Source organism: Cucumis sativus, chromosome 2 (genome assembly GCF_000004075.3).
Source record: "Cucumis sativus cultivar 9930 chromosome 2, Cucumber_9930_V3, whole genome shotgun sequence".
Lineage (NCBI taxonomy): Eukaryota > Viridiplantae > Streptophyta > Magnoliopsida > Cucurbitales > Cucurbitaceae > Cucumis > Cucumis sativus.
Window position 1 is genome coordinate 14,742,981 of NC_026656.2, and position 126,200 is coordinate 14,869,180.

At 30.3% G+C, this 126,200-nt stretch overlaps 7 protein-coding genes and 1 long non-coding RNA gene across 12 annotated transcripts in view; 7 read left to right on the forward strand and 1 right to left on the reverse strand.

The window, feature by feature from the left end:
- Positions 1–7,386, forward strand: part of LOC101212898 (S-adenosylmethionine carrier 1, chloroplastic/mitochondrial) — a 7,574-nt gene extending 188 nt beyond the window's left edge. Inside the window, exons 2-12 of the mRNA XM_004148406.3 lie at positions 206–280; positions 994–1,076; positions 1,513–1,589; positions 2,763–2,853; positions 3,215–3,268; positions 3,338–3,433; positions 4,064–4,153; positions 4,474–4,525; positions 5,162–5,223; positions 6,293–6,373; positions 6,921–7,386. Coding sequence (XP_004148454.2) covers positions 206–280; positions 994–1,076; positions 1,513–1,589; positions 2,763–2,853; positions 3,215–3,268; positions 3,338–3,433; positions 4,064–4,153; positions 4,474–4,525; positions 5,162–5,223; positions 6,293–6,373; positions 6,921–7,046 — 887 coding nt within the window. The 3' untranslated portion in view covers positions 7,047–7,386. The remainder of the gene's footprint in view (positions 1–205; positions 281–993; positions 1,077–1,512; positions 1,590–2,762; positions 2,854–3,214; positions 3,269–3,337; positions 3,434–4,063; positions 4,154–4,473; positions 4,526–5,161; positions 5,224–6,292; positions 6,374–6,920) is intronic.
- Positions 7,387–21,261: 13,875 nt separating this feature from the next.
- WRKY53 (probable WRKY transcription factor 13) lies at positions 21,262–24,010 on the forward strand. Of its 2 annotated transcripts, XM_004148407.3 has the most exons (4): positions 21,262–21,769; positions 21,949–22,185; positions 22,997–23,164; positions 23,529–24,010. In XM_004148407.3, the coding sequence occupies exons 1-4, from the start codon at positions 21,438–21,440 to the stop codon at positions 23,530–23,532; spliced, it is 741 nt and encodes a 246-aa protein (XP_004148455.1). In that variant the 5' UTR covers positions 21,262–21,437; the 3' UTR covers positions 23,533–24,010. The 2 variants fall into 2 exon arrangements, with proteins under 2 accessions (XP_004148455.1, NP_001292701.1); NM_001305772.1 differs by lacking the exon at positions 23,529–24,010 and having other exon boundaries at positions 21,459–21,769; positions 22,997–23,167.
- An 11,408-nt stretch (positions 24,011–35,418) lies between these two features.
- LOC116402218 lies at positions 35,419–35,970 on the forward strand. Its single transcript, XR_004214675.1, has 2 exons — positions 35,419–35,553; positions 35,636–35,970. It is a non-coding gene; the product is annotated as an uncharacterized LOC116402218 (long non-coding RNA).
- A 3,678-nt stretch (positions 35,971–39,648) lies between these two features.
- On the forward strand, positions 39,649–49,320 carry LOC101213380 (bifunctional 3-dehydroquinate dehydratase/shikimate dehydrogenase, chloroplastic). Of its 4 annotated transcripts, none has more exons than XM_011651082.2 (12): positions 39,649–39,806; positions 42,283–42,339; positions 42,483–42,727; positions 43,063–43,168; positions 44,658–44,876; positions 45,333–45,679; positions 45,856–45,919; positions 46,061–46,166; positions 46,251–46,394; positions 47,320–47,468; positions 48,360–48,522; positions 48,940–49,320. In XM_011651082.2, exons 2-12 carry the CDS (start codon positions 42,304–42,306, stop codon positions 48,987–48,989), a joined length of 1,629 nt encoding a protein of 542 aa, XP_011649384.1. In that variant the 5' UTR covers positions 39,649–39,806; positions 42,283–42,303; the 3' UTR covers positions 48,990–49,320. The 4 variants fall into 4 exon arrangements, with proteins under 4 accessions (XP_011649384.1, XP_031736761.1, XP_031736762.1 ...); XM_031880901.1 differs by having other exon boundaries at positions 39,650–39,847; XM_031880902.1 differs by lacking the exon at positions 39,649–39,806 and adding an exon at positions 39,898–40,777.
- A 20,510-nt stretch (positions 49,321–69,830) lies between these two features.
- Positions 69,831–71,778, forward strand: LOC105434741 (ethylene-responsive transcription factor ABR1). The gene is made up of 2 exons (XM_031880689.1): positions 69,831–70,247; positions 71,024–71,778. The coding sequence occupies exons 1-2, from the start codon at positions 69,893–69,895 to the stop codon at positions 71,524–71,526; spliced, it is 858 nt and encodes a 285-aa protein (XP_031736549.1). The 5' UTR covers positions 69,831–69,892; the 3' UTR covers positions 71,527–71,778.
- Positions 71,779–79,456: 7,678 nt separating this feature from the next.
- Positions 79,457–85,379, reverse strand: LOC101213616 (26S proteasome non-ATPase regulatory subunit 12 homolog A). Its single transcript, XM_004148409.3, has 12 exons — positions 85,196–85,379; positions 84,885–85,079; positions 84,476–84,583; positions 84,253–84,357; positions 84,106–84,162; positions 83,788–83,984; positions 81,150–81,249; positions 80,965–81,077; positions 80,633–80,786; positions 80,464–80,541; positions 80,130–80,368; positions 79,457–79,785 (listed from the first exon to the last, which is right to left on the reverse strand). The coding sequence occupies exons 1-11, from the start codon at positions 85,196–85,198 to the stop codon at positions 80,150–80,152; spliced, it is 1,329 nt and encodes a 442-aa protein (XP_004148457.1). The 5' UTR covers positions 85,199–85,379; the 3' UTR covers positions 79,457–79,785; positions 80,130–80,149.
- Positions 85,380–85,741: 362 nt separating this feature from the next.
- LOC101213856 (ubiquitin carboxyl-terminal hydrolase 27) lies at positions 85,742–91,657 on the forward strand. The gene is made up of 10 exons (XM_004148410.3): positions 85,742–86,142; positions 86,293–86,416; positions 87,065–87,165; positions 87,253–87,480; positions 87,780–87,848; positions 87,964–88,092; positions 88,326–88,463; positions 90,410–90,472; positions 90,672–91,004; positions 91,116–91,657. The coding sequence occupies exons 1-10, from the start codon at positions 85,912–85,914 to the stop codon at positions 91,377–91,379; spliced, it is 1,680 nt and encodes a 559-aa protein (XP_004148458.1). The 5' UTR covers positions 85,742–85,911; the 3' UTR covers positions 91,380–91,657.
- A 1,614-nt stretch (positions 91,658–93,271) lies between these two features.
- LOC101214099 (cytochrome P450 78A7) lies at positions 93,272–95,401 on the forward strand. The gene is made up of 2 exons (XM_011651084.2): positions 93,272–94,382; positions 94,487–95,401. The coding sequence occupies exons 1-2, from the start codon at positions 93,399–93,401 to the stop codon at positions 95,102–95,104; spliced, it is 1,602 nt and encodes a 533-aa protein (XP_011649386.1). The 5' UTR covers positions 93,272–93,398; the 3' UTR covers positions 95,105–95,401.
- The last annotated feature ends 30,799 nt before the right edge of the window (positions 95,402–126,200 follow it).

Genomic DNA, 126,200 nt, shown 5'->3' on the forward strand with positions numbered 1-126,200 from the left:
CAATTCTCCTTTCCTTCCCCAACTTCTCGCCTCCTAATTTGCTTCTTGGTTTTCTTCACATTGGGCATTTCTTTTGTTTTCTTCCCAATAATTCATTCCAATTTTCTTCTCCGTTTATGTCTTCACCTCACTTTTACAACGCACCAGTGATTATTATTAACATATCTTGTTCTCATTTTGAATGGTATATTGACATTTCCTGCAGGTGATTCAAGAAAAGTTTTTGCATGTGTCAGCATGAAGGAAGAGAAGCCATTTGATTTTTTGCGAACTGTATTTGGTAAGCTAAATCTTCTATTTCCGAAGGGAATTATTTTACTGATTTGATTGTAGGTTGAGCATTGTCTTACTTGTCAAGTTGAAGGTACTACATTTTTTTTATTTATCGGTATGATGATTTTGTTGAAAAATTCATATTCTTATCTTGAAGTATGTTGTGTTACAAGATATAAAGTAGGAAACAAAATTAAGAAGTAATCTTGTTTCGTTGGAGTTAGATGAAAGTACTGACTGAGATACTTGTAAAATCCTATTTGCTTGCTCAATTGTGCTATATTGTGCTCGTGGATTTTGAACATCGATTAATCTATACTTATGGGTAGCTATTATTTTGTCTTTGTTGGTAATTGGTATTTTACTAAACTCTGTTAAAGAAGTCTTATTTTGAGCAATAGGCTATGAGACAGAGACGACTGTGTCTAGCTGAAATTATTTCTCTTCAGGTTTATTAAAAGGGACTTTTCTGAAACCAAATATATGCATGGAAGGAAATATGGCCGATTGGATTTTGAATGCAAGTCATACGAGATCTATAGATTGTTCTTTTTCATTTGGGTTGTGGGAGGGGGAGGGGGGGTTGTTACGGGCTAGAGCTAATTCAGAGCACATTACAGCTGATGTCTTGTTTTCTTACTTCTTGATCCTTGATCTATCATTTGTCTACTATTTTCAGTTTCATGCATGAAGTTTCAATTATATTCCCAAATTTTGCAGAGGGTGTCATAGCAGGAGGTACTGCGGGTGTGGTTGTGGAGACAGCTTTATACCCCATTGATACAATTAAAACACGGCTACAGGCATGCAACCTTCTAGACTATATATGTGCAGTGTTTAAGGGGGTGTATACTAGGGATTAAAAAATCATATTGTAGGACTACAAGCTACTTGCTACAAGGATTTCTGCTAAAAGAAATTGAATAATAAACCAAATAACAAATCCTGACTCTTAAGATAGTTGCTGGTGCTGTACCAATTCCATATGGCACAATAAATTTGAACCTCTTCCAAAACTATCTAACTGTTTTCCTTTCATATTTTGTTTCTTCTTCTGTCATTATTATTTAGTTATTCATTTTGAGATGGCGAAGGGCCAGCATGGCTAATGTTGGTTGCCTGGGGATTTAGATTTAGGTCTAATGGAAAGTCTCCTTAGTCAAAGATAATTTCATTAAATGTATCATAGTTTATCTTTTAGAATAGCTGCTGAACTTTTCCACTGGAAGTTCATTACAGGCTGTGCGTGGAGGTGGACAGATAGTATTGAAGGGACTTTATGCTGGTTTGGGTGGAAACATTGCTGGTGTGCTGCCGTAAGTACCTTCTAAAGGGTATTAATTCCAATTAACTTTGGAGATTTTCAGTGTCAAATTATTGTAGTTCACGTCATTATTGTAACTATTGTAACTTCCATTTTATGCTAGCGATTCTACAAGCATGATGATTATTCTTTATCTAGCAACATTTTCCGTCACCACAGATCATTTCTCATGATGCACTAAGCTCATTGTGTACTAAACATATCAGAACTCGATGAGTCGTACTATGATGATTTTTCGAAATCCCTAATTAGCTATTGTGCCATGTCATCGGGCTTCAAAAACTTTGTCTCAGACTCTCAAGTCTTTTTATTTGATAATATGAGAGTTTAATGTTGAAACCAATTGACAATGAGAGGATTAGCTCATCTATCTTATCAAGATCACGAGGTCTTTTGATTTTTCCAACATGGAATTTTCAATATGTCTCATCAAGATTGTGCCCCTTTAGGTTCACCATTCTTGGATTGGCCCCAACTTTTGTTTTTGGACCGAACTCTTTAGGCTTCATGGGCTATGATACCATATTAGATAAATGATGTTCTATCTCAAACCCAATTGACAAAAACAGGAGTAGCCCATCTATCTTATAAGCATTATGAGGTTCTTTGGTTTTCTCAATGTGAGATCCTCAACATGACCTCTCATGCCTCTTTTGGGTTCACAATTCTTGGATCGGATCCCTATGCTTTTTATGGACCGAATGCTCATTTAGGCTTCATGGGTTTGATCCGTTATTTAGATAGCATGAGGTTATGTCTTGAAAGAAATTGGCAATAGGAGTAACCCATCTGCATTATGAAGAGTGTGAGATCCCTTCATTTCTTCGACGTGGGATTTTCAACACTTCTTACCTCCAAATCTAACTTAATTTCTTTTACTTGATTAAGAATGAAAATAGCATGGGCCAAGAATGAGAAATGAAGTTGCTTTAGCTTTATTGTTTAGTGAAGAGATCCATAAGAAGCATTCATGATCCATAGCTTCATTGTTGGTCACTTAAGTGTTTAGATGCTCAAATCATATGTATACATATACACTTTTTCCTGGATATAGACAAATGAATTTACTATTTACCAATTTTTGTCACATCTTACAAAATATTTTAGTTTTTTAATTTCTTGGTGCTTGGATCATGATTATTCCATAATTCTTCTGTATGTGCAGGGCTTCTGCTTTATTTGTTGGCGTGTATGAACCTACCAAGCAGAAATTGCTAAGGACTTTTCCTGAAAGTCTTAGTGCACTAGCCCATTTTGTAAGTGCTTTAGGTTAACAATGTTCAATAATTATCTAGTCTAGAAAAACCCCCCCTTAAATTTGTAGAATGGTTTGTTGGACTTTGCAAAACACCAAATTGTTTAAATATTTGAATACATATTTTTTGAGTTCGTGTTAATTGTCTCTTTATTATATTATTCGATGTTGGAGTTTTTACTTAGCATAGTGCGCTGGAATTTCAACTAATCTTTTGATAGAATGATTTCCTATGCTCATCCTATGGAAATTTCCTTACATCGACAGTGAAATGAGGATGATATATATTTCCGTACTCTACTTGATTACTTCAAGGCCTATCATGGCAAAAATAGTTAAGTTTTGGTTGCTGCATATTGCAGACAGCTGGTGCAATAGGAGGTATTGCTGCTTCTCTCATTCGTGTTCCAACAGAGGTAAATAAATGTGTGTGCATACACATGTTTTCTGATGATTTTAGTTAATGACCAATTGATGCAACTTAGGTTGTTAAACAACGGATGCAAACTGGACAATTTGCATCAGCTCCAGATGCTGTACGCCTGATTGCCACAAAAGAAGGTTTTAAAGGACTCTATGCAGTGTGTAACCCTTCTTTCTCTATACAGCATTAGATATTTCTTCTGTAGTGATATTTATTTGTTTATTTAATTGGAAATCTAAACTTTACAAATGAAAAATATATACAAAAGAATACTGGGGGAACATATATATACCAAACAAGGAAACGATATTAGAAGAAAGCTAGTTCAGACACTCACGGATATGTATATAGAAAAGAAAATAGCGGAAGAAACAAATATGAACAAGTTTCTTCCAAAAGAAAATTCTGTTAATGGGCTTTTGCATTGGATTTAAACTAGGGAATAAGTAAATATATAATTATGTTCTATTCAATTGCATTCTTCTGTCTAAGTATGGTATGAAGGTTTTGTTCCATTCCTTTTTGGAGTCTGTAAGCGAGTTGTCTTACTTTATAAAGGTGTGATACTCTTGATTCTCGTTCAATCATAAGTATAATGTCTAAGAATTTCATGCTGAGAAGTGAGTTTTTGCATAGGTTCATAATGCTGTTGCCCCATGACATTATGAAAACCTTCTTTTTGATTCATGTATGTTTTGTGTTGAGTTTAGTAATGATCCTTTTTTGTTCTGTGAAGTTCTTGAAAATGGCAATAAAGTTTCCCTTGGCTATCACATTGTACTTGTAGGGATATGGATCTTTTCTATTGAGAGATTTGCCTTTTGATGCAATTCAATTTTGCATTTACGAGCAGCTACGAATTGGTTATAAATTGGCGGTAAGTTTTTTCTTATTATGTTTCTGGTATAAATTCATTATACAACATTCATTCAAGTTGTTCCCTTAGAGTAATGATGTTGCATGAATTGGATAGTCTCACTATTTCACTTACTGTAAATGTTCCATTTCTCTCCGTAGGTTTATTCTTATTCTGTCGCTTTTCCGTTCTCTTTTTTAATAATTTGAAATTTAAGCAAATTAATGTCGCTGCAGTTTAATTTTACTTTGGTTAATGTATGGGGCGGAAAAGCTAAATCGAAAATGTCCAAACTCTTACTAAGTGGGAGTTTCTAATTGTTTAAACCTATTTTTCATCAGGCAAAGCGAGAATTGAATGATCCTGAAAACGCTATTATTGGAGCTTTTGCAGGTAATTATTGTCAGGATTCTATAATTCTGCATTTATTCTGATATTAATACTTTAACAAAATAATAGTACTAATATTTTTTATTTATTTTAGATTTTTGTTGAAGTACTCTTTTATTTAACGTTCAAAGCAAAATGATTTGTTTATTAACTAGGACGCTTGGTATTTTCTGAATGCGAATAGGCGCTGACCACCTGCATTAAGGTTGGAGTGTTTCTTCTAGTAGCTTATTTTCTTTTTTGAAACATTGTGAAGCAGGGACTTGTCAATGGAGTGACAATTACATAGAACGGTCAATAAATTATAATTATACCTTGGGCTTCTGCATTTAGGATTAGTGAATTTTCTTTATTTATTACTATATATATTTTTCAATTAATGAAGAAGCCTGGCGAGATGCTACACCTGTGCCTAGTGTCTAGGTGTGTGCCTGAAGGTGCCGCCTTTTAAAACACTGAAGAGGTAACTTATTCTGGGCGATTTCATTCCTATTACTGGTGGACATGAATGATTGACATTTTTTTACTTGTGATTTACATTTACTGAATTGCTCCTAGGTAGCAGTTTCCAAGTTTTTAATGATTTATTGCCTGTACAAATTGCAAACATTCATATGCTTACTTTTGATTATTGCATAGGTGCATTAACTGGAGCTATAACCACTCCCCTTGACGTCATTAAGACAAGATTGATGGTTCAGGTAAGATAACCTTTGAAATTTTAGTACTACGGGAGTGTGGAAAATTTTCTATTCTCCCTCTATTCACTGTGTGCCTGATCGATCGAAAGTGAAAGGTGTTGAGACTTTCGATCAAACCAAATAATATTTCTGTTCTCACACCAATTATGTAGTAACGGGTCAATCTGTCGAACCACATAGAGCCAATTGATTTTTCTAAAAAAACCACTTGTTGCAAGGTAACCAATGGGGGGTGAATGGGAACTAATTGAAATTAAATCAAAGGAAAATGCAAGAACACAAATCATCTTTAGATGGTGATGATAGTTATCAATTAAACAAACACCTGGCCTGGGATTTATTATGATTCACTTTTAATTAACATTCAACCATCGATTTATCATCCATATTAAATCTTTAGAGAACTATAAACAATTTCTTAGCCAACCACCTGTAGAGAAGCTAGAGTGGCGTCCTACGTTCATAACATAACGGTGCCGTGGCACCCAAGGGTTCATGCGTGTACATGAGTCTACCAATGTTCGAAGCGCCGCGGTGCCGGTCTTGTGCTCGAGAAGAGGCCATTCTGCCTTTTCGGCACCAAGCCTCAATCTTGTCAAACCTCGATTTCTTGCACCGTTGATGCTTTAAACCTCCAATTAAGCTTGATTAGTCCCAAAGTGTACGTTAAGGCCAAGAGTGACCTGAATTAAGCTCAATACCTACAAATTCACGAAATAGAGACGTAAAATACTAGAACGATCCTGATTTAAGTAGAATAAGATAGTGAGTTTTCAACGTTATCAATGCCACATAGACATATTTTTAAAAATAGAATAGGACTTACTAACTTAAATGTAGGGTCCATTAACATATTTTCGAAGACAAATTTATAGTGTGAACAAAGGAAGTATGGTGCTCTCATAGTTTTAGAATTCTTTTGGTCGTGGTGCTTGCCTTTTTACCTTTTCTTCTGTTCATTTACATATGATGTGTGAATTATACCTTTTTTTCCTTCTTATATTATTCAATCTATAAGTGGTTTAGTTTGTTTATCTCTATGTTTATTTTCTTTCTGGTTCGAATGAAGGGATCTGCAAATCAGTATAAGGGAATTATTGACTGTGTCCAAACGATTGTCAGGGAGGAAGGAGCTCCTGCACTTTTGAAGGTATGGCTTTTAGAGTGATTTCAGAATGAGTACTTCCTCTAAAGGTCGTTTGAAGTAGTTGTAAGTTTTTCAAAATCAGTTTTTAGTTGCAAACATTATGGAAAAACGTTGAGAATGAAATGATACACAATGACAAATGACCAAAAAATTTCCATTGATGAAGTGATAAGCACAATGATAATTATATTGAGGATACGTTGTGTAAAAGGGAAAAACAAACTATTCTCAATCTGTTACGATGAAAAACTAACTATTCAGTTGAAACAAATTGTTAAATAAACAGTAATCTTCCAGCTTGATATGATTGATTTAAATGAGCTCTCTTGATAGAGAAGTGCTTTCGATTGGCTAGAAACACTTTTCAATATTCCCAACAATCAATCTTATCTTGCAAAGGATGTTTAGGGATCCAAGTGAAATGAAAATGTCATTTCTTTGCAATCTGATCTACCATCTCTCAGCATGTTATTTAGGTGGCTTAATTAGAGATGGAAGCAAGAGGGGCTTCTACATGAAAAGTTGTGTTCATATATTGAGTTTCATGCAGGGTATTGGACCTCGAGTACTATGGATAGGAATTGGGGGTTCCATTTTCTTCGGTGTCCTTGAAAGCACAAAGAGGTTACTAGCAGAGAGGCGCCCCAGTACCCGCAAAGACCCGAAACAAGAGTAAAGCGTTCTTACAATCCATCTAAAATCTACAATTAGTAGTCATTGGTAGTGGTGCTTCATTTGATTTATGAGGATAACAATGGGATGAACTATGAAATGAGAAAGAGAAGTAGACTACTTGATTCTTTGTAGAACAGTGACTGAACACTGAAAATAATGAATCAATTGCTTCAAAATGGTCTGTTTTTTCTGGTTTCTGCGCATATGTTTCTTCACCCTAGGTCTTTATTTGGTTCAAAAAGTTTGCGAGTTTGGGAACTCAAAAGCATAAGGAGTTGTTAATATTGTTAATTGTACTATGTGTGACAAAGAGTTTATGGATTCCACTTAAAAAACATCAATTTCATTTCATGTTATTTCATGCTTTGTTTTAACAGACTCACGACTAAATCTCACAATTGTTTAGACTTAACAATTTAACTCACAAACATTCTTTTGGATTATTGTGTCTAATCACTATTTGAAGATGAGTTTTTGTCCTATTTTTTTAGATTTGTTTATGTTTTTGCTTTTTTAAGAGACATTTCCAAATTATTTACAAAATTTTGAAAATTCTTACCCTTACTTTACTTAGTGTACAGAATATACTACTAACTTTGAGATTATACTAAAAATTTCACCCATTAACTACCTTCTAAAAGACACAAACAATGAAAATAACTTTTCATTGTTTTGAAGAATAAATTTGGAAGTCGGTGCATTGTGGGGTATGTTCCAAAAGTAGTAGGTTGATATCATCTGTCTTTAAATACAAAAAAATCTAGAACTAAATGATTCTAATCCCATATACAATCTTTGTTTTTATTAATTCCTTAAAAAGAGAGTATCCAATGATACAATGGGATTAAAAATTAAAAAAAGAGGACTTTTTAGGTGACTTTCTTCACAGAATCATATGCTCTTCACTAGATTTTGTGTCAAAATATATTATTAACTTGTTAGAAAAATAATGTTTACCAATGTGGTAGCTTGTAATGGCAAACAAGAGTAATAATGACATAGACTTTTTTTTTTTTTTTTTTTTTTTTTTTTTTTTAAATTTAAGGGCCTTTTTAAAATGGGTCCCCTAATGAATAATTAAACTCTAATTGCTAGGTTGCTATTTTGACATATGAACAAATTGGAAAATGATAGGTTAAGGATAAAAAGGGTTAATTAGCAAGTCGATGTAATAATGGGAATGGCACATGGTCTCTAAACAAAGGACTTAAATGGAACACATAAATCATAATGCCATAATCATTATTATAAGTTAAAATGAGTAACAATTGTAAATTTGTAATTTTTGGAAGAAATATGACCTTATCCAATAAAAAAAAATTTGAACTAAGGTGATGTTTAGAGTTATCAACATTTCGACCATCAATTTAGTAATCGTGTTAACATAACTAGGAGAGTAGGAAATTTACGGATGTATTTCAACATACTTCAAATGTTATGAACCCTCTAGATTATATAAAAATAGTTTTCACAATAGTTATCCGTTAATTAACTTTCCGATCACTAATCGAGAAATAAAATAAGTATTTACAAGACACATGAGAACAGATAGAAAAGAAATATGAAATGATGGAGGGACTGTATTAGAATAGAAAATTAGGCTTTTCAGCCTTAAACTCTACCACACACCTAAACATCTTCCTCAACACATTAGGCACGATTAGAATACATAATATTAGATCTTACAAACTTGCTCTTGGGTTGACTGATCTTGGCTAGCTCCTCTAGCTTATACTAACCTATTAGAGTATAGAATATAAGACCTCCCAAACTTCAGTGTGACATGCATGGGAGAATATTTTCCTCATTCAAGACCCTAATTAAAGTGCATCATCTATCATACTAAGTTGATCGTTAATGCAGTTTAGGGTTGGGCCAACCTCATTCTCTACCACGTGAGCTTCTAATCCTATTGAACCTCTCTAACTCATCTCTACAGAAACTCTTCACCTTAGATTCTGAGATAAATTCTTTAACTAAGCTGATCTTCTAGGGAAGAGTACTCCTATATATATTGGGATTGGATTAACATTATAACTCATAGAATCATAAAAGGGGCAACTGACATAGTAGGGATAAGAGGTGATGCATGTTGGTGTTGTACCTAGGGTTGGGTTGAAATTCCCCACAAGGCCACATATATAATTAAAATTCATCCCATGCAATCACAGATTAATCATCTAGAAAAAGATTCAAATAAAAACAAAACAAAAAGAATAATAGAATAATAGAAAACTAAATGTGTACTATACCCTCAATATTAATATCAATCATATCTTGTAAATATTAAAAGAAAAAAAAACACAACTTCCTGATAGCGTCACAAAAAGTTTAATCTTGTGCAAGCGTACGCACGTCCAATGATAAGTAGATGCATGGTATCCAATAGTTCACTCTCTCGTCCCATAAAAGGTAAGTAAATGTATTAATTAAGTGTTGACTCCAGGTCTTGAACAAGTTCTTTAATTCTTTTTGAAAAAAATTCACAAGCCAAAAGAGATTAGGGAAGAACTCACCAGACATAATGACAAAATCTTTTTCCTTTTCAAAAAACTTTATACCTAGTTGAAAATTGTTCATGGAACGCAATCATCATTATCAGTATCCTGAAAGTGATCATGAAAAAGTCCCTTAGGTTTGAACAAAAATGTCTCGAAGCTCCAGTATCAAGATTCCAATGTAATCGGTCTTACTCTCCATCAAGATTTCCATATCAACACTTATATATTTGTAATTTCTATTATTCCCCTCAAATAATAAAATTGTTCTCTCCCTTTATTGATCACAATCTTAACTTTCAAAGACAATGTAAATATAAACCACATAAGGGAAGATATCTGCACCTTCACCGAGTTGTGGTCATCTAAAGGCTATCTCTTCTTTAATTATTCGCCATCTATCATTTCTTTATACATTAATGCGTTCTTATAATTTTCTTTTCTGAGTTGAGCTTATTTCTAGCATTTTCTATATCTAAACTTATTTATATCCCCTAGGTTTTATTGAATATATACAATGAGATAATAAGGATGCTAAAAAGATGTCCACCTAGTGAAAATGCTTAAGTGCATCTCCTGACCCACATTGATATCCTTTTCAAAAAAAAAATATAAACCACACATAAATCTATGTATCATTATTTACCAAACTTTTATTCAATACTTTTATAAGCATGCAATTTCCATAACATTTACAACCACTGGACATTAACATCAATATAGACATCTAAAAGAAAACATTCAAAGTGAATTTTGATGGGTTTTGCTTCTAGGAGAGAGTGAATATTATTTGGATGTATGGTTAAAAAAAAATTGTAAGGAAGTAAAAAATGAGTGGCATTGAAGCAATAACAATAGAATTTGAGAACACCAATGGCAATGGCAATGGAAAAAGAAAAGGACAGTGTGGTCAGAAATGGGAAGCACGCATGAAGTCAGTTCCTAAAACACACACACACTCTGCTCTTTCCATTGAACAGTCTCTTTCAAACCCATCAATACTAAATAAATATTCTCCATCTCCCTCTCCCTCTCCCTCTCTCTCTCTCTCTTTCCTTTTGCTCTCAATACCACACACTTGGATAATGCTTAGGGTTGTTCGAGAGAAGAAATATAATTAAGATTATTCGACGACTAATAAGTGTTGTAATGGAAATGAGATGGTGAATTGTGAAAATGGTGGAAAAATAAATTGAGTTGAAACCTATTGAAATAAAATAAGTTTGGTATTATAAATTGAGTCCAAAATGTTCCATCTAAACATTAGTTTGGATTGATTACAAATTCATATTATTAATTACATGCTCTCAAATAGCCTCATAGTGGCGAAAGTGTCATAGTTTGCAAGTGAAAAATAAACTTCACTTTCCACTAAAGTCATATTGACAATGTGTGTAATGTATGTGTCAAGTGATCAAGATTTTCTAAATAGCGAACTTTCAAATCACTTGGTCGGTTAGGGCATGTATAGGACATGTCCCATTCAACATTATGCTAGAGTGTTCATTTGGTTTAGTAGGAGTTAGGGTAAATAAGACCATCTTAGGTTGAATCCTTCATTAATTTTTTTTGCTTAATTATAATTATGATCAATTTGTTTTCCAATTTATGTAAAGGGAGAATTCGTATTCTATATTGAATATAACTTTTAATTAATAATAAAGATTTTGATTTTATTAATGGGGATTTTTTTTAGGCTAAATCATTTTGGTATTTGATCGAACTCAATCTAAAAATCTCTTAATCCATTATTTGACCAAGATGAACAATTTACCATAATCTCACTACATCATCATCATGGTGGAGTATGCAGATTTTGGCTTCTAGCCTAAATCACTCATTCTCTTTGTCAAATGTGTTATTTTCTTTTATTGATGAATGTCATTTTAGATTGTACTAAAAAACAGTCCAAATTTAAATATTTGACTTTGAACAATGTTTACTCTTTCCTAAGTTTAAGAATGTTATGCTTTTCTACTCTTTAACTTTTTCTCCAGAAACCAACTATTGCAAATACTAATTTTAGCATGTAACGAACCTCAAATTATAAAGAAAAGAAGAAGAAGAAGAAAGAAAAAGTTTTTTTTTTTTTTAATTTACACAAACCCGTGGGATTTTGTGTCAGAAATTGAAGAGATGGGTATAATTACAAAATAGTATTTTATATATATATATATGTATATATAAACTAAATTAAATAAGTCAAATCAAAATTAAAAAAAGAATTAAAAGAAAAAAAAGAAGTCAAATCATATGATGTATGACAGATTTAATAATGAAATGGGGAAGAAGGTTGGCAATGGCATGGGATGTTTCTGCCAAAGGCCTTCATATTGCTCTCTGTCTTTAACAATCATTTTTATTCATTTCCACAATTCAATTCCCCACCTCAATTTCATACCTTTCTTCCATTTTCCCCTTTTCTTTTTCTCTCTTTTCTCCTCATTTAAATTAATGTGAAGATTCAAAATGATTTTTTGTCCATATTGTATATAAATTTTGGTTATAGATTTCAAGGGTTGTTTATCCAACAATTTTAAAAAATTTAACCCATCGTGCCATTTCTATTAGTTTCATGTTAATCAGATTTGGGTGCTTATTATTGTTTATGTTCTTATCTATTTTTTTTACGATATAGTGTAAATATCGATTCACTCCTATGCTGATGTTAAATCCATGAAATTGTAGAACTATTGATAAAAATATCGATAAATTGATAGAATTCTTTTACTATTAGGTTAAAAATCTTTCTTAGGGTTTAGGGCTTAGTTGATAAAAATATGGACTTTTCTTTTTCTTTCTTAACTTCCAAATCATTCACTATCTTTAAAACTACTTAGTTGCATCCGAACATGACCTATCTTAGTCATTTTATTAAATTGTTCATTGATAACTCACTTTACTTCTAAATTTTTAAAATCTGTTAATAATGTCTTTTGTTGTTCCACCTAAAAGTAGAATGTACACAAAGATGAGTGTCCGAGAATGCTCCCAAGTATTGCTCTTTAAATAAATTGAAGCAAAACAATTATGTCTTCAAATTAACTAAAATCTTAATTCTAAAAATTCAAATTTAAACCGAAATAGAATCTTAGTGAGACAATGATTCCTTTAAATTTGTCTGAAACTTGAGATATTACTTTAAAAAATTCCCACAATAATATTTTATAATAATAGTATAAAAATTACTACTCGAACATAGCCTATCTAGTTATTCTAATAAAATAAAATGATAAATGTTCAAATATCTAATTCTTCATGTTTTAAAATTAGTATATAAATTAAAACTATTAGTACTATACAAAGGTATCATACTTGTATGTCTCTTGATCTCTAGTAAGTCTACATCTATAGAGACTTCATAAAATTATTCTTGGTACTATTGTTGAAATAGTAACTTTCAAAAGTATTGGTTACAAATTCTTTTATTTGGTCCCATTCTTGGAGTTTTCTTCTTGGTTGTTTTGTTTTGTTGGTTTGTTCTTTGAATTTTTACCATTCTCAGCTATGTTTTGTTGGACATTGAAGAATTCTCTTAGTTTTTTTTCCCTTATATCATTACGCTGTCTAGTCTTTTTCTTTTATCCAAAGTCTCTCAGACGTGTTTCCCAATATTGTTATCTCCTTTTTGTTTATTCTTTTGATAGTTTTGAAGTTGTTTTTTTGTCAAGCATGTGAATATATAATGACAACTTCTTCTTTGAAAGATCAACATGAAGTTTGTGCAAAATTCACCTCAAATTCTTTCACTTCAACTTTACATATATCTCAACTTTGCACTTGTCCAATGCATATATGTGTTTGTCAAAGTAGAAACTGTGTGGCTCTTTTTTTTTTCTCTCTTTTTATTTGATGTTCAAGAAGTGAACTGTGTATATTAAGGTTTTGAATTAAATGATATATTAGGTGATCTAAAAAAAATTTCAACAAAAATAATATGTGTCGTTAGAAGAAAACATGTCGATTTGTGGAAATAGTCCCTCAAGTTCACAACAAATAACGCTGATGTTGGTTGGTTATGGTGGATGCAAAAAAATGTCAATACTGTCACGTGCTAAATTTGGATAATGAATCCTAAGCCTGGAGCTAATTTACATATACATGGTATTATAACGGAACCTCTTTCAATAAAATACAGATTATGGGACGAACCAAGACGAAAGTTGTTGGGTGTGTGTTGCATTGCAATGCCCCAAGTTTAGGAGGACATTCTACTATAACACATTGAGTTTAGGAGGACGCTATACTATAACGGTTCGAGTTTAGAAGGGGACATGAATGAACCAAGACCAAATACATATGAGTGAGAAGGATCCAAAGAATATGAAAGTATATAGTTAATTAATAAACACTTAAAACAAGTAACATGCACATTCATTTTTAACACTTCAATCACAAGATAACATATACGTTCATTTTTAACAATTCAATCACAAGAACTTTAAAATATGTGTGCTTAACTTGAAACAATCGTACGTTAGGTAATTTACTCATAATTTTTCTAGGGATTAGAAAAATAATAATTGTATGGTAAAAATAGTATTTTTTCTTTTTGGTACAATCCATACCATCAAGATGAATGTTGCCTATTTGGTAACATCAACAATAACAAAACTCCAAAATTTAATATATTTAACTTGAAAGGATTCTATATATATATATAGGAGAAATTAAGTATGTAAATCAAGATAGGATTTGAGACCTTACATTTTAAACATCCAATTTTCTAAATAATTGAAGATTCTTAAAAACAAGCCTTCAATTATCTTTTAAATAATTAGTACTGAATATATTCTTATTTTATGTGAATAATCATTGATCATATCAATAATTAACATAAATGTTGAGACAAACTCTAATCATAATAATTATTGACTCTAAACTTGATATCGGTAACTATCATCATTCTTTTATATGATTTTGATCATTTTTAATATATCATACTATTTGTAATTACTTTTCTGCTTGCTATTTTTATAACATATTATGTAATAAGTTCACAATTCAAAATATATAGTTTTTAAAAAAACAACATTTCCTCACTAGATAGATATTATCATTAGATATAAAAAAATTCATCCACGATTTGGATTGATCAATAATTAAACAAGTTTATTATTTCGTTATTCGCATCAACTCATTAAAAAATATTACATTTATCACTTAATTAGCTACTTGTGACAATCTCTGTAATTAACTTTTCTATAATGATTACCAATCCAACTCAACTTTATGTTTTTATTGTCAACCAAACCACGAATAAAGAATAATCAAGTGATCACGGAGTACAATATTGGTGTATGATATTACATTACATAATTCAAAAGGGTGGAAAAGAAAATTATAATGAATGATTTGAAGGATTAAATTATGATTGGCTACCTAATTGAGAAATTTCACAAAAAAGAAAAGAAAAGAAAAGAAAAAAGGGTGATGAAAATTATAAGATAATGGGTATCTTTGAGGGGAAGGACAAAAGGGGAATGATATCTATTTTAAGGACTTTGGTATTAGGGATTATTATTACAAATGACCTTTTTATTGTACGTAAACAATGTGACATCATTGCCTCGTGAGCTTAGCGCAAGCATTTCATTCCCTTCATTCCCTCTCATCAAACCCTAATTCCTCTAAACCCTAATTAATTACTAATTATATTATCTTTATTTTCCACATTTTAAGGTTAGATATATAATATATATATATATATATATATATATATATATATATATTATATCTGTGTGTATATATATGTATGTATATGTATATTTGTATGAAATGTTTTACTTTTTTTTCTTCCCTTTGTTTGGTTTTGTGAGCTTGTTTTTCTTCCCTTTGTTTGGTTTAGAAAAATGGTTGGAATATATATATATATAAAACATAGAAAATTTTGAGATTCTTGCGACGATAGATGTTAATAGATTTCGAGAAGTCTATTTATATCACATATAGACAAGAATGATAGATTTCGAGAAGTCTATTTATATCACGTATAGACAAGAATGATAGATCTAAAATTTTACTATATTTTGTAAATAGTTTAGTTTATTTTTGCTATATTTGAAAATATATGTAATTATGAGATATTGTTTGTTCTTTTTAAGGATATTTTTAAGTTTATCGATTTCGAATTTTCTTCAAGTTTAGTCATTGTATTTTCTAATTTTCAATTTTAGTCGATATATTTTAATAAATATTAAATTAGTCATTCTTAGTTAATTTTTTAATTGGAATTCACTAAATAATAATAATAGTTTCACGAGTAAATACAATATGAGAATATGTTTCCAAATTTTGAGTAAAAATGCTAATAATAGCAAAAGTATTTTAGTATAAATATTAAATCTATGATTTTTTTTTAAGTAGTACAGAGATTAAAACAATATTTAAAATTAATGACACACAATTAAAATCAAGTTTTATCATTTTTTGCTAATATATTATTTAATTTTTTTTATTAAAGTGAGTATAGCTCAATTATAAAGTATCTGATCTCTTCAAAGTTCAAAGTTTGAATCTCTTAAAACAAGTATTTTAACGTACATACGTTTCATAAACAAAGACTTCTATCTCTAAATTAATTGTAATATTAAGAAGTAATTCATGTGTCTTGTTATAAAGATTAATATAGTTATTCAAATCAGATATCCATCTCAAGCCTACTAGGATGGCAGTAGATCAACTAAGAAAAAGATGAAAAAGGGTGAAATGACAAAGTTAACTTTCAACCTAAGATATTACATTATCATGCCTAACAAATACAATTAGTTGATGTATGAAAAATTCTAATTTATATATATATTATCATAAACAATTTTTTAAATATAAATGTAATTTAATTACTTTAAAGTGTTGGTGAAGAAATTTAAAACTCTAATCCCTCTCACAGAAAATGTAGGAACTAAAATTTTAATTTTTTGAAGGAGAAATTTAAAGGCAATACAATGACAAATACAATATTTATCATAATATTTATATATATAATACAAAAAAAAATAAAGATATTTAAATATAGCAAATTTTAGATTTACTTAGAGTTCTTGTAAAGACCATATCATTACGAATAAGATAAGAGCATGTCTATATTAAGAATATAGTCTATTATTGATAGATTAAAAGTACTTTCTATTGCAATTACCTAAAATTTAAATTTTCAAAACTTCAAAAAGAGTAATAAATTAAGTTGATGGTTGAATTGCTAATTACTATTAATTGATTTGATCTAATTCAATTGCTATAAAAGTATAGCTTTTATTACATGCTAATTGGATTGATCATAGGCTTGAAAAGATCATTTTGCTTAAAAGATGGCAATTTCTCCTCTTTTTTTGGCTTGAAATTATTACTAATCATTTTGAAGAGCATCATGTTTTGGGATACCCTTTACAACTATATATATTAGAGCTTTTTGTTCTATCAATGGGAATAATCATTTTCATAATTATGTGTGAATTATGTGAAAATTATTATTTAAATATTATACTAGGCAATTATATACTTTTAGCAATAATATTGAAAATGAACATATGAAAAGTAGTAATGCACCAAAACAGATAATAATGTTATATGGGTTTGGTTTGAAAATTGAGAAATGGTGGGTGGATGTGGGGGTGGGTTTGAGGAAGTAAAAAAAAAAAAAAGTGAAATAAAAAGAAAAAGAAAAAGAAATAGGAAAAGAAAAAGAAAAGAAAAGAAAAGAAAAGAATTTAGGGTAGGCAAAAGGTAAAGAACTTTTTATTTTTTATACCAAAAGAAAGAAAAGAAAAAAAAACAAAAAAGTCAAATAGGGATTGGGACAATCTTTTTTATATATCAATCATAATGATATATAACTTCACTGGTGAAGCAGAGGGAGATGAGATTTGCACCCAAGATTCATCATCATTGCCTATCTATATATTTCACATTTAATTTCTATCTATTGCCTCTAAAGAAACCCTACAAAATAAATTGGACATTAAACTATAGTTATTGTAATTAAATATATAAAATATTTCAATATTCTTTAACATTATCAAACTAGATATTAATGAAAATATCATTTTGATTGAAATATTTTTTTTATTAGTAGTATTTTGTTTTGTAATTTTTTTTACAATATAATAAAAATTAAGAAACGTAAAAATATTCTAATATTTTAATTAGATTGATAAATAAAAAGTATATAAAAAAAAGAAGGTAGAGAAAAGTTTTGATAAAAATAATGGACAAAAGAGAAAGACTAAAGAAAAGTCTTCCAATTACTTTATAGAGAATTGTAATTTCTATTTAATAGGTAATTTTTTTTCATTTGTTAGACTTTTGCCTTCTCTCTAAGTTTTGTCTTAAGCTCATAACTTATTTTTATAATATATATATATATATATATAGTGATTTCCTAGCATAGAAGATATAATTATGATTTTTGTAAAATACTCAATTGCAATCTTGAGAAAAAGAAACATATTTCTTTTGATAATAGTACATTACAAATGAGAAAGAAATGATTCTTCAAAGCACTAATACAACTTTAGAACTACCTTCACATTGACAAACAAAATGTTTTTTTCTTCTTCTTTAGAATATAAAATTTTCTACATATATATTATTAAAACTTGTCACATGAAAGTTGTTTTTCAAAAGTGAAAAAAATTTGAAAATATATTTTGTCATATTGGACTGATCATCGATCGATCGAACAAACTATGGTCAGTTTAGTAAATATTTTTAAACTGATCTCAATTGTTGATGTGTAAAAGTTAGTATATAATTTTGTGAAAATTTTCAATTTGAATATTTTTCAAACCGACTCTACAATTCTTCTCTTTCTTTAACCAATTGACTTTCTAAGTCCTTATTATTTTTAACCAATAATTTCAATAAGGATTAACTTCAAAAATTATTTTTTTAATATTGATGAAATGTACCAAACTAAATTTAAACCTAATCGGAGGCTAAAATAAAATTGAATAGCATGCAATAGAAAGATAAAATCATGTATATTCTTTTTTGGGAAATTGGGAAAAAATTAACATGATATTTTTAACCAATTAATTAATTATGTGTTATATTAGTATATTAGCAATAAACATTGTCAATAATATAGTGATACAATATGTTACTAATATACTTTATATTAGGTATATTATGCTGCAAAATGTACTTCATAACCTTACTATAACATACTATTGAAGCAATTTTATAAAATTATATATTTCTATGCAGCAACCAACAAGGGTTTTGACACATAGTATACTTTTCTCTATATATATATAAACCTCCTCTCATATATATATATATATAAACTATGAATTCATATAAATATATATATTGGTTTGTTTAAAGAATTTGAGAAGAGATGTAGGGACCTTGAGGGGTGCCCATAAACTGTTTCCTCTCATTATCTGCTGGGCAATTGAAGTCCACACAGAGTTTACTTAGGAGAGGGAAAAAAGATAAAGAAAGTTCAATTATTTGGGGCACACAAATTTGGTGCACTATGAAACATATAGAGTTTTTTTTAAAGAAATTATTATTAATATTTTCATATACCTAACTTATTTATAAATACATTTAGATAGACTGTTAGCATATAAATACTAATAAATACTCCATCATGATTTATCATTTACCAAAAGTAAAATTTTATTATATTTATAGATATATATTTTTTTATTAAATTTGTAAATATTTTCATGGAACATTTTTTAAATAGGTTTTTAAATACTCTTTCTTAATCCGGTACGGGATTTCATTCCTATACTAAACATATATAAATATATATGAAGGATGAATCTATAAATTAAACTTCACTATATAAACTCGTATATTATATTGTGTTATATCTACATGCAAATACTTGGAATCTCGTTAGTTTTAAAATGATTTAAAATCATAAATTGAAGAGAAATTGAAATTTAGATGAGAAATTATTAAAAATTGATAGAAGAGATGAGTGTGTGTTTTAAAGTGGAGTTTGTGTGTGGTGTATATAGTTGACTTTCAAATTGAATAGTGAAATTTCCACTAAGGCATAAAGAGACAGAATTTTTATGCTTTTGAGGGTTTGGAAAAACAGTGTGAGAATAAGCCTCCAAATAATATATATCCGAAGCATCAACTTCAGTTTTATCGTTTTTTCAATCCTAATTTTCTTTTCTCAAAAGAAACACAACTACTTCACATTCTATTTCTCTCTCACTTTCTTTACTTAATTCTTTCTGTCTCCTAATTTCTTACTTCTTTTTATTTGTTTCTTTCTTCTTGTTAAATAGTGAAATGGAGGAATGTTTTCTTTTTACTTTTTCTCCATCTTGCTTTTTGGTTCTATATATATATATCTTTCTTCATCTGTCCAAACTGTTGCCTTTGTCTTAATGTTTATATCTAAAACAAAAAATATAAGTGAGATCACGACCTACTTTTTGTTCAAATTTTTTCATGTGAATTGTTAATTTTCTTATACTTTTTTAGTTCAATGAAATGTGGAGGTGAAGATGGAGAATAACTAGAAAAAACAAGAACCCAATTATTAAAAAAACGTGTGAATTTTTAGTAAATTAAATGATTAAAGCCTAACAATGGGCATTTTCTTTTGTGCATTGACTATCAATAAACATTGTATAAACAATGTATACTATATAGCGAGGGTTATTGATTATTATTTTAAAAAGAAATGTACTAGGGTTGATTATTTATTAAATTGTTTTCACGATCAATCATACATAAACGAATAGTACTCTCTTTTTTATGTTAATTATAGATATATTATAAAAAAAAAAGGAAAAAATATTCGAAAAAGCAACTGAAAGACTATAACGTATATATACTGCATCAAGAGTTGTGGCTTACTCTTGGTGTGGTATATTGTTTGTTGGGACATACCATCTCTCTTGACTTCTTAACTCTAGACATTCATTTTAAACGTTGAAAGATTCTATTTATTTTACAGTGTCAATCAGTTAAAAGCATCAACTATATAAACTTAGTCGGGAGTTTAAGTATATATAGTTGAAGTTATAAGTTTTAACTATTTAAAAAATTAAATTGAAGTTATAAGTTTTAACTATTTAAAAAATTAATTTTCTATTTTAAACTTTGCTTCAATTATATTTAATCCTTTTTGTTTGGATTTAATTATAAGTCGTAATGATCTTTAATAACTTTCCATTTTTGTTTCTTTGATTTAGTCTAAAATCATCAATATATGGGTTGACCACCAGTATTTAGTTGAGTACATTCAAATCCAAGGGACCAGAATAATACTATTCTTAAACCATTAATTAATATACCAAATTTCTATAATCACCAACAAAAAAAAAAACAACCAAATGAACATCTTCAAATTTGAGGACCAAATTTACAAGTTTGCGTTTGTACATGCAATCTCACATCAGAATAATGTGATGATTATGTATTTATAAAGAGAATGACTAATTTTAATGAGGTGAAACCAAGATCAAATTTATAAAGACAAATATATCTAAGATAAACAATATTATATTATTGCGAAGATACATATTTTATCTTTAAAGTAGATGTAATCTATACCGCACCTAATCATTATCTATTAGTTAGTTGTAACATTTTATTCTACCTCAAAATTCTAACCAAGTCAATAAGAGTAAAGTGAAAAACATAGGAAAAAGAAAAAGGGAAAGCAGTTTTGGTATTGGCATACGTAAAGGGAAGGATCTAGGCTATTCTCGTATATATAAAATAGCCAAACCCCAAATTCTTTTTGTCACTCTATTCTCTTCAACTTCAACTCAAAATCACAAAAAAGTTGAAAAAGAAATCACTTTCTTTCTCTTTCTTCTCATCCTTCAAAAGCCACCCTCTTGAAAAAAAGGCATAGCCATTGCCAAACCAAAAGCTCATCTTTTTTTTCTTTGACAAAAAGAGAAGAAAAAAAAATGGGTTCAAAATCCCAAGTTATGTTGAACCCACAAGCTTTGTTGGAAGATCATCAAGAAGTGACACCAAATTCTCAAATGGGTTTCTTCAATTTCCCTTCAAATTTAACCTTTTTTCAACTTCCTTCAATCCCTCAAACCCATTCTCCTTCACCTTCATTTGATCCTCCAAATTTCTCCACTTCCAATAACAATACCAATAATAATAATAATTCCAATAATCTTTCAGAAACCCTACTTTCTTCTTCTATTTTGCCTCTCAAATCCTCCATTTCCTATGAACTTGCACCCCAACATCTTCTTTCCTTGCAAACATCCACTCCAAATCTATGGTGAGTGTAGTATATAATTTTCAATTTTCAATCTAGTTGAGATATTTCAATATCTCGGTGCAACTGCTAATCCCCTTTTTGTCTCTATGAATTGTTCAAAAAGTTTTTTTTTTCTCCTGAAAAAGGGTTTTTAATTTTTAATTTTGGAAATTAATGAAATGATTTTGTGTGTGTTGAAGGCCATGGGGAGAAATTGGAGAAAGGTTATTGATGAATGGGAAGAGATCAAATAATAATGAGAATTATAATAATCAATTGGGAGTATCAAAAATGAAGATGAAGAAAATGAAAGGAAGAAGAAAAGTGAGAGAACCAAGATTCTCATTCAAGACCATGAGCGATGTTGATGTTCTTGATGATGGTTACAAATGGAGAAAATATGGACAGAAAGTGGTAAAAAACACACAACATCCCAGGTAAATATATGTTTTTCTTTTACAATTTATTGTTTTTTTTTTCAATCAATCTTTGGATTTGGATTTGGATTGGATTTCAGTACAAAAATCTCTCTCTCTCTCTCTGTCTCTCTCTCACGCGTAAATATATTTGAGATTTGATTCTTTTTTTTTTTCTCTTTCTATAAGATTCAAAATTTTGATGTTTTGGTCATCATTATTTCTGAGATGGGGGGCAGAAAGAAGTAATTATAGGCTTTCAAATACATCAAAAAGAGAAAGGAGATCATATATCAAAACTAAACAAGTAATCATGAACCTCATTCATCTTTAATTTTCTTTTCCTTAACATATATTCATATATATGAATATCAATGTGAAATCTTCATATGAAGAAAAAGAGAGAAAATGTAGATATATGTAGCACAAAAGATGGACACACACAAATTTATAATACAATGTGTTAATAACTTCTATAAATAGAGAAAGAAATCAATTTATTAGGAACGCACCCCTCTCAACCTAAAACTAAATTCTCTCTTTTTTTAGTACAATAATTGGGTGGGGATTGATCTCTAACTTTTGAGGATGATGTTCATGGGAATAGGATAAAGTCAAACTCACTTTAACAATTCTAAAGCAAAAAATTTATAACAAACATACATGTGTATGCAGCCTAGTTGGAATAGATTGAAAGCGCACCTTGTGTCATTTAGTATGCTAGATAACGGATTCACAACATTCCTAGTTATAATAAACATAATGCATATATGTAATTACTTATAATAACAACGCAAGTTTATTTATTTATGTATTTTCTTCATGAATGCAGAAGTTATTATCGTTGTACACAAGATCATTGTAGGGTTAAGAAAAGAGTAGAGAGATTAGCTGAGGATCCAAGAATGGTGATTACAACTTATGAAGGCAGACATGTTCATTCTCCTTCCCATGATTCTGAAGATTCTGAAGCTCAAACCCATCTCAATAATTTCTTTTGGTACCCTCTTTCTCTCTCTCTCTCTCATTCTAAAAATTTTTCTTTGAAAATCATTACTCATAAAATACGACATGCATTATATTATTTAATATATATATGTGTGTGTGTTTTTTAATTCTCTTACTGTATTGGAAATTAGATATGCCTAACGATGGAGTAAAGTGGGTAATTGATAAAGTTTTGGGTTTAAGTTGAGTTTGATCTTGGATCTATATGAAACTATTTTGAATTTTGTGTTTTGTGGAAATAATGGGAAGAATAATATTGCAATAAATGCGTGGATGAAAATTTGGATTTTTTATTTGGGGTGGGGGGTCATTTTACATGTTTTAGATTGAATCAATAGTTGCTTTTATTATTGCAGGTAATAATGAAGCAAAAGAGAGGGGGAAAAGGAAGCCAATAGGGTTATTGATGGGCCTATCTGAATATTTGTTTGTATTATTTTGTTTGTGTTTCTAGTTAGTGTATTTTAGTTTTTGGGTATGTTAGCAGGGTAACTTTGTTGTAATGACTTTGGTTCTTTTGTCCATCTCTTTTATTCCCTTCTTGTGTTTGTAATGTAGGGAAAAGAGATGGAAATGAACCTTAGTCATGTGTGTGTGCTCTTTTCTTTCTTTCTTTTCATTTAACTGCATTATGTTTCTTTACCTATCAAATGAGAGGAAAAAAAAGAAAAAAAAGAAGAAAAACAAAAAGAAACTAAATCGAGTATTTTGGAGTTTCCATCAAACAACATGGATTCCTATTGTTATATATATCTTTATTATACGTAAATAACTTAGCTTGTAGTTTTCCTTTCAAGGAAATTGAGGGTTATCTAACTTTACGAGTCGGTAATGCAAAGATGCTTTTTTTCTGGAGATTCTCACAAGGGTTCTCATATTTTAAAGCATCACTTTTTACTTTTATATATATATAAAACTTCGTCTGCATCAGAAGAAAAAGAAATGACACCAAATCTTAGTACTTTAATTAAATTATTTAATTTTGGATCAAACAACATAGGTTTCTAGTTTTATATGCATGTATTTTATTTTGCTATGCATAAATAACGAATGATTTTTCTTTTGAAGAAAACGAATGTTATTTTATGACCCATTCACATGAACATATAGTATTTAAGGTCAGTATTGTTGAATATATATAAGTTCCAAACTCGTCCATCTATAATGTATTTAGAAAGTGTTGATGATATTCATATATCCGAAATTTCTTTAATTATGTAGCCACTTTTTTTTAATATTTAAGAGGTGTTTTATAATTGTAATTCTGTTATTTTTAGTTAATATGAAAGGAAAATGAACAGTGGACAGATACTGTTACTTTAGCTTTTTATATTTGACAATGAGGGGGTAAAAAATGAGAAGTAAATTTTTACAGATCTTTTACAATTTCTCTAATATTCTGTTAATCCATGTATTCTTTGGATAAAAAGAACTATAAAACGTATATTTCTTACAAAGAAAAATATTAAACTTAGTGGATGATTCGCAGCCTTAGTTGGAGGAACATTACTGGAAACCTTGTCGATTCTCTCACCATTCTTTTCATGGAATCTGAAGTTTTGGATTTTATCAAGGCCATGGACAATAATAAAACCCCAGGCCCGGATGATGCATTCACCATGGAGTTTATTTAGAAAGTTTTGGAACATTTTTCGCCATGACATCATGAACATGTTCCAGGGTGATGAATGTTACCTTCATAGCTTAGATCCCAAGAAGAATTGAGGGTCAAAAGGTGACAGATTATAGGCTAAGTCTCACCACCTAACCTGTACAAAATTTTAGCAAATTTTAGCTAGACAAATTAAAGCTTCTAGCTAAGCGATTAAAAAATGTTCTCCCAGATACAATATATATAAGTTCCAAACTCGTCCAAGCCATTGCTCTATATTCAACTTCAGAACTTGATCTTGCAACGATTGGTTGCTTTTTGGAGGTCCATGAGATGCAATTTGATTCAAGAAAGATACAAAATTCAATGGTGCATGTTTAGCTTCGTATCAGGATACCCTCCCCAATCTACGTCACAAAAACCATGCACAAAGATTTAAGGAGCTATTTTTGTGGAAAAACATACCGTTTCATGTCTGGTCTAGTCATGGTGGTGACAACCATTGATAGTATGGGTTCCATGGTTTTTCCAATATGAGACTCTCAACATCTCCAACATGCCCCCTCAAGATGCTGTAACTTTGGGTTCTCCTATCTTGGATCGAATACCCGTTTAGATTTAATGAACTCTAATACCATGTTTGATAATATGGAGTTTCATCTAAAAATCAATTGACAATGAGATGAGTAGTCCATCTATCTTATATAGAGTGTGAGTCTATTTGGTTTTTCCAATGTGAGACTTTTAACATCTCCAACAATCTTAGCCTCTCATCCACATGTTGGATGATGAGAGTATGTTCGGGAACTAAAACAAAATGAAAAAACTCATATTATAGAGAGAAAACTTAGAACGGTTGGAATTAGACACACATATGACCTGACAGTGAAAAACATCTCTTAAAAACTGTTGCAGTGTGATGCTGAAGGAGACGCATGCACAATATATATATGTTTGGAGCACCATGGCGCTGCATTCTTTTTGCAACTTACGAGACTTCTCTACCTTACAGCGTCACACATGGCACCATATATAGGGTGTCGTGGTGCTGCAAGGCAAAAACATAAAGTGGCTTCTTTCCTTTGCTCCTTACCTTGGATGATGCCTTACGACCTTGTATTTGCTTGATTTATCTTCAAATTGACATCAACATTGATTTCTACCCTCAAATTGCTCAAAATATATAATATAATCAAATAAGATCGTAAAATCACGGAACAAAGTGAAGCTAGACAACACATTTAACTTTTTGTGCTAACACCAATCCTCGAGAGGTATTAGCCAAGTGGATCCTTTTTTCCCCTTTCTATTTATTACAACTATGGACTACCTCTCTAGCTTTTATTGAGGAACGTGAAAACAACTCCCTTATAAAGGGCTTTCTAGCAAAACCAAATGGGTTAGATATTATTTGTCATTTTTCTTTTTTATTGATGATATATTTTCTCCTTTTCTCTGAGGTTGATCCTTTATTATCTTCAAAACCTGTGTTACATCATCAAACCCTTCGAGACAGCCTTTGACCTTAAGGTTAACTTATAGAAATTGGTTTTTGCCCAATGTCAATGTCAATGCTAACTAGATTCGCTAAGCTGAAATCTAAAGTTAAATTTGGAGCTGCCAATACACATCTCTCCCTTTGATATGTCTGAGCATGCCCCTTGGTAGAAAAATGAACTCTTAAGGAGTTATGGGATCCCATCCTTGAGAAGGTTGACCAAAACCTTGACTCTTAGTAGCATACACACATATCAAAAGGGGGTAGACTTACCTTATTCGAAATGAGCGCTTACAAACTTCTCCTACATACTATCTATTAGTATACAAGGCCTTTAAGCTCAATCTGTAAGTCCATTGAGAAATTTTCTTTGGGAAGGACCTATGAAGAATGGGGGCTCTCACCTTGTGAGGTGGCATTACATGATTCTTCCAAAAGACAAAGAGGGTCTCCGCATCGACCTTAAAGTTACTAATGATGCTCTTCTTTGCAAATGGATTTGGAGATATCTTACTGAACTTGATGGTCTCTGGAAATTGTTGATTAACTCGAAATATAACGTTGGCTCTCCTTGGATTTGATGCCTTTTTCATAAAGGAGTAAACATAAGTGACAAGTGTCAGCTATTCTCTCTCTATATTGCTCTTAGTCCATTTTGATGTACTCTTTGCAAAAATGATAGTGAATCGGCTGAACATATCTTTATGCAATGCCCTTATGCAAAGTGTATCTGGACAACTCTTTACACTACCTCTTCGCCTCCTCAACATACCTTCCTCTTTGGATGATGTTATGTTGCAATTCGCCTAAAAGGAGTGATGATTAGCCTTAACGCCTTGTATCTCATATAGTGTGTTAGTATCTCGCCTAGTCAGAATCCCTTCTTTGGTCAACTCACGTAATGTTTAAGTCGCCAAGTGAACACCTCTCCAATTGATCAAAACATCAACAATTTAGCTCGCATACTGATCAAGTCATTTTCTGGTCAAGTCTCCTACCTGTTGCTTGGTCAAAATGCATAATGGTAAAACGCTTGAACAAATCGCTCAGTCAAAATGCAAAATGCAAACTGCAAAAATAAAAACTAGTTAGAAGATGGTGAGTCGCACATCTCGCTCTCTTTAAGACGTTTCGTGGCTCTGCTCTTTTTTGTAAAAACGATTTTGATCGCCTTGTTATTCTCATAATAAAATTATTCTTGTTCTTTCATTAGTTTTGGACTAGAACTAATCGAATTCACAACACAAAAAAAGGCACACTCTAATGCTCAAAATACTCAAAGGGAATTTTTGGAAGAGAACAAAATTGTTATGTGCAAGTTCAGAAGTGAGAAGTGTGAGACTGAAAATATATAGTGAGTGGTAAGAGACTCCAACGGTGAAAAAAATATTTGCAAAAGAAAAACCGATTTAATAAAACCCATTTATTTTGGAATGTTTTGGTTTTGGAAAGTTTAATTTTACAAAAAAAAAAAAAAACGTTTACAATAAGAAAATGGTTTAGCAAAAATAAATTATTATTTTATCTTTCCTTGCCTCGCCCAACCAATGGCACGCGTGTGGAGATATAGGCATACCTACATTTTCCTATCTCCGCACCCCTCCCAAAACTTGGGTGCTCTAGGGAAAAATTACAAAATCAAATGTGGGTTTGTTATTTTTACTAGACTCAAACGTACTCTCTTTGCAAAAACATTTGTGGTAGAAAATGCACGATTATTATTCAAGGAAAGAAGGTGAGAGATGATGCAAGTGTTAAGAATATCTTGACTTTGCTAGTTTCGATAATCTAGTACGTGCACCTAACTTGACCCACATATGCTAACCTATTGTGGTTTCCTTTCGAACCTCTCTTGTTCTTGTCGATGACAAATGTTTTTTTTTTAAATTTACATTCTAAGAAACGTGTTTTCGAAAAATACAAAATATAAACACATTGAAATTATTTGGTGGCACATCACATAAAAATAGGGTTATTTTAACATCTAAGTCTAATAATTAAGATTGAAGTGGATCTCGTGATGACCCAATTTATAAAAATATCTTAATAATAATAACAATTATTATTAAAAAAATAATTGAAAATGATAAACGTGCTAAAAATATTTATAAAATGTAGCAAAATATCATATTCTATCAATGATAAACACTAATAGTCTATCAATATCTATCAAATATAGTGCTAGACCCTGATAGAAGTCTATCGTTGATAAAATCTGAAATTAAGTTTGTTATATTTTGTAAATATTTTGATTCATTAGGTTATATTTAAAAATACACCTTGTTATTATTATAATTTCGACAAGATCAATTTCATTTCATGTGAAATTATCACTTGTAATTTTGAAAATTCATCAAAACAAGTAAGAGTATTAGACAAACATAAAAACTAATAACGGTGAATGGTAGCTTGTCTCTAATTTTAACGAACAAAATTCAACCGACCTATAATGTACTATAAACCATGTAATTGAAAATGTTAATTTATTTTGAAAACATAAACACAAAGGACTGACAACGACTATTTAAAACTATAATAATCACCTCTTGCGAGAGTAAATGCTATTAAGAACTCTCCAATTAGCTACTACAAATAATATTTCAAAACTAGCTAGTTTTACTACTTGCTATAGTTTTTACTATTGATTCATCATTTCTTTTATTATTTGCTATAATGTTTACTATTTTCTCATCAAATTAAAATAATTTACACACCAAACTCATATAACTAAAACTAAAATAATATATACACCTCAAACACAACCTATTATAATCAAACTATATAATAAATCACTTATCGTTATAAATTGTAGAACATTTCATGTATACTATAAAAACAAAAGTGGAAAAAACTCAAACCCAAACAAAAAAAAAAAAAGAAAGATATGTCTACGGTTTTCCAACTTAATTAGTCACGAAATATCACAAGAACAAATTTGTTAAAATATGTTTTCAAATTTAGGGACCAAACAAATAGGAAGCCCTAGAAAAAACCTAAAAGTAGAGATGTGGGCTAGCTTTTCATTGAATGGTCTGTTTGGAAATTGAGTTGTGATGTCCTTTTATTCAAAAGTCATGTATTAGAAGAAGAAGAGAAATTATAATGTCTCACAAGAAAGCTATCTTTGTCCAATGAGAGAAGTTGTGAGACTCAAAAGGGCACAACATCATGTGATTATGCCCTTGTTTATATGAAATGGTCATTATTCAACAACTTGAGTTATTCATCTTTAATTTTGTCCTTCAAGCCATGGACAATTTCCCATCTTTCCCTCTTGGGAACCAATGTGACTCAAATTGATGTGTCTTTCCCCCCCCCCCCCCCCCCCCCCCCCACAACCCATCTTTGAGTTTTGTCCTGCTAACATGTAAACCTAGGTGTAACGCCCCAGGCACAAGATTCGAACTAGGATTTGAAATTTGGATTTTCGACATTATTCCTTTGCATCCACTATGACTTGACAACGTCATCTTTACTTGTCTTAAAAAGTTTTTTTAAGAAATCACCCAACACAGAATTGTTTCAAGCTAAGCATGCTTAACTTTGGTTTTTCTATGATCAAGCCATTGAAAAGTTAGGTGCACATTGTAGGTATACGTAGTAACTTTTAAATCATTTATGTATTTCTTAACTTTACTTTCATGTTCTTGAGATCTCTTTCATTCGGATGTAATATCGGTTAATTTATATCTCCTCTTAAATTTAGGACGTTACCTTAGGTAATCTAAATTGGATCATCCACAGTCATAAGAATATAAGCGGAAAAAAATAACAAAAGAAACAACAAAATAGGAAACACAAAAATTAACCTATAAAAACTTCAAATCGAAAAAAAAATCATAAAGACAAGAAAATTTCCGCAACGTGAAAAATTATTACAATTACATAATTACATATAGAAATCTTTTCTCATTTCCAATTACAAGATAACTCTACCATGCATTATCAAATATAATATATATATATATAGAAATATCATATATATTTCTTGTTGTCTGAAATTTTATTATTATTATTATTTGAGATCTTTTTTAAAAAATAGAACAAAGTGACAAAATATTTATAACGTACCAAACAACTTCGAAAACGGAAAAAGCTTAGCATGAAAATTTTCAAAAAAGTCATGTGATTAATTGGTCTCTAGCGCTTAATATATTTGGAAAACGATTGCTTAGGTTTTATTATTTTTTCCTATACGATCGTTTAGATTTTGATGATTTTTTTCAATATTTTTTTTGGTACGCGATGATTTAGATTTAACACATGATCGTTTAAATTTGGTTGTCTAAATTTGGGTAGCAAAATCTAAATGATTTTTTTGTACGCGATCATTTATATTTGACACACCATTGTTTAGATTTTGTAACGATCATTTAGATTTGATCATTTAAATTAGAATAATCAAATGCCAACGATTTTTTAAAAGAATTTTTGGTACATGGTCATTTAGATTTGGAACACAACTGTTTAGATTTGATTTGGTTATTTTTGTATACGATTGTTTACATTTGGCAATTTAATATCTCAAAGATTTTTTATATTTGACACGCGATATTGAACCAAATAACAGTTTGAAAAAAAAAAAATAAAAAAAATGACTGAAGAATGAAAAAAATGATAGAAAGAAAAAAGAACCGAACAAGAGAAAGAGACGATGTGAAGAAAAAGAAAAACGACAGAAAAAAGAATATGAAAAGGAAGGACAAATAAAAATATTTTTAAAAATTTGTAGAAAAAGAGAAAAAGAGGATGAAAAGAAAAAATATCGTTGAAAAGAAGAGAAAAAAAATTAGACGATGACAAAAAAGGTAAATCTGATTTTATTTTTTTAAAAAAAGATAAATTTCATAAACTTTTTCAATTTGTGAGTGACAGTGAATATTTTCTCATTCATGGTTAACCTTATTAGATTTTGTTTAATTTGATTGGAAAAGTAAAGGTTAATTATGTCTTAGCCACACGTAGATAGATATATATATATATATCCTAGCGGACATAACAAATTTGTTGGTATTTGAATTAAATGAACCTAAGCTAATAAATATGTAATTTAAATCACTAAAACCTTGAAAAGTTGTCTTTGATTAACAACTAACCTAATTTATGATTCTTTCCCAAAAAGCATTAATGGTGTTTGTCTCTTAAACGAATTTAACTAACTAATATTAAATATAAAGGAGATTTATGCATAATTCAAAATTCGGATCCAATTCTTGATAACACTCATCAATTTTGGCATAACTCCAAGGACGGCCTCCAAAATAAAAAATTAGGCTAATTAAAGTTAAGTTTATTATGGAAATAGTTAAAGTTGATTTTTATAAATATAATAAAATATCCAAATATTTTGCATCCGTCTAACAAAATCAAAATATTTTCATAAATTTTATGTATGTCTTTCAATAATAATATTAGAAACGTTCTTTTTCTACTTATTCATTGCGATTTATTAATCTCTTCTTCATATATTATTATTTTCTTATCCTTTTTCATATTTCTATTTGTTCTTATCCATGATTGTTTCATTTCCTCCTCTAGAATTTCTTCATTCTTCGCCATCTCTATTTTTTCTTTCTTTTTTCATTTCTTCAAATTTCCATTTTGATAAACGATCTTCATCATCTCTCATATATTTCTTCTTCCAGATCTAAACGATATTGGTTCAAGATCATGTACTAAATATAAAAGATCTTGATATTTGATATTGATAAACAATCGTGTATCAAGTCTAAACGATATTTGTAAAAAAATGTTGTACTAAATATAAATGATCTTAGTACATGATCGTTTAGATCTTTATCATTATCATTGTCTTTCTTCTCTTCTTTTCTGCTAGCGATCTTTTTACTTTTTGTCTTCTGTAATATTTTTTTCTTTCCATTGTCTTTTTCTGCAATTTTTTTAAAATATTTTCATTTGCTCTTCCTTTTCATATTTTTTTCTTCTGCAATTTTTCTTTTTCTTCCCATAGCGTCTTTTTCTCTTCTTCTGTATTTTTTTCTTTTCTTTTCTATCGTTTTTTCTTCCTTCGATAATTTTTTCTATATTTTTTCAAACTGTCATTTAGTTCAAGATCATGTGCCAAATATGAAAGATCATGAAAAAAAAATCATTGGAATATTAGATTGCTAAATGTAAATAATCGTGTTCCAAATATAATTGATCATGTACCAAAAAATCTTGAAAAAAATCGTTGAGATTTTGCTACCCTAATTTAAACAATCAAATCTAAACGATATTGTACAAAAAAAAATCTTGAAAAAAATCATTTGATCGCATATCCAAAAAAATCTTTTAAAAAATCATTTAGATTTGATAGCAAAATCTAAACGATCGTTTCTCAAATATATTATAAGCGTTGGATGCCAGTTAATCACGAGAAATTTTTAAAATTTTTTATTGTGTGCTTATAGACTTTTTTCGTTTTCAAAATTTTTCTTGAAGGTGAAAATATTTTACTGTTTTATTCTATACTTCAAAAGACCCTTTTCAATATTTGATATTATTTTATAAACATCCCTTTTTATTTTCTTATCTAAATTTATCTTTTGATAAGTACATAAATATTTTACAATGTATATCTAACGTTGTCTTACCTTTATAGAAATATAAACGATGACTAACTAAAGATGGTGGTGATTTGTTATAATCTAATTAAGTCACAATCAAAATTTCATTAACTAATTATAATAACTTTTATGAAAATTAAAATTATTAGGATGATATGGATGTCGGTATTTTGAAACTTAATCCATGTTAGCAGCTGTCTTAAAAGGGTGCGTCCCACTTTTGCTTCCGTACACTCATATAATTCCATGCAATGCCTTCAATTAGTCCCCATTCTTGTCGGTTGCCTTTTCCCTCCCTTCTTTCAACTTCATGTCCATCTTTTTATTTAATTTGTATTGAGAGTCATTAATGTTTTTGTTGCATCCCCTTTTCATTTATTACAACATCATGCATATAACCTATTATTCAAAATTATTAAATATATTATAAAATATGTCAAACTTTATCAACATACACCGTACTGTAAATATTGGTATATTACTGATAAGTCATACAAGTTTATCAACTAACAAACTTTTCTATATTGGTAATTTTTTTTAAAATATTGCTACATATTTAATTATTATTTTTAAAATTACTGTCCATTATAAATTATACCTTTTATCTCCTCTCAAACTGGATAGCACGAATTAATTTTGAAAATTTGTAATATCAATTTGAGATTTGATTCTCTCGTGTTACCCACTGAATTAAAAAGAAAAATCACTTAAATTATCCCACATTTTTCCTATTTCTGTTTAAGATTTCTTTCAACCATATCTAATCATTCATTTCTTTTATGGAAAAGAAACAAAAAAAATTGTTATTCAAGGTAGTTGTGAGTTTTGATGGTGCATTTTGTTCAAATTGTATAAGTTCATGATCTTAATAATAATTATATTGATTGAGATATTTATTTTCAGTCAAAATGTTATAATTAAGAAAAGCAAAAAAGCAGAGTTAAACGTGAGTTTAGAGGATCTAAAAGAGAATAGGTAAGGAACCTAAAAGAGTTCACAAAATCCATTAGGTGAGCCTAAAAGGAGTCTAAAAGAACTAAGAGAATCCAAAGGAGCCTACAAAAACTCAATGAATCCATAGGGAGAGCCTAGTGGAGTTTAGAGAAACCTTACGAGGAGTCTAGGGGAGCTTAGAGAACCGATGAAGAGAGCTTGGAGGGATCATCAAAAACCTATAAGAGACCTAGTGGAGCCCTAGTCTCCCGTACCTAAGAGAGAGCTTAAAAGAGCTAAGATCAGGTATCTATGAGGAGAGAGAAAGAGAATTTAAAGAATCCACGAGCAAGCGATCAAATGACCCATGAGAAGTCTAGGAGAGCTTAGAGGACCCATGAAAAGAGCCAAATGAAGCTCAAAGAACTCATGGAGTGGCAACTATATATGAGATTTCAGAGAACATATAAGGAATCTAGGAGAGCTTATAGGACCCATGGTGAGAGTCTAGACGGACCTCAGAGGACACATGAAGAAACCTAGTAAAACCCTAAGATAAGACTTGGAGATCAACCCATGGCAGACCTCACAACGATTGAGTTTGAAATTGCTCGATTAAATTCACGAGTTAATGTGTTAGCTACATCCACAAGTTATAGAAAGCACAATTTTATTATAGTGTAGTTATTTGAACCCAAGGTTCATAATCATAAATAAATCATAGCTAAATATGTCATACACAAATTCTACACAAAATTTGGTGAAAAATATATAGTCCTCTTGTGCCATAAAGAATCCAAAATGCTTGAAGAAGTTGTTCCCTAGTTGTCTCTACATGTTCATTCATATACCAACACCTTATATCAAAAACCTCCAAAAATGAAGTAGTATAGAAGGGTCACACTGTCTATTTTTTCTTTCATTCTTTTGCTTAAAACCAAAGAGGAAGGGAACATTATAGTTATTTTCATATTACATATAGAAAACACACACAACAACCACATTATATAATATGTGATAATAATTATTACAACACATTACAGACACATCACAATCTAAATAACAGTAGAGTCAAGTTGGTGGTGAGATATACTCTTCATATTACTCTTCTCTATAATTATATTTTATTTCATGCATGTGAAAGAAATATAAAAATAATGATTATATACCTATCACATATATATATATTCTTTTGTAAATTATTCTAAATAAAGTGGTTTTGAGTGAGTTTGATTTTTATTTAGTTTGAAGTTTTTAAAATATTACATTTTGTCTTTAAATTTTGATTTTCTTTCTTTACTCAATTTAGATTTCTAGGTTTTAAGATTTATATGCTTTTAACCTTGCCTTCCAATTTTGACATACATTAAAATGAATTGATAGACATAAATCTATATATATTTGAATGTTTGTTTTGTTTATATATATATATAAAGACGATGAATCTCTATTAAAAGTCTAATTCTGATTTACTCAACACAAGATTAAAAATACTTTTTAAAAAAATTATATCAAAATCCTATGCATAGCAATTATTAGTTTCAATAATAACTAAAAACAAAAATTATACATAGAGACAAAATTCCAAGGTCTATATATACAAGGAAAATTCTCGAGAAATTTCCCAAATAAAAATTCTCTCTCAAATTTTAGCTTTTTAATATTGCAAAAAATTATGGTTCTTAAGAAGACATTAGCATTTTCATGCAATAATCTTCTCCAGCTATTGGCCTTCATCTTTCTCTTTTTTCTTCTCATCACAACCACAGGTATTGCTTGTTTATTTCGCTCTCCAATTATTTTTTAGGAATTGAACAGTAACTTATTGTTATTGCTTGTTGTACGTTTTAGGTTCTTCAGCAAGGAGTTTAGTAGAAGGGAGGAGTCGAAATGACGACGATCCTTACGTCAAAAACCATAGCGGAGTGATTGGAAACGACTTGGTGACAATGGATTATACTCCGGCGAGGAAGAACCATCCAATTCATAACTAGCAAAAATTACTAATAACTATTGGTAATAATGTTTTTAGAGTATGTTTGTTTGGAATTTGAATCGGAAGAAATTATATATGTTTTCTTCTTTGTATTTTCCTTTATTCATAGAGAAAGTTAAAGTAAAAACCTAAGCTTGAATGCTAAACATTATCTATCTATATATGATATGAAATGATATTTTCTACCGTTTACGTAGTTTAATTTATTTGATATTCTCTATCTAACTTCTCTTTATTTGAATATATATATATATATGAAATAGGAAATGAAAGTATATGATCATTTGATACCTCTCTTCATATTACAAATTAATAATTTTCATAAAATGTACATATACATTTGTAGAAAACGATCAAAAAATATAATGACATGCAATTTTTTTATAGTGATCAGTTCTATTTGCCAAAATTAAGAAACAAGCATGATCAATCAAATAATTTTTACTAATTTTTCTTTTCTTTTCTTTTTTGCATGATATTGTAACTTAGTAATTTAGGTTAAGTAAGGATGGTATTTTTAAAATCATAACCAAAATTTTAAATAAGAAAGATTCTAAGTATCGTACATTCTAAGGAGGCTATTTATGCAATTTAATAATAAGAAATAACCATTAATCAGTTTCATGCAATCTCCTAGTCCTAACAATGTGTGTTATGTCTAGGCTCTTAGTTACATATATGTTTAAAAACAAAAATAGCAAATAATTACTAAAATAATGGAACCCTTTGAATCAAGCCAACAAACTAATGTGTTCTCCGAAGGATGAGTTCTATCATTTTTCAGAGTGAATTTCAATACAAAAATCCAAGAAACCACTAGTAGGGTTGAGCTAAAGGAACTCATACGTTGAAGGAATGAATTTTGTTCTCGAATAGATCATATTATGAATTTTCGTGGGTTTTCTTCGTATTCAATCCAAGGGGATTGTTCATTCTTGTGGATTATTTCAAGGAGGTTGACGACTGATGGCCAAAATTCATGGCTTGAACAACTATAAGAGATTTTGGTGCTGCAAAACGAAGACAGACTGCAAAATCGAAAAGAATTGAACTATTGGAAAGCACTTTGGCTCGGTCTAGGTATGATGTGGGCACAACGATAGTATTTATGTGTCGGTTTGGGTTAGGTTAAAGCACTTTTAAGACTCAACCCAATTCTTTAGATGGTATATTTCTTTAACCCAAATAAATTTTATTGAATACAATAATAAACTCCAACCCAACCCAAACATAAAGTATTTATCCGGGTTGGTACGGATAGTCGTGTCATTTAATTAATTAAATTTTTGTCTTAAAATTAAATAATTTATTTTAATATTAATTAAAATTGAGAACTCAATCTCAATTTAATCTATATATACCAAAAAAAACACTAACACATCTACTGTGGCATTTGCATTTTTTATAAATAGCAGTCCATTTGGTAAGTAAATCAAATTTTCATTTTTGAGCTAATTTGATTCATTTATTTAAATTATTGTTACTAATACATTGTGTTAGATGAATAAAAAACGATATGTTAGATGAATTTTAGATTTATTTATTTAAATTATTGTTACTAACACATCGTGACAAGTATTAATTTTTTAAAATAAAAAACCATGTAAGCAAATGTTAGATTTACCGTAGTTTATTTAATTTTATTTTAACTGTTATATGGTTACTAATACACAACGATCAATTTGCAAATTTGATAATTAACATTAATCTAATAGAAGATTTGAAACATTTTAAAAAAGACTTGAAATTTTAACGGAAGTTGAAAGATATAAAACAAAAGTGAAGAAGTTTTAGAAGTGTTGAAAGTAATTGTAATTAAAACAACAGCATACGTTTCATATTTATAATTTAATAAATTAAGTTACGTAAAATCTCATCACAATACAATACTTTTTCCTCACTCTCTTTTATCTTGTTAATAATCAACACATATATAAAATCCAAACTTTAGTCTAAAAAAACTTATAAAATTTTTCTCATTTTGATGCTCATGATTGATTTTACAACATTCTAAGTTAGACTTTGTGCGATTTATTAATTTATTTTTATAGAGTTTTTTCTCACTCTTTTACTCTATCAATAATCAACACAAAATCCAAATTTTAGTTTAAAAAACTTATAGAGTTTTATCAGTTTTGATGCTAAGTATTGATTTCATAATGTTGTATGCTAGACTTAAATTTAAGATTGTGCGATATATTAATTTAATTTGATTAGTTTTTGTGGTTTTAGTGCTGCTAAATTTTCCAATGACTATTAACAAAGACTCAAAGGCAAACAATACTATATACGTTGAAATTTATCTTCTTACTTAGACAATAATTATAGGTTGCATTTGCACTTTATATAGAGTAATCTCAATAAAAACAACAAAACATCTTTTAAATTCAAAGGTTGAAAATTTATCAAAAAACAAAAAACAAAAAGATGTATATAACGAGGTTACTTATTCCAGTATTAAAAATATATATTAGTTTAATAAACTAATATTTTCTTTAATTGTCGTATTATGTTTCTTTAAAATTGTTGAACGTTCCTCAGTGCAACATTATTTTCTTTAAAATTGTTGAACGTTCCTCAGTGCAATATTATTTTCTTTATATATATAATTTCAAAAGAAAGAAAATATAGATAATTTAAAAAAAAAAGGTCTTGACATGTGCAACACTCGTCTATGTATTCTAGTTAGTTTTAATATGTTACTTCATAATTATTTTATATTATTCAATAAACATTGACCCCAAAAACTATTATGGGTTAAACTAGGGATTTGAAAAGTTGGGTTGGGTGATTAAAAAAACTCCTCCAAATGTATGTTGTATGTTTATTAACTTGTTATTTACGTTTAACCTACATTTCTCACAAAAACATACACACACATTTTTTATATCGTTATTTGTATCAACTTCCAATTAACTCTACTATAACAAATACGAGCTCAAGGACTTTTACCATCAACCAAACACACTCTTAGTGAGTATTTAGTAAAAAAATCAAGGTTAAAAGTGTCGATATGGAAATTTATTATGACATATTAAATCAACCATAATCAATTCGTAGGTAAATTGGTAGAAAAACGGATAGGATTTAAACTAAAATATAAAAATCAAAATGATATTTTGAACCCAATCATTTCTGTTAGGGTGTAATCAAGTTGGGTTGGGAGACATTCTCAACCCAACCAATATTCTTTTTTGGTTATATGAGTTGACAACCCGAATAATCCGAATTTAGTCAAACCTAACCCAACTAGTAAAATATGGGTTGTGTTGTTGGGTTATTTTTTTAATATTTTTTTTAGGGTTTAGGGAAACGGAGGTGAATGACGCGATTGTGAGGGAGAAGACCGAAGAGAGAGAAGACTGAAGAGGGAGAGAGGAGAACGAAGAGGGAGAAGCCTGTCATCAGAAACGAAGGTGGACGATGCAATTGTGAGAAAGAAGACCGATGACTAAGGTGAGGCGGAAGAGAAGAATTGATAGTGAAAGAAGGGTGAGCGGTGCGCACGACGGGAGAAAACCTAGTTTTTATATTTTATTTTATTAAATAAATAATATATATATATATATATTATATTTAGTTCGGGTTGCTGAATTTTTCAACCCTCCAACTCGAGACCTAACCCAACCCGAAAAATTAGCTATTTAATTTGGATTGTTAAATTTTTCAACCTTTCAACTCGAGATCTAATCCAACCCGAAAAAATCTAATTTTTTTAATCTAACTCAACTCTTATAATATAGATTGAGTTTGGTAGTACAAGGTTATTCACGTTTAATTCATATTCTTATACTCTTATTTTCTATATATAAAAAAAAAAAAATCTATAAACGTGGAGTTTGAAAAGTTTTCCAACAACCCCCGTGATCTTTAAGCGAATAGAGTACAATGATTCCAAACAAGACCAACCATAATTGGCCTTTTGGGAAAGTAGAGCCGCCTTCAACACCGCCGCGCATCTGTTGCCATTGCCATTCATTCATCTCTCTCTCGCATTTCATTCTCCAGACCAATTACAATCCATTGGTTCTTAACTTCTTACTCAATCGTTTTTTCTTTTTAGCTCAGTATGCACACTAATTTACTAGCTTTTTCTTATCAATATCCCCCAATTTTGTACTTTTTGAGGCTACCCCATTTCTTAAATTGCATGATTTCATGTTTTTCTTTTCTGGGTTTTAGCATTTAACTGCCAAACAGTGCAGTGTTTAAGTTTATGGGGTCATTTTTAGTAATTTAAATGTGAAGATTTTTGCCTTTTTTGTTTGAATTTTGTTAGCTTGTTGTACTTTTGAAGTTAATGCTTTATACAACTCTCTCTCTGTTCTCCTACTCTCTCCCTAATTCATTGTAATTGCGGTAAATTGGAGTCTTAACTTCTGGAAGTTCATAATGTTATGTTTGTAATTCGACGTATAGAGATAGTTTTGGATTAAAGGACAGTTCGGGTCAACTCTATATGCAATTTTGAAGTAATTTCCCCCCTAATTTAGTACTGAATGTTGAAGATTTAAGATTGGGATTTAGGATTGGACCGAGGTTTTCATTTGCTCAAAGATAATTATTTTGTTGTTGGCAATCAGTTGAGCTAAGTAACTCAATTATTGGAATGGCTTGGAAGTAGCTTGGTGTAGAAAAATGACAAAGGCAGGATTGTGATTATGCATTAATGGCATTTTTTTTTTGCAAATCCTTCACCTTCCTCTTGAGGTCTTTTAATTAAAACAAAAGAAAAGAGAGGAAAGTGAGGGGGCAGCCGAAAAGCACACTAAGAGAGAGGGTGAGGCTACCGTAAAGCACACAAAACAGAGAGAGAGGCGGCGCTCCATTGACGGCGTTGGCGGTGAGTTCCAAACTGTTATCCAGTTGATGGGTTCCAGCGTTTGGCGGAGAGGACGACTTCAGCGGCGTTCTTCCGGCGTCCTTGTGGCATGTTCGGCAGCAGTCTTGACCGTGGTTTAGCAGTGGGTTTAACCGTGAGTTTTGAGCCGTTAGAGGTTGGTTTAGCTGTGGGTTTTTATTCAATTGTGCAGTGTTTGTTCTACACATGGGTCTTCGGTTAGAGGAGGCGGTTTCTGGTGTGTTTTGGGTCTCGGTATCAGGTCTCTCAGTTTCTTGGTGTTTGGTCGACAGTAAAGTCGAGTTTGGCGGTAAAATTACAGATTGCATATTACTTTGTTGATATCTGTAATATATCTTCGTTTACTCTTTTACCGCTATCTATGTCCATCTAGCTATTGCGTTTGGTTTGGCATTGTGTTCTCTGGTCTAGTGTAGAAACTATGCCAAGTGGCTTGGAGCTTGGTATAGTCATAACAAGTGGTAACAGAACTTGGTGTGTTATTCACAATAAGTGGTATCAGAGTCATGCCTCTAACTTAACCAACCATGCTAGTATGATCCTCAGGTGTCGAACAAAGATGTAGTAGAGCCTCGAAAGCCTCAAAAGGAGGTCATGATGAGATCCATGGTTGAATCTATTGGATGGACAAAGTGCTATGAGAAAAAGGAGATAGCTCAGATAGAGTGGGTAGACTCTGTCAGATGGGCAGGGTGTTCTGAGAAGAGGAGTTAGCTCAGATAGAGCTTGGTGGATGGATGACTATTTGAGGGGAGGATCGTGGTAATTTGTTCGAGCAGAGGATTGTAATGTGGGGACTTGTTCGAGGGGAGGATTGTGAATCCGACCAAAGTCCAATGTCGGTTAGATAAGGAGTAGATCTTAGATATATAAGTGAGGATAACTATCTCCAAAAGCAAAGCCATGTGGGTGTATACCCAAAGTGGACAATATCATAGAGATATTTGGGGGGTTTGTTGTCCTAACACTTGGGAACTATTTGATGATGTTTTCTAGGCTTTGCCAAATAAATTTTATATGATATGTGTGGTGATTGAAAATATCTCCTTATGTGATGACAGATTAGAATGTTATGTTCATGAATCATTTGATGTCTTAACTTGACCCGAATGTTATGTGGCTTTTATGGGACTTCATGGACGTGCATGTTGCATAAAAGTCAAGAATTTAGAGACGACTTTTCTCCTTTCCTTCCTGAAAATGATGCAGGTTGTTATTATGAAGTTTGATTGCACCTGTAGCGACTTGATTGCAAGTGTAAGAATTTGTTTGATTGTGCTTGTCATGAATTTAGAGATGACTTTCCTCTAAGATGGTACTTAATCATCATGGAGAATTACACCCCGAAAGCCAGCTATTGGGGTGGTCAGTGGAAGAGCCAAACCACTTAGTACTAAATTGGTCATCCCATTCTAACCAATATGGGACAAAGGCATCCCATACAACCTCCATTCCTAACAGTAATAGTTTTAAATACAATTCGTCCAAGCTGGTTTTGAAAGTGGATGTAGACCTAATTGGCCGAATCACTATATATTTGTGTCATTTGTTCTTTTTCGCTTTGAGTTTCTGCTGGCTTTTGTGTTCTGGGTTCGGAGTGCAGAAATTTCTAACAATTTTTAATATTTTTTACTTTTCCAGCTTGATTAATCAACTGCCGTCATGGACAACAAAGAAACGAAGAGAAATGCGCCACTAGTATGTCTTCCTATAATGGCTATTATTATTAACTTTTTGCAGTTTCTCAAATGGGTCATTATTATGAAGTTTGATTATGCTTGTAGCAACTTGATTGCATATGTAAGAATCTGTGTCATTTTCATCTCCCTTCCTTTTTCCAGCTTGATTCATCAACTACTGCCCTTTTGGATCTGGAAAATAAAGAAATAAAGAGAAATTCATCACTAGTATGTGTTCCCATAATGGCTGATTCGGCTGATTTGATGATTGCTGATGCACGTAAGGCGAAAACTAGTGGTGCGGATCTTGTGGAGATTCGATTGGATAGTTTGAAGATTTTCAACCAACAAACAGACTTGGGGACTCTTGTAAAAGAATGTCCGTTGCCTACTTTATTTACTTACAGGTTTCCTCTGGAATCTATCTTTGATCAAACTGTGCTCGTTAATCTCAAGTCTCCATAAGTTAAAGCCCAAAGCAATAGCAGACTAGGGCTTCTGACTAGAACCCTTAATCCTATTGCCGGAGGTACACTCAAAAGGATGAGGTTTATTCTCTCACAATAGTCCTCCGCCCCTGCCAGAGAATTGGGCTCCATGTGAAAATGCCCTAACGTTTTCACTAAATGAGTCTCATTCTGTAATTTTTATTCATGTTTCTTATAGAGTAGTTCTTGTTTTAAAATTTTAATATTTTTTTAGCTCAAGTGTGTAGTTTAATTAATTAGTTAGTGTTTTCTAGACCTAAGTGGGAAGGTGGCCAGTATGATGGTGATGAAAATGAACGGCTTGAGGTACTTCGATTAGTCATGGAGTTGGGAGCTGATTATGTTGATGTGGAACTTCAGGTTAATTTCCTACTACTAAAATCTATATATTTCTTTTAATGCAACCGCCACGTGGTTCATACTTGTTTGGCTAAATTATGCTTGTGTTCTAATGAAAGCATTTTAAGCAGTTCCAACAATCTGGGATAAAAAAGGAGAACTGTTCTTTGTTGAACTTTTTTCATGATTTCTTTGAAAGAACTCTGACAATTTTGTTCTTCTAGATATATAATCTCACTGTAAATTTTGACTAATTATCTACTTTAGTGAAAGAACATGGACATTATAAACCTTCACCGTGATCAATTATTGTGATTGTAAAATATATTTCTAGCTTTGAATGGAAATTTGAGTGGAACTTCAAAGGAATTGGTCTTACAGCTGTATAGTGCTAAGTGGGCGCTTGAAGACCTTTGACACATATGGTGGATTGCATGTTTGGAGGCAGAGCTGCTTAATATGTCGATCTTCAGGGAAATGTTAAATTGGGTATTCCAAGCAGGGATGTGCTGTCTATGTGATCCCAAGTTGACAGATGCGTCATGGGTGAATGGTTGTTCTAGGAGTCTTCTCAACTATACTGTTGATTAAGTAATTAGGTTGAAGATAGCTCATGTAATATCTTGATCTTAAAAGCGTCAAATGCTTGTAGGGTTTGAAAGAAAAATATTGAATCCAATTCCTTGTTGGAAGAAGCTTTTTCAAATCTTTGATATATATCAAGATGAATGCAGTGATGGTACATCTTCAGGGGTTTCACGTGCATGTTTGGAATACTAAGGCTGACAATGTTAATGAGGATTTAAGTTGTGGTTTAGATAGAAAACTGTATTTAGGGTGTAGGTTTAGGAAGTTTAGCGATTAAGAAGATTATGTTTGTAGAGCAGGTTCAAATAGCTTGAAAACCAATTGCAGATTTAGAAAATCTTGGGTTACTGGTTAGATCTTATATTAGTTTAAATTTGTCATTTAATTATTTGAATATAGTTAAATTTGAAAGAAAATATTTTTCATATTTTTCAATTATAACCAAATTCAAAATTAAAATTGTACTGGGATTGAATTATGTTGTAAATTTCTTTTGCGAAGGAGTGTCAAGAAATTTTCTTGGACTTCGTTATGTTTTTTCACTTGTACCTATTGCACCTTATTCAAGGAATTCTGTAATGATGATTTGATGTAAATCCTTACCAATTAAGAATCTTGGCTGCAGTCTTCTTGGCTTGACATTCAGCTAAGTCAAAGTTAATTGTGAAATCTTCATTTCTTTCATTTAGAGTTCTCTTGGCCTATGTGTTATAAATATCTCTGATCTTTTCTTCTCTGGGTTCTATACACGATTTTTTTCTCCATTGATATTGATAGTGTTTCCTTTTCTTAACAAGCTATTTCGATAACATAGTTTTATATAAATTGTTGAGAGTATCTTTTATCTTTCCTTCTCTGATTTTTATACATTGTTTTCTTAGATGGTGAAGGAGTAGTTTTGTTTTCCACTCTCTTATTATAGGTTGCTCGTGAATTCATTGATTCCATTCGTGGAAAGAAGCCAGAAAAGTGCAAAGTTATTGTTTCTTCTCACAATTATGAAGAAACTCCATCTCTAGATGATCTTGGTAAGCTTGTCGCAAGAATTCAAGAAAGTGGAGCTGATATTGTGAAGATTGCAACGACTGCCCGGGATATAACTGATGTATCCCGAATTTTTCACATAATCGTGCATTCACAAGTAAGCACCATATTCTTGAGTTTAATGCATTGAATGCCAAATCATGTCATTCCTATTTGTTTACATGGTGAAAGTTACACTATGCTGATAGCTTTTCTTATATCCTATCAACTAGAAGTCAAGGGTTTGCAAATTATGTGGCCATGTTCTTCTAAAAGGAAGTAATGTAGCAGTTAAGTAACCTAAGTTGGAAACTTCATTTTCTTGGTGATCTAGTTGAATTCCTGTCATTCTTACCTCCTAAGACCCGTATTTTAGACAACAATTGTTTCAGTATGTAAACATTGAAAATATTTGTTATTTAGCTTTAGGTAATGAACTATATATCTTTTTAGAGCACAAACTAGCCAGTCTTGTACTATCAAACTGACTTTTACACTTTCAGAAGCCATATTTATAGGATAAGTTCCTTGTATGTCGTTAAGGTAATGTTCACTATAGCATGTTTGAATTCAGGTTCCATTAATAGGGCTTGTAATGGGAGAAAGGGGCTTGATTTCACGGATACTTTGTGCCAAATTTGGCGGGTATCTTACTTTTGCTACCCTCGAGGCCGGAATTGTTTCAGCTCCTGGGCAACCAACAATTCAAGACCTTTTAACATTATACAATTTCAGACAGATAGGGCCTGATACAAAAGTCTATGGAATTATTGGAAAGCCAGTGGGCCACAGCAAATCTCCCATGTTATTCAATGAGGCATTCAAGTCAATACGTTTCAATGGGGTTTATGTGCATTACTTGGTGGATGACATAGTAAACTTTCTCCAAACTTACTCATCCTTGGACTTCGCTGGATTCAGGTTCAATGATATATGTGCATTTGGAATTAAATCTTCTCGTGTCCTGTTTCGATGAAAAAATATTAAGTCTTTTTATTGCCTCTCCTATTCAATACAATAAATTCTTAGTATCTTATTCAATGCAGTTTTTATAAATTTATCCAGTATGAATTTGTTTACTAATAATTGAAATGCAGCTGTACCATTCCCCATAAAGAGGCTGCAGCAAAGTTCTGTGATGAGGTTGATCCAGTGGCAAAGGTAATTGAGTTATTATGATGATGCAGAAAATGAAATTATCTTGCTTCATTGGTTTTGCTGGAGAAATCGGAGTTTGGCTGGGGGGTGTCTATTTTCTCTAGTTATGTGTGTAACTGGTGTACGTTTTGTTCAATGCATTAGTCAATTGGTGCTGTTAATTGCATTGTAAGAAGACATGATGGGAAATTTTGCGGTTATAACACAGATTATGTCGGTGCCATTTCTGCTATTGAGGAAAAACTACAAGGTGTGTATAGTTTGCTTCACCATCTTCTCAAGTTTCATGTACAGTGATTTTCCCCCATCTTTTGATAAATTCTTCATTTTACAGGTGACTACACTGGCAGCCCTCTATCTGGCTCACCTTTATTCGGCAGGCTATTCGTGGTCATTGGTGCTGGTGGTGCTGGCAAGGCACTTGCTTATGGTGCGAAAGAGAAAGGAGCTAAAGTTATGATCGCCAATCGTACATATGGTTAGCATATATCTTTCATAGAGTTGAAAATAGTACGTCTCTCTTGATAGTCACTTGTTCCTTAGCCGTATTGTCATTTCTTCTAAAAGTTTTCTAGAATTTTTTTCTGTTTCATGGATCTCCTTGTAATATTTCTCAAGATATCAATATTGCATTGTTGAACATAAAGTTATTGGCATAATTTAGAGGCTTTTTTTATCAAGTTCTTATTTAACCAAAAGCCAGTCAAAGGAAGAGGTTTAAAACTTGGTTAGGGTGACATTGGAATGACTACAGAAATAAGTACATAAGTCTTCTTCGATGAAGTGATGCTCCTAAAAACATTTGCAATATTTTTTCATATATCTTGACTTTTCGAAATAACTTTTAATTATGTAACCATTTGTTGGGAAAATTTTGAAATATGTTTTTAATAGGTTAAGGGTTCTCTTTGCCTTTCTAAAAGCCATCTTACTTGAGCAAGTTCAGATGCCTTTTGACAACCTCTTCTTGAACAATATACGAGGGAGATTTTGGGTGTATGCTTTACGCCAGTTGGGCTATGCTTGTGTTTTTGAAGTATCTTTTATCAACATTTTCTGAAGAAAGCTGATTAAATACCATCTAAAAGCACTGTTAATGATTTTCATCTGTTTTTGAGATTTCTGAAAAGATTTTTGATTATCGAAGATTCAAGAAAGTGATTTAAAGCACATTTAACTACTATTTAAACTTTAGCCAAGCAGTCTTAAAGGCAAGCCAAACACTCTTGTGTAATTTTGTGATTGAGTCTTTTGAAGAACATTTCACGTCTTGGCTTATGTTAGTTTTGAAACCATCAATATCGGTTTATCAATTTTATGATGCTCATAGTACTAATTACTATTGTTATTTGTGTACACTCTCCTGTTGCAAATTTTGACATTTTGCCACCTTGTGCTTCAAGAACGAGCAAAAGAACTTGCAGATACCATTGGAGGTGATGCAATCACTCTTGCTGATTTGAATAATTTCCATCCGGAGGATAATATGATTCTGGCAAACACAACATCCATAGGAATGCAGCCAAAAGTTGAGGAAACACCAATTGCTAAGGTTTGTGACCACCAACGATGTGTTTGTGTGTTTATTATAGATTTCTATTTATTCTATTGGAAGCATAGTGATCTTGCTAAACCAAAGGTTGGAGGCTAGGCACTTAGATTATTTATTCAGCCTGTTAATGTATTTTCTTGATTTCTCTAATTACAACCGGATGATCTCTACTAATATCCATCCGAACAGTAAGAAATGACCTATAGCATAGGGTGGTTAATGGTTTGTGCTAGTAATGCAAATGAGAAGATCAACTTGTATTTGACTGAACTGAAAGCCCTGTTTTCGAGATGACTCAAGATGTGCCCTTGAGGCAAGGTAGAGCTGGCTTTGGGCTATTGTCCCTTGGACAGGACCTTCAACTAGGGGCTTGCTTGACCACACCTTTTGTCGCCATGTTGCACCTTCACCATATGTGAAGATGTGAAGGCGAGCATCTATCTTCTTTTAATTTTGTTAATATTTCATAACAAGTGAGAAAGAGAAGAGTCGAGAGGAGAAAATGATAATACAAAAAGAAGCGTTGGATGGCTAGGAAGAAAAAGAAAATGAAGAAGAATGAGAAGGAAGGTACAGAAGAGAAGTAGAAGAAAAAGAAGAAAAGCAAAAAGTAAAAGTACTAAAAGAAGTAAGAAGAGTCGGGAAGATTGTGGGGAAAAAAGAAGAAAAGTCTGAAGTTATGAAAGTACCACTTTTTAATTAATATTTTAATCTTTATGCTGTGTGTTGGGCGTGCACAATTAAACTGTCCATAGACCTCTTGATTACAAACACATCCATATGCTAGTAGAACCGGGCCATTTTGACATGTTGGGCAAAGTACTCAACGAAAGATGATTGTATTGATTAATAATCTAAGCTTTAGTTAATTTCTTCTTGTTGGTTTTGCAGGATGCTCTACGATATTATTCCCTGGTGTTTGATGCTGTTTACACCCCAGTGATGACGAGACTCTTGAAGGATGCTGAAGCATCTGGAGCCAAGATCGTCACTGGTTTGGAGATGTTTGTTGGACAGGCATATGAACAATACGAGAGGTTCACCGGGATGCCTGGTAAGTTTCAAATATCTTTTTGATCTTAGATATTCTTTCTAATAAAACACAATCTCTTTATAAACTAAAATCTAAAATCTTGTTTTGGTTATTGAACTTCTGAAACTTACTGTTTAGATTTGAACTTGAGCAGGTATTGAAGTCATATTAGGTTTGTTTATGGTTGAGATGAGTATTGAAGTAACAATTATGACTAAAATGATTAACCTTTTTCAAAGTTCAAAGACTTAGAATACACATTTTCAAAGTTCCAAACCAACAATGTCCATATATAATGAACCCTTGAAATTGAAACATTAAAGTGAGGCAAAAAAAAGTAGAAGTTCATAAATGAGATTTAAACTTTATTATTATTACTATTGTTATTCAATTTATTTGTACAATATATTTATATTTGTTTGATACTGTTACTTGCAGCACCAAAAGAACTCTTCAGGAAGATAATGGGAATTGACTCCAAATTATAGGGTGATGTGTAGTGTTGGCTGATTTTCTTCAAACTCTTAGTTCAATAAGGGAGGATTTGTTTTCTTAATTGGGCAACAATACATACAAATTAGATCCTCCCTCTTGATGGTTCACATTTATGGTAAAAGGTATTGATGTTGATTTGCACTTTCCCAAGTTTATTTTTGTTGTAATTTTATGGAATTAGATGTAATAATTTCTTTTTAAGAAGAATCTTTGTCTGGAATAATGATTAAATTTCAAGAATTGATCATCCTTCTTGAACTTTGTATTAGAAATAAGTTCTATGGTTCACTACTATCAGCTTAACCATCAAAATTTGTTGGGTTTTACTTTAAATCTAAAATTCTACCGTTATGTGTATTATGGCCTGGTTGGCCATCAAACTTAAGTTGGTGTAAACAATTTCAACTATTGAAATTCTTGAGTGCTCTATTTTATCTTTAACATTATTGAAGTAACTTCATTTTTTTTCTTCTCTTAATCAACTTTTTACGATTATCGAATAATTTCATCTGTAACTTAATAACTTAAAAACAAATTTAGGTATAATTAGCTTAACTGGGTGGAAGGTCTACGTTTTGTTTTGGTAATTTTTCTTGGATAGTAGTAAATATAAAAATTACATTAAAAATATTATACTAATATAATTACCCTTTACCATTTAGAAAGATCTAACTTTCTTGGTTTGAATTTTGTGTAAATTTTAATAGATTGTTCCTGAGAAGAAAACAAAAAGAAAGGAAAAACAAAGAACGTGATAAGATCTAAACAGCTTGTACCCAAAAAATTGAGTTTTGTCAGCTTTTGTTACTGCGGAAGTTGAAGTTTTATTTGTAAAAATTCCATTTTTCTAAACGAAACACATTCAAATTAACCTAAGTTTACTTGGACAAAATTTTGCGTCTTTACCTTGTTATATATACATACATACATACATACATACATACATATATGATATATAGTATTAATTTAAAGAAATGGTTTGGAAAAGAAACAAAAAAAGGCCCACCCATATGAAGATCACCATCTCACCCACGTGATTTTTTAAACACTTTTAAAAGTAAAATTTCTCTCTGTTTCTCTATTCTCTCCTTTTCTATGTGTTTAGATATAGAGATGATGGTATGGTAGCCCCCACTACTGCTGCATTTTTGCCCATCCTTCATTTAATATCCTAATTCCTCCATTCCTCCATTCATTCATTCATTCATTCATCCTCCAAAATTCCCTCAAATATCATCTATCATAATTCACCCCCTCATCCTAATCTCATCCCCCCACCAAAGGTTCCAAATCTCTATTTTTTAACCTAACTAAATGGTTTCAAGGTTAGGAATGAATTTAATCTAATCTATAACTTAGGATTAGTAAGAAAAATAATTTCATCATTATCATTGTCTCCTCACACAAAAGTATTTCATCTCTTTTCTAACTATAAATATACATGCCATTATAACTCTACATGAGGAATCTTAATTTGGAATACTCCAACATCTTAAACTTCTAACTTCTTTATTCTATAATTTTGATATTTCACATTCACCTCTAAAAAAAATGTCTTTGGTTTGGTAGGTTCTCTCTTTCTTGAATTACAAATGTGTTGACAAAAATATTGAGATCTTAATTTTATGGAAATTTCGATATCGACATATATTTATGAATTTTTTTGTAAAATAAATTAAATTAGTAAATAAAAATTTTATGACGTTTAAATAATTAGCTAACATGTTTATTATTTCTATTATATTTGCATTACTAACTCTTTTTTTTTTTTTTTTGTTTCGTGGAGCTAATATCAACTACGGTTGAAGAAAATTTAATACTATATGATCTAGCAAAAAAATTTAATACTATACAATCATAGCAAAAAAATTTAATACTAAGTTTAAAGTTTTTTTGTTTAGTGGAACTTTTATTTACTTTTAATGAAAATATTGATTCTATCTCTCATGCCGACAACAAACCGATAATATAAAAAAATATAACGATGAAAATATCAACTACTGTTGAAGAAAATTTAATACTATGATCCCAGCAAAAAATATGTTATTAGCTCGGTGGTCTATAATTGACATGTAGTTCTTCTCTCGATTAAATTGGAATCTTAAAATTCTCACGTGGTTCTCTAGATGAATATTAATATTAGCGAAATGAAAATTTAATTCAGAGGGAAGAAATTAATTTTAAAAAGTTCAAAATTTCTTTTTTTGGGTGATAGACCTTTTGTTTTCCTCCATATTTTTTTTTATAATTTCACTGAGTAATATATCAACTAAATTTATCAAACCCTAATTCTGTTCTTACCTTCATAGTGTGTATTTACAGAAAGATTCGAAAAATGTGATGAATAGATGAGGTGAAATTTATTTTAATAGTATAGATGGTTAGGGTTAAGAGGAGTTGATGGATAAAAACTCTCCACATATAAGGTATTCAAGTTGATGTACTAGATCCATGAATATTGGCCACTTGAATGAGAAATTTGTATGTGTTGTTGATGCTAAGTCTTTGAAATAGGTGTTTTGGTTTGGCCTACAAATCTTGTATGCCTCAAAGTTGTTCCCTTCTTTCCCACACACCTTAGGCCATTGCACATGAAGACATTTATATAAAAAACCAAACATATTTATTATTGTTATTATTATTATTGCAACAAAGCTAAGCCCTTCTCTATTTTTTTTTTCCTTTCTTTTTTTTTATTAAAATTTTTCTATTTCATTAACTAACTCATTGAAATTAATTAGGGTTAGGTTTATGCAAGGTTGAATCATAAACTCTTTCAAACATGTGTGTGTTTTAGAGAACAACAAACAAGGCATTTGGGGTTTCAATAATTTTTCTAGTTAGGTCACTAATTGATGGAGGTTGATGAAAAACAAATATATTGATTGAAGTTATTATTATTTGATTAAACATATGAAAAATATTAAATCATTTGATTTGGTTTTAATTAGTAGTACTATGACTTCAAGGTTTAACATAACCACATATATATATATATATCTATGTATATCTATCCTTATTCAATTCTAGAAATTATTATTTTGTTGGTTGACATTTCGAACTCATTTGACAAATTGTTTTTTGGATAACCATTGTGCTTTCAATTTTAATGTGTACTTGTTTAAAGATAAGCCTCGTTGATTAACTAATTTCTTTCTTTTTTTTTTGTGTGTGTTTTAATCTTTCTCAATTTTGAAAACAAAAACAATATGCATTGGTTTTCAATCTCCTCCCAAGATTATTTTTAGAAGGTTTTTCCTTTTAACATTTTTAAATATAGAAAAAAAATTAAAACTATTTATAAAATATAACAAAACCGCCAATTTAATTAAGTTTTTTTCTATTATTATATTTTCACGTCACGAAATTTCTTGAGATTACATGAGAGTATATTTTTGGTCATTTTCTCACTATTTTAATCTTCCATCTTATTTGGTTTATGTGACATTTTTCTGCATCTCCTGTGATTTGACAACATCATTCTTGCTTGTCTTTAAGATTTATTAGAGTGAAAGTTGTCCTCATTTTCATGATCGAGTCACTAAAAAAAAGTGCATCTTGTTGGTATAGGTAATAACTTTTAAGTTTTTTAAATTTTTTAAGTCTTTCTTAACCTTACTTTCATATACTTCTTATGATATCTGATTTCAGTTTATTTTTGTCTCCCTCCTAAACTCATTTGTTATAAATTAATCTTAGTTTATATTGTTATCTAATTTATTAATACTTTGCGTAAGGAAATAGTGGTATTCCTTTGATAATTTTTTATTGTATAAAGAAATAATCGTACTTATTTAATAATTTTTAATTGTAAAATAAGTTGGTAAATATTTTAATAGATTATTACTAATTTATTAAAATAAGTATTTTATATTATTTTTTTAAAGTTAGTATTAATTAATTAATTGTATTTCAAATGAAATTGTATACAAAATAAAAAAAATAGATAGAGATGGAAAAAAGAAAACCCACCATTTTGGAAAGAATAAAAAACACTTGTATATGGCCAGTAGGGATGTTTGGAAATCAGTTATTGCCATGCAAAAGTTTGAAAACTGTGAAACAAATATGCGTTTTAAATATATGTGTCCATTCCCATTTAGAAATCCTACAAACCAAACGACCTATATGTATATATATATATATATAGTTTTTAAACTTTAACTTCCTATTTCGTTAAATATGAGAAATTTTTAGGGCAAATTTTGAATAGAAATACTCATTTTTAACATTCACATTCCCTCAACAGTAAATTTGTATATTTTTAAAGAAAGTCAACTTGCACAACAAAAGAAGAAGAAAATTAAACACTGGTGTGGTATCTAATACTAGATCTTTGATGGTTAAGTCAATATTCATAGTTAACAGGTTTGCAAGCTAGAGATGGGAAGACTTAATTAACTATCTTTGGATGTTATTGCTTATGTCCTATAAACATGGAGTGAATCTCAAGGTTCCTAATATGAAAAAGGTAAAAATGGGTCGACCATGAGGCTAAGAAAGTGGTCCACATGAAATGTGCTCTATTGTGAAGGGAAGAGATTAACGGTCTCGACCACGTTGGTCATCGCCTGGCTCAAAGTGGTCTTAACCTCGAGATGAGCACATTAGGCTGAAGTTTGTCATTTCTTCAAATCTCAGCTTCCTCCCTTGATTTATTTTTTGCACTTCTTTGGCTCTCACATAACTACAGTCATTCTAATTTACCTTTAATGTTTTTCTCTTTCGATCGAGCTTGTGACTCTTAGTTCAAAATGAGCCATAACAAAAGAAACAACGTACATACCGTGTGGGACCCTTGATCTAAAATGTGTAATTAGGTATATAGTTTAGAAGTGTGTAATTATATTTTAGCAAGCTAGATATCCATCACAACTTAATTAATTCTTTCCTTGTTTTTTTTCTTTTTTTTGCCATTACTATACTCATTAGATGCTAAATGAGGGTTTTTATCAACATTAATAGTCTAATTTGGCTGGTTTTAAACACTCCACATTCTCACAAGCTCAAAAGCCTCCAAACCCTAAATTTCAATTACAATTACAATTACAAAAGGGTTATGTCTCCAACCACAAAAGCCCATCACTTTCATTACAAGACACTCACAAAACATTGACATGGACTCTCAACACCATAACTTTTGTTCTCCATGGAATAATACAAATTTCATGCTGCTCCACATGTGCCTTTGCACATAGCTCCCAATCAATTTCTTTTTCTATTCAAACTCTATAAAAGAAACCCCTCAACTTCACCACCTTCTTCACATACAAAAAACAAAGCTTCCTTTTTGTCATCACAATAACAAAATCAAACACAAAAGATCCTTCCAAATGGCTATGCTTCCATGCAAACGCATTCTTACACTCTTCGTCCTCATCCTCGTCCTTCTTTGTTGTTTCTCAAACCCAGCTATAGGTATAGACTTTTCTATCTAATGATGTCTTTTCTTTTTCTCTTCATTTTTATGTTTTAGGTTATGGGTTAAACAAAAAAACATGTTATCTAATTGATTACGACAATAATTCATATCGATTTTTTTTATTTACTTCTTCTCCCTAGTTTTGTTGAGTTTAAAAATTAGGTCATACTATCAAATTTTGAGTTATAATCATAAACTGAAATATATTTTACCTTATGTAAGATGAGAATTTTTAATTTTCTCATGGTACAACATCTTGATCAATTGTACATGCATGTATAAGGTTCATAGTATATATAATTTAGTTTTTTGATGTATTTTGAAAGGTTTGTGCCAAACATAGATACATTCAAACATGACAACATATATGTTTCTTGATGCTTATTTTGTAAGTTTAATGAGACTATGGAAGTATCTCTTACCAAACGAGAAATATATATATTATATACAAATACATTTGTTTAAGAAATTAAAATATTTACTTATTTTTATAATCTACTTCTATAAATAGTATTTCAAAAAGAAGTTTTTCTAACCAGAAAAAGAAAACAAAAAGAACAAGAAATAAAAGTTGTTTCTAGACATATTTTAAATGTTGTTTTGAATGAAGAATTTCGAATGACTTCAAAGTATGTCTGTCAGTTGAATAAGTTCAATTCTATACGAAAAGCATCAAATAAAAAACTCATTCTACAAAGTTTTCCTCGATCTCTCTTTGGAAACCGAAATTTTATGTACAAGTTGAAGTTTGGACTGAGATTGTTACTGATGGGATTTCCTTAATTATTGATTTGTTTGTGATTGCAGCAGCAAGAAGTGTGGGAGTTGCTGAGATGAAAAATGAGAGTCAAAATGAGAAAGTAATTAACATGAATGATGATGCTTATAAAGTTCATAATAATGATGAAGAACATTATTTCTCAAGCACGGATGATTTGGGTGCAATGGATTATACTCCAGCTTCCAAGAAGCCTCCAATTCACAACTAGAGATTTTATTTAATTTGTATACGAACACTCAAAATTATTCCAAAAACACTTTTGTTTCATTACTATTAATTTGTATGATATCTTACATCTATATCTTTCTCTCTCTTTTTTTAAAACTTTGTGATAACTAATATTATGAATGTTTTGAGTAATGAATTATACAGAAATGGAAGATAGGAGCAAACAATGAAACAATAGGGGGTTTCATACATGTGCAACTGTTTCAATCTTGTCTTTTTCTTTTTCTTTTTAAATTATTATTATTATTTGAAATTAGATTGATTTTCCATGGAAGATTAATTATCTCGACCTGGAACACTTACTAAGGGCCCGTTTGTGTTTTTGATGTTATCATTCTCTTTCTTGTTTCCTCTCGTTTTATTTTAAATAAAAGATGAATTTCATTTTGTAAATTTTTTCTGGTTTCAACCCTTGATAGAAGCTTGTAAACAAATTTGTATAAGGTGGAAATTTGAACTCTCGACCTCTTGTCCACGAGTAAATACAAGTGTCAGTTGAGCTAAAACTCATATGGGGCAATTTCTACAAATTTGAATAACCCTAAATTACAAATTTTAAATTCAACTCATTAAAGTTGAACATAATAACGAATTTAATTTTGATAAAGTCACTTATTTCAATCTAATTATAATTACAACCGTTAACTTTTAAAAAAGTAATATTGTATTATTGATGAATAGAAAGTAATAATTATATTGGAAAAAAAAACAGTAAACATTTTATAGTATTATCGATGAATATTGTGTTTTCTGAGCCTGTTAACGAGGGTCCAAATTTCATACTTCCTGAAAAATAGTTTTTTCTTGATCAACAATGCCCATCAACATACAATTTTTCTTGATGAACCTTGTCTATAATCTTTTTTTTGGTCTTTATCCATCAAAAAATTCTAGACCAATCAAGAAAATTTTAAATCCATCAAAAAATTCTAGACCAATCAAGAAAATTTTAAATCTATCAAGAAATTCAAAACAAATATATGTTAATTTTTTTCGATGATGGCCATTGCAAATCAAGAAAATTTATCTTTTGATGGGTCTCGTCCATCAAGAAAACTTAATTAACTTGATGAACATTATCGGTCAACTAATATATATATATCTTTAATGTATATCGTCTATCAAGAAATCATTTTCTTGACGTTTGTGAATCATCAACAAAACTAAGAGAACTTTGCCCATAAAAAAAATTAAAAATCCACAAAATAATGAGACTTTTCTTGACGTACATAATCGTCAAGATATGTATATTGTATAAAAAAAAGATGGTCCTTTGTTATGACCATCAAGAAATCAAAATTTGCGTGCATCGTGAAAGACCAAACTTGTAGCAGTGCTGGTTATAAAAAATGTATAATTTTTTTTGTAACGTGTACATAATTTGACCCATTTTTCTATATTTAAATAGCTCCCATTTATTTTTCTCTTAAAAATGCTTGTGTTTTTCATTATTTAATCATACACAAATATATTCTGAATAATAAAAAAAGAGATAAAAAAGAGAGAATTTTCTTTTGTGAACTATTGATTAATTAACATCCATATCATTAATTTTATCTATCTATATCAAGAAAAATTAATAACTTTTAGAAACATTTCTGACAACTTATTAGCAACAAGAAAGTCATAAATTATCAAATGAATGTGTATGTTAAAAAATGAAAAACAGAAAATAGTCATCTTACAACAAAAATTAGATTCCATGAAAACCAAATTAATTGGCGAGAGAAAATTGTTATAAAATAATGATCACAATATTAGAGCTAATATAGCAATCTATGTTTCTAAAATAACACTCTTTGTTATAGAAGATTAGGGTAAAAATTATAGTTACAAACTATCATCATATAATCTTTTATTGAACAATATAGAAACGATCTTTATAAGGTTCTTATACCAATTCAAAAGTGTCGTCGAGACAGCTGCATCCTTTGGCTTTCTAGACTGATGTAGAGTTGCTTAATTAACATTGTTTTTCAAGTTCATCCGACAATAATGTTGTCATAACACTTCAAGGTAACATCGTGATGCTTTACGATTGTATATTGTAGCATCGAGCCCAACATTTTGTGGCATTGCACTCATGATATATCATGCTGGGGTATCTTTTTCCTTTTGCTCATGGCATTGATCTCATTTACTTGAATTAAAATTTATCCTACTCTCAAATATTAAGCTAACTTGTTACTTCAATCTCCAGCAACTGCTTCGAAAACTGGATTTAATTTGCATACAAGTGCTCATGTCAAGTTATTATAATAAAGTAAAATAGCCTTACGATCAGATCCAATACCATTGTCAGAAGATCAAACTCACATATTAATTTAGCTACTCTAGATTTTTTTTCGACTTTGTTTAAGGATTGAAAATGAGATTCATGATGATTAGCAAATTAATAAAAACTAAAAAGAAAAGGATCAATGTTGAAGGATATAAAAGAGTGTCGTCTAATCAAAGGGTATTGATTTTTTGTAATTCAATTCGTTAAATGATGTATAAGTTATATGAAATCTTGAATGGTTGACATTTTTTAAATCTCAAAACTAAACTTCAGATAATTGTCTTTCAACAACGAATGAGGGAAAGTCATAAATTAATTTTTATTGTTCATCTAACTATATATTGTCATGATAGCTTAACAATGATTCACTATCATAGAGACCTAGACCTTAAAACACAAGTGAGGCACAGAACCCATATCAAATATGTATTAGATACCAATACTTTTCATATATCTATCTAACACGCCATTTAGCTTACATATATACTTTTATGCTAACCGTTTTCTAAAAAAAAAAAAGATCAGCAACCATCTAATATTTAACAACTCAAAACTAAGCAACTTATTTAAAATGTTCATTCCCTTGCCCAAAAGAAAAAGTAAAATAAAAATAACGTAAAAGACAAGATTGTCATCATCACACGTTTGAGTCGTCATAAAATCGTGTAAAATATTAACCTTTTTGCATATCTTCAACAACTTTTAACAAAGTTGTTCTTCCTTTATCTTCGTACTTTTCTTCTAATCTTATTCCTTTTCTTGATCAATTTGTGTCTCTTTTCGATTGCATTCTTTTGATTTGTTTACTTCAATATTTTTATGTTGCTTTTTTGTATTGTACTCCACTGTTTGGATCATACTTCTTATAATAGTAAGTAATTTGACATTTTGTGGTTTTTTGTGGACTTGTGAAATTACATTTATTATTTTTATGTTACGTTTACTTATATCCTAAAACTTTTTAAGAAAAGAAATGTATCTCTTCAAACGTATCAATATCATAGGTTTTTAGAAATTGATGTATGATTGTATCCTATCGTATTTGTATTATGTATCTGTATCTATGTTTGTGGTCCTAGTTAAACATACAATTTATATTGAATTGAACATTTAACTTGGCATCTATTGTGATCAATATAAAAGAAACATGATAAATGTCAAAAAGTGCTTTATTTCACCATATATTTTGTTACTTCTTTTAAGTAAAGTGAGACTTTACCATGATATACATTGACCCCAAAATTACTTCAATTGAGTAGAATAAACAAACGTCCTTGAATTGTCCTAAGTTACACTACTACAGAAATTGGTTTACTTGACGTTAATACAGTGTCAAGTAAACGTATACTTGACGTTTTTAAAAATGACAAGTAATCGACTGTCAAATATAGTCACATTATTTAGTATAATAAGTAAACCAAAAATAATTTTATTGCTCTCAGCAATGTCATCAACAATTACACGATACCAATCCAATATAGTCAACTAAAATTTCCTATATATGCGACCTATTTCAAAATCAACAATAATAATAACTATGTTATATAACAAAAAAAGATGTGTGGTATACAAACACTGAAGTCTATCCCCTTACATCTATTGCCTCATGTACATAAGCATAATGACTATAAACAAAACATCTACAAAAAAAAAAAAAAAAGGACATTTCCATATGTTTGCCATTTACAAAGTTAACAAGCTAAGATCATATCTAGGTGTGTCTAACATATGTACCGAGCTAGAAATTCAGCTCACTCAGCTCGTACTTCATCCAATTCAAGTTGTGAGTATGAATTTCTCGTATCAATCTATAAAACATAAAAAGTCGAGTAGACACTTTGTTAAAAATAAAAATTTGTCATATTATATTATTTATAATATTTCAAACAGATTGCATACAAGATTGAATGAGCAAAAAAGTAAATTGAGCACATAAGAAAAACCTAGAATCTGCAAATAAATCTCAAATACTTAAGATTATTGCCAACTAATATTCCTAAGTAGATATTTTCATAAACATGCCACGTTCCCAATCAATATTTGAATAAAGTCAATATAATGAATGGAACAATGGGTTTTAGGTGTATATGCTTATCATACTGACTACTAAAAATGTGCCACATACTAAAAACAGAACACACACAACTAAAACTCACCTGAAATCCACTAACCTACACTAAAGTACCCTTTATTCCAACCTAAAGGAGCACCAAACAAGTTAAGAACTCGTTGGAAGTTGTCTCTGATGCTCGACACCTTATGTATTGTGTCAAGAATAGTTACCCTTCATTATTTTGATTTTAGATATGTAATTCTTGATGTCATGCAATGTGTGGCATCGGGATCCGTATGCCCCAAGTCTTGGGGTCTTCAGTAATTTTGTTGGGAGAAGCAATATTTCACAAGTTTTCACATCCATAAGTTCTTCAATAACAAAAGAGACTTTCGGAAGTGAGGTTCCTCTGAAAAAAAAAAAGATAGTTCTAGCAGGGTCATCACAACCGGTGAGAGCGTGGGTGTAGAGTGTGGCTTCTCAAAGTTGAATCTATCCATAAGGGAGCTTTCGAGAGTGAGGTTTTGACTAAAATTAAGTCTTTTAGTTTACTGTTAATTTTATCAACACACTCGTCCATTTTATTATGTGGTTTTCAATTATTTTCTTTCTATTCTTTCAAAGTTGACATTGTAACTCAATGAGACTTTTGTATTAGTGGACACTATTTCTCAACTCTCAACTCTCAACTTTCTTTTTTCTTTTTGTTTTTTTAAGTTGAAAACAAAAATGTTTCTAGACCAAAAAAAACTTTTGACTAACCTAGTCGACATCAAAAGTATTGGTTGTTTTGTCATTGTCAACGGTCTTCTAAATAATTAAAAAAGAGATGAAGAGATTATTCTAAACAATGAGATTTTCCTATTTGGCACATATCACCCTGGTGGTTGGACAGGAGATGAAGATGTGATCAAGCTCTTCAAAATTCTTTTAGCATAAATAATACCAAATTGGATTGAGCTGAAGAGTAGGGATATATCTTTCTTGGAAGAACATCGGTCATGTTTATGCAACTATGTAAGAAAGACCGAATGAAGAATCTGCATCTTTTAGGAATTTTTTATTTCCATAGTTGTTTAAAAATATCAGCATTGATATTTGTCTCATGCAACAAATGGCTTTTCTCATAGAGGCTATGTTGAACTTACCATCAGTGTTCAATTCCCATGTACGTAGCAACATCGTGACCTCTATTGTCACTAGGAGGGATAAAATATTGTTTAATTTCCTCCCATTGTTGATACTCCAAATTGCGTAAAGGTTTTCTAGATTGAATATCTCAATATGAGTTGTTAATATTCCGCAGACACCTTTCACAGAACCATGTTGAATAGTAGAGAGTAAATAATCTTGCTCTCTAAGAGAATAAAGGGCTAAACTCACTCAAGTTGCCTTTTCAAAAGGAATGATATTTCCCATTGTTGACTTGTGATTTATTTTGTGTATTGAACCAGTCAAGCCTTTTGATAATTAATATTTCTTCAAGGAGCTTTCATAGAGTTATATTGGACCACGTCACCTAGCTAGAGTTGTTAGCACAAGAAACTCTCCCACAGGACACTTTGGAGTGCTCCACTGACCTACTCCTTTGATTCGACCACGTAGCTAGCTAGAGTTCTCTGTAGGGGCACTCATATCAATTGTGATGCTAAGTATAGTATACTTTGACATTTAAGTTAGTACATTAAGGTCTCATTTCTTTCACGAGATTTTTCATGAGATTTCAGACAGACATTTAATATTCTTGTTAGTTTCACATAATTTTTACTTTTTAAAACCCAAGATATTGTTATCCATCAAACTTTAAAACCCACCTAACAAACATTTTTAAATACTTTGTAAAAACATGGAACTTTTATATTTCCGGAATATGTATAAAAATATAGCTTAATTAATTTATAAATTAAAATATATTATTTTTTAATTAATTGTTAAATATAAAATATTAGTACATTTCCACTAATATTTTTACCACTAATATTTTATGCTATTTTAACTTTTTAATATAAATTATTATCGTTAATTATTAATATTCTATTAATTTAATTATTTTCAGTAATTACTTTATTTATGTTTAGCTAAGAGGAATTCTTTTATTTTTTATTTTATTAACTAAATAACTAATGAACATAAACAATAAATTATTTTAAGATAAATTTAATTCATTTCTACAATATAGTAAACTAATTAATTAATTTTAATTTATTTTATTTTGTACCTGTTGAATTAAACACAAATATTTAACTTCCAGATATCAACTGTCATCCATTTCCAAACAAAGACGTAAATTATCTATATCATTCAAATCTTAGACATTCAGATCTTAGATATTCAATATCTATATCTACGAAACAATATATGCGATCCAAATGGTCCTCAAGTATTAAACTCAACTAAATGTCGAGAAAGCTATTATTACCTTTTGAGGCATGCAATTGCAACTCTCACTTAGAATGTGTACAATATCGAACAACATTAAAGTAGGTGTGTGACTTTTGAAGTTGCAGAGCATGCACCCACGAGGAGCTCGGCTTGATCATTTTCTTTTTGATGAAACAACATGAGCTCAACTAGTCAACACTTAAAAGTCAAAGACTACTTGACCTTTTTCTTTTAGGACATGTGTACTGGACTCTAATGCAAGCTTCGTCATATATCCTTTTAGGCTTGAGCCACAATATTTGAGCTAACTCTCGATCAAAATAATTCATATCTTACAAAGTAAGTAGATATAAACCTCCAACATCGTGAACAAGAACAAATATATATACAAGTGACATTTAATACTTAACTATGTTCATTCCGTCTTTACTTACGGGATGCGTAGAGTAAATTTTAATAAAAAATTACAAATAGGGCCAAACTTATCGATAATAGATAAATTTAATTTTTTTTCTATATCCACGAATAGAATTACACTATGCTCTATATACATTAATAATTTGAGTGTTAGTTAAACTAATTACTGTATCATCTACAGTTGTATCGTCTTAAATACTGATATAATTAGTTTGACATTTTGACAACTTGTGTATATATATGCTTTGTACAAGTGTGGAAGGGAAGATGATTTTATGGTTGATGACTAAAATTCTGCCGTCACCACCACTGCCGTCGGTGTTGGATTTGAGACGACCGAGGTGCCGCTGCATTAAGTTTGACCCAACGTTTGTTTTCTTATGATATTAATTCAGAGATGTTTATTTCATATGTAGAAAACAAAAGTTGGGTCACCACACCCAAGAGTATGTTTATAAATCTTTGACTATATTGCTTTCTTTTTGTCTAATTCGTAGTTGGATGAAAGTCAGCCTATTTCTTTTTTCTTTTTTTTCTTTCTGAAAGTTACTTTTTTTGAACTATTGTAGTATAAGAGGTATGTCTTGACTAATTCATATGTTTAAAAATTAATTTGGTTTATGTTTGAAATTATCATTCTTAATACTAATTTAAATAACTTTAATGTTAAATTAGTATATCTATGCAAACCATATTTCAAAGTGAGAGATTTCTAATTCTCAAGCTTTCCTTAAATTCTTGGTGAATGCAAACCATCATCACCGTAAGAGAGAAAAAGAGAGAGATTTTCAACTTTTCCTCTATTGGAATATCCTTTTCCCATTCCTATATCTCACAAAATATATATTTTATTTTAAACCCATCAATTCATAATTATCTAAATGAATTTAGGGATTTAATTAAAATGGACACTATCACCCATTTTATCAAAGTGACATGTTTCATGCCCTATTACCTTAGCTTCCTCTTTTCATCTTATAGGAAATTAATTTAGCTAGGCTGCCTAACTCATTTCCATCTCATGCCCTCCACCTAACCACATTATTCAGTATTTATGTTAAAACTACAAATTGTTAGACTGAAAATTATCCTCATACACTAACACACAAGTCTTTACAAGATGTGTTTTGATCTTATTCACATGCTTTTTAGAAAAATCTTCATGAGGTCGTGATCCACCCGAACATATTAGATTGCTTCAAGATATAAGCATGTTGAAATTTATTTGGAGTTCATACAATTGAACCAAAAAAAAGAATATACATCTCGTTGATATAGATACTAATTCTTTTAAAAATCGCTTTCAATCCGACGGACCTATTTAGCTTAGAGTTTCATCCAATCAAATATAAATTTTTTTATACAGAGTTATAGATTTTTTTTTTTTTTTTTTTGTCATATGTGTAAATGTTGTAAGGCTCTCATTCCACCTATGTTCTCATCCACTAATTTACATAAGTATTTTTTAGGCAAATTGTATTATTTATTATTTTATGAAAAGTCAAATTATATATATATTAACATAATATAACAAATTCAAATATGTCAACCAGTTTGTCACATCCTCTCCCATTGCATTCTTTCTCTTTTCTTCTTCTTGTCAAGAAAGAACAAAAAACTAAAATATATATTTTTTTTTCTCATGAAGTTCTTAATCTCTTTATCTGTGTGTTTTTGGATGTGAATTTATTTTTGTTAATTTAGAGATCACCTTTTCATATTGTGAGAACATATGAAAACATTTATTCTAATTTGTGCAATTTGTTGTTGATGCTTTTAGTGCTATGGTCAAGTGTTAATTATTGTTATCTTCATTAAAATTTTACTTAAGAGAATGAAATATGGATTAAACCATAGGTTGCATGACTCTAGCTAGTAAAATAACTTGTACATTATTGAATAATATTTGTTTTACTAGAGGTCGTTAAAAATCTTTTGTAATACATATGCCTTATTTAATATATAGTTATGGAAAGAGGGGGAGGTTTGACACTAAAAATTATTAGAAGATTAGCTGAGCTTGGAGGAGGACTTTAGGGTCTTAGTAATTTCCTTTAGTCTTATAAACGAGTTCTTGCGATAAAAATAAAAAATAAAAAGAGACGACATTTGTAATGCCTCAAGCCTAGGATTGGATCAGGATTATTATTTGAAATTCAGATTCAATAATTGAAGGTCCTGACAAACATTTGTTTGCATCCATTGTGACCTATGTGAAAGGAAGTTGCGTGTTAACTCGTGGAGATAACTTTTTCTCTAATAAATTTTTAAGACAAACAAGGATGACATTGTCAGATTATAGGGATGTGTAAGGAAATAATATCAGGGCTCTCAGTTATCAGACCCTTACAACGTTACTTAATTAAATAAACTATATTAATGTGATTAGACGTTACTCCAAAACTCAATCACACTCTATTGAAACTTTGATATCGTATATTTATGGGTTTTATCGAATATAAACAAAATATAATGAATTTAAGAAAACAAATTGAACCAAAGCAATCAATTGGAATGAAATTAGATTAAAAAGTTGAAAAAAAAGTTCAATGAAATTAGATTAAAAAGTAACAAATTAGGTGTGAGAGCAAATGGGGTAAACAAGAAAAATATCACCAATTTGATGTCGATCGGTATCTTCCAAAAGGTTGTACACATTGCATTACATAAATGAATGGACAAACTTTTTGGCTTGGCTTCAACTTGTAGATCATAAAAGAGACATATGCAAGTCAAAATTCAAAATAAATAAATAAACAAGTTTGACAAAATCAACTGAATGGACTTGCTTCAATTAGGGGGATTTGTGTAGCTAATTAAATATGGATATGTGAGACAGATGGAGAGAAAGGCTTGAAATCAACTTCTAGAAAGAAAAAAAATATTTTTAAGAGTTAAGCCGTTAATCTCTCTAATTTATATAATATAGATAAAAGTAACAAAATATTCTCACTAGTCTTTTACTACCTCACTTCCACGATGGCGTTGCTATCGGCTATTACCGTCACTGACCAACTCTAGCCACCTTAACTAGCAACCAATTTTGGTTGTTGCCAACTTTGATAATCAACTTCATGACCACTTCCGATGACAACCAACTGATCTGGTTTTCAATACTAACAACTAATTTTGACCTATCAACCACCTCTAATGACCTCCTCTGACAACACTTTTAAGAGCTAATTAGATCATTACTTTTAGAAAATGATACGTTCAGATGAGTAGATGCACTCAAGCATCTCCACTAGGTGGACACCCTTAGTTTTTAACACATTCGTCTTCTCAAATATATATTAAATAAAGTGTTGGGGATGAACACTAAAATATGAAAAGAGCTAGAGATAAGTTCAGGGGGGAGATAAGCAAAAATCATGAAATAAATGAGGAGTTATTGTTGAAAAGTTTACTATTAAAAGATTACAAACTAGTGAGGTTACATGCATATGTCTTCTCATATGTTAAGAGGGAATTAGATCATCACATGCACAAGAAAAAAAACTTGGACAACAAAAAAGTTTAGATAAATTTGAAACTCTTAGTTTGCATTATTTTACTACTATGACACTGGTAAAAACACGTTGAGAATATATGACAAAACAAGCAAATTTGCATGTGAAAATATTTTTGACAAACCAGTTAGACCAAATATAGATTACCGTTTAATTGCCGTCATATTTGCCAAATTTGCAATATAAAAAAAAAAGGTGTTATAATATTTTTTTAAAAAAAAATTTGTTTCCAACCATTTTTATAAAAAGAGTGTTTAAATAAATAAAAAATTAGAATAGCATTTTTTGTAATCTATATCCAAAGAAGGTTTCATTAGTTTATTATTATTGTTATAATTATTTTAGTTTGCTATTAGTACCAATTTGACATTATGTTTTTGCAAATGAATTTCTCTTTTCACTTATAATCAAAATCTTGAGGTAAGAATTTTAAATCTTCAATTTGGATGTTTCAATAGTTTTATATTTATGTTGGTCAATTACATTATATTTATTTCACTTGGTCAATATACGAACATGTATTTGAAACTATACATTTATATATATAATAAGTTGGGGGTTAGGTTATCAAATCAAATTAGAACTTGTCAAATAAATTAATAAACAGAAAATAAATGAAAGGAAGTTCAAAGACATTTAAACAAAATGTATAATATATACAAATGGAGAATATTGATTCAAGAACTTTGTTACGAATCCATCGTATATACTAATGACTAATTAGGTGTGATGAGACAAGAAGTTGGGCTAATGTGGTCTTTATGTCTAACATCCTCATTAGTGCTCAATGGGTACATCACATGACAACCTTCCAATGACATTGTAATGGAATATGGATATAATTTAATGTAATCCAAAATTCAAGTTTAGATTTACAATTTTGTGTTGGATTTGTAATATCAAACTCATTTTGTTTTTACAATTTTCAATGTACCGTGTATTTCTACTATTTTCACGCTTCACGATCTTGTTTTTGGTTCATTCTCTATCCTTATATATTTCAATACCTGGTTGATTCACATGCAGTAATTTTGATTATATTCGATCTATCATGGACAAAAATTTGAAAGTACTACAACTTGTTTTATTGTTTTGTTTGGAACCTACATGGTTGTATTTGACCACAATTCCATTAGATGGCTATTGGCTAAGTCTCAATGCCTTAATTCCCCATTCCAAGTTGCAGCCTACTTGCCCTCTGCCCTTCCCATCTTCTCTTCTATGGTATTGACTTTTTTTTGTTGGATGTTATCTGATTGTACAATGGACACAGTGTAACTAAATAACACTCTTTCCTATTGATTTTATCACTAATCTTTTATGAATTTTAATTTTATTTTAGTCTAACCTACTTTTATTTTATTATGATTTTCACACTTTCAATGTATTAATTAATTTTCTTTTGACATTTTTTTTCACTTCATTTACTTCAAAATGTTGATTTCTACCTATATTTGTATAAGAAGTACAAATTCTACAAACATAATGAAAAGTCATTGTTAAATTTGCAAGAAATTTGTTGAGCATATGATCAATCTTGAAATTAATGATGGTAAAAATAATATGGAGAGATACAAAACCATGGTTTTTTTTAAGTGCAAAGTCCCCTCAAAGAATATTTTGTTTATGGAGGAAGGGTAAAAAATGACAAAATAGACCAATTTTAGGGCAAAATCAAATGTAATGAGTTTTTATCCTTTGATGTGGTTTTTTGCCATTAAGGATAAATAACTTAGAAAATTTATCCTTAGAAAATTTGTGTTTGTAGTGCAAAGTTGTAGATATGAAATTTTTGGATGAATGCATATACCAAATAAGGTGGAAATTAAATGGAGTTTTCTTCCCTAAATTGTGCAAACTTCAATAGTAAATACTATTAAAATTGATATAAAGTTGAGTTATTTAAAATCTGACACCAATGAAGTCGGTAGACCAAACATTCCATAATATTTAAATTTTATTTTATTTCATTTTAAGCTTTTTTTTTCTCCCCTCCTTTTATTTACCTACATTATTGTATATATTTTAAAATTACATTTTTATTTGGACTCATATATAGCAAAATGAACCAAATACTTACAAAATATCACAGTCTATTTACAAATGAATCAAGATAGACTACTATCTGTGTCTGTTTGTATCATGAATTAGAAATAAATAGTAGACTAATTTTATTTATCACTAATAGATTATGATATTTTGTTATATTTATAAATATTTTCAAAACTTTTATCATTTAAAATAATTTTCCTTTCTTATTTATCATTAATAACTATTGTTCACAACTAATGAGTAAATGTAAATTTTGATAAACATGTGATTATTTAAAGGGGTCCTTGCAAAAATAGCAAAAAAATTATGATAATAGATTTCATGTCACTCCATTTTCTAAATTGCAAAAGTAGTAAATTTAAAAACCGATAACCTTATGATTACAACTTGATAAGCCTTTTGATAGTCATATAATTATCGCCTAGTAGCCGCATGATATCACTAATTTTGCTATATTTTGTATTATGTAAAAAATGGGTGTCATAAAACTGTTTTTTTTTTTAAATGTTGTTGTGATGCGATCAAGTTTTGTTTGGTTTTGAGAAAGAAATATTGTAAAAGACATGTTAAAAATTCAAAAATCAAATCAAATAAAACATTTGTGTTTTAGTTTCTTCAAAGGAAGAAGTGTACGTTTTGTTTTTGAATTCCTCGCTACTCTTTGCCATCATGAGTTGTTCAAATTCTCATTGATATCAAAGTTCGAAATATATATATAATCAACTAATTCTTTTAAGAAGTTATTAAATGTGATACAAATGGGAAGGAGAAGTAGTTGGGAGAAATAATTAGTTAGGTTTAAAGAGGTAATGTATAATCACTTGATTTTCAAAATCAAAAACAAAAAAAAATAATTATCTAATATGATTAGCAAATAAGATCTTAATAATTGTAGATATGATTTTCAAGATATAAAATCTCATAGAGTTTTTCATTTCACAAAAATCTTAACATAAATCTCGATAAAACGTTGATTTCGATTTATATTTTTTTTAAAAAAAATTAATTAATAAATAGATATCATTTATTATTCTTAAATAAATCAACTATCACCAAGCACACTTAATCAAGTACACTTTCATGTTCTCAAGAACCCTTTCATGTCCTTAAGAACTCTCTCATTCAGAACTGTTATCGATTCATTTCATGTCTCCCTTTTACACTTAGAGTATTACAAAACCAGCTAGCACATATGCATATGTACAATCTAAATAATTCTCCCTCCTTCCTATAGATGTAGTTAACATACAATTAGTGAACCACGTAAATATATATACATATATAATAATATATTGATCGATTTTGTTTCTATCATAACTGTAGTATTAAATTTCCCTTGATATGTCGATACACATCAACATTTTTACGTTTTCATGGATATATCAATACGAGGGATATCCAAGAAATACAAAAAGATAAAAGATCAAAATGTCACTAAAATATATAAATAATTTTTTAAATTTTTAAATTTTATAATCTTTTCCAAAAATGTGAATAAGTTTTATTGATATTTTATATGGAAACTTACTCATAACACAACCGGTGGTCAAAATGAAGCAATGAGTAAAAATCATAAGTTTTATAAAGCGATTGAAAAGAAAACGGTGGTTATTAAAAGAAAAACAAAATGTAATCTTTTTTTTCAAAGTCAAAGGCCAACTTGATGAGTTGCCTAATTATTATAAATAATTGGTTCAAACTAAATTAAAACATACCCATTTTCTACAAGTTTTCTTTTCCAAAGTTGTGATCCGATAATATCAAGAATTGGATGTGTACTATTATTGTTAATAATCCAAAGGTGGCGAATTCTAACAGCAGAGACTTTTATTCCGACCAAAATGAATGGCTTCATCAATATTCAACTGCCTTTTCTGGGTTAAATAGAGAGGAAGAGACCTCCGTCATCGTCTCCACTCTCACCCAAGTTGTCGTCGGTGATCAGGTCTCGCCTAGCGGAGGAAACGGCGGTGCTGGTGTCGGTAGAACGCTGTCGACTGGCTCGTCGTCTTCATCTTATAGTAATTCCCACAAGAGAGGACGTCAACAAGACCTTGTTGATGATCAACAACACTCCCTTTTAAGTTCGGTCTCCGACGCTTCTCATTATTCAGCTGCTTTCAATGGTATGTAAGAAATACTTTTTGTTCATTTATTATATGACAATTTGTGATTATTGGACATGTAATTATAAATAACATAGTATGTATCTTATAAACGTTGGAGGTTCTTTGATTTTTTTTTTTTTTTTCTGATATGAACTTTCTAGGATCTAGATCTGAAAATCTGCATGTGTTCTGATCTAACTACTAGTCTAGACACAGTTTAATTATACTTTTTGACTTATACATTTCAATAGTATTTAAACTTTTATGAGATCCAAAATTTTCACTCCATTTAACTATTATAATTGGAAAAAATGGCCAGAATTTGAATTCAACTCAAGAAAGTTGTCCCAATGTGACATAATTTTTTTGATATAGATTCAAAAGTTTGCACATTTTCTTGTAACAAAAATTTGAGGTTCTTTTGTAGTTTCAAGCTTATATACATTATTAACAGTTCGTATTTAGGTAATTGCAGTTATTTGAAGTTTTAAAACTTATAGTAATTAGCTGTATAACAATATGCGAAAAATCTTATCAGCTGATAGATTCCTATATTTACGATATTTGGTCTATTTGGCATATTAACCATATGTTAATATTTGAGAGCTAATGTAAATTTTGCTAATTATATGAAATTTGTTTTTAGATTGTATTATATTTGCTAATACGACTCTAATTTTTGCATGCCGTTATATTCAAAAAGTTATGGATGTGCATCTCTGTTCGTTTGTATAATCTTTTTGCAACTTGTTCATTTATCTAACCACAATTTGTCTCGTTATTTTATTTTCAAGATGGAAGAAATGTGGTGGGAATATACGAATACGAGAGAGAAACAAGAAGAAACAGAGGAGGAGAAGAAGAAGGAAGAAGAAGATATAGAGGAGTGAGGCAAAGGCCATGGGGGAAATGGGCTGCTGAGATTAGAGATCCATTCCGAGCCGTCAGAGTTTGGTTGGGAACTTTCGACACTGCAGAAGCAGCTGCCGAAGCCTACGACGAGGCCGCCCTCCGCTTCCGAGGCAACAAAGCCAAGCTTAACTTCCCTGAAAATGTTAGACTCCGACCCTCCCCGGCCCCCATCACTCCCAATAACCAATACGCGAACGTTTCCGTGTCTCCGGCCATCAATCTCTATGATCAAATGTCGTTGACATCATCCATGACGTCCCCCCCATCGACCACTGCGGGGTTGGTATCTCCATCGTCGTGGAGTGGCGGACACGGCGGGGATGGTGGTTTTTCATTGCCGCAGTGGACGCCTGAATTTAATGATCAGTACAGCTCACCTGAATAGAGCGGCTTGTACTCTTCTTCTTAATACTTTCTCATATTTCTGTCATTTTTTCTCTCTCTTGGAAGGGAATGAATCCGAGGAATTTTTGGTAAAAAGTTGTTCAACTAAATTGTTTCTTCAAGCAAAGTGTACGAGACTAAGAAGTGACCTTTTTTCTTTATTTGCTACTTCTTTCATAGCATAAAGAGAATGATGATACAATTTTGAAATTAATAGTTACAAGTTAATGGATGTGTATGTTCCTTTTGGCTACCTCTTAATTCTTTTTAAACTTTGTAAGTTTCATATTAGATTTCATGGTTTTTTGTCTTAGCTTCAATTTATGAGAGTTACGCTTTGAACTCTTGATCGGGAGTACTCGTTTACGTCATTTGAATTATGCTCGTTGTTATGAATGTCTTTAATCTTTTATATAGTAGTTTGAATGATCAAGTATATAGATTTTGATTTTTAATGTAAATGATTTTGAACCTAAGTGTGGGTTAGGGGCGACATCTCTCTAAAACCTCCTTAGAATGGGTATGTGACATATATAATTGTATATTTCATTACTTCATTAGACAATTTCATGACAAAATTTAACCAAATAATATATCACAACTTTAAAATATTTATAAATATAGCAAATATTGACCAATCAACTATAAATTTTTAGAATTTCAAGTTTATCCTCTAGTGCACGTGTTCTCATCAATGATAAACAACTATCATTGATAGCACATTTTTCAAGTTAAAAGTTATTCACCGATAACAACCATCAATTATTTTGTTGGTGGCAGCTATTAGTTATTATAGCAACTGATATAACACATTTCTCAAATTAAAAATTATAATCGATAACAATATCACTAATACCAACACCATTGATAGGAGGTATACCAGCGACAGCAACTAATAGAACATTTCTCAAATTGAAAATTCTACATTTCTCGAATCGAAAGTTATCACTAATAATAGTTATTCATGTTATTTATTAATAGTATCTATATCAGACAACCATTATCAATTTTTATGTTAGATGTGGATTCTTTTAGCTTATATATACTAATTTTTACGCTAATATACGTAGCTATTTTGTTCTTGTGCTATATATTACATTATTTTTTACTTAAATGCCATGAAGGGGTGAAGTCAAAGTTGAAGGATATTATAATTTAATCAATTAGCTTTATCGAAAGGAAGTTTGGTTCTAATCAAACAAAACAAAAGCATATAACTTTATTTGGTATAAAAATAATTTTAATTAGTACAAAAGGGTCTAAATGACCCTTTCATTATACAAAATAAATAAATAAATAATAATTTGACCTAAAAATATTATTCTAGCTTTGTGGTCCAAAATAATTATCCATTAATTTGCATCTTTGACTTTGATATCTCATATATTATCTATACATATGTGCTTCTTTAACAATAAATTTATTTTTTTAAAAATAAAAAAAAAAACCATTTAATGATAAATAAAAAATTTATGAGTTAAGACTAAACTTACTAATAATGGAAAATGAAGTAATAATCCATTGGAATAGATAATGGAATCGTAATTAATTGGCTAATATTTATCTTTACTACCAAGTTTAAATTTGTACTCAAACATGTTATACTTAGATGTAAAAAGAAAAAACAGAGATAGAATGTCTCGAAGTGAATTTGGTATTAATTCAACTAGTTCATCCTACTCTTTAATAAATAAATCATTTATAAATTCTTATATCGAAAGCTTCTTTTCTCCCTTTTCTTTCTCCGTTTTTCCATCTATACAATTATTAGTTATTACAAATTTGAATGTACACAGCACAAATGGATTGGTAAAAGAAAGAGACTATGAACTTTATTTATATATAGTTGGGATTAAGAAAATCAAATATAGAATTGTATTTTGAATATATCAATGTTTGAAAATTGTGTGTGTTATCATGAAATATTTTTGGTTAGAATGTGAATCAAAATCACATAACATATTGGTCATTGCTTCTCCTCAATGATTGGTTTGCCAATAAAGAACTTTGACCATTGAATTTTGAAATACAAAATTGTTCTCAAAGATATCTTCTATTGTCCCCTTGACTTTGGAGTTCAAATTTGATGAAGAAAAATAAAATTAGAGTGCCAACCAACAACTTATTAACCATCTCTTTTTTTCCCTTTGTTCTTAATTATTCTTAATGTTCATATACTTCCCTCACATAATCCTACTAGTGGAAAAAGGAAAAAGGAAAAAGATGCCAAGTTTAGTTGAAGAGTGAGAATTCAAAATGTATAGTTTACTTCATATGTAGGAATGGAATCAATTAGTATGAGATGGTCAACCACTAAGTTAAGATTTCTTACTTTATGTAAAGAACAATTGCTTTGCTTCCTTAAATCCCATATTAATTTCATTCACATTCTTTCTTTTCAACAGTCACACTACTTTTTTAATATTTATTTTAAATAACAAAAATGTTAAGAATATATATCTATAGCTATAGCAAAATATCGATCAATAACTATAGACATCTATCGCTATCTACACTAATAGATAATAAATTTTTCTTGTATTTATAAATATTTTTGCTAATGCAAAAGATTAGTATGATTTTTCTTCTAGTGCAAAAATTATTAGTAATGGAACAAGGGAGAGACTTTTGTGAAGGAATTAAATATTTCAAAATTGTCCTTGTTTTAAAACAAAATTTCATTTCTCCATGATTTTCTCCTTCTCCACGATTCTCTTCTTCTCCACAATTTTATCTCTTTCACAATTTTCTCCTTCTCCATATTCTCCACAATTTTCTCCATTCTCCATCTTCACCGTCGTTTTCTTCCTTCTCCTCGTTTCTTTTCCATTTTCTATGTGATTTTCTCCTATGCTAAGATCATTTCTTCATTCTACGAGATTTGCTTCCATCTCAGTTTGATATTTATTTTCATATGTGTTTCTTCCCTAAAATTTTGACTTCATCCAATTTTTACAATTTGATGTAATTTTATCACTGGAGGTTGATTTTGTTCAATTCAATTGGATGATTTTACTAGTATTTTTATATTAAAAAATGTGTTTAATTTCACTTGCATTGGATTTCATCTGTTTGAGGCTTCATAGTAATTGAGTATATTATGAATTTTTATATCCCTTTTACATTTTTAGGTTAAAATAATTTGATTTTTTTTTCTAGTGAATACAAGTTATCACTGATAGACTATTAGTTAGATTAGTTAATATGAGCATGGTGATATTAGTCTATCATTGATAGACTTGTATCTTAGTGCATCACTAATATCCTAAGTTATCACTGATAGTAGTCTATCAATGATAGACTCGTATCTTAGTCCATCACTTATAGTAGTCTATCAATGATAAACTCGTATCCTAGTCCATCAGTGAAGACTATATCTTCTATCAATGCTATGAGTGTAACACTAGGATGATAAACTGTATATATATATATATATATATATATATATATATATTGCAGTAATTCAAAATTATGATTAATCAATGATATAAGTGTAACATTACGTCTATTTTGCAAGCGTCAAGCAAAAGGACAACAAAAAAAAAATTGATTAATGGGAAGAAAAGTCATCAAAATGTAGTCATTGTAGTCGAGTTGGTCACAAAATGATGTGACATTACGTTGTTGATAAGAATCATTCTACTTGAAGATAGAGAACATTTTTTTGTTAGCAGTAGTTACCTTATTGTAAAGTAATAATATGAAGTAATGTCATAATGAAGTTTAATTTATAGTTGATAGTTTCTATCGATTATATAAACTATAGTATGAAGTTTATCGTCGATAGCTTCTATCAATGATAGACTTCAACATGTATATTAACAAAACGTTTTCTCAATAAAATGCACCAATTAATACTAATTTGCAATGATTCAACATATATAATACTAATTTCTTAATGGGAACACAAGAGCACATACTTGCAATGATTATATTCAACCTGTGATCCAACATTTTTCTATATTAATATGGTAAACTCAACTAAATACGAAGAGTTAACGTCACTATGAAGTATTTTTCACCATTATGGTTTATCATTAATAAACTTCAACATCAATTGAAGATAGTTAATTTGTAATCTTTAACATGTGGTCTAACACTTTTCTATATCAATTAAATAAAATATATGAAGTCTATCATTGATATTTTCTATCATGAAATATCTGCAAAACTAATACTACAGTATCCATTTACTTAATGAGAGAGTTGCAAATCAAAACTAGGGACAAATTAATCGGCCTCTTGCAATATTCTAGTCTTTCGCATTCTCCAACATTTTCTTTGATCAGTTAAGTTGTCTCTTCAGCCTAACATTTTTAACTTCCCTTGCTATTTCCATCGTTTTCGTTTTTTTTTCTTGAACAACCTAAAATGAAAATGTTGAATTAGAGTTTATAAATATATATTATAATGAAAACAATATAAACATCTTCCAAGTTTATTAATGACAAAAACATATCACTAATAGACCATAAACAGTAACACACAAACTAAAAAAAGATTAGCATGCCGAAAAAAAAAAGTTAAACATCCCAACACAAACAAGTTAACATCCTCCAAATCTATCATTCAGTGATAGAAACATATCACAGATAGACCATAAGCAACATCTCACACAAAATATACACATTAAACTAAAGTATCTACTAACATTATTGAACATATTCCAAGTCTATCAATAATAGAACGTATCATTGGATAGAGTAAGAAACATCACGTAAATAAATGCACATAAACTAAAATATCCACTAACACACCTTACCGCAAACAAACCGATTAGCATGTCGAAAAACCAAGTTCAACATCCCAACACAAACAAGTTCAACATCCTCCAAATCTATCGTCAATCCGTGATAGAAACATATCATTGATAGACTCTAAGCAACATCACACAGCAAAATAATAGATAACAGTTTGAAAAATAGTAAATTTTAAAAATGTTTTGATTAATAGCAAAATTGTCTGAAGTAGATATTTTTTGACAAATTTTCAGTAGATTTTACCCCTTCATAGACGAAAACTCCTTTTTCTTTGATACAGTGTATTTTGGTAGACTAAAATAATGGAATATAACCCATAATCACGAATACAATGTATTTGCAAATCATTCGGTTTTGTAAAAATATTAAATAAATATTTGTTTTCGGTATTGATTTCATTTAATCAACATCTTCTAGATTTATGTCTTCAATTTATACCAGATTTTTGAATTTGTAGGTACTAAATCAAATCATTAACAATTTATTTATATTAATATATATCTACTAATAGCTATTTAGTTCATACTTTTTTTGCTATCCATAAAATGATTCATAATATAAAGTATTCATCGTACGTTTCATAAGGTTTGGTTAACTTTTAATAATATTTTATCATATCTACAAATACACAATTTTTCATATAATGATTGATAATATAATTTATTCATTGTACGTTTCGTAAAGTTAGGTTAATTTTTAGTAACATTTTATTATATCATTCAAATACACAAATTTTCATATTTATCCTTCATTGTTTTCAAATTATATATATAGTAATAAATATTTATCTTATCATTTGATTTAAAAAGTTTAGTTGAAAGATCTCCAATATTTGAATTTAAAATTGTATACTTCCCTAAAATTGTGCATTTGATATAATAAGAACTTCATATCAAGATCGTATCCTCCCTATAATTATGCATATAACCATTATTCCATAAAACGTTTCATTTAACATAATAATAAATTGACATTATTTAAGGGGAATAAATCAATTATAACGATATTTATGGATAACAAAATTTTTCTTAAACTAATGATACCGACATTAAATGCATCGTGATTAGGGAAATAAAATCATAAAAAAATAGTGAAAATGACAAAATAATTAATGGATAACAAACTGTAAAAGAATTTGAATATTTTATTTTTGGAAAAATTAATTGTGAAGAGATGATTTCCTTTATTTAAATTGGAAAAGAAAAAAGGAAAAGGAAGATATTTAAGGGAAAATAATAGTGATAATAAATATTTATTAATAGTGATAATAATAGTAATATTATTTTAAATATACTTCTCAGTCCATGTTCTCCGTCCATCTCACTATTCATCATCTTCTTCACTCTTACCAAACCCTAGCCAGCGTCAACATCTCCATCTCCGTTCGATTGTTCTCCGTCCAGTCGAGATCTCCACATTCGTAGTCATCTCATCCTTTCTGATGACGAAGAATTGAGCTGCAAGGAAACGTCTCATCCACTCCACGCCACTATACCGTTTTTAATTCATTCGAAGTTGAAAGCCTTTGCGCCACTTGTTGCTTTGTGCGTCGCACGTCCAGCCGCACCGGTCTCCTTCATCAACATCAGTTCGTCGGTTCTACTAAAACTTCCAGTCGCTGTTAGTTACCAGATTTTAGTGACTTCGTGGTTGTTGGGGTTTTGTTGTAGTTTTCCTTAATTAACCCTTAGAGTTAAAATAATATTAATTTTTAGATCTTTTGGAAAAGTTCAAAGGGGATAGAAGACGGAAAGGAAGAATACAAGGTATGTGGTTGATGTTTGATATCGAATACATTGTATTTAGGTGTAATTACATTATTGTCAAAGCTTCAAGCCACCGTCAATTGTCAGATTTTAATGAGATTGGGTTTTTTTTTCTGTAGTTTTTCTTAATTACCCCTTGAAGTTAAAATAATACTAATTTTTAGATCGTTTGAAGAGGATAAAAAGGATAGAAGACAGAAAGAAAAAACACGACTATGTTTGATATAATATGTAGAATACAAGGTATGTGGCTGATGTTTGATCCTGAATACAATGTATTTGGATGTAACTACACTGTATTTGTCCTAAAATCAAGGGGATATATTGTTGCTGTAATCTAAAAGAATAATTAAATAATTAAAAAGATAATTTATATTCACAATGTACGTATGTATGTGTGTATATATATATAACCTATAATTAAAATCTAAAAAAGTATTATTACACTTTATATTTTTTCTGTCTGACCTTGACAAAATTTCAGAGATCACTTGAATGTGCGTGTAACAATTGAGAAATATAATCGTGTTGAGAATAAAATTCCGTGAGAAGCAAAACTTAAACAAGTCCGGATGAAAATCCCTTGAAGAAGCTCACCTTTGTACCAAACAAAACCCTTGAAGAAGCTCACCTTTGTACCAAACAGAAAAAAAAAATCTTTAATTGAATTGATGAAGAAGATGGTCGGCAAGAAGAAAATCCTTTGATTTACATCGAACGTATAAAAAATTTGAAGGTTTTGAGGAGGACAAAACTTGAAGCTCCAATCTTTTCTACCATTGATTGAAGACTTGATTTGAAGGGGACGGTTTCAAGATTTATTTAGGTGGAATCTACAAAAATAAAAGATAGAAAAACTGAATTCTTTTAGATTTTGAAGAGTTTCAAGGATTTCAAGATATGCTACTTGATTACCGAGTATTTGAGTTTTAGATGAATAATTTATTTAAAACTAAGTTGAGACAACGTTCCATTAATTTGTTTTTTAGATTTTTAATTTTTGCTACCCTAACAACTTAAAAATAATTTTGCTATTTTTGGGAAGTAAACCTATTTCTTCTTGGCGGTACTAAGGAAAAAAAGGGTTTGGGTCTCAATTTAGTGAAAAACAATGGGTATGGGTAAAATCCAAAAGAAAGTTCAGAGATGCCTTTTCTTTTGAGAATTTGAGCAAGAATTTAAATGCCACACTTCTAGAAAAAAAATTGAAAAATATGGTAAACAAATGATACTATAATTGACATCGATAAACTCTAATAATAGAAGTGTATCTTTTAGTATAATCTAAAATTTAGCTAATATTTAATGGGTAAATTCTGCATTTTGTTGTTTATAATAATTTTTCTAAATAAATGGCGGGAAAACAAACATGATTATCAAAAACTGAAAAAGAATCACTAACAAATAGGAAAAAAGAAACGTCCAACACAAAAATTATCCCAAACACACAACCAAAGTTGAAATAGGCATAAACGCCTAAAGTGGATAAAATGGTAGCTGGATGAATGTAGCAAACAAATCCCTAAGAACTGAGACTACTCAAGGCGAGTTAAAGCCGACGATACAAGAATAAGAAAAGATCGGTTCCCATTTCTAGTCGGTATTATACAACAAATCTTTTACTTCCAACTCTAATAACAAGTTTTGTTCCTTACCAACAAAACAATCCACATTGGACGAATTCTTCATGGATCTGTTTGGCAGAAAAGTCGATGATGCCAAATTCTGGTCAAACTGCACCAAACATTCGTAAACATAAAAAACCGTAAAATTCTCGATTCGGTTCGGTTTAAATACATTTCAGCTACTTTAATCCAAGGTGTGTATATTAAAAAAAAGCCTGCGTACAGGTAAATGAAAATAAAGAACCAGTCGATGAGATCGCATCAAATTTGCATCACCTCTCAATTAAATTCAGTAAGTTCAAATCGTAACAAATTTTAAACTTCATGTAAAGTTCTTGATGATTAAGTTGTACAAATTCAAAACTACAAGAACTAAATTGTCAAAATACTAACATTCATGAACTAAATTGTTTCTTCAATATATTCTAAATATGAGAAGAGTGAGCAGTATACCAATGCCTCGTGGCTCCCTCTCAAACTTTTAGAGCAGCTTTATGAACCATGGTCTCCTTGTGTATTTGGTGACAGCTCTTTTCAACAAGATCCAGCAGTTTCTCCAAGTTCATTGCCCATGAATTGAGAATGTCATTGCTGTCTTTCGATGTCTGGAAGCTGACAATCCCCATCGGCCTGTCAATCTTCGCCACTAAAGCTTTGGAAACGACCATTTCAGAGAGATGCTTCTCTGCTTCCTGAATTAAAGAAAATGCACCATATTAACAAAATGGATCAAGAGAGATAAAACTAAGAGATAAAAATTTAACAATTTGTAAGCATATAAACAAACCTGAAGGTTGAGACACAGAAGCTCTGCAAGTCTGTTCAATTTAATCCTCGAGTAATATTTCGACACAACGAGAATATTCTAAATAACAAAAAAAGAAACGTTGAATTACAATGACCACATGTACAAAGCTAGATGAAGTAAAAAGTATAGTGAAGGGAATATATAATACATGCTCGATTATCCTTTGTTTAAGATCTTCTGCAGCCTTCTCAACCAAAGAGCCGCCTAACAAATTCTTCTCATTCTCGAACTCATCCTTGTAATCATTCCATAAAGCTGTCCATTGGATGACCTCCATAGTAACTAGCTGTTTCAACAACAATCTATGACAAAGATGACGAAAGAAGAGTATCAACAAGCAGCACAAAAGTAAAATGGGATAGAATACTCAAGTGTCAAAGTTTCAAGTACTGACATGAGAGTTTAAACCAGAACCTCAAGTAGTTCAGCATTTATATATTTTTGTCAATAGAAATAAGCATTCCATGAAATAAGACATACCTGAAATTTGGAATCTCTGAAAGGTTTTTATCTTCCAAGATGGAATTAAGAAGGCTAGACTGCATGGGATCGTGTGGTGACAGAACTAGGTACCAACATATTTTCCTCAGGACCTACAGTGATAAAATTAGACAAGTGCAATAAAAACTAGGAGTAGCTTTAGCTAAATGGGAAAAGGGCTTAACTGGTATCCAGTGAGCTGAGTTTTCCTTGACAGACGGAATGTCATATATTGATTTGTAGCAGCGACAAATTTCAAGGTAATCCTTCTGGTGCGAATAATACCTACAATGGATGATAAACAAATCGGTTAAATGATTTCATTGCAAAAGAAAGCATATATGAAAATATGCAGTAGGCTTCGTGAATGTTTTAGGAATATTCAAGCATACTAATAGCCGCCAGCAGGACTCTTTTGTGGGCATTTTTAATGCCCTTATATGTTCTTTCATTTTCCTACACCACCAATGTCTTAAATCGGCACATGTGGCCTAAATTTAGTCATTACGAGGAATAACCTGGAACCACTAATGTATCAGTGGAAAAGAATGAATGTTTTACATCCCACAGAAAATGGTTTTAATTTCATCTATCAAAAACTGTCATCCGTTTCTGTTATAGGTAGGAATATGTTCCATTGTTTGCACAAATTTTCAAATAAATGGAATTGTGGGCACAACAAGGTTATTTTTTATGTTTAAGGAATATTGAGATTCACTGTGAAAAATGAAAAGAATAAAAAGTGTATTAACAGATAAGTCAAAAACAGCTAAACGATAATTTACAGACAATATGAAAAAGAGCTCCAATCCAGAAGAATAAGGAACAAATAAAAGTTCTTAAAGTATGACATCCAAAGAGATGAATTAAGCGTGACATGGAAAAAAATCTTCTCAACACCGCTCAGCCACTTTAAATATCTTTCTATTCCTCTCGAGGTTGAAGTACCGCATAACTAGTAAAAAAAATATGAATTTTATGAATAATTGAGAGCTTACAGTCTCTAATAAAATAGAAACTGTTTTGATCTATCTTTGAATATAAACTTTGGTTTTGTCATTATTACGTAGCATGTTGAAGTTGGTTAAAATTTATCCGTTTGCAATTTTATTTAAAAATAAGATACCAACTTTCATTGAGAAAAATGAAAGAATACAAAGGGCTGTGTGTGTATAACAAACAACAAAAACAAAGCCCATAAAGGAAACACAAACACCAGAGAGAAAAAAGTCTCCAATCTAGCAAAATGGGACACAAACTTTAAGGACCTAACAAATAATTACAAAAGGAACTCGTGACTGAGACCTAAAGAGATATTAAATCTGACAAGGAACCAAACATCAAGAAATTCTCTCTCAATCCCTCTAAAAAATTTATTTTTCTCTCCCAAACACTCCACAACAAAGCACAGCCCTGCTGTAAAAAAACTCCCTTCCCCCTAAATGATGAATGAAGGAACTCATCAATCATATCATTAAAAGCTTTGAGTCAAGCTATCTGAAGATCAAACCGCCCAAAGTAGTTTCAAGCCAAACAAGCATATCATAATTCCAAACAAAAATCCAAATCTTCCTTCACCTAACCAAAGACACTCAAACAAAGACGAAAACTTCCTCGAGAGCCTATCCAATGTATTGATTCTACCATGAATAACCTTACAGACAAAGAACTTTACTCTTTTTTGCGATTTTTACCTTCCAAAGAATGGAGAAAACACTGCCTAGAAGGAGAGTGGTTTACTAAGTAGAAAAGAATGATCTACAAGCAAAGCTCCTAGAAGGGCTAGGACTACCAATACAAACATCCCTTATGTCATATCTAAGCTCGACATCTCTAAGGCAAAAAAGGAGTCATAACTCTTTGTTGTTTGCCTATCAAACAATGTATGAAGGAATCCAAAACAAAGAGAGGAACGCTCCTCAAATGCATCAAAACATCAGCAACAAAACAATTAAAAAAGAAAACCACTCATTTTATTATGTGTTCGCGTATGTGCTATTGTGGTTTATTTTTTTAAAGGAAATTGATAGAAATAAGAGCTAAATGGAGTGGCAAAAAAGTATAATAAGTATCAAGCCTAAATTTAAAAAGTCAAAATAAGAAATCATTAAATGGCAGCTCTATCCAATAATTGAGTATCAGGAATGAAGGAAAATAGAGAGAACCCTGGAGTTAAACATTACTCTAAATAAAACTTCAAACCTCACAAAACTGTCCTTAAAGTTCTCTTGTTATCAGCAGAACAAATACCTCAAAATAAGACACCCACCCTAGATTGGCAAAGCATCTTTCACGTACCAGGAGTAAGAAAAATACGTCAGCACTTACCAAATTAAACCAGCTGCCTGGCATTTGAAAGAAGAAACCAACAAATAATCTTACTACTCCAATCCCTCCTCCCTCTGATTGAAATTTGTATATCCTCCTACTACCCTACCAAAGCTAGTCTCAATTGAGTAACAAGTTTTCCTATCACTAAAGTTTGCTCAAGAGTTCTAAAGTTACAAAACATGTCAAATCCAAGCATAGCTTAGTGGTCAAGGAATGAATTACTGTTTCAAAATCAATGGTTCTGCACAAATCGTTGGACTCAAAACATTTGTCAACAAATAGTTGTAGTTGCTTGAAGTCAAAGGGTAAATTAGAGATGAAATATTGAAAAATCAAACAGTGAACAAAAATAAAACAAATTCAAAGAGGATATACTGTCACAGCAGGTTCTCCTGAAATCCACTATGGCAAATATACCACATTCACAAGTTTATAAAAGCTATTACAAAAATTTTAAACATAACTAACAAAAGAAACTAAGCTTCCATTTACCTTATCATCAATTCATAGTAAATACGCTTCAACTCCATTAATGATGGGATATCAGCTGGAGCCTCCTCAACAATATTGTCACCTTCTTTAGGTTTCTTCTTCTCCTTTGTAGGATCGGCATCAAAAACTCTTGGACTGATTTTCCTTGATAGAATCTGAGCACGGACATAATCCTGACGGTCTAAACACAGACGAACCTGCAATTAAGATTTTAACATATAGTTTTGTCAAAAAAAAAAACTGTGCCAGCATTCAAGACAAAGAATTTAAGGCACAGGTTACTGCAAATAACCTAAAACCAGTCAAAAAGGAACATACTTGTTCAAGAATGAAGGCAATTTTTTCAGTTTTAGCCATGGCACCAAAAGTTTCCACCTGTGATTTTAATCATCAGAAACATAAATCACTGGAAATGGAAAGAAAGAAATGAGAAAATTCTGGTTGTCATCAAACTATAACACATACAGCAATTTCTTGCATCAAGTCAGCAGCTTCTGCAATAAGTCCCTGTTCTTCTTTGATTTTTGCCAATTTCTTGATTAGCCGGGCTCTCTCGATTTCCACGTATATCTACAAACCAATAGACTGAAGTATAAAATTCTACATTGGGCACAGCTGAGGAAAAAATATTTTCCTCCAAAAAATATTTCCTCCAAAAAATATATTCAAGCTAACAGACCACATTTACCTTTCCTGCAGACACATTGTTAAGTGTCTTGATAAGCTCTATTTTGGTCTCAATGTCCGGTGTTTCATCAATGTATTGCATTGCTTGTTGAACCATAGCAGTTACGGCCTAAACGAAAAATTAGAAACCCAGATGTAGGAAGTTTTAATCCGAAAGAAAAAGGAGTACCTGACTGGGAGGCTCTTGAATGAAATTCAATGCACAACTTAACAAATAACTTAAAACGATAGTTGAATGAAAATAGTAGAGTTAAACAAGAAACATCAGTGCACAATAGTTCAAATAAGAAATGAGAGCTGAAGACGATTCAAGCTACGACACCGAGAGCTAAAAGGCAATATAGGTCCTCCTATCACGCGAAATGGTTAAAAGTAGTAAGTAAAAACGACCCAATTTATTTTCTGCAAACCTGTTTGAGTTGTCCACGGCGTTTGGATAAGAGCATAATCTGGTCATTGAGAGTCCTCCAAGCTTTCGCTTCAAAGCAAAGCTGTAAAATGTCAGTGGCGGCCTTCTTGGTGCCGGCCACATCTCCAGCAAGCCGCATCTGCTTCTCGACATTGAGCAGCTGCTCTATGGCTTCCTCTAAATTACGTTCACCTTCCTGAAATTCCAAAAGATCCAACACGAAATGCGTATCATAATCGGAAGTGACGGTAAGAGAAGAGGCAAAGATTCAGATCTGAAAATGAATTTAGAAGTGAAAGTATGAAAGAGTACCATTTCTTCAATCGGATTTGAAGATGAACAAAATTGATCTTCAACTTTGAAGCTTGTTAGAGACGGGGATTAGAGAGAAGTGTGAATCGAAGAAGTCCCCCGTCAGTGCAGAGTTAAAACCCTAAATTGAAGAAAGAGATTTCTTGAGGGCAAAGAATTCCCCTTTACGAGTTTTGCAACTGCACCCCCGCTAGTTTTACAAATTTACCCTTTTGCCAAATAAATATTAGAGAAAATTTGTGTTTATACCCTTAGATTTGCATTATTGTCAATTTTAAACTTCAAAACTCCAACCTGATACAAAACTTATTTCGTTCTCGCATTTTAATGATTTCGTTTTTGTTTTTCTCAATTCAATTTATTAATCGCAATTACATTCTAGACTTTCACAATTCTTTAATATTTTAGGAAGTAAATTTTTAGATTTTTATATGAAAATAAATTTAAATGTTTATTCATAATTAATTTATAGATTGATGGATGAGATGCGATGCGATGCGATCAGTTTTTGAGTTTAACAATACTTGTAAAAGTTGATTAGTATAATAGATAGGAAGCATGAATCGTTCACTAATAATCTTGTATTAAGAATCACTAATAGTTGGTTCTACATCATTTACTAACACACTCGAAGTGTAGTTCACATCCCAACTTATTGCATCGTATTTATAGCCGAGAGTGTACCAACCTTTTGGTCGCCGTGGCCGGCTTACCAAATGAAGCGGGTAAGCGAGAATTTCATCACCCGATTCCAACCAGCTGAGTTCTGTGTGTATGCTGCTGGGCTTGTGAGCGCCGCAGCTCTTGTTTCCTCCATTAGAGTTGGTAAACTGAACATTCTAGGTCTTTTATCCTGGACAAAGGGGCCAAGTTCATCAGAGAATCTTCGCCTACTTCCTGGATTGCAAAATCTTGGAAACAATTGCTTTTTTAATGTGATTTTACAGGTATTATTATTTTCAGCTGATGGCTTTTCTCTCTTTCTCCCTTTTGATTGGAAAGTCCGAAATGTTTTATGAATTATCTTTGTTAGCTACAGAATAGAGTTGGGTTTAGGAATTGTATTCATGTTCTTCCGAATGTGGATATTTTGTCAGGCTTTAGCTAGCTGTGTGTTTTTTCAACCTTTCCTTCAAAAGTTTGTGGAGGAATTTGAACTTCATGAGGGTATGAGGAGTGAAGCTTTACCACTTACGGTTTCTTTGGCTGCACTATTAGAAGGTATTGTCAAATTTTTTTTTTTTCTTTTGCTTTTCATTTGAAGGGTGTTTAGGCATTTGGGTCTTTACACACATGATGCTGCTGAATTTGATATATTTAGAAGCAATTCTGTTTTTGTTTCTGCTGCTCGTGTTTCAATGTAGTTTCTGAGGAATTGATGTTTTGGAATTTTTTTTATGCAACGTCTATCCTTGACAAGCTATTATAATTCCATATAATAGTCTAATCACTAAGTAAGGTTCTATCCACTTTGGGTTGGTCTAGTCTCAATATGGACATATGTTAATAAAGGCCTAGAAGGCCTTAGAAGCAATGAGTTGCTGTGACTAGATTTAGTAGATTGCGGGTTTTTCTTTTCAACCAAATGCAGTGGGGTACGACCGTGACAGTTGTCATGCGAGAATAAATAAGTTGCTCTTGACACTCACGAATACTAAAATAAGATCACTTGCGAATCTTTTATGAAGTACTTTTTCTTAATCAAGAAATGAACTTTCCTCTGATAAGTGGTTAAGGAACTGTAAACAGTATTCATGAAGAGCAATGTTATAATTTTTTATGATTGAATTAGTGACAGATATTATAATTAATTTTGGAGAAGGTTCTTTGTTCCTGTCATTCGGTTATCAATAAAAAGCATTTCTACAGAGCTAGGTGAAATTTCTTTGGAAAGAGTTGTGTTGAGCCCAAGGAAAGTAATGCTTGCAATGGCTTATTACACTCCGAACTTCAGTCTAACAAGCCAGCAGGTGTGGAACACTGACAGTTGTATTTTTTTTATTGTTTTCAGAGTTCAACTGTGTTTGATGTCATATTGTGTTACCGTTGGTTTGTAGGATGCAGCTGAAGCGTTCCTTCATCTTCTTTCTTCATTGAAAGAAGAAATTTCAGATTTTAATTATCCAGCTCAGTGTTCATTAACCGATGTGATGGGTTCTAATGGTAGAATTATTACTTCCTGCAATGAGAGCCCCACTGAACTTGAAAGATGGCAAGGTCACTTCCTTGTACCATTTGATGGTATTCTTGGTAGCATCTTAACTTGTCAAAGTTGTTCTTCTCAGGTTTATTCTGACTTCATAACATTAAACTTAGAGGTCTCCTAGATCATATTCTTTTTGCTATTTCCTTATACTTGCATAAACTATTGTTTGATTCCCTTGTCTCTAAACTATGAGGGGCAATTTTTTCTGCATGTTACTGGTAGTGAAACATTTTATTAAGTTGGAGAACTTTAAATCATTGTGGATTTATCCTCTTGCATTCTCATTTTTTTTTCTGTTCCAGCAGTTCATCTCTGTATGTTATTTCATTTGGTCATTTTGTTTCTTTGTTCATTAACTGACTCCCTTTCTTTTTGTAGATCTCACTGAGTTTTGAATCCTTTCACAATTTGCCTGTTTCACCAGCGCTCAGGGGTGATTCTACTATTGTATGTCTGTTTGACCATTTTACTCACCATGACTTAAATATTGTGTATATTCTTGAATAACATAGGTACATAATGTTTTTCCTGTACTTATAGACCTTTTCAAATGCAATAGTAGGTTTTTGGCTGTACGTTGCTGGATTGCTTGAAACAATTCTTTGCTGCTGAAAAGGTTGAGAATTATCGTTGCAGCTATTGTTGGCATAATGCTGGGTTGAAGTATCTGTCCTCAATGGGAGCATCTGAAGTAATTCTTTTACCTAAAATTTCATTTCTTCTTTCATTCAAAGTTGTACTCCTCTTCCCTTATTTTCCACGTGTTGTTCACTATTTATTAATTTGTTATTTCTTTTTAACTGGCTTGACTTCTAAACTGCTGCAGACTCCTTACTATACGATAGCCTCATTTTTAGTCTGCGTGAGAATAGTTGCTTAATAATTGATTGGTGACTGATGTATTATTCTTCTTAAATTCTTTAGATGGAGATTGAAGAACTTATGAAGTGTGATAGGCAAGATTCTTGCGGTTGTCAGAGACTGCTTCATTTATATAAAGTTCCATGGTCAAATAAGTTTTCGTTCACCCTAAAGCAACTCAGTATTGCTCACTGTCCAAAGGTATGCCTGCAGAACTTTTTATTTATTTATGTATATTTTTAAAGGAGGAAACGAATGGTTTCATTGATGAATGAGAGGTACAAAAGAAAGTGATGAACCCTGCCACCCCAACCACCTATGATGCACAAACACAACACTATGTCAATGTTTGAGAATGTAGAGCCTACCACAAAGTGCTCCATTAAGAGCCCAAAAATAAAGTTTGTAATTTAGGAAAAGAAAAATTCTAACCTTAAAAATCTCTCCTCTCAATTCTTACTTTTCCTCCCTCCAATTCTTCTTTCCTCCACTTATTCCCACTTTACCTTTGATGGACTTTGTTGTTGACAGCCTTTGCCAGCACTGCCCACCTGAAAGGTTTGGTTTCTTAATAATGTGTCCATGGCATGCCTACCACGTGCTTGAAATAAAAAATTATAAGGTGACATGTAATTTTGCATGTTGGACGCATGACTGGACTATGTCTTGGTGCATCCGTGGCTTGTCACATATCTGGCATTGACACTTTGTGTCCATGCTTCCTAGCCAGCCACCATATGTTGATAACACCTCCAATTAGCGACTAAAATGGGGAGACTATAAAGACAAAAGCTCAACATGCCACAAAGGGTATTTTCTAAAAAAAGAGTCATGAGAAAAACCTATGGTTGAAAACTTGGTCACTTTTCTTTCCAAAGATTCCAGAAGAATGCTATGATGATAGCCAACCAAAGAAAGCTTCCTCCTATACTTTGAAGTGTGACCCATGAGGATGGGGTTTGGAAGATGTTTGCCAAACTTTTGTATCACATAGAAACTATACTATAACTTCTAGGATTTTAACATAGAGAAACTCGTACAAGATTGATTCCGTCAAATTTCAAGTTTTGAGCTAAAATGCCTTGTCATCATTTCTCATGTTCATGAGATTGAGAAAATTTTGAAAGGGAGTACAATTTGAGTGTCTTTATTTTTTTATTCAGTTTTTGAAACATAGAAATAAACATGGTTAACAAGGTTAAAGATATAGGGGCATCAGCCTAGGGGCATGTTTATATAAAATTATTGCTAAAACATTGGCTGGTAGATTGAAAATTGCCCTTAATACAGTTCTGCTTCACAAGGGGCTTTATAGCAAGAAGGGAAATCTTAGAGCAAGTGTTGATTGCTAACAAAACCATTGAACATCACAGGCAGAGAAACAAAGAAGGGTTACTTTTAGAGTCAATTTTGAGAAGGCTTTTTACTATGTGGATTGAAACCTTTCAGATAAAGTCTTCGAGAAGAAGGGGTTTAGGTTAATGGAGATCTTAGAACTGGAATTGCATTAGAACTGCAAATTTCTCAATCTTTGTTAATGGCCTAGAGGAAAGACTTTTGCTTCTAACGACTTTAGACAAGGTTTTTAACATTTTTCTTTTTAATCCTTACCGGAGATGATCTGAGTAGACTTGTCTTAGTAGCATGAAATAAGGGGGTGGTGGAGGGCTTTGAGGAGGGAAAGGAGTCGCTTCACTTTTTCTTTTTTTTTTTTGGCGGTTGAGGCAGGAAAATTTATTTGTTTTTAACATGTTTTTCTCAATTTTTGAAACTATTTATAGCCTTGAGATTAATAGAGATCTTAGGTCTCAGCTGTTGTCCTACCAAATTAAGCTCTTGGGCGTCTTTGGATGGGTGTGAGGTGAGTCAATTCCTGTCCTCTTATCTTGAGACTTCCTTTAGGGTAATTTGTAAAGTCAGGTTGTCTGGTATCTGGTCTTAGACAAGATTTAGAAATGGTTGTCTAATTGTAGATATGCCTTTTTCTCTAAAGATAGCTCACTCTTACCAACTTGGTTGGCGTTGAGTGGAGTTCTTAGTTACTTCTGCCTCTGTTCAAAAGAAAATCCCTAAAGCTTATATTTTAATTTAACTATTCCTTTATATCTGAGCTAAATGTACTTATCAATATTTATTGTATTTTCCAGATTCTGTGCATCCATCTAAAGCGTGTTTCAACGAACATGTTTGGTGATGCATTCAAACTTCAGGTATTAATTTTCTCATTAGTGGCAACTCTTGACGCCCCTAAATTAACATATTTGTTGTTGAATGTGAATGATTTCATCTTCCAAACATCCTTTTCCTGGTATCATTTTTCTGGTGAGAGCTTTATGATGAAAGTTGAGGATTGCTACACAACTTATTGTTTTCTCCATGAAAATGATGCATTGCAATCTCATTCCTTAGGGCCATATTTCTTTCCCCCTGATTTTGGACATGTCTCCATTCATGTTGACGGGAGTGGAAATAAAAGATTTAGAAGGGCAACTTGGAGGGCAACATTCATCAAATAAAAAACCGAGCCACGGTCTTGATTTCTTCAGAACACAGTTTGATGCCAGAATGCTGAAGTACATAAATGGCCTAACGGGAGAGGATGAGTTCCCTATGAATCTAACCTCAGGTGAACCCATTTGTTATGACCGATTTAAAGGTTCTGTTGAAGAAACCAGTTCATCTCAAACTAGAGGAAGCTCAGAAACCTGGGATACAAACTTTAAGTCGTGCTCCAGTTCCTCGGTAGGTCTAAAGTTTCTATTGCTTTCACAACTCAAATCATTGTACTCCGATTTGATTTTGGCGCTTGACTCAATTCAACCTTGGTGCTTGTGTATTCTCTTAATTCTACAGGAAACTAGGACTTGCCAAATAGAACCTTCAGAAACTTTTTTGTATCGAGTCGTTTCAGTCGTTCAGCATTTTGGTAAGCCAGGCGGTGGCCATTACACCGTGTATAGAAGAGTTCAAGACTACTTGCTCGGACAAGATTGCGACACACAGTCACAGGACGTCTCTACAGAATGGTTTCATGTATCAGATTCTGAAGTTCATCTCGTTTCTGAAGAAGAAGTTCTTGCAGCTGAGGCTACCATGCTTTTCTATGAGAAAATCTAGCTTGCTGGGTGCAACATATTTCGATTTCGAGTTCAGGAGATGAAATTTGGAAAATCTAGCTAACAATTGTTGTTCAAATGCAAAGCATGAAACCAGAAAGCTTATATAATAAAACAAACTATACTTAGATTTGAATTAGTTACGTTACAGTGTAGAGAGCTATTGGAAAGAGTTTCATTGAGTTGATGGTTTACTTGGTAGTCTTTTGAAACTCAAAACACTATTGAATTTATTTGAACCTCAAATCAATTCAAAAAAAGATTTAGAGTTTTGATCTATCATACGGCCACTGATTGCTATTTAAAGACAACTTGTTCATACCTTAAACCTTAGATATTACATTAGTTTATTTGCTATCAATTGACCAAAAGCGTTAAGTTAATAGGTGAAGACGAAGTCAATTATATGTTATCTAATAAAAACATAATTTTCAGTTAAGAAAGATATTTATTTTCATTAATTCTCATTTATTCTTAAACTAAATCTAGCTTATAAACCATTCATTTTAAAAGCAAACCAATTGATTCTCATTTATTTTTGTTGATTATAAAATTCAATTATTACAATAACCATATCATAGAAACAATAACATTGTAAATCCAAATACCCAATTTTAGTATAATGTGTTTTTGATAAATTTAAAATTTAGTCTACTAAGGTTTATTTTTATTGAATATGATATATGAGTATATTTTTACGATAGTATGGACTAAATTTAAGCAGTCGTTTGATCTACAAACTTCGTAAGTTAGTATAAACAACTCAACTTTATTAGTAATATATATTATTGAAGTTTGTATGTTGGTGAAACTTTTCATCTTTCCTACTTTCACATCTATCGAAAAGCTTCATATTTTCGATTAATTTAATCTATTCCTATTTTTTAAGTTTTCATATTTATAAAAAGAATTCAAACTTGCTATTTTATCAATATATTAACTAAACTTTATAACTCCATGATCCATAAGTTTATTTTTGTTTTCAAAGGTACGGGATATAAACTTGGACACGACTAAAATCAAACAAAAGCTTTGAAGTATATATATGGATGAAAACGATATTTTTAACCTAATTTATTATATAATATGGTGAGACATGATTTGAAGATAGAGTAGATCACTTGTAGTTAATAAACCTTTTGAGGGTATATCTAGATAAGATGTGAAGCAGATAACATGCATTAGGGTCTCACACACACACTGTCATGGTCTTCCATTAATATACTAATGAATTTAATATACTAATGAATGTGAAATATAAATATTATCTATGGGTTCTAAGTTTCTAACATAGAAGTTGTATTTGAAACATGAATTATTGAAAAAAGGATAACTTGAGAGTAAAGATGGAACGTATTGAACCATAACTTTGGTTAAATTGAACTATATACTTAAGTCTTGATAAACTTAGACATCATTGTATTAGGTTAGGTTAGACATCACAAACCAACGTTGGTGAACAACTCTCATGCAAGTAGACTGGAAAAGAGAGACCAAATCAAAAAATCCAAGTTAGAGGTTAAGTCTACCAGGCCCCAAGAAGTCAAATCCATCCATTCAACAAGATTTACACTCACATATGATTGAAAATTTTGGTAAAATACATTGTATATTTTAATTTCATTACAAAAGTAAACTCTTTTTCTTTCCTTTTTTGTGAAACAAACATTAAATATATCATTATTGGATGATTAAATGTAAACAATTAATGGATGGATGTGTGGTTTGAATCCAAAACTGTAACCCCCACCCCACGATCATCCTCTCACACTACTCTCTCATTGAATGGGTGAATGAACTCCCTCACTCCCCAATCTTAACATGCCCTTCTTCTCTTCATAACACCCATAACGTTAATAACTTAAACATCACTCTCTTTCCTCTTCCTCTTCCTCTTCCCACGTGAAAAATATCCTCTCTCCCTTTCCTCGCTCTCCCTATAAATTCCACTCCTCCCTCCACACTCACTACCACAAAAAAAGAACATACCTCTTCCTCGTCATATAATTCCCTTTCTCACATGGAGTCTTGTTTACTTAAACCAAAAGACACCACTTCTTGGTGGGTTCTGGCTCTACCTTATTTCCTTGGCCTTGAAAACTATGCCCTCTTTCACTCCTTCCTCCTCATTCTCCTCGCTTTCTTCTCTCTCGCTCTTCTCACCTGGGTTTTTTCACCAGGTGGTACTGCTTGGAGAAATGGAAGAAACCGTCGGGGCCTACTCCCTATACCTGGCCCTCGTGGCCTTCCATTTCTTGGCAGTTTGTTCACTCTCACTCATTCCTTACCTCATCGCACTCTTGCTGCCTTAGCATCGACCCGTTGCGAATCTAATCTTATGGCTTTCTCTCTCGGCTCCACTCCTGTTGTCGTCGCATCCGACCCTAACACCGCTAAGGAAATCTTAACCTCCCCACACTTCGCGGACCGCCCGCTTAAGCAGTCCGCGAAGAGTCTAATGTTCGGTCGAGCCATAGGGTTCGCACCGAACGGAACGTACTGGCGTATGTTAAGAAGAATTGCGTCTTCCCACCTTTTCTCTCCAAAGCGTATTGCCGCTCACGAGAGCGCTCGTCAGCGGCAATGCGCGGAAATGATTCGCAACATTCACCACGAACAAATAGTCCATGGAAGTGTGGGGTTGAGGAAGCATGTTCAAGTGGCTTCATTGAAGAACGTGATGTGGAGTGTGTTTGGGAAAAGGTTGGAGGAAGGGGATATGGAATTGGAAATGGTTCGCGATTTGGTTCGTGAAGGGTTTGAGCTATTGGGTGCGTTTAATTGGTCGGATTATATGCCATGGCTGAGTTGGTTTTATGATCCGTTTCGTATTAACCAACGGTGCGCTAAACTTGTTCCTAAGGTTAATGAGTTTGTTGGTGGCGTAATTGATGAACACCGCCGTTGTAAAACCTTGTCCGATGATTCTGATTTTGTTGACGTTTTGCTTTCTCTTGATGGTGATGAAAAACTCAAGGATGATGACATGATCGCTGTTTTATGGGTATGTTTATCACATCATCTTTCTCATTAAAACAAAACTATATAAATACTAATTTTTCCATTTTGGTCCATCTTTCGTTAATTTTTACTTTTTGGGTTTTGAAGGAAATGATATTTAGGGGTACGGATACGACAGCGCTACTAACGGAATGGGTGATGGCGGAGTTAGTTTTACACGGCGAAATACAAGAAGAAGTTAGGAAGGAATTGGAAAGAGTAGTCGGGGGTGGTGAGGAAAGCAACATCACGGACGCTGAGGTGGCGAAACTACCATACTTACAGGCGGTGGTGAAGGAAACTCTACGGCTACACCCACCGGGTCCACTGCTATCGTGGGCCCGTCTCTCTTCGTCGGATGTCCAGCTCAGCAACGGCATGCTTATCCCTCAGAACACAACCGCCATGGTCAATATGTGGGCCATCACCCACGATCCCCACGTATGGGAACAACCACACGTGTTCAACCCCGCCAGGTTCCTCAATGCCGACGTGGACATCCGTGGCAGCGACCTCCGCCTTGCCCCTTTCGGGGCAGGCCGGAGGGCCTGCCCGGGTAAAAACCTCGGCCTTGTCACCGTCACTTTATGGGTCGCTAAGTTGGTTCATCACTTTAAATGGGCCCCCGACCCGGCCCACCCCGTGGATCTAACCGAACTTCTTAAGCTCTCTTCTGAGATGAAGAATCCTCTGCGTGCAGTCGTAGGGGAAATACGTGCTCTTTAGTTTATTTATTATTATTATTATTTTTTCTTAATGTGTTCTTGTTTTTGCCTAAATTGGCTTTTGGATTTGAAGTAATTATGGAAGTCAGTCTAATTTTCTTATTAATTTTGTTTTGTTATTTATGTTTTTTATTAGTTGTTTTTCTTTTTCTTTTTTAATTTAGTGTAAAAGGGTATGTTTGTGAAATTAAGGAAAAAAGAAAACAAAACAAAAGACTTCATTTTTGAACTTGTCTTGTAAGGAGTCTTTTTGTATTTATTTTCAATTATGGAACAACCATCCTTTCTTCTGTGTCTATTTTGCTGTATTTTTTTTTAACGTTGAGATTCAAATTATAAACTTTTTTAAAATACATTTGCATGTTTAAACGTCTTTTTTTATGTTTTTTTATCGTTTAAAATAGTTATCACCATCTATAAATATGATTGACTAAGTAAGATATAGGATTTTAACTTTTAGTTGCTATAATTCATATTAACATATCATCTACCTCCATCAACTTTGTAATAATAATAATAGTAACTTATACATCTTTACTAAGAACACTAATGCAAACATTAATTATTGTTTCAGCTTCCTTCCCCAACTCAATAGTTGGTATTTCTGTTTCATATTTTATTGCGATTTTTTTTTTTTTTTTTTGTCTTATTGAATGTACAATTATTTTAGATCACACCTGCCAAAATGAGGAATGAAAAATAATTGTTGAACAATCTTTTCTTAATTTGTGTTAGTGGTTGGACAGAACTATATGTATGTTACATTATTTACTTATTATGTATGTAACATTATTACTCATTTATGTGTAAAGTCGTTTAACGTTCATAATTATTGAGTCACCATATATATACATAGATAACTTGGTTTTCATGTAAAGATTGTTATTCGTTCACGATAAACGTTGAGTCTACATGTCAACATGTAAAGAACAAAATAATATAATTTATCGGTCATAATTAAATGAAAATAGGGTTCTTACCTTTTGCTCCTTTGAGTTCGGTAATAGTTGAAACTCCCATGCATCTCTTCTAGAAATGTCTAGTGGCTAAGGTGTGCGGCTTGTTTCTTTATCTTGATGTTTGTTTTAGTCATTTTGGCATGAAATTTTTGGTCAATCATATTCATCATTTCAATCTTATCGGGGTTTGTTTTGAATATCTTTAAGAATAATTAAAGTTATCTTCACAAATTAACATTAGTTATCTCGACATGCTTTATTCTCATTCACTTGCATTCTATAAAGAGTTTAAAATTGTCACCCAACAAATAGGATTACTCCAAACAAAGCATGCTTAAATTTGCAGTTTTTATGATTGAGTTATTGAAAAAAATGTACATGCAACATTGATAGAATAATGTTCTGTAACTTTAAAGTCTTTGAAGTTTTTTTTTATTATACTTTCATATGTTCAAAATATTAGTCCTATGTAATATCAGTTCATTCATATTCTTTCCTAATCTTGATGTGTTACACACCTTGTGTTTAGATAAGTTGACTTAAAAAGCAACGAACGTAAATAAAATATTACAATGTTATTTTATATAAAATAAAAAAGTTTGAAAGTTTATTATTTAATTATTAGGTTAATTTTCATAAATATAACAAACCAGCAAAATATTTATGATTCATATTATAACAAAATGAAAAAGTTTATTAAGCTGACCATTTTTTTAAAAAATATTTTAAGTTTGTCATTACTTTTCATTATCTTTCTTCTGCAATTTTTTTCTTTTTTCCATCGTCTTTTTCTTTTCTTCTACAATTTTTTAAATATTTTCATTTGCTGCTTTTCATCTTTTTTTTTTCTGCAATTTTTCTTTTCCATAGTCTTTTTAATTTTTTTTCAAACTGTTATTTGGTTTAAGATCGTGTATCAAATATAAGAGATCTATTTTTAAAAAAATTGTTATTTGGTTGTTTAGATCATGTGTCATAAAAAAATGGTTGGATATTGGATAGCCAAATCTAACTCTCATCTAAAACATAGTTTAGATTTAGTACATAAATTTGCTCGTGTACCAAAGAGTCTTGAAAAATTATCGTTTTTCATATTATGTGTGTTGGGTGCAGATATTTTTAATATGACATACTATTTTTTATATTTTTCAGTATAAACGATTGAACATTTTTTGAAGTGTTCTATTAAATATTTAAGAGGTTTGTTAAATTTTTTAAAACCTCCCTAGTTATTAACTATTTTTAGTTAATCCATTCTAAAGGTGAGAATTAAACTACATTAACTTTTAAAATAATAATTTTGTCTAATTGAGTTACACATTGGGTTATCTGTCAAATCATCACAACTCTATTTTTTTATGACGTAACTTATTTTTTAATTAATACTCTAATTTGAGTTTTATTTTCAAATTTAGTTAACCTCAATGTTCTTTTATTAATTAATTAATTATTCATTTATAGGAAATGATGTCAGATTGATGTTAAATATATTTTCTTTCAAGTAAGACATCCATTTCATGGAAAGACTTCAATGAAGTCAATTGAATTTCAATTTGATAAGGTTTAGGGTTACTTTTAATAAAAAAGCATGGACGAATATATATTTTTGTTTTTAATTTTGTCCATCTTTTTATTTGATTTAGTTGTTTCTTACTTTAATTTTATTGTAATTTACTTTTTATCTTTTAATTTAAAATTAATTATTAGTAAATATTTGAATATTAATAATTTTAAATTTTACTCTCCAATTCATGATGTCGTTATTATTTCTCTAAAACCATTCACATTCCTTTATCTCCCACCTATTCACATTTTCTTATCTCACATTAACTATTTTGTATCTCTTTTAATTTTTTAAATTCTTTTTCTTTTTAAATATTTGAGTATAAATATCCATTTTTTTCTTTTCTATTCATGTTCACAAGGTTCATTTTCAAGTTCATGTACCATATTCAATACATTCTATATACAATTGAATCGATCATGTTCCAATTAATCTTCCAACAAGTTTAAATGAAGATTTGTGAACTAAGGCTACAAAAGCCCACAAACCTTTATCAGATTTTTATGATGCTTACGAGCAAGCAATCAACCTAATAAAAAAGATGCAGAGAAATTGATGAGGATTCAAACATGAAGAATATAAAAGTTGAAAACTAAAGAGAGAACAGTCAGAAGTGTCATTTTAAAAATATAACAAATTGGCATGATGATGCAAAAGAACTAGGTTTTTCAATTTTTAGTTATTATTTTGTAATTAAGTATGCTTCTTAGGTAAAAAATGATGATTAAAGTATTTTTAAAATATAAAAAATAGATATAAAAATTGGGACATTTTTAAAAATAATAAATTAAATTAAAATATTTACATACTATAACAAAATTTTGGATTCAATCATAATAGTCTTCTATCGCTATAGCATATCAATTACTATCACGGATGGAATTTGTTATAAGTTGTAAGTATTTTGTAAAATCTACTATTTTTTAAAAAAATTTATAAAAAATTAAAAATATTTTGATTCATTTTTTTTTTTATTGTATCATAAGATGAATGTTTTTTTTTTTAAAAAAAAACTATGTGATATTCTTAATTTAATACTATATTAGTATATTATATTAAAGCAAAGCATGAACGGTGCTTCAACTTATTTTAATTTACAAAACGTTTAGCTCATGATTACAATATGGTTAGCTCAAATATATAAGAAAAAGTCATTATAACCTATTTATAAATTAAGGCAAGTTGATTCCAACGTATGTGCTTTCAACTAATCAATACATTAATATAATCTGGATATTCTCCATCCTAGGGGTGTTTAAGGTTTGGTTCGGTTCGGTTTCAACCCAAAACTACATTGAACTGCAAAATGCAAAAGAATTTCATACAAAACCGAATCGAACCGCACATTTGTGTCAAATCGAATCAAAACAAACCACATATGTGATTCGGTTTAAATTTTGGAGAATCTCAAGCCACCAAAGCATCGAGTTCGATAAAATTTGCTTTTCTATTTTCAATTTCGAATAATCTTGGACCACCAAAACACCGAGTTCTATGAAATTTTCCTTTTATTTTAGATATCAGTGGATCTCGTGTCAACATATTTAACTGAGTTTTAGAAACAAAACTTTTACGAACATTTCTTTAATTTTTTTTCTTATGTTTTTAAAATGGAGCGGTTCGATTCGATTTTAGAATCGGTTTAAAATATAAAAACCGAACCGAACCGCATAAGAAACGGTTTCAACATAACACAAACCGCACTGAATTACATACAATCGATTTCGGTTTGATTTAATTCGGTTCGATTTAGTTTGTCAAATCGGTTCAATTTTCAAATATTTTATGAACACCTCCACTCCAACCTATACATAAAGAAACAAACCAACAAATTGGAGGATTAGATTTATATTGTAATTGATATCTCTATTGAATAAAGTTATTAATTAAATTTGGTAGGTCTAGAAATTATTTTGCAACGTTTCACTTCAAGAATATTTCCTGATGCTTTAAGTAAAGCGTCGAGAATTCTAGCCTCTCTTGACACCCTCAGTTTGTGCGTAAGGAGAGACCATAATTTCCGAAGCTGTAAAATGGCGTTGGAAGATTCAAAATTTCTTATAGTGAACCAATGATTCATTCTAAAAGCATAAAAAAGAGTAAGGTAAGTAAATAATTATCTTTCCTAGTTATGATCCTATATAAGTATGGAATAACTTACACGTTATGAATGACACATTATTTACATTGAAAAACTTTGGCATATGATATTATTAATTTGTGTATGCCTTATGTTATTTGTTTCTTCGGGACCACTGTTTATGATATAATTTGTATTATTTGTTAGCACTCCAATCAAAAGGTGTTCTTGACAGGGGATTATATTTGTATACTCGTCCTTTTCAAATTAAAGCAGATCATTGGCAAAGGAAGATATGTGATCGTGCCATTTGAGATTAGAGGATTATGCTTTCGCTCATGTTTGTTTTCAAATGATTTTAAATGTTTTGATAGAATACTTTAATTTAATTTTATTGTTATTCTTTTCTAGTATAACTTTCTAGGGCCCAAACAAAAGTTATATTTACTTGTTTATTAATTAATTTTTTTTTCTTTTGTGTCGTCAAAATTTTAAATTTTAAATTTACAATTTTGAGGGCCGTTGTAATATATATATTTATATATCACAATATTTACGGTGTCTATCATGATTTTTCGATTTTAATTTTACAATTTTGAGGATCATTACAATATACATATATATAGTTATATATCAGTACAACCATTGTAAATAGACGATGATATTTTGTTATATTTTAGAAATATTTTAATTTAATTTGCTATATATAAAATATCTTAAAAAATTCAAAACATAATGAGGAAAGAGAAAGAAGCATAGGAAGGTTCCAAGATTTAAAACAAATATTAAATCAAGTAATTAATATGATGTTATTTAAATTTATAGTCATTGATGCGTAATCAAATATTTATATGATTGAGCAAATTGTTAGTTATTGGTGTTGAATCAAATCTCCAATTTTCTTTTTTAAAAAAACTTTTACTTTGAATTTCTATTATATATTCCAATATTATATAATAACACGACATTCACTTCTTATACTAAACAATGAATTACCTTTCAAAATAAATATATATATAAACAACAATTATTATTGGCCTCTTTATTTATTGCTGCATTTATTTATTTTTTTCACCAACCAAATCAGACAAGATGCAGCTTTTTCTTTCCACTATTTGGCAAATAAAGATCGAGATATGATTCTTAATAAAATAAAAATTAAAATGAAATAGGAGTTTTAAAATATATAACAAAGTCACAAAATATTTTTAAAAAAATTTAAAACAGGAAAAGCTCACGCTTCCACGATATAAAATACCAAAATTATCTCAGTCAACACGAGATAAAACGACGATATTAATACACGATCGTGTAGATTTTGATACCTGAATTCGGGCATATATACTATGTCCCGAGGTGCCTTGAGATGAAATCATTTTTTTATTGTATCTCGGGCCTTAGTGGCACCGAGATGACTCACGATGAAATAATTTTGCACTTTATTTTATTTTATCGATTTCGGGTATGCATGGTCCATTTTCGAAATGGAAGACTTCTTTATCTTTAGTTATTCAATCTAGTGTCTTAATTGTATCATAAAATGGTTCAGAATTAATGAATACGAAAGACATGTATGAAATTTATAGAAAAAATATTAGTTCATCATAAGTTTTTCTAATTTTGTTATACACGATCATAAATATTTTGAATTTTTGTTACATTTATAAATTACTCAAACCCTGCATGTGTTTCAAATAAAAAAAATACAACACAATAGTAAGAATTGTAAAATTTGTTATGCCAACTTAAATTTCCCTATTTAGTGGATGATATTAAAATTTCAAATACTAAATTGATTTTTTTTATTTTGAATTTTATTAGTGTAATGATGTATAGAAAAAATTAAGAAAAGAAAAGTTCCAATGCAAATATTTTGAAATAAATATAAATTGAAGTGGTTAAAAATGATATAATCTTTATAGTTAAAATAAAATATTTATAGTAAAATTTACGTAAATATAACAAAAACACAAAAAAAATTTACTGTCAGCGTACCACAATAAAAAAGTTTACGAAGTTGCATATTTTTTTAAATATTTCAGGTTTTCTCCTTCATTTTTTCTACGATTTTTCTTTTCCTTCACATCCTCTTTTTCTCCTCTTCGCAATTTTTCGTTTACTTTTGTGATTTTTTTTTCAAAATGATATTTGATTGTTCTAATGATATTGGGAAAAAATATATCTGAATCTAAATAATAGTATAAAGAATAGTCAAATCTAAGTTATCGTGTACTAAAGAATCCTAAAAAGAATACCCAAATCTAAAGTGTCAAATCTAAAACTAAAAAATCTCGAAAAAAAATTATTTAGATTGATCAAATCTAAATAATTGTGTAACAAAAAAAAATATTTAAAAAAATCCTTTAGATTCCAGATGTAAATAACTGTGTATGGCTAAATGATAGTGTATGAATGAATGTTGAAAAAAAATGCTAAACATTCAAATCTAAACGATTGTGTAGCAAAATAATATTGAAAAAAAAAATCGTTTAGATTTGCCACAAGATGGCTAACCAAATATATTTTGCCAACAAACCCATTTTTGGTATTTTCTAATATGAGATCGTGAGATTTTTTCATTTTCAAAATTATTTGGTAAATATTCTATGGTTTTGTTATATTTAAAAAAAAAACTTTGTATCTATATAATAACCAAATTTGAAAAGAATAATGAATTTTTTTATATGAAAAGAATTATATCACATGTATCAAAATCTTTATAATCAAAATAAAGAAGTCATTATATTAATATAACCATAACAAATCTATGATTTAGTCACAATTATTGGATTAAAAAAAAACCAATCTTTATCATTTAACGTGAATCAGAATTAGATAAAATAATCTTTTTTTTTTTATTTAAAGACAAAATAAGAAGTATGACGATGGGTGTAAATCCTTTTAAATAGTATAGGCAGAGGACTATAATTTGATTAAACTATATACTAAATCTAAAAATTAACAATAAATGACATCACAAACTATAACATTAAAGTTTGGATTCAAATAAAAATCATGCTTACAAAATTTAGGGTTAAACATATATACATCACACCCAACTAATTTAGACTTTGTTTGAGATTGTCTCTGGTTCTATAATAATTGATTTTGAGAAGGCAGTAAAAAAGATTGGAAAGTTCAAACAAAAATATAATGATGGAAGTAGATATATTTATTTTAATTATTTAGGTTTGGTTTAGTTTGGTAATCATTTGAATGTTTTTGCTTTATTTTTCTAAATTCTCATTATTAAATTTTTATTTATTAAGAAAAACTATATATATATATATGTTTGGTAACTGATTTTCATTTTCATTTTCAAATTTTCTTCGAATAGTTTTTAAAACAAGTTATTTTGTTTAAAAAACAAAAAAGAAAACCAGTTACAAAACACACCTATTTTTTAAAATTAATTTTCAAATACAAAATGTAGTAAACAAATGAGTTATCAAACATACCTTTGCACATATGTTGATATTTATTGTATCAAATTGCTACGGATTGTTTACTTTAAAAGAATTACAAACTTGATTTTATTGAAAAACAAAGCATTACAATTAAAATACATCTTGTTATTCCTTATGTAATGAAAATCTCAAAATATTTAAAAAGTAATTGTAAATAAATCACTAAAAAATTGTTAATACGTACCAAATATACTTAAAACAAATAGATTTTTAATATACACTCTCAACGCAACACAACACAACACAACGTAGTCTTATAAATAACTTCATAATAAATATTTAAATATAGATTTTCAAAGTTAACCAAACATATCTTTGCATTCCAAACACATATTTATTAGTTCTACACGATCTCATAGTGCATCCGAACAAAAGTGTATACAAAGCAAAAGAAAGTGAAACAACATACCATAAAATTGAAAATTAAATCACGAGTCTATAGTAAGAGAGAGAGAGTCTTGGAAGAGAGTGAAGAGTTTTTATATAATCATGTGTTGCAACCTAAGATGGAAACAAAAACCAATATTGATGAGACCAACATACTTAAAAATAAAGTACATCAAACAAAAAAAAAAGAAAAAGAAAAAAAAGAGAGCAAGGTCCACAATATTAGGGTTTAAGAGGAAAAGAAAAGTTCCCCATGTTTGAACCTTTACTTTATTCCACACACTTTTTTGTTCTCTTAACTTTCTTTCTTCCCAAGTACCAATTAGGTTAAATTATGCAAAACCATGACTTTTAAAGTTTGGGATCGATGGTTTCAATTTATCATGAATGGAGTCTCGTTTGGTTCGATCAACAAGTTAAGGTTTAGGGTAACACCGCCTCTTGAAGTCCAAGTTTTATTTATATATTTGTAATCTCTGTGATGTTTATGTTTGTTACTTCAGAATTTCAAAGAAGTGCATTATTATATGAACTCTGTGAATGTACGAGTGTCTCTACTTCAATTATTAGTTTGTATTCTTAATTATTCTCTTTCTATCCTTGAATGTAGCTATCTAGTGAACCATGTAAATCTGTGTATCCATTTCTCTACTATCATTTTTTTTTCTTTATTTGTCGATTCTACAACACAAAATTAATGGTTGTGAATTAATTATTTTCGAAAATTAAATTAAATTAATTTTGAACTTTAACACTATTCGACGCTTTCATAAACTTTTCAAAATAAGAAAAGTAATGTGTGACATAATTAATGACGGGTAAATTAGCTAGTGCATGTTCACATGGTTGTGTTTTGAGGTTGTTTTATCCTAAAGTTTTGAGGTAGAACTGAACTCTATCACTTATGCCATGTGTATTATTAGTGTTTAACATAAATATCACTTATAATGAAAAAATTATCAAAAGAGTTATTTTAAGATAAATATAAAGTTTTATTTTTATATCTGTGAGTGTCGTTCGAGCCAGCTTACGACACCTCAACTAATCTCACAGGACAACTCATGGCCTCTTAGTTAGTTAATGACCTTTTTACTACTAAGACAATCTATGATGATTAAGATAAATAGAGAGTTGAAAGTAAAAAAAATTAAAACTCTCAAAATTGATGTTTTATATATACTTTTCATCAATAATTATCTGTACTTGAAAGTTTTGTTAATACAATTTTTTAAATGAAATATTTAACTTTATAAATATTTCAAGAGTGGATATTCTTGGAAGGTTTGTGTCCTTTTATCTCTATATTAATGGCAAATTGTATTTAACTTTTTAAAACTTTTAATTTTGCTTTCAATAACTAATGAAAATTTGTGTATGCCAGCACTAATGCACCAGATCTTCATCAGAATTCGACAGTTAAACGTGTTTAGATGAGAGTAGTATTAAGTTGGATGACCACCCTGGAAGTTCTCGTGTTGCCTCTCTTTAATTAAAAAAAATAATGAAAATTTAAAAGTGCAATAAATTAAGAAGAAAAAACTTAAATTCAATTGAGATGCATCCATCTCTTGTACATCCGATGGTATATTATTGTCACACGACAATTTAAATTTTTTAAAAGAATTTATATATATAGTCAAAAAGTTGGAAGCAAAATAATCAAGTGTACAACATCTAATCATTATTCATAAATTTATAAACTAGTTCTTGATTGAATACCAATTTCTTTTGTATGTTTTTAATTTAATTATTCTACATTATTTAAAAAATAAATTTAAATTAAAAGTTTTCAATCAACATAAAATTTAATATTATATTGAACAAATATCTTAAAGATTTATCAAAATTTTATTTTATTAGTGAGTTTAATTTCAAATATATTAGTGAGTTAGTAACTCTTATTTATTTTTGAAATTTTTTTACTTTATTAAAATTAAAGGATATTTTTAGACAAATTAAAGTATTTATAAATATTACAAAATATCACTATCTAAAATTATAAAATTTGACTATATTTATAAATATCAAATTTAGAGTTCAAATTTGACAACATGGAGAGTTTAGAGTTGGAATCAATAAATTGGAGGAATTGTCTAATCATTATATATACTATTACTTAACTAAAAGTAGTAAAACTAAATAACACAAAAATAGTAAAGATAAATATTGAATATATATTTTTGAAGTTGATAAGGGTGAAGTAAATAGATTGGATTGATCCTTATGAACAACAACTCATCTTTCCAACACCTGAGCATCAGAAACATCCAACAAAATTTTGAACTCATCAGTACTATCTTTAATTTTGTCCACTTTTTGTTTCTTTCTTTTTGCGATGTGACCTTTGCTTTCACCCCAAGAAAAATTTGTCATCTTTTTTCTTTTTTTCATTTCTCAACATTTTTCTTTGGCCTTATCACTTTCTTAGATGGAGATCTCTGCGATCAACCCATATGACAGTGACAGTAAAAGAGTGAAAAAGAAATTGTAACATAAACAAACACACCACCTTCAATCAATCTCCCAATTTCTATTATTCTTATAACACCTTTTATTTTATTTTTATTTTTCTTCTCTTTATAAATTATATATTGATATTAGAAAATAAGACAGATGGTCAACAGGCATTGGCTGTCAGTAAGAGGGAGGGATTGGTCAAAGAACCCAGAGAGATTCTCAACCATTGGCAGTATCGAAATTACAAATTATAGAAAAAGGTGGCAAAAAATTATGAATTTAAAATAAAATGAAGAAAGCCACTATTAATTATTAAGGTTAAAATATTATTTTGATTTTAGGTTGGTTCCATTTTTATTTTTATTTTAAGGTAAGAGAACAAGAACAAACAAAACCAACTCTACACCTCAATATCAACTCATCTTGGAGAGTGAGGATACAATCTCAAAAAGCATTTTTTCTTATCATAAAGTAGAATTGAGAAAAAGTCAAAGTTGTTCAAGCGTGAGTGATTTTGTTTTTCTCTCAAGAAATATGATAAAAGTGAACAATATTAACATAATTTTTTACAACCAAAATATCCTTAACAAACACACTGATCTCAGCAAAGGAAAAGTACGTACTCCTTTATAAAGAGTTTGATAACCCTCGAAGCATCACAATCAACAACCTCTATAAGAGGATAACGGCGAGCCCATTCCGAGTCAATAGCTTTGACACTCTCCAACATCGCCCCAACTTCAAGTAGATCGAGCTACGTTGATTACAACAAAGGAAGACTCCTCATTTGTAAAAGTTTGTTCAAAATTTTAGTGTTTGTATTTTCAAATATCAAGATGGATAAACAATATTAATAAAAATAAGAGTTAATTTTTAAATATAAAAGAATAACCTAAAATATTTAATTGATAGACATCCATGATCATCTATCACTAAATCAGACACTTCAACTTACGGTGATCTAAAGCATATTTTTTGACCGTGGTTTGCTAAGTTTGCTTATAGGTCTCATTGTTTTTTAGTTTTTGGCAATCCAAAGCCAAGATTCCTCGCACGTATGAGGTACTAGTTCCAAAAATGATAGTCCTTTAGTGATAGACAATAAAAATTTGATGTATTTACATATATTTTTAGTAATTTTATTATTTAAACAACTACTTTATACTAATAATAATATTCATGGTGGAAAGTCTGTTTTCAAAATTTAAAATGAAAACGTTATAACTACTAACGTAAAAAGAAACGATTTTTGAAAAAGGAACCATCAATGAAAATGAAGGGTATAGGATTGATTGAAAATAGAGACTAAAATTGAATATAATTTTTTAAAAATAGGGAGTAATTAAGATGATATTTTAAATATTAATATGATCAAAGTCTTGTTATTAGATGGTGTATGTACTAAACTGTTGATGACATTAATGCATGGGCAACAATATCCCCTAAACTGCGGCTGATGCCACTTTGCAAATCTTGGTACGGTATTTGTATGGTACAAATTATTGTACCAAAAAGAAAGAATTGACATTGATTTATACTTTATTGCTATTACCCTTTCATTCTTTCGAACACATTCAATAGTTATCTTCTTTGTATTCGAATATCTTTTTTCTTTCAACAGATTAAATATCAGAATCGTGTATATTTAACCTATTTGATCCACTATATATGTATTTAACCAATTCAATGTTTATGTGGATGATTTCTATGATAACATATAAACAGTTTCACTTTATTTAATATTAGAAAAGTGTGTTTCAATTTGATAAGTTAAGAAGCATTGTAGGAGCTTTTAAATATATTGTTTAGTGAGGATTTGAAGTTCTAATTTATTGGTTGAGAACCATATACTTTTTCTTTTTCTTTTTTTATTAATTAAGTTATGATAATTTATGTGAAATAAGGAGTAATAATGCTAAATAATTACAAAATTTTATAGCCTATTAAATTCCTAAAATTTTACTTCGATAAATATTTTATGGATTACTTTGGTAGTGATAGAAGATGAGAGCAAAGAAATAAGAGAGTAATTTTAATTGATATACTTGTAGAATAATGAAAATGATAAGATAGACTAGAGCTAGGGGAATGGAAACTAGGAAAGTATATGTATATTCATTAGCTTTTTATTAAATTATAAAAAATACCCTCGACTTTGCATTTTGTACAAAAAAAAAAAAAGAAAAGAAAATCCAACTTTTAAAAGTTTAAATTAAAATACCTTCAAATTTAAAAAGGATTAAAACTTACCACTATAGCTAGTTTTGGGTTAAAATTTTGTTTCAAAATATCTATGAACTATTTACCCGTTTAAAACTTAATCTAACTTAAAATACTATTTTTTTAAATTAGTATTTAAACGGAATCTGTTGAGGATATTTTATAACATTTTTTCTAAAATTCGAAGATACTTTTGAGTATTTTTAACCCCAATCAAAAGTTAAAGAGATATTTACTATATTTAAACCTTGGTTTTTTCTATTTGTTTTTCATTTTTTCCTTCCTTGTTAGGAACTTCTCCAATGTATTGAATAGTTACTCTTGATGTATAGGAGAATAGTTACGGTTTATGTATAGCAGATTGATGTTACTAAAATTGAACTTATGTTTTAGTTTTATTTGGGTTGATTGAAAAATGTTTATATTTAATAATCGTTTGTTTTTTGAGTTGTTAATGCTTAAGATCTTTGGATCAAAATCTTAGTTGTTCTTTTAGATTTAAAAGCTTACCTCGATAAAACATAATCTAGCTAGAATATGACTAAATGTTGTTTTTGCCATGGAATGTTAGGACTTGTTTTACTGATCCTAAAGGAATTTGCTGATAATGCTCAACATTTTACTAAACATTAGAGAAAATTGTGGGCTGTTTTGTGAATTTTTGCATGGAATTGATCGGTCAATTGAGCTCGTAAATCAGTTCTTACCTTTAAATTATAGGATTATGGACATGCATGGACAAATTCATGAACTTTTGTGTAACTAAGAGAGTAGTTCAATTGGTGAAGTTAGTTCCTTGGTTCCCTCTCCCTTTAGGTTAAAATTAAAGTTGACATGGTACGCCATATGATATTGCATAAACTATCCAACATAATTAATCACATATAGGACTGTGGCTAGGAACTGATTTTATAACAATATGCCAATCTTGAGTTTGAATCTTAGATTTTGTTGACTAAAATAAAAGAGAAAACATACCTAATTTTCATTCATGCTAACAACGTTAAATTTATAATAGGTAAGAAAGAATCTATCGAACAAAGGAAAAAAAGGATCTAATGTCTAAGTTAGTAAGATAACTTTAGGGTATAAAATAAATATGAACTTTTTAGTTACCTTCTTATGTACTTTTATGACATGTTTATAGAGTTCTCTACTTGACGTTTTTTCTCTCCCAATAATCTTATTTTAGAAAATGGAAATCTTATATCCTTTAGTTAGGATTTTTTTTAGAATTTCGATTATATTTCTTTAGTTAGGATTTTGTTTAGAATTTATTTGAGATTAACTAACCTCAAGTTGGTGAGATTAATTAACCTCAAGTTGGGGCTGGGGCACTAAGTACAGATCGGTTGATTAGGCTTTAAATTTTATAACTCAGTTTATGTGATAAATCAATAAACTAATCCATAAATAGTCAATGATTTTTCAATCAATTAAGGTAATTTCAACCATCTCTACATGTCTCACCCTTTTATCTTACATTTGTATATTGTAATTGTATTTGATCAATTGAAAGTTTTGACAACTATATGCATTAAATATTTGGGTGTATATGCATTTTATAAAGTTATTTTATTTTATTTTATTAGTGTAACATCGAGTTCAAGAAGTGAAATGAATGCAACTATATCATATACAAACGAAATGGATCTTAAGGATGTATATGAAATTGAAGTTGACAGTGGAGAAATTGCTTAAAATAATTAAAAGTTGCTACCTATAAAAATGCACACTTTCATTTTCAATGACCCAATCAATGGAACTCCAAAGCTAATTATGTTTCGTTTGAAGCAATTATATGTTAGTGGGTTTCATGAAATCCGTTCGAAGCGATTTTATGTTAATGGGTGATCCTCATGAAATCCTTGAAAGCAAATAAGTCAATAAAGATAATAACATGGTTGAAAGGACCCATGTTGGTCTATGAGAATAATCAATTTTCACTCTTAAAAAAAGTTTAAGACAAGCAAGAACGACATCGTAAAATTGTGAAAGATGCATGAAAATGTTAGAGCCATCAAATGTCAAATCCTAAACTTAGAACGTTACGATTTGTGTTGTTGAAAACTACAAGCTCATAACCAAAACAATTCTAAAGATGTATGGTAACAAACTAACAATTGAAAACATGTTTAAGGATTTGACTTGAACAATAAATCGTAAACCCCAAATCCAATAGAGCAAAGAGAAGTTAGTAGAGAGACATAGATAGTATAGGGAGCAGTGTAGGGGGATGGGATGCCACATGAAACTACAATCCACGTCTTACAAATGGAGGTGTGAAATGAATCAAAGTCAAGAAAACAAGGGCATGTGAAAAGGGCAATAATTGAACTGCCAAGAAACAGGGTTTTAAGTAAAGTGAGAAAGAGAAAAAGAAAAGGGTTTGTGTGTGTGTGTTTGGGTATGTGTGTGGATGGGGGAGCTTGGGGGTGAAATGGATTCCCTCATATCTGCTGTATCTGCCCCCACCATCACCATCTTTATTTAGAGACAATGGCAATATCTGCAGATATTTCTAACTCACTCTTTTCTATCTTTTCAATCATTCATTCCTCAAGCCCTAACTCTCTCTTGATCTCCTTTTTAAATCTAAACCATTTATTCTAGTCGGCAACATCTTTGTTTCTTTTTAGGTTTAACTTTTACAGCGTTTTTAGGTTAAATTATAAGTTTGCTTCCAGAAAGTTAGACTTTAGTTCTTGTATAAAATATTATTGCAGTAATTGATCTAGTTTGATGAATTAATTTTTTTGTGTATGTAAGGAATAGTTGTAGAATTTTATAATCAAAATATAAACTATAAACTATATGGATTAAATTTTTAATTTCTCTAAATCATAGAAACGAAATTTACCATTTAACCAGGTTCTTATATAAGTGAGTAAATGTTCAAAATAATGCATAGTGGATAGGGTTCATTTACAAAATTTTCTCAAACTTAAAATTTATTCTCTACAATTTTAAAAGTTAGAACTTAGTTTTTTGTTTAATAAAATTAATTTGAATATAGTTTTTATGGTTTATACAATCTTCCTACATAAATATTTCATACTCTAGGGACTATTTATAAGAGAGGATTAGCAAATCATATGTTTGAGGAATGAATGATTAGCAAATCATAAATATTTCAAATTATATATAAATTGTATTTACTAAATTCTAATATTTTGGAAGACTAAAATGATATATTTGAATATATTTAATTTAATTAACGACGAGAGAATAAATATTCTTATGCAATCAATTTTCAGTTTTCGTTAGGAATTTGCAAGAAGTACGTAACATTTAGAAATGTAATAATAAATATATTGCACTCCCTTTTTTAAATTTTATATAAATAATATCAAAGAGACATTTTCAATAATAGTAAAATAAATTAAAATATCTACTAGTTACAATAAAATTTTGGATTCTAGGAGTGATAGTCATTCATTGGCTTGTGTTACTGTCTATCAATTTCATTGATACAAATATATTAGTGATTACCAATAACTACTATTGATATAATTTAAAAATTTTGTTATACGTGTTAAATATTTTTTCAAAATTTTTATTATTCAAATTATATTCTCAAATTCTTTATTAATTAATTCTCAAATTACTGGTGATGAACCCTCATCCTCTTCCTTTTTCTTCACCTACCTATCCCATCACAAAAGGATTATGGGTGCAATAATCTTGACAAGATTGCTTTCTCCATTATTAATTATTGTGCAAGAAAAGAAGGGCCAATGAAGATCAATAACTTTTTTTTTATAATATAGAACATAAATTGAACCCGATATTGTTGTGTACATTGGCTTGGTTTATGGGTGGTGTATTAACTTCAAGCTTGATCCTACAACAAAATTAATCTCTCACTCAAACTAACAAAACTATGGACTTTTATGTATATAATAACCAAAGTGTATTGGCAATTAAGTTAATATATATATTCAATATCAAAGTGATTAGTTTATCAACTACAAGTTTGATATTCTTAAAAGGGAATACATGGATGAAGTATGTGCACATTACTTTGTTTTATAAACATGATATTCTATGTATATTGCCAAGTATATAAGATATAACACATAAATTTAATGTGTCAGATAAATCAATAGGATACATGTTTAAACTAAAACATGTGTATATCAATAATATATCCAACTATGCATCAGTACATATCTAATATGATTTTTGAGAATGTCAATATACAAGTCTATCAAGAAGTATCAAATATGTATAACTCTAAAGAATGTCAATAGTATTACTATTAGTATATCATCTATATAATACATTAGCAGTAGACCAACTTGTTTAAAAAATATCAGTAGTGTATCGATTATATATTGCATATCAAACAACTTTTAAATATATTCGATAATAATCAATAATATATCAATATATATCAAACAACTGTTAAAAATGATAGTAGTATATATCAACAATATGTTACATATAAATCAAAACATAACATGATATCAAATATCAAACAAATTTTAAAAATAACAACAGTGCATCAATGATATAACACATATCAATCCACTTTTAAAGAATGTTAATGGTGTTACACCAATATATATGACCTATCAATCAACTTTTCAAGAGTATCAATAGTATATAAAGTATTATATACCAAATATTTAACAATTTTCAAGTTTATAATCAAAAGTAGCAACCATACATAGCAATACATATCAAACAATTTTCAAGAATACCAATATTATATTCATATCAATCAATTTTTAAGTGTATCAATGGTATATATCCAACAAATTTTATTAATGTTAAGAACAATTAATAGTATGTCCTATATCAATCAATATATAAAGGTAGTGTTTTAGATATCAAACAAAGTTTTGGGTTGGGCCTTGCTTTTCTCCACTTTTGGAAACACCAAATGTACGTTTGGTGCTATATTGGGGGCCTAATTTTTCTAGCTAATGTATTTTGCTCTTTTTGGAAGAAGCCCAAAGTTATCTGTTACATTTTAGAGTTGTTATATGGATAATTATAATTGTAACCATTTTAGAAATAATAATTAAAGATATAACAACATTAAAAAGAATACAAATATAGTAAAATATTTAATTTTTTTGCAAATATAGCAAAACTATTGCTGATAGATTCATATGATCTATCAGTGATAGACCAATATTTACAATATGGTCTATCGGTGATAGACTTCTATCATTGATAGAATTTGACAAATTTTGTTATATTTGCAATTTTTTTTAGATGTTGTTGTATACTTAATTATTTTGAATTTAATTGCTAAAGTTGTAACTACCCCTTGTTATATATATATGTGGGATATATGTGTATAGAGTATTTTATTTGTAGAGCATATGTAAATGTACTAATTAGGAGATCTAAAATATTGGTATATATAATATAATGCAAAAAAAAATTATAAATACAGAAAAAGTTTAGATCTAGTTTTTGAAGTCTATCGATGATATATCATATCACTTGTAGGAGTCTATCAACAAAAGAGTCTCATTTTATTAAAGAATTAGTTTTTACTATATTTTCTATTATTTAAAAATGTTGCTATACAGTTAATTATAAGAAAATTTCTTAAATATAGCAAAAATGATCAAATATTTACAAACATAATAAAATTCAATGTCGTTGGCTATAGACACGTGCTCCAATTTTCACATGGTGTGCGAGAGTTGTGGTTGTGACATAAAAAATGAGCAATATACCATTATTTATTTGCACACTTGCGATAATTATTCCTTTCTTTTTAAAACATAATTCAATCGATTACAAGTGGTCAATAATCTTAAAAGTGAGCTTTAACTTAACAACAATTGACACAAACTTTTGTATAGATCCATGATTAGTTTCAACGGTCTCTCATCAAAACAATTTAGGGTTGGAGGAATCATAAATGCCTATATACTGTAGGCCTTTGGTTCAATCTTTGTTGTTGCCAAATCTATTGATTGCACTTTGAGAAGTTTGGAGTCCCAATATCTAGATTGAAATAGATATATGTTCATGCTTTCAATTGTTTTTTTTTTTTTTTGACAAAGTTTTAGTTATTTAAATCAAATCTTATTAAATTGTATGAATAATTGAGTTTTGGGCTATACCAATAGAGCCTCCAATAAAGCCTATTGTCTAGCTAGTCATAATAACAAAAAGGATCTCCAATACTAAACTATTGACCTAAAGTTTATATGTAATTAATTTGGACATATTTACTAATTACATCATCATCCTCGATAATATTATATACTTGTATATGTGAATTATCTTTGCATTAATTGTGGACAGCTACAATAACCTCGTTAACATTGCAACTAAATTTCACCACCATCACTATATCCATATCTTAGTCTCCTCCACAATATCCTATCCCATCAACTCATTTCAATCCATGTTTCGAAAATGTTTGTCCAATGACCAAATTATTCACCAATGTTAGTCCAATGACCATAAATTATGACCAATGAGTATGGATCTGTAGTTGATACAAGTTGGAAAGGCTCTCTTATAAACACACATACAAAAAAGTCTATTAAATAATTAAAGTAAAAATATTTCAAATGACAAAACCTACAAATATATTTACAAATATAACAAAATAGAAAAGGATATAATTTGGGTCAGCCCAAACAAGGAGAAAGTAGTTAATGTAAAAGCATTAGGAGCATTTACAAAATTAGCAAAAAAATTTATAATAATCAAGTCTCATGTCACTACATTTTCTGAATTACAAAAGTAGTAAATTTAAAAGCCGATAACTCTCTGATAGCCCTCTGATAACCCTCCAATAGCCCTTTGATATTACTAATTACCTGTCATATTGGTCATATTTGCAATATGCAAAAAAGAGGTGTCATATGCTGTTTTTTTCTAAATGTTTTTGTTTCTTCCATATATTTATAGTGTTTGGACTTTGTTGTTCCTCTCCAACCAAATAACCCAAACAGTGGCCACACCCATATTGAGAAAAATAGTACATTTCTTGTGCTTTTGTTATAACGCCCTAGGCCCAAGATTCAGAATTCGGATCCTCGACATTCCCTTTGTATCCCCTACGACCTGACAGTATCATCCTTACATGTCCTAAGGCTTATTAGAGTGAAAGTTCTACCTACAAACCAATACGAGTCCTTTCAACACTCACTCACATGCATCCTAGAAAAATTTCCAAGAGAACACCCAACATATAATTACTCCAAACTAAGCACGATTAACTTTGGAGTTCTTATGATCGAGCCATTGAAAAGGAAGGTGCACCTTGTTGGTATAGATAGTAACTTTTAATTCGTTTAAGTCTTTCTTAACATTACTTTCATGTCCTCAAGATTCCGCTCATTCAGATGTGATACCGGTTCATTTATGTCTCCCTCTATAGTATCCCATCCATGAGCTAGTGAAGTTACATATGTTCTCCTATATATTTATAATGCATGCACATTTGTTGTTGAAGAGTCTGCTGTTTCTCTCCAACCAAATAGTCCAAATAGATACCTATATTGAAAAAATGATACCTTTCTTGTGCTCTGTGTTGATAGAGTAAAAGTTCTTGCAAAGGTTATGGCTAGCCTGTCTAATGTTCAATTTTTTTCATAGTGAATTCGCAAAGTTGCAATGGATGAAAAGGTGATCAGCATTTTCATTATCCTTTTGACAGAGAATATATCAACTTGGACTAAGGCAGTGGTTTTTTAGTGTTCTTTGAAGCTTATCGAAGATACCATTTTAAAATAACATTCACATGAAAACTTTGCATTTTTTGGGAATATTTGATTTCCATAGAGATTTATAGGCTAGCATGTCAACGTTTTCAATATTGGATGTATTCAAATTTTCTTTAGTAGAAACTATGAGAAAATACCATTTTCATTCTTTTTCCAAATAGGGATATCTATATCTCTGTTGTCATTATTTGGAGTAATGAGAGAAACTTTTAAGGTGTTCCACATATTTTGTTCATTCTCACATAAAGGTCTCCTCGATTTGAAATCCCAATCATTAATGGTTTCATTCCAAGCTTCTTTGGTAGTCGCATTTTGAATTTGAGAGAGGAAAAAGTTTGGGGGTGGTTACTTTGAGGGGGTCATGTGTGCTCCATAAGTTCTGCTAGAAAAAAAGAAGCTTACCATTGTTTATCTTCCAATTGATTTTTGAACTAAACCAATCAGAACATTTGATAATGGATCTCCATAGGACTTTCATACTGCTAAATTTGGTGTTGGATGAGATAAGCTCAGAGGGGAATTTGTTGTATTTGACATCTATAAATTTCCCCCATATAGCATAAGGTTCAAAATTGTATCTCCAAAGCCATTTACACATTAAAGCAAAGTTTGTATCAACCATGGTAGTAATTCTGAGACCCTCTTTGTTTTTTGGAGCAGTCACAGTAGACCATCTGATTGGGTGAAGTTTTTTCTTGTTTACAGCAAGGTCACTCTGCCCTTCATGATTACCTTTCCATAGAAAGTCCCTCCAATTTTTTTCAATTTTCTTGCAAACAAAAATATAGAGGAGCTTTAAAAACCAACAGTTGGTACATGGGGAGGCTAGATAACGTGGAGTTGATAAATGCGAGCCTTTCCCATTTGGAGATGTAAGAGGACTTCCAATTGTTTAGCTCTGTATGGATTTTCTCCAAAACATTATCCCAAAAGGTCATGGAACTAGTTAGGCTTTCACCTTAAAGGCATTCCAAAGTAGTTTATAGGTAGAAAATGAGTTTTGATATCCCAGCAACGAGCAACAAATTTAGCTCTTTCCTTTGAAACATTTATAGGGGAAATGGCAGATTTTGATGGATTTATATTGAGCCCAACCGCTTCCTCAAATAAATGAATTGCACATTGCAAGTTTATGATGTAAACATCATTGTCCTCCACAAAAATTAATATGTTGTCTGCAAAGAGAATGTGAGTGAGATTTAAATGTTTATAAGCAATATCTTTGATTTTGTTGTTCTTTTCAAGGTGAGTGAGTATCCGGCTGAGATAGACTAAGATTGATTTTTCCACGAGGTTTGCCATTTATGAGGAGCGAATATTGCACGGTAGACACACAAGATTTGATCCATTCTCTCCATTTCTTAAGGAAATGTTTTTCCAATAATATGTAATCAATAAATTCACAGTTGATCTTGTCAAAGGCGTTCTCGATATCTACAGAGAGTGGGAGAAAGTGGGAGAGTACGACCATTGAAAAAAAAAAAAATAGTGGGATGGTTGAGAGAAGATAGAGAGGAAAAACCACTTTTTATTTTTATTTTTTAAAAATATGTTTTTGTTTTTATTTTATAAAACATAAATTTAAAATTTAAAATTTAAATTAAAATTCTTTTATAATAAATAAATAAATGAAAAATAAAAAATAAAAAATACATGACAAAATACGGTTACGATTGTGAATCCTAATCCCTTTTCGTTTGTCCACGCTTCCAATAACGGAAGATTTGAGCTTTGCATCATATTTGTCAAAATTAGTGGCAGCTTGTCCATTAAAAGTACCATGTATATCAACATTTCTCTTTGCAAGCCATCTTCCTTCATGGTGAGTAACTGTTTGAACTGTGAAGATATTTCCATCTTTGTTTGAGGTGTTGATCTGTGCTGGGATGAAACTCGTGTAGTTATATCTCACTTTGAGTCTTGCTTCAAGGAGATTTGTCTTTGTCCATGTTTCTTTGGCAACTTCCACTAATCCATCGCACTCACTTCCAATTTGATGAAAAGTGTATATATTCCACATATATGTAGGGGAACACCTCTAAACTTTGTCCATCCTCCGTAACTGGGAATCAATTTTGGACAAGAATGAGAAGTTAGAGGCCACACATTTTAAATTTAACATAAAACTTACCAACCGTGTTCCATCCTTTGTTGTTGCATAAAATATTTACTTGCTCCTTATCAGATAAGAAAATGATAGATTTCTTAGCATGGAATGGTTGAAATGGTCTTCAATTTGAAAACGTAGTTTTTCAAAGATTTTTCACTAGTCATAATCTTCTTGTTATGACCATAACCTTTTCCCAGTCAAAGTTTCTTTTTGATTCAAAGAACCTTGCACTTGAGCTGGACCTGCTTGAGGTTTCTTAGGATAAAACATCTGCATATGTACGCCTTGTGTTTTTTGTTTTTGATGAAGAGTCTGAGGTTGAGATATAATAAGGTTCTTTGCTTGTTTGGCTCATATATGTGTGCTTCTTGTACTCTGTTTCAGCTTTGAAGGACAACATATTGAGAAAAGATCCCCATCTTGTTTTGTCAACATGACCTTTGGGAACTAAAATACAACATTTTACACCTTTGTCATCAACTCTAAAAACTTCAGCAAGATTACCTTTTCTATTTTGGGTTTTACTAAAACCCACATGCAATGACAACTGTCACTTTTCTCTTGAAAAAATCAGTTGGTTATTGGTGTAGCTATTAGAGTCTTGAAAGCAGCTTTTAGCTAATCTAGATCTTCAACATTTGTCATGATTGAGAAGGACTTGTAGGGACAATATTTAGTGATCAGGTATGTATTGTATCTTGATCTTTTGTCTAGCGTCAGGGTATATTCCCTTTTTTTTTTTTTTTTTCTTTTTAATTTGATAGTAGCACATGAGGATCATTGAAGAGGACATATTGGAGTAGGGTAGGCAAAAAGTTGGGATTTTTTGTGATATCTGAATATTGAAAGGGACGGGGTTATATTGATGAGGAGTTGTAGAAGGTTAGATATGAGATTTAATAACGAGAGAGGTTGAATTTGAAAACAGCTGGAGAAGTAAATGAGGTTTCAATGCATTATTGAAGTGCTATTTTGGTTGGATAGATGTCGACCATGGTGTAGTCTTCGGCCGTGAAAGGAGCTTGAGGGAGGACGATGAAGGGTTGAGAGAGTTTTCTCTCTCATCTCTCTCGAACAATTCCAATAATAAATAATATTGAAAATTACATTATTTAATTATCGAGTAACTAACCAATTAACAATAACAAAATCTATTTTGGTTCATCTCGATCCATCATAGCTAGAAACTTTGATAATTTTTTTATATTTTAGTTCATTTTGGTATATTTAAAAATGAATAATTAAAATAATATAGCTAGCGATAAAGATTTAGCAGTGAGACTAAAACAAAAAAAAAAAATATATATTTATATATATGAACAACGTTGTAGGAAATTGTAGGAAATTATGTCAAACACCAGAAGCCAACGGCTATAATTGTATAAAAACGAATTGCCTGAAGAATAATAATAACGAATAGAAAGTAACGAGCAACGTGGGAAAAAATTGACCATAAAACTCAAAAGAAATAAATGAGTATAAATATAATTAGGCATATGAAAAATAAGATATGGTCCCAAATACTAAGTGGGTGTGTCGTTGTGTACATGAAAAATACTTAAACCTTTTCAATATTAAATACGAGGGGACTACTAAGACCGAAGGGTTGGTTTTGGTTAGAATTGTCCCTCTCAATCTTTCAAGTCCCTTTTTTTTTGGTAATTGGATTGTGATAACCCACAACTTGTTTGATAAAATATCACATCAAAATTAAATTTGAGAAGATTCAATTTGATCATGTTTGATTGATCATGTGGATTTCATAGTCCAAATCTGACTAGATGATTAATTAGACTGTATCCACTGTTATAAACTAGCCTTAGAGACAAAACTGGTTAAATATAAAGAACACGTTCGTGAATTTCTCAATCAAGCTGTGAGGGTAATCAATGGGGGATGGGAGTTCTTCTTACGTTGTTTAGAAAATAAATTAGCAGAAAAATAACTAAGCAAAGCAAAGTTTGAATATATATATATATATATATATATATATATATGAATAAATCCTAGCTTGGGTTGTTCGAGAATTTTCTCTACTCAATATACTTGTTTCTCGAATTCTCGTTACCTAATTTAAGTATTTGCTTATGCAAAACAAATTGGAAAAGACAATTAGTTTGTCCTAATTAACTAACTAGTCCAATGAGAATCGATAAAAAGAAACGTCCAAATTCAAATTGTCTTCCTCGCATTAGGATCATCTAAGAAAACAATATTAGGTTTGAAAAAACACATATTTAGTTATTGTTGTACTAATTGTTCACTACAAGAAATAACATATACGATAACTAACGAAAAATGCTATAATAGAATTTTTGTAGCCTTTTTCGAAAGTCCTCACAACCCATGTTATTAAAAGTGTGAGACCTTTTATAGCGTTTTTTTGAAACTATATAGCGTTTTTCATTAGAGCTATAATAAGTTTTTATAGCTTAAACAATGTGCTATAGCATTTTTTTAATGCTATAATATTGTATTTACAGCTACAACATTAAGCTATAATATAGTATTTACCGCTTTAATATTAAGCTACAATAATGCTATTTAATCATTTTCAATTATAATAATAATTATAATAACATTTTAATTGTATTTCGTCTTTGGCTATATAGATCTTTCTATAGCTTTAACTTACGGCTATGAAAGCGATAATTTTTTTCTCAAAAATAATTTTTGAATTAATTAGCTTTTAATAAGTTTTAGTTTAAGCACTCAACTTTAGTTAAATCTACACATAAATACTTTATAGCAAAATAAATAATAATAATTTTCATTCACAATCTATTAAAATTACAAAATAAAGTATTCAATAATTTAATAAACTTAATAATACAAATGTAAATAAAGTATTTAGTGATGAATGTACCAACAACACAAGTTTGACAATAGCAAAATCATATCATGGAAGCGCTCATCTATTTCATTAAGCCACAACAAAATATTGGACTTGATTTGACCCACAAGATTATGAATGGAAATATGACAGAAAATATTGTGTTGAATATGTTTGATCTTTAAAATAGGGACTGTAGCATGATGAATTAGTTGTAGCTTGTACCATCCACTTGTAAAAAGAAATTTCATGGAATAAGTAAACCGACTTCTTGAAATCTACAAACAAAATGAGAACAACATTAAAACTAAGAACTTTAACTTCTAAATCTAAGAACTTTAACTTCTAAATCTAACAACTTTTATAATAGAATTATGTCTTTAAAATAGAAACAAAATATAGAATCTATGTACACTTGCATTTTTTTAAAGAAACAAAACATTCAATTAGTGAAAGGTTACCATGAGTAGTTACAACCCGATTTCAGTTAAGATTTAACCAGTTAAGATTTAACAAGAATTATTTCAACAATAGAAGTGATTAAATAAATAGGTTGAATGCCAACGAGTAATAGTAATGAATTATTTATCAAAAATAATACTGAAAGCTAGTCATATATATAACTCTAAATACAAAATGTAAAAATTAAAAAGAAAGAAAGAAAAGAATGATATAATATGTTACCTTTACACAGAGTGAGACAAAGCAAAAAACATTGAAGAGTGTATGAAAAAGCAGAGGATAATGGCAAAAGTCTCAAGCATTCAAAGGCAAATTAATCGCATCCTTGGGAGGAAATACCTAAAAGAGCACTGAGAGAGCTCGTTTCGAAACAATGCAAAATTTTGAACGAGCTTTGGCTCCGATGCTCAAAAAAATTGCAGCCTTACTGGAGGAGGATCAAAAGTGGCCCTAGAGGCAAAGAAAGCTATTGTCATTTTGTCCGTCATCATCTTCAAAGCAACACTCTCCATCTTCAATCTATCTCTACCATTGATCAACCTGCAGATATCTTCACCAAAGCTCTCCATTCTCCTCGTTTCACTCTGTTACTTCACAAACTCAAGGTGGTCTCTACTCTACCAACTTGAGTTTGAGGGAGGGTATCACCGTAATTAAAGTAATTTAGCAATAATCTAGGAATACATTATTGGAATTAGATTGTTTTGATTCTTTCCTTATAGGTTGTCCAATTAAGTGTATATGTATCATTGTATTCTTGATTTTACATAAGAAATAAACAGGATCTAGAATATTCCCCTTATTATTCTTCAAAAGCCATCGGTAAATCTGAGAGTTTGGGAGATAAAATTATGGACAGAAGGGGAAGAAAGGAAAGTGGATTTATGAGCTCGTGGAGAAGGAGAAAAAGTGGGGAAAAAATAAGTACAACCTACCGTCAATGAGAAGGAGTGAGGATGTTGATCGTGCATCACCATGTGCCAAAATGTTGTTGTCGATACTCACTCTTTGTCGAAACCCAAAACATGGGTCGCCAAAATGCCTAAGTGGTCTTGCCGTGGGTTTCTGCTGGTTGTCATTGGCCAAAATGTCGTCGACCGATGACAAGGAGAGGGTTGAGATGTCATGGGTCGAGGACTCGTTGGTTGAAGGGAGGGTTAGGATTTAGATTTGTTCTTTTTGTCGAATTTTTTTGTCAAGTTTTAGAACATTTTTTTTATTCTTGTTAAAACTATTCAACTTCTAGTGACATTATTTTATGTGTTACTAATTCTTTAAGTGACGCGGATTAAAAAAATGTTGCTAATAATAATATTTTGTGACATTTTTTTTGCGTTGCTAAAAATGATCATTTAGTGACAAAAATTACTTATGTCACTTAATAATAAATTCCTTGTATTATATCACTTTCAATAATTGTTGTAGCTGTTTTGGATGGAAAGAAATAGTAGAATTTAAAATTAAAAAAAAAATCCCTTGTCGAGGTCTGGGAAGATGCACAAGCTCTCACCAACCTCCTCTCTTTGCAAATTATAGTGCTAGTTCTATTGCAATAAACTTTCAAGCCTTTGTATAACTTGTTTTATTCTTGGACTTATCTCTAGCCCTTACTTTCTTTTGAATTCCTTGCTTCGAGTACTTTATTTCTTTATCATTAATGAAACGGGGATGGTGAGGATCCTATGGAGGTGTCTACCTAGTGAACCACTGCTGACCAAAATTTCGTATCTTTCTTTTAAAAATAGATGAAAATAATGTTTATATGGCTTAATTATAAAAAAAACTAAAAAAAAAATGTGTATTCACTACTAATACATATATATATATATTTTTTTTGGAAAACAAAATGGTAAATAAATGGATAGGTTTGTGCAAATCCTATTTGCAAGAAGCAAAGTGGTACCATAGCAATTACAAGCCAACACTTGAAGAATATATGGACAATGCATGGGTTTCCATATCTGCATCTGTTATTTTAGTCTATTAGTATATTTTTGCAACATCTCATATAGAAAAGGAGGAGTTGGAGAGCTTGGGCAAAACCAATGACATAATTTGTTGGTCCTCCACAATTTTACGACTCATAGACAACCTAGCAACATCATCAGCACATGAACAATAACATCTTCATTATATATATATATATGTAGAATAGTATCTAGGTACAACTCATACTTTATCACGATGTACATCGTTGCTCTTAGTTGCATGTATTACACGGTAAGAAAGAGATCAAAATTATTTATTTTCTTAAAAAAAATTGTTATGTGCTACAAATATTGATTGGATAAGTATTGCTATATATTTGAAGTTATTAAGTGGAAAAAAATTAGAAGGAAATATATTTTGGACTTAAAGTAAAATTTAGCAAAAACATGGCTTACTTATATGTTTCTTTTACTTTTATAACACTACATATATTATGAAGGTTGTTGGATAGATCATTCCAATCAAAATCTTTCTCATGGAAAGAAACCCCAAGTTTAATTGTATTGATTGATATATTAAAATGATTATTTTCTCTCTTTTAGAATAAATTAAAAAGATGTGACGTCCCAAAATCAATGAATGATGTAGGAGTTTCAGAGTGTGATGCTCGTAATTACATAAAACATTTGATCAGTGAGACGTGGAAGAAGCTAAATGAATGCGAGACTGAAAATATTGCCTTGTCTCAAGTTATCATTCAAATGTCTAAGAATCTTGCTCGAATGGCTCATTGCATGTACTTAAATGGCTCATTGCATGTACTTAAAAGGGAGATGGACATGGTATAGAACATCAAGAAACAAAAGACCATGTATTATCTTTAATTATTCACCCTATTCCAATTGACTAGTGGAGGTAATCAATGCCTAAAAGGTATACTCAAGCAAATCCTATACATTAACGTTTTCCCTTGACATAAATTTGTCAACACAAGAATTTACTCTATCCCCAATTTGTACTTAAACAAAAACCCTTCAAATAAATTTAATGTAACACATTTTAGGCTCGTGTGTGAATGCTCACAACACTTATTCTTGTTCATAAAAATGATATGGTAGCCAAAAAGATGCTATTTTTTATAAATTATAATGTGCTGTCCAAGCGTGTTTCACTCATGAGTAATCAACATGGCTATGAATAATAAGGAATAAGGTGTCAAATCATTTTCAAGTATCAAATCAATTTTTAATCTCCTAACCTTACATAGACTATAGTATTTGTAAACTATTTATTTCTACTAACATATTTACAAATTCGACCACAATTTTGCTATCATTACCATTATTCTTAAATAATATACACGTGTATCATTTCTCTCTAAAATATCATTAATTATATATATACATATATATACTAAACAAAAAGTTATATTTAGAAGATAAACATTGTTATTGCAACTAACACATTGGACGTTGGAAGTATGAATTAAACTCATTCAATGTTTTAGGGGTGGATTATAATATTATTTTTCCTATTTCATTTTAATTAATCCTATGTAGATGGAGACTACATAAGTGCTTGATGATGTTACAAATGAGGACCATAGATTTAAGTTGGTTTTTTTCCACTCTCTTTCGTGGACGTTTCAACTTCCCTAATGTACTTTTAGTTTTGAAACTCCGAGTATATTTTTTTCTTTTTTTCAATCTTAATTCAATAACAATGGAGTGATTTAGATAAGTGCATGTGTGTATATCTTAATTTTTAAGTTTTTGATGGCACAAATTGGTATTAGATATGAAAATAAAGTGGCTAACATCCACTGCCCTTCTTTTTTTTTTTTGCTTATTTTTTTGTCTTACAAGGAGTTGATCTTTTTAACAAAGTGAGTAAGTCTAGTAAATGTTTAAACCGACTCCAACCATAAAAGAATACAAACTGATCGTTTCTCAGTCGATTTAGATCGATTTAAGTCTTTGAAATTTTTTAAAAGAATGTTATCAGTTAGTTAGATTTTTTTCTAATCCAACATCAATCAAACCTGTCTTTAAAATCTCCGACCAACTACTTTTAATTTGATTTAGTCGGTTCAATTTTTCGATCTATCATGCTCATCCATACTTTTAAATGATCAATACACAAATCTAAACTAAAATACTTTATAAGAAAATTCATAAGAATGTGAGTGTGTAAGTGTTCTATAATGACTATGAAAAATACAAAAACGTTAAGCTCAATAAATGCTAAAAAAATGAAATATGTTTTTTAGGACTATTTGTATTGACATTTTATAGATGTTCAAAAGTTAAACCCGTCTCAAAATTTATGTTTGGTTGTGCATGACAATATAAATGACATATATTTTTATATATATTTCATTTAACAAAATAAAAGAGTAAATTAAAAACTTAAGAAAACCTATGATAAATTTAGAAACTTAAGAAAACCTATGATAAATTATTATGATTATAACGTGTTTCTTGTAATCAAAATATTATATAGATAGAGATAGAGATACTAATAAACTAATGGAAACTAATTAGCCCACCAAATAAGAATACATTCTATCGATTAAATATACATACTGTTGACAATTCAACCTTATCCAATTCAAATTAAATGAAGTTCACACTCATATATATGTATATGACCACTTAGTTCAATTATTAAATTAAAATTGTGATAAATTTGAACACACTTTGAAATTTTTAATCAACTTCTTTTCACATTAGCCAATCATACACTAATAATATTTAATAAAAAGAAAAAAAGTATGATAGAGATTAAGGTCTAAACTTCATTAAATTAATAAAGAATTAGGAAGGGAAAGGACCATATCAAATATAAATTTAATCGTGACTAAGAACTAAACTTCTTTAGTTAATAGAGATTAGGAAGGCATGGAACCATAAGTTTAATA

What these genes read in the sequence shown, in the direction of transcription:
- LOC105434741 (XM_031880689.1), top strand. Translation starts at nt 69,893, where the DNA reads ATGTGTACTATTATTGTTAATAATCCAAAGGTGGCGAATTCTAACAGC. An exon ending in TTATTCAGCTGCTTTCAATG is followed by an intron (nt 70,248 to 71,023) that starts GTATGTAAGAAA and finishes TTTATTTTCAAG; the next exon opens with ATGGAAGAAATGTGGTGGGA.
- LOC101214099 (XM_011651084.2), top strand. Translation starts at nt 93,399, where the DNA reads ATGGAGTCTTGTTTACTTAAACCAAAAGACACCACTTCTTGGTGGGTT. An exon ending in ACATGATCGCTGTTTTATGG is followed by an intron (nt 94,383 to 94,486) that starts GTATGTTTATCA and finishes TGGGTTTTGAAG; the next exon opens with GAAATGATATTTAGGGGTAC.
- WRKY53 (XM_004148407.3), top strand. Translation starts at nt 21,438, where the DNA reads ATGGGTTCAAAATCCCAAGTTATGTTGAACCCACAAGCTTTGTTGGAA. An exon ending in ACATCCACTCCAAATCTATG is followed by an intron (nt 21,770 to 21,948) that starts GTGAGTGTAGTA and finishes TGTGTGTTGAAG; the next exon opens with GCCATGGGGAGAAATTGGAG. An exon ending in AAAAACACACAACATCCCAG is followed by an intron (nt 22,186 to 22,996) that starts GTAAATATATGT and finishes TCATGAATGCAG; the next exon opens with AAGTTATTATCGTTGTACAC.
- LOC101213856 (XM_004148410.3), top strand. Translation starts at nt 85,912, where the DNA reads ATGAAGCGGGTAAGCGAGAATTTCATCACCCGATTCCAACCAGCTGAG. An exon ending in TCAGTCTAACAAGCCAGCAG is followed by an intron (nt 87,166 to 87,252) that starts GTGTGGAACACT and finishes GTTGGTTTGTAG; the next exon opens with GATGCAGCTGAAGCGTTCCT. An exon ending in GTATTGCTCACTGTCCAAAG is followed by an intron (nt 88,464 to 90,409) that starts GTATGCCTGCAG and finishes TGTATTTTCCAG; the next exon opens with ATTCTGTGCATCCATCTAAA.
- LOC101213380 (XM_011651082.2), top strand. Translation starts at nt 42,304, where the DNA reads ATGGACAACAAAGAAACGAAGAGAAATGCGCCACTA. An exon ending in CCTACTTTATTTACTTACAG is followed by an intron (nt 42,728 to 43,062) that starts GTTTCCTCTGGA and finishes AGTGTTTTCTAG; the next exon opens with ACCTAAGTGGGAAGGTGGCC. An exon ending in TTGGACTTCGCTGGATTCAG is followed by an intron (nt 45,680 to 45,855) that starts GTTCAATGATAT and finishes ATTGAAATGCAG; the next exon opens with CTGTACCATTCCCCATAAAG.
- LOC101213616 (XM_004148409.3), bottom strand. An exon ending in AACAAAGGATAATCGAGCAT is followed by an intron (nt 80,542 to 80,632) that starts GTATTATATATT and finishes TTTGTTATTTAG; the next exon opens with AATATTCTCGTTGTGTCGAA. An exon ending in TTCTGTGTCTCAACCTTCAG is followed by an intron (nt 80,369 to 80,463) that starts GTTTGTTTATAT and finishes TCTTTAATTCAG; the next exon opens with GAAGCAGAGAAGCATCTCTC.